The sequence below is a fragment of the Hyperoodon ampullatus genome (genome assembly GCF_949752795.1).
Source record: "Hyperoodon ampullatus genome assembly, chromosome: 19".
In the NCBI taxonomy this organism is placed as follows: domain Eukaryota; kingdom Metazoa; phylum Chordata; class Mammalia; order Artiodactyla; family Ziphiidae; genus Hyperoodon; species Hyperoodon ampullatus.
In genome coordinates this window covers 7,817,675-7,944,666 of record NC_136932.1, presented here as the reverse complement: position 1 = coordinate 7,944,666, position 126,992 = coordinate 7,817,675, and the positions used below count along the sequence as shown (strand labels likewise).

Genomic DNA, 126,992 nt, shown 5'->3' with positions numbered 1-126,992 from the left:
GGTCTGCCACTGGAGTTGTTATTTAAAGTGCTAATTTTAAAAAGAACATTTATTACAGTATTACACAATTATATTTTGATAACCACTTCATTTATTATTGGTTTTCTTTTAAGCATGTGTATATTATTTTATATGTTTAAAAAGACCATTATTCTGAGGCGTGGTGCATAAGCTTCACCAGACTGCCAAGTGGTCGATGGTACAGAAGTTAGGGGGTCCACAGGCAGCGCCCACTGCTTCTCCTCCCCATCGCCTCCCGGAGGGCGCAGTACTGCCCTGGGCCACGGGGCGGCGGTGCAGGCGGAGGGTGAGGGAAGCTGTCCGGCTGGGCTGAGCCGGGTACCTGGAGCCACCAGCAGGCCGAGCACAAAGGCTGGGGAGCCGCTCTGAGGTGTCTTGCCTTTTAAAAAGTTAATTAGCGGCTTCCCACCGCTGAACTGAATCCTTCTTGAAAGGAACAGAACAAACACGCACACTAGAGGGAGCCCTGACATACCATTTTTCCAAAATAGTTCTGTTGTGTTTTTTTTCTGATTGCAAAGATCACACAGGTTGCAAGCAAAATTTTACACTGTGCAGATATGTTAAAAAAAAATGGTAACGTTTCCTGTTATTCTGCTCCTCTCTTAGAAAACCACTGTTAATATTTTGGCATATATACTTCCATATGTACAGGTGGAATTTTTACCCACTTGCTGGGCTAATATTTGAAGCATTAACTCAGTGGTTCTGGGAGCGGAGATTGTGTGTGTGTGTGTGTGTGTGTGTGTGTGTGTGTGTGTGAGTGATGTGGGAGATATGTTTGAATTTCACAATGTTGGCGGCTTGGGGGGCGCTGCTGGCATTCAGTTGGCAGGGACAGGGGTTCACATGGGTGAAAACTCTTATTCTCTCAGACTACAAAAGGTAATCACAGTTTTTTTAAAAAAAATTAATTTAGGCTGCGTTGGGTCTTCGTTGCTGCGTGCGGGCTTTCTCTAGTTGTGGCGAGTGGGGGCTACTCTTCGTTGTGGCCCACGGGCTTCTCCTTGCAGTGGCTTCTCTTGTTGTGGAGCACAGGCTCCAGGCACGTGGGCTTCAGTAGTTGTGGCACATGGGCTCAGTAGTTGTGGCTCTTGGGCTCTAGACTCGCAGGCTCAGTAGTTGTGGCGCATGGGCTTAGTTGCTCCACAGCATGTGGGATCTTCCCGGATGAGGGCTCAAACCTGTGTTCCCTGCATTGTCAGGCGGATTCTTAACCACTGCACCACCAGGGAAGTCCCGGTAATCACAGTTTTAAAAACACAGATTAAAATAATGTTTATTCTAGTGTTTAATAATATATCTCTGTCCTTTTATTTTTTGGTTCTTACACAGAATAATTTCTGATCTTCTTGCTTTCTTAAATCCTAACTTAATTGTTATAAGCAGGGGCAAGCATCTGACACTTTATTGTGTTTTCTAGTGTCATGAGGCCTCAGCATCGACACTTTGAATATGTGTTATTTGGTTACAAATCGTTTCCCTTCGATTTTTTCCCCCTCTATTACGGCTCAGGCACTATATTGTGATTTTTAAAAATTAAGTATGTGAGAAGGCATATTATTGATGATTGCCATTTCAGAAGAGTAAAGGAAGCGTTATCCCAATTTTTATTTTTATGAAGAGAGTGTGGGGTGTACTGTGCATCACCCCTGATGCCTTCATGTGTATTGTGAGGTCCTTTCCCTCCACCCCCGCCAGCCCCACACCTAGCCAGGAGTGAGGTTTGAAGACTCCGTAAGAAATAGATCCTCCAGGGACTTCCCTGGTGACACAGTGGTTAAGAATCCGCCTGCCAATGCAGGGCTTGATGCCTGGGCCGGGAAGATCCCGCACGTCGTGGAGCAACTAAGCCCGTGCATCACAACTATGGAGCCTGCGCTCTAGAGCCCGCGAGCCACAACTACTGAGCCTACGTGCCACAACTACTGAAGCCCGTGCACCTAGAGCCCATGCTCTGCAACAAGAGAAGCCACCACAATGAGAAGCCCATGCACCGCAACAAAAAGTAGCCCCCGCTCGCCGTAACTAGAGAAAGCCCACGCGCAGCAACGAAGACCCAATGCAGCCAAAAAAAAAAAAAAAAAAGAAATAGATCCTCCGGCCCAGAAGTGGTGCGAGAGCTGGGAAGAAGGCCCTGGAGTGAGGCACTGGTCTGGGCCCTGCACCTGGTCCTGCCCCATGGTGTGTGTGGGGCAATGGATAGAAACCCCCCAATACACAGTAGGTTTGGAGATCTGAGAGAAGAGGACACTTGTGTCCTGCTTCCTACCTGGAGCACTGGGAGGTGCCCTGCCATCATAGGATGGGAGAGCAGGGAAGCAACAGGGTTGCTGGACCAATGGGCTTGCGGCAGCCTCACCACATACTTGTGACATCCATGTGCCCAAGAGTGTCTTGGCCATGCCTGGTGGTGTCATGGCTGGGATGAGGGGATGGGGCAGCCAACATGGGAAGGAGGAAACAGCCACACTGGAGCCCACGGGAGATCGGAGAGCCCAGTGATGCTAGCACAGGCAGACAATGAGGAAGGCTGCCCCCTGGTGCTCTAGGCCCTGATGGTAAGTAAAGACCTCCAGGATTTAGAGTCCTTTAGGGAGAAAGAAGGAGCAGAGAGAACCCTAAAGAGACTGAGTTTTCTCTGAGTCACCTGAGAAAACCCGGGCTGAAGCTAAGTCCCAGCTGCAGGGAAGGGTTTAGAAAGGGCTGTTGGCAGGGCAGACAAAATCTGGCCCCAAAAGGGCCTAGCTTGACAGGTGCCACTTTGTCACCCCCATCCATTCCCCTCCAGCTTGGACTTGTTTGGACAAAGTCACTTCTGCTGATCTAAGATGGTCATTTGTTCCGCTTAGATTAGGGTTTCCCAATATCAGCACTGTTGACATTTGGGGACGGATAATTCTTTGTTGTGGGGAGTTGTCCTGTGTGTAGCAGCATCTCTAGCCATTACCCGCTAGATGCTGTCAGTCTCCTCACTGTCCTCCAAGTACAGGCAATCAAAAATCTCTCTAGATGTTGTCAAATATTTCCCTGGGAGGCAAAATTACTCTGGGTTGAGAACCACGGCCTTAGATGATGCATGAACCTTTGGGGAAAAAACAGTGTAAGTTGTGTTTACATAGGTACAGTAACCAGGTTTTGGATGTAGGAGAGTGAGCTTTCTACTCCTGAACCTCAGAGTTAGGCACACTATACATTCACCGGCAGTGCACAGCACACAGTCTCTGCAGGCGAGCCAGCTTCCAGGAAAAGGGAAGTAAAAAGGGCTGGGTGGGGCTTCCCTGGTGGCGCAGCGGTTGAGAGGCCTCCTGCCGATGCAGGGGACACGGGTTCGTGCCCCGGTCCGGGAGGATCCCACATGCCACGGAGCGGCTGGGCCTGTGAGCCATGGCCGCTGAGCCTGCGCGTCCGGAGCCTGTGCTCCGCAATGGGAGAGACCACAGCAGTGAGAGGCCCGCGTACCACAAAAAAAAAAAAAAAAAAAGAGGACTGGGTGACACATGCCTTGTTCCTCCTTCCAATTCATCAATCAAATAAGTAAAGGTGTGGGGAGAGACCAAGAGTGTTACATCCAGCAAAGATGGGTGAGCCAAAAGCTGGAAAGAACCTGGATCTTTGAGTCACCACTTGGAAGAGAGCTGACTCTCTTCCATGTCAGCAGCAGACTTGCTTTTATGAGCAAGAGAGGCTTTTATGTGTTTAGCCACTGAGTTTTTTTTTAAAGATTTATTTATTTATTTATTCATTTATTTATAATTTTGGCTGCATCGGGTCTTAGTTGTGGCCCACGGGCTCTTCATTGCGGAGTGCGAGCTTCTCTCTAGTTGTGGTGTGCGGGTTTTCTCTTCTCTAGTTGTGGCACGCAGGCTCCAGGGCATGAGAGCTCGGTAGTTGTGACGTGTGGGCTTAGTTGCCCCGCAGCATGTGGGATCTTAATTCCCTGACCAGGGATCAAACCTGCGTCCCCTGCATGGTAAAGCGGATTCTTTACCACTGGACCACCAGGGAAGTCCCTAGCCACTGAGATTTTGCAGTTTGCTTTTTGTTTTCTCACATACATTTCATCCTCTATCCCACTTACAGCTCCCCCATCCCCAGCCAGTGGCAAACTCAATTGTTTAACTTCCTCCACTATACAAGTCTAAAAACTGCTTTTGAGATTTTTATGTTGACTGTTTAAAGGATTTTTTTTTTTAATTTCTAGGAACACCAGTGAAACAATGGGGGAGGGCAGCACTGTAAGACGAAGTAAATAGGACCACCCTCCCTCAGAAGCTGGATGAAATAGACATATATTTTTAAATATTCTCAAAAACATTGAAGGCTAACTGCAATGTGGTGTCTTGGATTGGATCCCAGAACAGAAAAAGGATATTAGAAAAACTAGCCAAATACTAAGAAAGTCTGGAGTTTAGTTAATAGTAATATACCAGTGTTAATTTCTTAGACGTGACCAATGTACATGGTTATGTAAAATGTTAACATTAGGGGAAACAGACAGAGTGAAGGGTATTCAGGGACTTTCTGTACTAACTTTGCAACTTTTTTGTAAATCTAAAATTATTCCCTAACATAAAGTTTATTTTTAAAAAAAGCAGTGAAGAGCTAACAAGAGTGGGAAGGATTACCCGGCTGAGGTCTGCAAGTAAAACCCCAGAAAGATGAACGGAGTAGGCAAGTTACCTTTGTCCTTGGGAGCATTTACTGATCCAGAGGAAGCAACTAAGGGGATGAGCTAGGAGTGTGGGGCCCTCCAAGGGTGAGAAATCTGGTATATATGTAATTTTTTGTCACCTTAGGCTAGGACCCCAAAGAGCTGCACTTTGGGAGAAGGGTGAATTGCAAATAAACCAAGCCACATGGACTTCACTCAACTGCCTGTCTTTTGGGTGTCCCAGGAAACCTTAAACTTTGAACTTGAATTTTAAACGGTCTTGGTCCGACAAGAGCTTAATCTCCAAAATATATAAACAGCTCATACAACTCAACAACAAAAAAAATAAAGAACCTGATCAAAAAATGGGCAGAAGCCCTTAATAGACATTTCTCCAAAGAAGACGTACAGATGGCCAGTAGGCACGTGAAAAGATGCTCAGCATCACTAATTATTAGAGAAATGCAAATCAAAACTACAACGAGGTACCACCTCACACCAGTCAGAATGGCCATCATTGAAAAGTCTACAAATAACAAATGCTGGAGAGGGTGTGGAGAAAAGGGAACTCTCCTACACTGTTGGTGGGAATGTAAGTTGGTGCAGCCACTATGGAAAACAGTATGGAGGTTCCTCAGGAAACTAAAAATAGAATTACCATATGATCCAGAAATCCCACTCCTGGACATATACCTGGACAAAACTGTAATTCAAAAAGATGCATGCACCCCTATGTTCATAGCAGCACTATTCACAATAGCCTAAACATGGAAACAACCTAAATGTCCATCTACAGATGAATGGATAAAGAAGATGTGGTACATATATACAATGAAATACTACTCAACCATTTAAAAAGAAAGAAATAATGCCATTTGCAGTGACATGGAAGTGACTAGAGACTATCATAGTAAGTGAAGTAAGTCAGAAAGAGAAAGACAAATACCATATTATATCACTTATATGTGGAATCTAAAATATGGCACAAATGAACCTGTCTACGAAAGAGAAACAGACTCATGGACATAGAGAAGAGACTTGTGGTTGCCAAAGTTGGGAGGAGGGAGAGGGATGGACTGGGAGTTGGGGGTTGGTAGATGCAAACTATTACATTTAGAATGGATAAACACCAAGGTCCTACTGTAGAGCACGGGGAACTATATCCAATCTCCTGGGATAAACCATAATGGAAAAGAACATTAAAAAAACATGTCTCTATGTGTATGACTGAGTCACTTTGCTGTACAGCAGAGATTGCCACAACATTGTAAATCAACTCTAAATAAATAAATAAGTACAAATAAGGAAATTGTCCTGGTCTGGTAACACCCTCCCGGCCCTTACCTCCAGGTATCATAAAGATACCAATGAAACATCGTTTCTGGAGGAAAATAGCAACAGCCTAAGACTCCAATTATTTTAAAAATCGTTTTTTTTCCAAATAAAATCCAATATGCAATCAAAGATAACCAGATATATGAGGAGACAAGAATCCACTAGTGAGAGTGTTCAGAGACAGCCAGCAACAGAAACAGACCCCCGGAGAGTCCAGATATTGAAAATAGCAGGAACGGCCTTAACACAACTATTCTTCAAGAAGAGGAGGTAAAAGTCAGGCTGGAAATTTTTGGCAGGAGACCAGAAAGTATGAAAAATGACATAGCAGATTTGAAAAAGAACGGCATAAAATTCTAGAACTGAAAAAAAACAATCATTAAAGTGAAGAATCCAACAGGTGAGTTTCATATTAGACACATTTGAAACGATAATAGTGAACTGAAAGATGTATCAGAAGAAACCATCTGGGATGAAGCACAGAGAAGCAAAAGGATGGGAAATAGAGAAACAAGGGTAATAGAAATGGGGAATCAATACGTTTTACTGGAGACATAGAAGGAAAGAAAACAGAAGATGTGACACAAGCAGTAATGTTCCAAATGTGAAGAAACACGCTCTGTGTTTTTTAATACGTGAGTGTGTGTGTGTGTGTGTTTATAATATGTGGGATGCTAAAGCCTGTGGCCTGGGGCATGACCCACCTTCCCTGGGTCCAAGAGAGGTACAGTATGGACGCTGGACGGATGACAAATGTGGCACAGTAGAGTCGTGGGGGAAGGGTGTTCTTTTCAATAAGTAGTGTTGGGACAATTAGGTACCTGTGTAGAAAAATATGAGACTTGACCCCAGCCTCCTATCACACACAAATGTCAATTTTAGGTGGGTTACAAAACTAAATGTAAAAGGCAAAATGATAAAGCTTTTTAAAGATAATAGAGCATATCTTCGTGGCCTCGGTGTAGGGGAAGAGTCCTAAAACCAGACACAGAAAGCACAGACCACAGAGGAAAAGACTGATAAATTAGACCATGTTAAAATGAAAAAGTGTTCATCAAAAGATGCCTTGGGGCTTCCCTGGTGGCGCAGTGGTTGAGAGTCCTCCTGCCGATGCAGGGGACACGGGTTCGTGCCCCGTTCTGGGAAGATCCCACATGCCGTGGAGCGGCTGGGCCCGTGAGCCATGGCCGTTGAGCCTGCACGTCCAGAGCCTGTGCTCAGCAACGGGAGAGGCCACAACAGTGAGAGGCCCGCGTACCGCAAAAAAAAAAAAAAAAGATGCCTTGAAGAGCGAAGAGACACACCCACAGAGAGGGAGAAAAGATCAGCAACGCACATGACATCCAACATGGATAAATCATAAAAAAAGATAATGTTCAGTGAAAGAAGCCAGGCATATAAAAGACTGATTCCATTTAGATGAAATTTAAAAACAGACCCAACGAAATGGCATTGTATTGTGATATATATACTTAGAGGGTAAAACTAGAAAGCAGAAGTGATTCCTATAAAAGTCAGGGTAGCGGATGTCTTTGTGGGAAGATGTTGTGCTCTCAGGGGTCACATGGGGGCTTCCGGGGCTGGAAGGGTTTATTTCTTCATTGGGGTGGTGGCTACCCAGGTGTTCGTTTTTTGTTAATTTGTGAAGTTGTCTTGTTTATGCCCTTTCCTGCGAGCATATTTTGTAACACAAATCTAAACTTTCTTTTTGAGATGGAGTAACAAACAACAAATAGGAAAAGTTATCAGAAATCTCAACAAAACAAAACAAAACAAAAACAAAAACCCAAGGTTACAGTACTTTCCCTAGCTCTCACTGAGATGTAAACAGGCTGAGCCCGCCCTTTCTTCAGACCCTCTGACTCACTGTCTTTGTCTGGGAGTGAGCCCATTTCTCCTCTTGGAATTATTCTTCTTTCTCTTCGGTGTCTGAGCTGAGTGCCAAACCGAACAATGCAGACCTGTAGCCTGAAGCAGGGATCCTGTCACCTCTAGGAGGGTAAAGGACCATTGACATTCTATCTTTGCCAGAGCATGCCTCCTATACTTTCTCTCCCTGCAAAGTCATTCATTCCTCTGGCCTCAAGCTCATCTTCCTATTCCATCTGTGGCTGCCCTGGCTGGAGCACCTTGACCAAGCCCTGGGTGGGTGAGGTGACCCTGCCTGGGCTTCCAGCCATCTTGGCCAACGCCGCCCTGAGTTATCTTCTCTGTCCTGGGGTTCAGCCCTCTCCTCAGCTCTCCAGCTCTAAAGTCTCATTCATCCAAACATCTAACACTATGTTAGTTTCAGGTGCACAACATAGGGATTCGATATTTCCATACATTGCAAAATGATCACCGCAATAAGTCTAGTTACCATCTGTCACCATAGAAAGTTACTACAATATTATTGACTATATTCCCCACGCTGTACATTTCATCTCCCTGACTCATTTATTTTTGTACCTGGAAGTTTATACCTCTTAATCTCCTTCACCTATTTCATTCATTTCCCCACCCTCTCCCCTCTGGCAACCACCTGTTTGTTCTCTGTATCTATGAGTCTTTTTCTGTTTTAGGTTTGTTCTTATGTTTTGTTTGTTAGATTCCACATTCAAGTGAAATAATATAGTATTTGTTTTTGTCTGACTTATTTAACTTAGCATAATACCCTCTAGGTCCATCCATATTGTTGTAAATAGCAAGATTTCATTCTCTTTTATGGCTGAGTAGTATTCCATTGTATATATATACCACATCTTCTTATATCCTTTCATCTATTGATGGACACTTAGATTGCTTCTATATCTTGACTGTTGTAAATAATGTTGCATTGAACATAGGGGCGCATATATCTTTTTGAATTAGTGGTTTTTTTCTTCTTCAGAAAAATACCCAGGAGTAGACCTGCTGGATTGTACGGTAGTTCTACTTTTACTTTTTTGAGGAACCTCCATACTGTTTTCCATAGCAGCTGCACCAATTCTCATTCTCGCTAACAGTGCATGAAGTTTCCCTTTTCTCTACATCCTTGCCAACACTTGTTATTTGTTGTCTTTTTGATAGAAGCCATTCTCACAGATGTGAGGTGATAGCTCATTGTAGTTTTGATTTTCATTTCCCTGATGATTGGTGATGCTGAGCCTGTTTTCCTGTGCCTGTTGGTCATCTATGTGTCTTCTTTGGAAAAATGTCTATTTCAGTCCTCTGCCCATTTTTCAATTGGGTTGTTTGTTTTTTTGGTGTTGAGTTGTATGAGTCTTTTGGTATATTTTGGATATTAACCCCTTATCAGATGTATCATTTGCAAATATCATCTCTCATTCAGTAGGCGGCCTTTTTGTTTTATTGATAGTTTTTTCTGCTGTGCAAAATCTTTTTAGTTTTTTTTTTAAGATTAAAAAAAATTTATTTATTTGGTTGTGCCAGGTCTTAGTTGCGGCAGGCAGGCTCCTTAGTTGTGGCAGGCGGGCTCCTTAGTTGTGGCAGGTGGGCTCCTCAGTTGTGGCAGGTGAACTCTTAGTTGTGGCATGCATGTGGGATCTGCTTCCCTGACCAGGGATCGAACCCGGGGCCCCTGCATTGGGAGTGCGGAGTCTTATCCACTGTGCCACCAGGGAAGTCCCAAAAGCTTTTTAGTTTGATGTAGTCCCATTCGTTTATTTTTGCTTTTGTTTCCCTTGTCTGAGGAGACATATCTAAAGAATATTGCTAAGACCAATGTCAAAGAGTATGCTGCCTTTGTTTACTCCTGGGAGTTTTATGGATTCAGGTCTAACATTTAAGTCTTTAATCCATTTTGAGTTAATTTTTGTATATGGTGTGAAAAAGTAGTCCAGTTTGATTCTTTTGCATGTAGCTACACTATTTTTTTTAGTAATTTCTCCCCCCCAACTTATTTATAAAGTCATCTTTCTTAAAAGTTAAATTAGCATATACATGAGGAATATTTCTGTACTTTCTATTCTGTTCTATTTGTCTAGTTGTTGGTGGTTTCTTCTGTACAAAACTTTTAAAAAATTGTTTTCATATCAGAAATATTTCATATCTGATAGGTCTAATGCCTCCCCACCCCCCAATCTAGTCCCATAACTTTTCTTTTTCGGAATTTTTCATTATTCACCAATGCTTATTTTTCATGAAGAACTTCTATACCATTTAATAAGTTCCCTCTGCAAATCCTCTTTATATTTTAATTGAGATTGCATTGGGTTTGGAGATTATTTAGAATGAATTGACATATTTACAGTATTCAATTGTCCTTTTCCCTGAGTTATAGTTTGTTGTATATGCCCTTTACCAGTGTTTTAAAGGTCCCCCCTCCCATATCAATAGGTCCTTTACTTTTCCTATTCAGTTTATAACTTGGTATTTAATCTTTTGATTGGTATTTTAGTTTGGAATTTTTTTCTTACATTATGCTTTTTTTTTTTTAGGAGTTTATTAATTAATTTATTTATTTTTGCTGTGTTGCGTCTTCGTTTCTGTGCGAGGGCTTTCTCCAGTTGTGGCAAGCGGGGGCCACTCTTCATCGCGGTGCGTGGGCCTCTCACTATGGTGGCCTCTCTTGTTGCGGAGCACAGGCTCCAGACGCGCAGGCTCAGTAGTTGTGGCTCACGGGCCTAGTTGCTCCGTGGCATGTGGGATCCTCCCAGACCAGGGCTCGAACCCGTGTCCCCTGCATTAGCAGGCAGATTCTCAACCACTGCGCCACCAGGGAAGCCCACATTATGCTTTATAAATATTTTTGTTCATAGGAAAGTCATTGAATTTTAATATCAATTGTGTACTCTGCCATCTTATTTAATTTTCTCATCATTTCTATTTCTATTTTTAGTCAGTTGCCTTGGGTTTCTAGGTATACCATGTGTTATCTGTACTGCCTCCATCTTTCTAGTATTTATGCCTGTTATTTCTTTTTCTCATCTACCCATATTGGCCAGCACACCCAGAGCGATGTTGTTAAATGACTCTGGTGATGGTAGGCACCTTGAGATTTGATTATTACAGTCATACACATTTAGGTTTGATATGTTTTCTTGATTAACTGATTCCCTCATCATTATGAAATATTCATCTTTATGACTGGCAATAGTTCTCGTTTTGAGGTCTACTTTGCCTTGTATTAATGTAGTCGCTTCAGCTTTCTCAATTAGTATTTCCATGGTAAGTCTTTTTTCACTCATTTTCTTTTAACATGTGTGTCTTTGTGTTTAAAGTGAGTTTCTTCTAGCTAGCACATAGTTAAGTCTTTCTTTTTAAATCTGTCCTGACTATCTCTGTCTTTTATTTGGAGGATTTAGACCATTTACTTTTTACAAAAACAACTTTGAGATATAATTTACGTACCATAAATTTCATGCATTTAAAGTGTACAAGACAATAGTTTTTAGGATATTCACAGAGTTGTAAAACCATTACTATAATCTAATTTTAGAACATTTTCATCATCTTAGTAAGAAACCTCACGCCCACTTGCAATCGCTCCCAACCTCCATCTCTCCCCGCCCCGGCAACCACTAATGTACTTTCTGCCGCTATAGATTTGCCCATTCTGGATTTTTCACATTAATGAAATCATACAATATGTGGTCTTTTGTGACTGGCTTCTTTCACTTTGCATTATGTTTTGAGGTTTATCCATGTTGTGGCACAGATCAGTACCTCATTTCTTTTTATTGCTAAATAATATTCCATTGTATGGTTACACCCCATTTTATTTAGCCCTTTATCAATTGATGGACCTTTGGATTTCTTACGCATTTGGCTGTTATGAGTAATATTGCTTCAATATTCTTGTGTAAGTTTTTGTGTTTTCATTTTCATTTCTCTTGGGTATATATCTAGGAGAGGATATATATGGAAACTCTATGTTTTACCTTTTGTTCACCTTCACTTTTGAAAGACATTTTTGAAAAATCAGCATCTGTGGACATAATAATATGAAAATTTCACTTTTTATTCTATTAATAGATTACTTTATATGGAGTTATAGTAACAGATTTCCAGAGAGTAAACCATTTAATTTCCAAATATTAAACTATTTTTAGAATACACTCTACTTGATCATTTGTATTATTTTTCTGGTATTCTGGTGACACTGTCCCCTAATATAGCTTTTAGGAATCTTTAATAAGTGAGACTGGTTTGTAGGGTGTGTGTGTGTGTTTGTGTGTGTGTGTGTGTGTGTGTGTGTGTGTGTGTGCTGCTTTCTTTGACAGGTTTTGGTATCAATGTTATGTTCACTTCATAAAAAGAATTTTGAAGATTTCCTTTTATTTCTATGTTCTAGAAGAGTTCAAGGTAACTGTTCCTTAAATGTTTGGTAGAATTCTTCTGCAGAACTATCTGGTGCTTCTTGAGGGAGAAATTCTTTGACATCTCTACTCTATTAAAATCAGCCTGTTAGTATTTCTCTTCTGGGGTAATTTGGTAATTTGTATAATAATAATAAACTGGGTTTCTGGACCAGCCAGGTCAAGGCCTCTGAGTGCAGTGACAGCATCAAGATCACAACCCTCCAAGAATCATACAGTGTGTATTTTTCGTGTCTTCCTTCTTTCATTCAGTATAACGTTTTGACATCTACCCATGTTGTTGCACGGTGGGGATAATCTTTGAATATTAGTTTTTTTTCACTGATGAGTCAATATACCACTGTACGGACGTACCACAATTTATTTATCCATTCACTTGTAGATGGAGTCTGGATTGTTTCCCTTTTTTGGCAATTATGAATAAAGATGCACTAAATATTCTAGTACAGATGTTGTGGATAGATGTTTTATTTCTCTCAGATAAATACCTTGAAGTGGAATTGCTAGATCATGAGATAGATGTATGTTTAACTTTTTAAAGAAGTTGCCAAACAGTTTTCTTAGGTGATTGTACCGTGTAATACTCACGTGGCAGTTTGACAGTTTCAGATGCTCCCCATCCTTATGTGTTATTCAGTCTAACACTCTAGTGTATGCAGCGTGGTACCTGCTTGTGGATTTACTTTGCAATTCCCTAACAAATAATGTTGGATGAACACTTTCTCATATGCTGCTTATTGGCTATTTATGTATCATCTTTTGTGAAGCGTGTGTTTACATGTTTTGCCTGATTTTTCGTTGGGTTGTTTTTCTTTTTAGTATTATTATTTCTTTTATTATTGGGTGGCAGGAGTTCTTTATTGTGGATACAAATCCTTTGTCATATATATATATATATGTATATATATATATATATATATATATATATATATATATATATATGTATATGTTGTGAGTATTTCCTCTCAGTCTGCTGCTTGCCTATTTTTTTTTTGCGGTACGCGGGCCTCTTACTGTTGTGGCCTCTCCCGTTGCGGAGCACAGGCTCCGGACGCGCAGGCTCAGCGGCCATGGCTCACGGGCCTAGCCGCTCCGCGGCATGTGGGATCTTCCCGGACCGGGGCACGAACCCGTGTCCCCTACATCGGCAGGCGGACTCTCAACCACTGCGCCACCAGGGAAGCCCTTGACAGTGTTTTGTGATGAACAGAAATTTTAAATTTTGATGAAGTCAGTTTTTTTTTTTTTTTTTTTTGAGAGTCCATGCTTTTTATGTCCTTTCTAGGAAATCGTTGGCTTCCAAAAGATTGAGAAGATAGTCTTCTATGTTTTTCTTCTAGAAGCTTCCTCAATTTAATTTATGTTTATGCCTATGGTCCTTTTTATTTTTTAATTTTTAAAAAGTTTGGTAAAATATTTTATTCAGCCCACTATGTCCAAAATATTATCATTTCAACATGTAATCATCATACAAATTGTTAATGAAGTATTATACATTCTTTGTTCTGTATCAAGTCTTTAAATCTGGTGTGGATTTTATAGTTACTCACACCTCAGTACAGAGTAGCTGCATTTAAATGCTCACCATGCTAGTGGCTGTAGTATTGCACAGTGTGTATCATACTTACATGTCTCCTCACCTCATGGATACTCTTGTGTATGACCTACTTGATCATCAAACCAAATACAGTCTTTTCCCCATACACCTGCTCCTCAAACCTCTCCATCTGGACCTATGGTCCCATTTATTTATTTTTGAGAGATGGAAAAAAATTCTCATATATTTCTTTGTCCTTTTTATTTAATTTTTGAATTTTATTTTATTTATTTTTTTATACAGCAGGTTCTTATTAGTTACCCATTTTATACATATTAGTGTATACATGTCAATCCCAATCTCCCAATTCATCACCCCCCCCCCCATTTCTTTGTTCTTAATGACATGAGTGTACTTCATTCATCCTCCACACAGTCAGTATAGTGTTACAATATCAAATTAAGATGAGGACACAGAAGCTGTTGACCAGAAGTTAAAGGCAAACGGGCAAGTCTGCATATTATCCAGGGTCCCTACAGGAGACACATAGGTCCGTTGGCAGGATTAAGGGAATGAGGTGAGTCACCCAGGGGTCTGTGACAGTGGGAAACTCTTGCCTTTTACCAAAAAAGAGCCGATGGGAGGGAACTGTGTGGGCGAGCCTGGACAGCTGGAGGTGTGGCAAAGGAGGGGAATAGTCCCTGACCTCTCTCTCCTCCCTCCTGCCAGTTTCCTGCTGTGGCTCCCACTGGCCAAATCCAACTGGAAGTCCAAAGTAAAGGGAGCCCAGGTAACACAATCCATCAGGGTCAGTCTCCAAGGACACAGAGCAAAGCAGAGTAGGATAGAGAAAGAATCGGGGGTGGGGTGTGGAGGGAGGTACATGGAAAATACCCAGCACGGTCTGATAACCATAATCCTAAGATGTGGCTGACGTCCTCAGCACAGTCTCTGCCTTTCTGTGTGATTTTCTAAAACCAGAGAACAGCAGCCCAAGAGCTGCGCTTGGGTGGCCAATTGAACACCTGAAAAGAATCTGTTTTTTCAATTTTCCAAAGAAATTAAGAAATTTCCATCATCTTCCCCAAGGCTGTGATGTCAGACTGTTTTAGTCTCAGCTCAGCTACTTCAAACACTGCCACATATTTCTATAAACTTGAACCATGGGAGTTCGGCTTTCACGGTTTCAATATACAATCTAGAGGCAAAGACTGTGTCGATACGTCACGGATGTCCTGGTTACAGGATGCACCGCCACCCAGCCCGGATGAGGAGCCAGCGGGCCCTGCCAGACCCAGCTGACCTCATTTGGCAAAGCTGGCTTTGGGGGATTTTATTTTAAAACCTGAATATCTATACAGTTTGCATTCTTAGGGAGGTGAGAAATTCTGTGAAACTTCAAGAGCTCTCCTTTGCTTTATCGTTTTGCTAAGAGAAGCCAGGCGGTCTGGCTGAGGGGACCTAGCTGACTTGGCTTAGCTGAACCATACCTGTTGTTATTAAACACAGAGCAGAATTGTTTGAAGTTCACTTTCTAGGTTGAACATAATAATTTTGCTCTGTTTGGATTCCTGAGGGCTCTTTGGATTCTGTAATTTATTTCATTGTTCTGATGTTGCGCCTCCCCCCATCCCCTTAAACTGAACTTTGTATGTGGTGTAGGGTAGGGATTTACACTCCCCCCCGCCCCCTCCAGAATATCTACTTTTTCCAGCACATTGGTTGGTGCCCTCGTCAAAAATCATCTGACCCTATATCAGATGACTCTTGATATCTCTCTGACTCTAAGCACCCCTGGTAAAAATGTGTCTCATTTAGGCTTTCCCTACTCAAAGTGAGGTCCTAAGGCAAGAGGCATCACATCACCTGGGAGCTGAAATGCAGAATCTGGCACCACTCCAGCCCTACACAACCCCCAGATGATTCATAATCACATTACATTTTGAGAAGCACTGGTGTAGATAATTTTTGAGGAAGGAGGGGAAATGTGATCACGACATATTCTGCCACTGACAGCCTCCCCATGCACCGTAGGCTGTGGGGGCCTATGGATCCGTTTGTTCTCCTTGACTCACTGGACTTACTCCCATACTTAATCCCTGGGTCCACGCTCCCGCTGCGTGCTGCGTGCTGGGGGCGAGAGGAGGGGACTCACCGGCCCAGCCCTCACCCTCAAATACCCACAACCACCTGCTCACTCATCCAGCAGCTCCTGCCCTCTCCTCCGTACACATCCTTCCCTCTGAGCCTCAGTTGCCTCAGTCACAGAGCAGAGATAATAATGGTCTCTATCTGAGGAGTTAATGCGAGGCGAAGTGATCTGAGGAGTGCCTCGGGCATAGAGACCGCACAATAAAAGTCAGTGATCGTCACGGCTGTTTCCGAGCCGGTCCCCCAGGAGAAGCCCCTGCCCACAAGCCGCCGTTTCCCTGGCAGATCCACCCCCGCCTACTACAGCGGGGCAGAATTGAGCCTTGCAGTCTTGCCGACTCGACTTCTCCTCTCTCCCTTCCCCGCTCCCCCAGGACCCGGTGCACCGATAAATCTTTCCCAGCACCGTTGCATTGTTACAACGAGTCGCCCTCGCATCTGACCGGTCCCCCGCCCCGGCCTGGGGACTCCTCAAATCCAGGAACTCTGCCTTGGTGGTCTCGGAACCCCCAGCCCCTGGCACAGTGCCTGGCACTTGGAGGGCGCGCAATAAATGTTTGCAACACCGAATTCTGCATTAAGCAAGCGTCCACCTTTCAGCACGCGGGGGTGGGGTGGGGGTGGTAAGTGCGGGCTATGGGGGGGGAGGGAAGGCTGGCTGTGTGCCCGGGTGGGGGACACAAGGCAGGGGAGCTCCTCGTGGCTCGGGTGGGAGGACACTGAGGAGGGGCTACGACGCAGGAGAGCGGAGCCCGGGCCGGCAGAGGGCTGGCGGCGCCAGACGCCGCGGGGCCCCTCCGCTCCTCCCCCTCCTCCCGGCGCGCCCCCTTCCCCCTCCTCCTCCCGGTGTCTCGCCTCCTCCGGCTCCTCCACCCCCGCCAGCGCGGCCGTGGCAGGGAGGGGCCGGGGAGGCGGAGCCAGCGGCGGCCGAGACTCCCGGCACCCGCGCGGCTCCCGGTCTGGAGCTGAGATCCCGGCGCGCCGAGGTAGGAACCCGCGCGGAGGACGGACCAGGGGCTCGGAGCCGCAGGGGCCGGGCGGGAGGGGAGGATGGGCTGAGACCCAGCCTCTCATGCCCAGGCAGCCACGCGGCCCACGGGGCCCCCAGCTTGGTGATGGTGAGGCGGGGGGGGGGGGCGGCTCAGTCCCCGCCCCTCGGCCCCTGGCCTCCTCTCCGCACCCACCCCCTGCTCCGTGCGCCCCTCTCTTTTCCTGCCGCTCCGCATCCTCCGAGACCGCCCCGAGCGTCCCCCAGGTCTCGCCTCGCCTTCGCCTTCGCCCAGCCGCGCTCCTTGTTGGTCCCACAGGTTCCTTCCCAAAGCGAGCTGGAGTCTCTGCTTGGCTGCCTGGGGGAGTGGGGGGCACAGCTAGAAGGAGCCAGAGGATGAGTCTGGCGTAGGGGGGCGGGGCGTTGGCTGGAGGGCCGGGGACCATTCTTATGCATCTCGGTGTCAGCGGGGCTCGGGCGGGCGCTGTGGGGCTGGCTCCATGTTTGCGGAATGAATCAATCATTACCCTCCTTATCTCCTTCTGAAGGAGGACTTTTTGAGGTCCACGTGCTGCAGAGCACGTCGGGGGGCCCGCCGAGATAGGGCTCCCCCCGCCGGCAGAGTAGACACCGACTCTCATCTCTCCACCTCCTCGCTCTACGCTCTGTTTTGGCGGCAGGCTCCCTTTAGGTTGGGGCTTGGGGATGGCGGGGGAGGAGGGGCTTGTAGGCCCATCCAGGTACTTGTTGACAGTCAAGGGACTTGAGTGAGGCCCCTTAGAAGGTAACAGGGGAGGGGTGCGCTGTGGAGGAGAGGACCCACTGTCAGGCAGGGGCCACTTCTCATCTCTGAGACCTGCCTGGAAGGGCCTGACCTACAATTTACTGAATCCTCCAAGCCTCTGTTTCTTCATCAGAAAAATAGGAATATTAGTGTCAATTCCTCAGGGCTTTGAACAGATTAAGATAAATGTCATATGAAATCACCCAGGACAATGCTTGACACACTGGGAGCACTCAGCAAAGCTTTGTTTTCTTTCCTTCCTCTCTGAAAAAACTGAGCAGAGAATTATTTATTCCCATCCCCTCTGTCCCGAAATTGATCCCAGACAGACACAGTACATGTGTAATCACTGTTTGTTGAATGAATATGCTTGATGGAGTTTCACCCCCTTTTTTTCCCCCCAGAATCCACAGGCAGAGATCTGACCAGCACAGACATGCCGGTGCTGTCCGAGGACTCTGGTGAGTGTCTCCTGGGGCTGGACCTGCCACAGTCTTGAAGACAAGACCCTGCCTAGCAACCTGGGGCAGCAAAGAAAGCAGCTGCTATCCAGTGTCAGCTCCAAGCCTTGCGAATGAGAGCTGGGGGAGAAAATGTGCACACAGCAGGGCTGAAGTGTTGTTGGAAGGTCTGCTCGGGGGTCCCACAGGGCAGGAAGTGCCCACTGCATTGGTTATACAGTGTTTTTCTTACTCTCTCTTCAGGTTTGCATGAAACCCTGGCACTACTGACCTCTCAGCTCAGACCTGACTCCAACCAGAAGGAAGAGATGGGCTTCCTGAGGGATGTTTTCAGTGAAAAAAGCCTCAATTATTTAATGAAGGTAAAGGCCCCCCTGCCCCGGGAAGGTCTTCCCTGGCCCACTGTGCAGGGCTTTCTCTTATGCTGCCCCATGGATGACCCGGTCTGCAGCCCCAGGCATCCCCACATCCGTGGGTGGGCTGTGTGACGTCCAGGGTAAACCTGGGCAGCTGGCTTGGGAGGCTGCAGCCTGAGATCGGCTGTCTTTGCAGATTCACGAGAAGCTTCGCTATTACGAGAGGCAAAGTCCAACCCCCGTTCTGCACAGCGCTGTGGCCCTTGCTGAGGATGTAAGCCCCAGGTTTCTCCTTACGGCCTCAGCCCCCCTCCCACCTGTAGCTCCTTCATCTGGCCTGCATGCCACTGCTTAGTGAGGGGACATCGGGACTCGGGAGCCCCAAGGTGAAGAGCATCTTCTCCCCCTTCCCTCCTCCCTGGGCTTCCTAATAGGCAGGGAGGAACTCTGAGTCTTGGACAGGGCCAGGGAACATGGTGACATGGTGACGCCCACTTACTTTGTGTTCCCGAGAAAGTCTGTTTCCCCAGCTGTGAGATGAGGGCAGTTCCCAAACGGTTGAGAACTGGGGACAAGAACAGGTCAGACACGCACAATGTGTATCTGTGCTTTGGGGAGGCCCCATGTGAAGTCCTGAGTCCGGGGACTTGCAACTTCTTGGAGTTTTGTTGTTGTTGTTGTTTGTTTGTTTGCTGTACCCGTGTGGCTTGCGGGATCGACCAGGGATTGAACCCTGGCCCAGATAGAACCCGGGCCTCCGGCAGTGAAAGTGCTGCATCCTAACCACTGGACCGCCAGGGAATTTCCAGGCTTTGTTTTTTAAAGGAATCCTTCCTCATTTCTTGTGGACCTGTCTGCTGTGTTGCATGGTTGGAAAAACTGTCCCGGTTGATTACTAAGGCTGGCTTCTGAATAAACTCACATAACCCCAGGAGATGGCCTAGTGAGGGGTCGGGGCAGGTCCCCTGCCTTTCTTGGCTGTGGAATGCCATTAGGAGCAGGGCAGGTTGCCAGGCTCCCAGGCTCAGCTCTGCCTCTGCTACTAGCTCTGTGACCATAAGCAAGTGACTCAACCTTTCTGAGCCCCAATTTCCTCATCTGGAAAATGTGGTGAAGGGCACAGACAATAGAGCCAAATAAGCCCAGGTTCAAGTCCTGCCTGTGCCACTTACCAGCTTTGCGACCTTGGGCAAGATATGTAACCTGTCTCATTTACTTCTTACTGCTGAAATGGCAAAATAATAGTTTTGCTCCATCTAGTTCCTTGTGAGAGTTAATCCACATAAGGCAGACAACACCCAGGAAGAGCTTAATAAGTTAGCTCCCATTAGGATTAGAGGCTGCTCAGGGTCTCTGATCTCTGGTGTGATTTCCCTGGGAGTGTCAATCCTGGGGTGGCTGAGGGTCCAACGCGCCCTGGTGCTGTAGTAGTGGCTGGGAGGGCCCTTGGGTCTGAGGCCTAGGGAGCAGGGTTTCCCCTGGGCGACTCCCAGCAGGCTCGCAGCGCCCACAGCCGTCTGTGGCCTTCTCTCTCCTTTTCCCCCAGGTGATGGAGGAGCTGCAGGCCGCCTCCATGCATAGTGACGAGAGGGAACTGCTCCAGCTGCTGTCCACCCCTCACCTCAGGGTAGTCACGCCACAGTCCCTGGCCACCCACACATCTGTGTCTCCTGGGATGAGGGCAGGAGGGAGCGCTTGGCCGTGAGACTGAGGACATTTCTGAGCAAGCGTTCCTCAGCGCCAGCGTCCAGGGTGGTCGTCTCTCTGGCATAAGATTCGAGACCCCCAAACCACTGCCCGGCCAGGTCCCCCAGACCCAGGTAAGCTCTAGGGCCAGCCCTTCTTTCCTCTTGCTTTCCTGACAGGCCATGCTCATGGTACATGACACGGTTGCCCAGAAGAATTTTGATCCCGTTCTCCCCCCGCTGCCCGATAATATTGACGAGGATTTTGATGAAGAATCAGTGAAGATTGTCCGCCTGGTGAAAAACAAGGAACCCCTGGTATGTGACCCCCACCTCTCTGCCCCACCCTCTCTCTGTTTCCCACCTCCACCCACCCAGAAACCCCGGAAAGGACCCTCCTGAAGTCTTCGGAGTCAGTGATGGCAGCTTTGTCAGGGCTGCCACTAGTCCCTGTGACATCTTTGTGTGCAGAGTATCCCTTTCTGTGGGTGGTTACAGCTTCCCTCCACTGTGGTCAAGCTCCTTTGTGCAGTCAAGAACCTGCACAGCTGTGCAGGGCAGCCCTGATCGTGAGCTCTGAACCAGAGGTTGGCAGACTACGGTCCAAGGACCAAACCCCGCCCACTGTCAGTGTTTGTAAATAAAGTTTTATTGGTGCCCGGCCATCCCGTTCATGTACATATTGTCTGGGGCCCCGCCTTTACATGGCAACGGCAGACTCAATGGAAACTGTGTTGCCCGCAAAGCATAAAATATTTACATTTGGCCCTTTCCAGAAAACATTGGCCAAGCTTGTTCTGAATTCCAAGGAAGCTCAGGGCAGCAGCCATTCTTCTCCCCAGCTGACAGATTGTTATCATTTTGGTCCTGGTTCAGCACTGATTTCCTGAGCAAAGGGACAGAGTTGTTTACGAGATGGAGGGAAGTAATGGCAGTCCAGAGAATTGAGGGCTTGCCCTAGAGAACACCACATCTGGCCCTCTTTATTGTCAACTTTCACCAAGTGACCTCAGATGAGCCGCTTCCGCAAACGGACCAGGGTTCTCCTCTGCCTCTGTTTCCTTACCTTCAAAATGGGCCAGTCATCCATCCACTCAGCAAACGTATCGTGACCCCCACCCCCCGTGTGCGAGGCGCTGTGTTGGGTGCGGGCAGGATTAAGACTTAGTCCTTGCCCTCTGGGAGTTCGCAGGAGGTAGTGACTGGGGGTTTCCTGGAAGAGGTGATGCCCACGCTGAATTCTAAAAAAAAAAAAAGGAACAGGAGTTTTCCAGAAGGAAGAGGAAGATGAAAGGCATTCCACCATAGAACTGCATGAGCAAAGCCATGGGAAGGTAAACGGGCTGCTATATTCAGGGAACTTGCTGAGTTGAAGGTAAAGTGTGACCGAGGCGAGGCCAGATCAGCGGGAGAGCGGAAAGATCCAGATCACAACACACAGTTGCTTGGCTGGATCCTGAAGGCAGGGGGGAGCCACTGAAGGGTTGTAAGTGAGGAACAAAATGGCCAGATTTGCAGTTAGAAGTATCACCCTGGCTACGAAGTAGAAAGTGGCCTGGAGGGTGAGACCAGAAGCGGCGGACCAGTCTGAGGGTAGAAGCCAAATACGTGAGGTTCAGAAACAGGGCTTGACCTCGGTTTGTGGGAAGAGGGAAGAGAAATCCAAGAAATATTTCGGAAATAAAATTAATGTCACTTTGTGCCTGCTCCAATTTGGGCAGGAGTCTGGGGAGGCATCTTGGGTAAGGCCCAGGGGTCCAGCTAGGATGATGGGTGGGCACTGGGACCATTATAAGGAGGAACTTAGGGTCCGTTGAATTCAAGAGACCCGTGTGCCCTCAAGTGGAAATATCCAGGAGCTGAAGGCTTACGTGTGCAGAGATACAGACTTGGTAGCTGCCATTTTCCAGGAGGGGTTACCACCCCGCCCGACAGGTTGAGACCACCGGGGTAAAGCATATACCCTGGCCCTTTAATCAACATTTAAAAGGCGTACAGAGGAGGATTCAGCAAAGGAGACGAATTGTCACTGAGAAGCACTGGGAGAGAAGTGTCACAGGGCCCAGGCTAAGAGAGCATTGCAGCGGGAGGGTGAATCAGACAGGAGATGAGAGAGAGAAGACTGAGGGTGGCGAGCTGGCAGCTGGCGGGTCATCAGTGCCTTTGCTGGTGCATTCGAGGCAGGCGGGGAGTGATTCAGAGGGCAGGAAGCAGAGAGAGCAGATGCGCGCTGCCTCTTTGAGAAGCTTGCTCCAAAGGAATGGAGACCGGTGGCTGCTGGATGGGGTTGCCAGCTTTTTAATGATGGGAGAGACTTGATAATATTTTTAGGGCCAGGGGAAGGAGCCAGTGGGGAGGGGGCATTGAGAATGCAGAAGAGGGAGGAAGGGGGTAGAGGGCAGCCTAGCCAGGAGGAGCCCCTCCCCTGAGATGGGGGAAAAGAGGAAAGGATGGATAGAGATGCTGGCAAATTTGAAAGTCTAGGTGGCAAGAAGCCGTAGGGTTTTTAGCTGCTGGTCTCCCTTTCCAGCAATATTTATCTTATGGACTTTGAATGAAGTTAATAATGAGTGTGCCAGTGGGTTTGCATTTATAGCCAGTAACAAGTGGTTAGCATTTATCGAGCGCTTACCGTGTGCTAAGTGCCTTGCGTGCGTTACCTGATGTCAACCTTGCAACAACCCTGTGAGTTCAATGCTTTCCCACACCCCAGACGAAACAGTCGCAGAGAAGATAAGGAGCTTCCTCGCTAAGGGCACGTGCTCTTAGTAAATGGTGGGGCCATCCAGCTCCTGACGGCTGCCCTGCCCCGCCACAGTCCAGTCTGTGTGGTGCGCGAAATTGAGGGCTTGCTAGTGCCTTTCTCATCCTAGATATCATCTCTGCCATGCTTCGTGGGCCCCATCCTGGGCCCGAAGCTCTAGCTGGGGCATAATTGGTTCCCCTTCGCAACAACAGAAGGCCTGGTAACCCCGTGCTTGGTTAGAGGCAGGTTGGGAATTTGCTGGCACATACTCTCCTCATTATTAAATGTCTTTGCAAGAGGCCAGGGCTGCGGTACGATAGAGAAAGCGGTGGGTGTGGCATCACAGAAAGCTGGGTGACCTTGAAGTTGCTTTCCTTCTCTGTGCCCCGGTCCCTCATCTCTCAAATGAGATTGTGACAGCATTCTCCTGCTTTCTTTAAACTGTAAAGTGCTGTGCTGCACTAATTTGAGATGTGGGTTTTATTTCATCCTCAGCCTTGGAAAGGTGTCCACCGATCTGCCCCCTGGGGTGGCAGAGGGAGGGATGGGGCGGTGGCGGGGGGAGGCTTTGCTGGGTCCAGAGAGTCGGGGTCTGAGGTTCGGGGCTGCTTCTCAGGAGCCTGCCTGCTCTGTCTCTGATGCAGGGGGCCACCATCCGGCGGGATGAGCACTCGGGGGCTGTCGTGGTGGCCAGGATCATGAGAGGGGGCGCAGCAGACCGGAGCGGTGAGTGGCATCAGTGCCGGCCTAGCTGAGATGATGGCCGTGGTCCCCCAGCCTGCCCCCTTGGGCCACAGGTCTCCTTTTCCTCTCCTGTCCACTCACCTGTTTGGGATGTGCTTTGCTTTCTGGGAGTGGGGCTGGAATTCTCTTCTCCTTCCTAAGCTCGGTAGAAAATTTAGTTGTTTGGAGATATCTCAGGCATGGAGTACTTTGAGGGGATCAGAAAGGTTTGAGCATTGGCTTAACCTGAGGACTGGGGTAGTTAAGCTTGGGGTAAATCCTAACTGGGGGTGGGCAGGGACACCCTTCTCCGACACCCCAGTTGCCTTAACAAGCCACAGTTACTGAGGGGAGGGTGTTCATGTCCCAGATGTGTTTAGGTGGAGCACAGGTTAAGAATCACTGGTGTGAAAGAGACTCACAGACTTAGAGAACGAACTTATGGTACCAGAGGGGAAGGGTGGGGGGAGGGATAGTTAGGGAGTTTGGGATTGAAATGTACACACTGCTGTATTTAAAGTGGATAACCAACAAGGACCTACTGTAGAGCCCAGGGAACTCTACTTAATACTCTGTAATAACCTAAATGGGAAAAGAATTTGAAAAAGAGTAGATACATGTATATGTATAACTGAATCACTTTGCTGTACACCTGAAACTAACACAACATTGTTCATCAACTGTACTACAATATAAAATTAAAAGTTAGGCTTCCCTGGTGGCGCAGTGGTTGAGAGTCCGCCTGCCGATGCAGGGGAAAAAAAAAAAGAATCACTGGTATATGGAGGAACTAAATTGGGGGCAAATCTCCTGGTATAGGGGAGTGTTGCCTCAGAAGTCTGGGGATCATTGTGGTGGGACCCCGAGACCAGTGCTTCCCAAACATTAACAAGCATGGAAATGGCCTGAGTGTCTTGTTAAAATGCAGATTCGGATTCAGCAAGCCTCAGGTGGGCCCAAGACTCTGTACCTTTTACTGCCTTCTGGATGCTGCTGCTGCTTCTGGGCCAGTGTCCACATTGAATGGTAAATAGGGCCCGATATGCAGAGATGCTAGTCATTAAAGCAGAGGCCCACAGACAGGTGTGTCTAACACTCTTGACACAATCTTCCCTGGTGCCCTTAAGTTTTCGTGTAAAATTTGAGAAAGACATTCTTGGAGTTAGGTCTGTACATCCAGGAAGGTGAAGAGTTAATGCTATTTTTAAAGAAGCAGAGGCTATAGCAGAAGGACACAGGGTTTCTACAGCAAAGTAACTGCGTCTGCGCACTGGCTCCATTTTTTCTTAGCAGTGTGGCCTTGGGCAAGCTGTATCTCTTTTCTGGATCTCAGCTGCCAGTTTGTAAACCGGGGGTTTCACTGCGTGGTTGTGAGACTGGGATGCCAGGTGAGGCATCTGGCACCCTGTGAGAACTCAGTTCATTCCAGTCCCATCCACTGTCTTTAAACATCGCGTCTCCCCTGCAGTGGGTTCTGCAGGCAGGTGCCAGCGGTACCCAGAACTCCCTGCTTTGGGGACCTCAGCCCCCTTCCCGTGCTGACGGTCAGCCCCTGTGTCTCCTAGGCCTGGTCCACGTTGGAGACGAGCTCCGGGAAGTGAACGGGATCACGGTCCTGCACAAGCGGCCTGACGAGATTAGCCAGATTCTGGTCTGTGCTGCGCGCATGCTGGGGACGCGGTGGTTCTTCAGAAACCCAGAGCAGGGCGCTTCCTGGAGCCAGGGCTGATCTGGCCCAGTGTCCCTGTTTGCACGGGGAGGCCGCAGGCCAAGTGGCCTCACAGAGTGCCCTGTATGGAGGGTGGGGGACAGGAGGAAAGGAGCGCCCAGACCACCCGCTTCTCTCAGGCCCCCTCTTCAGCACAGCCGTCCTCCCTACCCCCAGCCTTCTTTCCCGAGGACCCGTCTGGAAGACCCTCTCAAAAGGGTCCCCTCTTCCAAAGGGCTGAGGAATATGGAGTCAAAGGCTGTAGCCCAGCAGAGCAAGGGCTTTGGGGTCAATTGGTCCTGGGTTCGAATCTTGCCTGCATCACTTTCCAGCTGTGTAACCTTGAACAAGTCATCAAATCAGTCTGAGTTTCCACTTCCCTTCCTGTCCAGCAGGGATAGGGATGGTTTCTCAACCAATGCATAGTTATCGTTAGGATGTAAATATCCGGAAGAGGATACAGCACTTTACAACTGCAAGGGGATTCTAGGGGATCACGTGCTGGGATGGAAACCACCTTCTCGGTCCATTCTGGGGGTTCAAGTCAAAACTGAAATTATAGAAAAAGCCCCCATCGTAGTCCTGTCCTCTTTATCCTCAGGCATCCTGTCCCAACACAACAGTCTTTGCTAACTTCTGATGGTTTGGGGGGCAGATACGGGATGAGATCTGAAGCTCCGAGGCCCGCTCTTTAAGGCCCCTGCTGTAGGGGGTCCTGGTTACAGGCAGACACTTCAGTCTTCCTGCCCCCACTCCCCTTCCCCTGGTTCTGGGCACCGACTTCCTCATGTTCCAGAGTGATGCGGAGCCAGGGATGGCACTGGGTGAGATGTGCTCTCCTGGGCTGACAGTGTGCTTCCCGTGGGCCCCCCACATGGGGTGCAGGGCCTCTCTCCAGTAGAGGGGAGGGGAACCCCTGGGAAGGTAGCAGTGGCCTGAGATTGGGGAAGATGCAAGCACAGAAGGGAGTACTATTTGGGAACTAGCCCCAAATCAGGCAGGAGGGAGGAAAATGAAACTGAACTAGGTTATTAAAATAACCCGAGAGAAAAGAAAGAAAGGCAGCCCTTTGGGGCACTAGCGGTCAAGAGGGATGGAGAGCTGTACTTGGCGCATGCATTGCCCTCGGGTTCTCATTTTAAGTCTTCTGTCCCTTTGTCGCATGAAAACGCTTTAGTTAAGTCAGCCGGCTCCCACCATAGAAGGGTGGGTCATAGGGGAGGCAGCACGTCCCCTTTGTTTCGGAACGTGAGTTTCCAGATCTGGGAAGTAAGACGTGACGTCCTGGAGGGTTAGATCTGGTAGATGATACGGCTGTGTGCTCTTTCCTTTCAGGCGCAGTCCCAGGGGTCCATCACCCTGAAAATCATCCCAGCCACCCAGGAGGAGGACCGCTTGAAGGACAGCAAGGTATGGGGGAGCTGGAGGCGGCGGCGCGCGGGGGGCAGCGGGGGAGGCGGACTCCAGCCCAGCCTTTGAAACAGTCATCCGGGAAGAGATCATCTGTCTGGTCCTCGGAACAAGCGCTCAGTAGAGACCTGTAATTCAGTCACAGAGTGATTTATTTATCTGTACCCGGCCTCTTCTAAACAGGACTTGACGTAGCTTACTAATAAAAGACAAGGTTCTTCTAATTGAAGTCGAAAAGCAGGACCGTGAAGAGGAGAAGATACCAAATGTTATGGCTTCGGGACCAATTAAGTAACTGCCATTTGTTTAATTCCTTGCGGAGCCCACATTTGGTGGGCACCTCCTCTGTGCCCAGGCGCTCAGCCAGATGCTGGAGACCGGGATGATTAGTAGCTTCAAGGATTCCTGGGTCAGAAGGGGAGGCTGGGGTGTCATTCTCTCCTTGCTATGTGATTAAGTGCTTCGGAAAGATTCTGTACAGAGTGAGAGGCCCTTTGGAAGGTGTCATGCAGTAGGGGTGTTGGAAGTGAGGCTTGAGGAAGATGGAGATGAGAGGGACTTCTCTGGTGAAGAGGAGGTGGGGGAAAGGGCGGGCAGAGGAGTCTGCATATGCGGGGGCTCAAAGATATGGCAGAGAGGGGTGGGGGGGTCAGTGAGAAAGTGCACGGTGGTGGGGCTCCAGGGGGAGGATGGGGGTGTGTGCTGGGGAGGTGGGTCAGGGCTACCTTCTGAATGGCCTTGAATGCTTTGTTAAGGGTTTTGGCATCATCCCTGCTTAGTTTAGGATCTCAGAAGCCGACTCTGATACACGGATTCAACTACAAATAGTTAATTTGGAGGTGACCCCAGGAAACACCAGTACAGGAGTGGGGAAAGGAAGGCAGCCAGTGCAACAAAGGGTGTGTTCTCAGCAAGTGACCGCAGGGGGCAACCAGAGCTTAATCCTGCTCCAGAGCTTGGCATCCCTTGTAGATTGTGCCTCCGTCGTCCCTCCCAAGAGCTGGGAGATCTGGGGGATCTGTACACCAGCTCCCGCCAGGCTGCATCCCGGGGGTTAATTCCCAGCAGTTCCTGCCGGCCAGTTTAGGGGAGAGCAGATCCCAGTGGCTGGAGAAAGCCGTTAGGCAGTCAGCCTGGGGTGCCCTGAAAAAGTAAGGCCCCGGGAGATATGGGGGGCCCCCACAGCCCAAGTTACAACCTCATAGGCGGTGAGAAGCTCTTAAAGGTTTTTTTTTTTTAAGAGGGAAGTGATACAACCACATCTGTGTTTTAGAAAGCTCCCTGGGGCAGTGAGTAGAGGAGGGTGGAGACCGGGGCCAGGGCACCTGGTAGGAGTCTGTTGTGAAAGCCCAGGTGAGAGATTGTCAAGCCCTGAGCTGAAGTGGTGGGAGGGGGGATGGAAGCGGGCATTACTTTTATTTCCCAATGAATGTGGATCTGCACTTTCTAGCAGCCAAGGCAAAAAGGAGAACATAATGAATTGCAGTAATGAACGTAATTCATCAGAGTATGGAAGGCAGCATGCCAGTTTTTCAAGAAAGCTAATTCCCAGCCCACATGAAAGATGGGACATTACAGCACTTGGCACAGAGTAGATGTCAATAAATATTTTGATGAATGGCGATTAATAGTGGACAATGTATTTGACAGTTTTTTATGGCAAATGAAGAAATCATCTTTATATGACTGTTTCTTATTTGCACCTTCAGTTGCATCACAGGGCACACATAATACCTAATGGAAGTGGTTCTTCCTGGGACAAGCTAATATGGTCTCCATATGCAGCTTTTGCAGGATCTAACTCGATACAGGGAGAGGACTTGGTTTTCCTATAGGACAAAGTGGGTAGCCTGTCTCTTAGTCCATCCTTTCTAAATATTTTTCTTTGAGCTAGATGCTTGATCAGGGCTGGCCATTTAAGATTATGCTTTCTTCTGAGTGCCTGGGACCCTGGTAACATCTGTGGCTAAATGAGGGTATCTGTCCTCATAATATATCGCCAGAAATTTCTTACTATTGTCAAACTGCATCTTTTCTGCTTGGCACATAAAGGAATATGATTTGGATTTGTCTTAGGAAACCTTCTGGCCTTTTTTTTTTTTTTTTCCTATTTGCTGTTAAAGTTTTTGGGCTGTAATGATCTGGAAACAGAAATAAATAAATCCATGCCACTGAATTATAGAAGAGAACGAAGAAGTGTGACAAAATGCTATGTCTTCCCATCCTCTTCTCTAGAGGGATGACTTCAGGGTAAAGGGAAGAGTTGGGGGTTGGCCAGGTGTGTGACAGATGAGGCAGGATTGAGCTGTCAAAGATGTAGCTGTCAATTACCCACTGAAAAGTGATGATGAGGAATCGGTAACAGTAGTTTCATTGATGTTTGTGTTCTTATCAAAACATCTAGATTACTTATTTACAGATGGCTGCTGACATCATTAGGGGCAGTTAGCATATCAGAAATAACATTTGAGTTAGAAATTGTGCTTGACTTTACTTTTTGCTCCCGGAACTAATAGTTGCTTTGTGTAGGCTGAGAGGCTGTTGTAAGGATAGCAGAACAGCTCAGTAAGGAGATGTTTAGGTTGGAAAGGGAAATTCATGGGGCCCAGTTATTCATTTTCTGATTCTTGATGGATTTCCCAACTGAGACATTGAAAATGGTTGAAGAACACTAAGAAAATCGGTGCGGTGGGTTTCTTTTAACATAAATAAATAAATAGTTATTTGCACCGCATCTTAGTTGCCACGTGCGGGATCTCTGTTGCAGCATGCAGGATCTAGTTCCCCAACCAGGGATTGAACCTGGGCCCCCTGCATTGGGAGCACGGAGTCTTAACCACTGGACCACCAGGGAAGTCCCAGCTTTCTATTCTTGAGGCTGCTTGTTCTTCCTAATTGTGAATGGTGGTTGTCCTTTGGTTTTCCGTGTGGCATAAACACATCTGTGCTTACACAGCAAAGGGCTGTCTCACTGAGCCCCTCCCCTGCAGGTGTTCATGCGGGCCCTCTTCCACTACAACCCTCGGGAGGACCGGGCCATCCCCTGCCAGGAGGCAGGCCTGCCCTTCCAGCGCAGGCAGGTCCTGGAAGTGGTGAGCCAGGACGACCCCACGTGGTGGCAGGCCAAGAGAATGGGGGACACCAACCTTCGAGCTGGCCTCATCCCCTCCAAGCAGTTCCAGGAAAGGTGGGTCTGGGGTGTGTTGTAAGGGGGTGTGGTTCTGGAGTGGCCAGAGGCATAAGTACATGACAAAGCCCCAAATCTCTGCCAGCACAGCCAGAGGGGCCCACTGGGTGTCCTTCTCTGGGCTAAGTACCAATTGTGCTTGTGTTGGCTCTTTTTCTCCCATTATCAGTGGTGATGGCTGTTTGAGATTTCAATAAATATTGATATATGGAAATCTATGTTATTAAATTAATGTATATTTTATAATGCATACTTAGGGCAAGTTGAGAAATGAAATATAAAAATACAGAAGAGGAGGACGAGGAAAAGAAAATTACCCAAAGTCTCACTACTATCTAAACAACATAATTTATTTCCTTCCTGTGCCTGTTATGTGAGTGGTGCACATAGAATTTGAGGTCTTGCTTTTTTTTTTTTTTTTTTTTGGTAGCTAGACATTTTGACATGGGCATTTCCTATATTACTCTAGAATAATATTATTCTATACTATTAATTAATGGTAATATAATATTTCATCAGGAGATGTACTGTTCATTCACAGGCAGCAACTATGGCTTCTGCCCTGGAGGAGCTTACAGCTTAGCTGAAAAGTCACACATGGTTCAAACGAACACTTTATATAAATGTGATGGGTGTGAGGGAGGAGGACACCGGGCCCCGCCAGGTCCTAGCAGGAGGGTTGGCCCTCATCCGGGCAAGCATGGAAGGCTTCATTGAGGAAGGGTCCTACCTAAGTGACTTTGCTTCCTCCCTGTGGCTGTACTTTGACGCTGTCTCTAATGTTTCACTGCTACAGTCTATGTGCAAATAATTATGTTGCACATAGACTGTTCCTTCTATTTCAAATTGTTTCCTTAGGATAGCTTGCCCAAAGTGTAAATCCTGGGTCAGAGGGTGTGGCACTTACACCTGCAAGCCTTTCCTGGGGTTTGTAGCCCTCTTCCATTTTTGGGGTGTGGAATGATGCTGTAGCAACAGACCTCAGGGTTCATCTGTTTCAGTGGCCCTCCTGGTGTGGTCCTCAGGCCAGGTGCATCAGCATCCCCTGGGAACTTGTTAGAATGCCAATCCCTGCCTGGGCCCTGCCCCAGACCTGCTGAATCAGAGACTTCAGGGGCAGACTCTGAGTTCTGTGTTCTAACAGATATTCCAGTTGATTCTGAGGGGCTGAAGTTTGAGAACTGCTGCTTTATTTCCTCAGGGGAGCCTCAGACCCATCTGCATCTTTGGCTTCACAGGTCTTGGGGGAAGGCTCTTTAGCTGCATTTAAATGTAGAAATCTAGAGACCTCTAGGAGCCCTGGGTGTTTTCTCAGCTCAAAGAGGCCTTGGAGGTTGCTTCTCCACCCAGGGACGCATTGAATAATGTGCCAGGCTGAGCTCTCCGTTGGGTGGGGAAGGGCATTAAATTAGGGTCACTTTCACCCTCGGCTTCTCCCGGGAGTCGTTCTGCTGTTTTCCAACTTCCTCAGAGACGGGGAGGCCGGGTGAGTTTGGAGAAGGGGCCTCCTTTCCTTGAGAATCAGCCATGGGAAAGTAATGACCAACTGCTGACCATGGGCACTGGGCTGTAGCCCTGTGTGTGACCATCTTGGGCTGGAAAAGCTTCTCCCAGAGCAAGAAACTCAGTTTCTTCCACATGAACAAGTGAGAACCTGTGAAAATGTCCCTCTTCACTGGAACTCAGTGTGAAGCAGGAGGCCCTTGGAGTGCCAGGCTATCCCCACCTGTGGGTTCCAGGCCTCGGTTTCCCTGAGTTTTCCAGAAGGTTCCCTATGACTGGTTCTCTAGTCCAGCTCATGGGTCTGCCCATCCCCTTGTGTCCCCACAGGCGACTAAGCTACCGGAGAGCCACGGGCACCCTGCCGAGCCCCCAGAGCCTCAAGAAGCCCCCGTGTGAGTAGACTGGCAGGATGGCACTTCAGGGAAGCAGTTCAGGGAGGGGCTGGGGTTAGGGCTCTGGGGCTTCGTGTGGGGAAGAAGCAAGCACTGGGCTGGAGGGGGCACTGAGGGTCCTGTCTGAGCACTCAGACCTCCTGAGGAAGGAGGGGATGGGGAGAGGGATGAGGAAGGGAAATGGGGGTAGGTTGCGGAGAGCTATTCCCTGGAGAGGAGTTACTATATTTGGGGCCCATAGATGACACTGTGGGGACATGGTAACACCACCCCCAAAATGTGCAAACTGTGTGTGTGTGTGTGTGTGTGTGTTGTGTATCTGTGTGTCTGTGTCTGGGAGAGGCTCCACAGCTTTCATTAGATCCCCAAGGGGCTCTCTGACCCTGACAGTTTAAGAGCCACTGATGTTGGAAGGGAATGGAGATGGCTGTGAGCGATCCCGTGCCTCTGAGTCAGCAGTCAAATCTGGCAAATAAAAATAAAGGCTGCCCAGTTAAATTCAAATTTCAGATAAACAGTGAATGGGTTTTTAGTATAAGTATATCCCGTGCAATATTTGAGACATACTTATACTAAGGAATTATTTGTTGTTTATCTGATACTCACATTGAACAGAGTGTCTTGTATTTTGTCTAGCAACCCTACTCTGTGCATCACTTACCTTTTAGAAAACACATTCACCTACCTTCTTGCCTTTTAATCCTCACAGCAGCCCTGGGTAGTAGTGGAGTCAGGGCATCCCTTTTGCCAAGATGGTTAAACAGAGGCTCATGAAGTCAAGGGAGTGGGGCTGGGGTCAGGTTTCCAGAGGGCCTGTGATCAGAGCCCCCAGGTTAGAGCCCCGTATGGAGAGGAAGCTTCCCCAGGGTGTGGCCTCCCTAGCTGGGGGTCAGGGGGTGGGGGGAAGGTGGGGGCTTGGAGCCAAGTGGGGCGCCAGAACAATGCCAGATGGATGGGGCACAGCTGGCCTGCAGCGCTGTGCTGTGCCACTCTGTCGTCTGGCACCTGCATTTGCCCAGGAGAGTCTCAAACCCAAGAGAAGAGAGAGCAGGTCCGGGTTCCGCTGCAGGCGTCCTAGGGCGAGCTGCTCCCTTGGCTGGGTGGCCACTGCCAGCAGCCGCCTTTCCAGACTTGCTCTCAAGTCGGAGGGGCTTCTGAGTAAATTGGCCCCGAGGCTGCTTATGCCAGTGAAGATCTGGCTTTCTTTGGGCCGCTAATGAGACACACACAGGAGGACTAATTAGAGCAAGTCTTGGTTTAATAATGCACCGCAGCTCAGATCACAGGTTTGTTGGAGGAAAGAAAGGGGACAGATGGAAGGCTCCTGAGGCACCCGAGGCTGCGGCTGCCTCTGGGCCACAGGGCCTCGCGGTTCCCCTCCGCTAACGCTGTTCCATCTGTCTTTTGTGCAAACCGCAGATGATCAGCCTTGTGACAAAGGTAGGCCCAGTATTTGTCGCCTGTGCGCATGGACAGGCCTTTTCTGTAGACTGTCTGGGGCTGGAGGGGCTTGTCCTGCCTTCTGCCACCCCGCTCTGGGGTCGCTGTGCCCCTCTGGCTCCTGGCACCCCTCTCCCTGCTCTGCCAGCTAGACCGACCTGCTCCTTGAGGCATGCAGAGCTGATGGGGACGTGGGGCCCGGCCCTCCCCAGACTTTGGCTGGGCTGACCACGTGACCCGGCTGGGTAGCGGTAGGGCAGGGCGAGTGAATCTCCCCTCCTTATTCTCACTGATCCGAGCTCAGAGGGGCTGGAACGAGGTCTGCTGGCCCAGAACCCCAGCCAGGCCTGGAAAGGCTGTTTGTGGCCTAAGCATGGAGAACTGGGTGAAACAGAGGAACTTGTTTACCTGGGGTGGCCGGGACATGGCATTTGTCCTGGGCCCCCCGAGACTCCATCCCAGAGGGCTCTGCCTGGCCATCCGGGGCCTGGGTACCTCGGGGCTGGGGCGTGTGTCCAGCATAGCTCACTGGCCTCCCTCTCTCTGTTTGATCCCCAGAGACCTGTGACTGTGAGGGATATTTCAAAGGACACTATGTGGGTAAGTAATGGGGGCTGTCCCCCCGAGACCCCCTCCCCCGCCCACGCACAGACCACCGTGGGCTCCTGGGTCAGGGAGAGGTGATCCGAGCCCAGGAACCCCTCAAGCGCAGCTGAGTCTGTGGGACCCACATTTTCCTTCAGTCTGTGTCTGCCAGAGGCTGGGCTGAGCCTGCCCAGGCCTGGGGTCCCGCACCCCAACTTTCACCCAGCCACTGGGAGCAGTGCCCTGGCAGGACCCCTACATTAATACTGATTTTATTATTACCATAATCTCAATTGTAGTTTATTCAGTGTTTCTGCCACCCCTATACAGCAATGGAGCCTTTTATCAATCTCCAAAGTACCTTCACTTCTTTTATTTTGGTAAATCTTTTCAAAGGCCTTAGAGACAGGCAAAGAGTTTTTAAACTTTTCATTCAGAAGCAATTTCCAACTTACTGAAAAGTTGTGAGAATTGTACAAAGAACTCCCATATACTCTACACGCAGATTCACCGGATGTTAACACTTTGCCATATTAGCTTTATCATTCCCTTTTTCTGCATGTACACATTTAACCCCCTCCCCCCTGAGTCATGTAAGAGTTGTGGACGTCATGTCCCTTCACCCCTAAATAGCTCAGCATGTGTCCCCTAAGGACAAGGACATTTTTCTTATATAACCCAGGACTATTATCAAATTCTGGGAATTTATTTTTTATTTTACTTACTTTTTAAAAAAATTCCGGTAATTTAACATGCATACAATTCTATTATTTAATATGCTGTTCATATCAAAATTTTGCCAGTAGTCTCAATAATGCCCTTTAGAGCATTTCCCCCAATCCAGGATCCAATCTAGGAGCACCCATTGCCTTTGTAGATTTGGATTCCCTTTCATGGATAAGGGAACTGAGGCGCAGAGGGGTGATGACTTGCCTGAGGTCAGTCACATACCGAGTAAAACAGTAGCCTTGAACCCTAAATTTTGGATGCCAGGTAACCACACTTTCGTCATATTACTGTACGTCCTGATCAACCCCTTCCTGTAGCAGGAGGTGGTTGGGAGAGGCCCGTGGGTCTCAGTCCCACCTCCAGGTCTGACCAGGTAGAGAAAGTCTATAGGGAGATACTGGGACAAATGCCGCAGTGTCCCCCTGCCCTTCTACCCAAGCTGGTCTTCGGAGGAGCTTCCGGCTGGGCCGCAGGGAGAGACCGGGAAGCCCGCAGGAAGGAAAGACATCCACAGTGGCCGAGTCTCCGAAGCTGCCGACCTATGAGGAGGTGACCAGGTACCAGCACCAGCCTGGCGAGCAGCCCCGCCTGGTGGTTCTGATCGGTAGGTGACGTCTCCAGAGAATGGGCTGGTTCCTCCCTGGAGGGGTGGGGAGGGAGCTCAGCAGGGACCTTGCAGCCTTCCCTTTGTTTCCCAGGGTCTCTGGGAGCCCGACTGCATGAGCTGAAGCAGAAGGTGGTGGCAGAGAACCCACAGCACTTTGGTGTGGCCGTTCCACGTAAGAGGGCCCGTGTGTGTGTGTGTGTGTGTGTGTGTGTGTGTGTGTGCAAGCATGTCTGCACATGAATATTTCTTGGGGACTTGACTCCGTGTATCCATCTTCATCCTTACTTTGGGTCTGAAGGACCGCCAGGCACTGCCTGCTATAGGCACATCAGGGGACCTAGGCATGATGGGAAGAGACCCACTCTTAGTGGTCCACTAGGACCCTCTGAGGCAGTAACTGGAGGACCACTTGCCTGGTTCTTGCCTGGGATGAGAGGTGAGTCTAGAGCTCATTGCAGGTAAGGTGGCAACTTCAGCCCAACACCAAGGGGCCCCCAGCAGTGGGTGTATTTCAGCCTCCTCTTCCCAATGACTCTGACTCCTATGGCCCCTGCTCTCTGCTTGGGCAAGATAGTAGGTTGGGGAAGCCAGAGAGCCCGTGAGCAGTGTTGCTCAGGCACTCCGCCTGCAGCTGGATCCAGTCCGGCAGGGTGGCTATGTACACTCCTGAGTCCAGAGGCAGCTGGAGATGCTGAAATCCAGTAGGCAGAGGTCCTGGTTCTGAATGTGATGAGGAGACTGAAGAGTGCTAGGAGCTCTACCAAGAGCTTTTATGTGCAGTAGCTTGGTCAGCCTTCCCAGTATCCCTGAGAAGGGGATCATCATCATCCCATACTGCAGAGGAAGACACTGAGGCTCAGAGAGGTTAGGTAACTTGCCCAGTGTCACACAGTTGGTAAGTGGTGGAGCCAAGATTCAAACCCAGGCAACCTGCCCCAGTCTCATTCTTTTTTTTTTTTTTTTTTTAATTTATTTTTTGGCGGTGTTGGTTCTTCGTTTCTACGCGCCAGCTTTCTCTAGCTGCGGTGAGTGGGGGCTACTCTTCGTTGCGGTGTGCAGGCTTCTCATTGCGGTGGCTTCTCTTGTTGCGGAGCACGGGCTCTAGGCGCGTGGGCTTCAGTAGTTGTGGCGCACGGGCTTAGTTGCTCCGCGGCATGTGGGATCTTCCCAAACCAGTGCTCGAACTCGTGTCCTCTGCGTTGGCAGGCGGATTCTTAACCACTGAGCCACCAGAGAAGTCCCCACAGTCATATTCTTACTGAGGCCACACAACAGCCTCTCACCTGCTGCTTGCCACTTCCTGTCCTTGGCTGTTCCTTTCTGAAACTCTCAGTCCTCTTCCTCAGAGGGATACAATGTGGGCACCTGATGGCCACTGAGAAGGGATGCTGTGGTGGCAGTAATGGGACCTTTCTGGAGTATTCTGAGGAAGCGCACCTATGTATTCTTTCTTTTGCCGTACCACTCCCCTGGGCCTCAGGGCTCACAGCTCAATCTATGGGTTATGAGAATTGTCTTCCAGAATCCTACCTGAAGTGGCAGGGATGTGGTGGTGGGGTCATGGGGGGTTGGGGAGGCCATTCTGGAAGCACCTGTGATGGACCTGGGAGAACTTTGGGGGGCCCACAGCCTTCCAGGCTGAAAAGATGGACTGAAACAGGACGTGTGGAAGTTGTTCACACATGGATCCTTCAGAAACTTCCAGATCCATCCTCTGGGGGTGGGGTACCTGGATGGCTAGACCTACCTGCTTCCAGACATCCCACAGATAGGTGACTTTCTCCCTGCTAGTAGGAACCGGGCGAGTCAGGGAAGGCTTCCCAGCAGCAGTGACTTTTATCTGGGTTTTGAAGAGTAAGTAGGAGTTTTCCAGGCAGAGAAGGAAGAGTTCTCTATACCAAGGGAACAACATGTGCAAAGGGACAAAATATGACCCAGTACAGCAATGGGAGGGACTGGGGAAGTTAGTGTGGATGATGTCGTGGGAGGTGAGCTGAGTGGGAGGCTGGGTTGGTTAAGAGGGTCTCATATACTCATCTAAGGTGTTTAGAATGTAATCAGTGGGTGAATAAAAGTTTTAAAGCAAGGACATGGTCAGAAAAGGTGACCCTAGCAGCTCTGCCAGAGGTTGGACAAAGATGTCACACGGCTCACAGAGCATCCCCTGGGTGGCCCCCAAGGGAGAAAACACTGTCCTATGAGACCCCTTCTTTTCTTTTGGGATGCTCTGGAAAAAGCTGTGTGTTGCTTCGCGTGTGTTTTTGTTCTGTGGAGGATCTGATTTTCCCCAGAGGTGCGTGCCTTGATTCTATTATGGAAATCAGAGGGAAAACACTATGTGTTTAAAAATTGTGTGAGGGGGGCTTCTCTGGTGGTGCAGTGGTTAAGAATCTGCCTGCCAATGCAGGGTGCACGGGTTTGAGCCCTGGTCCAGGAAGATCCCACATGCCGCGGAGCGACTAAGCCCGTGAACCACAACTACCGAAGCCCGTGCGCCTAGAGCCCGTGCTCTGCAACAAGAGAAGCCACCGCAGTGAGAAGCCCGTGCACCACAACGAAGAGTAGCCCCCGCTCGCCGTAACTAGAGAAAGCCCGCGCAGCAACGAAGACCCAACACAGCCATAAATAAATTAATTAATTTAAAAAAATTATGTGAGAGCCAGCCTTGCGGAAACATCTAGTCCACAAGGGGACTCTCTGTCTTCATGCCTTTTCTCCCCAGATGAGAAATAATTGAATAAAAAATTAAAAACATACAGCAGGGTCAACTGAGTTTTTGCCCCCTTGGCTCTCAAAAAGAAAAACAATTAGGAAATAAAACCTAGAGGACTAGGAATTCCTTAGGCGATTCTTTAAAAGCCACAGCATCAGTGAGGCAGTTTGGCAGAGTGGTTAAGGGCATACACTTGGCCTGAGACAGAGAGTGTTCCGACCCAGCTCTCCTCCCAGCCATGGGGTGCTTGACCTCTGCACCTCTGTTTCCTCACCTGCAAAACCGGAGGCCTCCTTTTGCCCTCCTTTTGCCTACATCACAGAGCTGTGCAAGTCAGTGACGTGCCTGCACACAGGGACCCTCGATGGAGGGAAGTGGGTGGTCTGTACACAGATCAGCGACCAGCTCCGGACAGGAATGAGGGCACAGGCTCGCTGTGCTGTGACATCTCTGCCCAGCTACCCTCCTTCTCTCTTTCACAGATACCACCAGGCCCAGGAAGAGCCATGAGGAGGATGGGGTGGAATATCACTTCGTCTCTAAGCAAGCATTTGAGGCCGACTTGCATCACAACAAGTATGTTTCCTTGATGGACCAGTGGGGCCTCCGTGCAGCTGTGTGTCTTTGCATCTGTCCAGTCTTCCACTTGACCTCCTGGGAGGGCTTCTGGAAAAGTCAGGGGAAGCAGAGGGTGGGAGGAGGAGTGGGGAGTCATGGTGGGCCATTCACCTTCTGTGTTAATTCAGGCAAGCTCAGCAGCTGAAGGCCTTTTCCCCTGTGGTGCTGTTCTAGGTTCCTGGAGCATGGTGAATATAAGGAAAACCTCTATGGAACCAGCCTGGAAGCCATTCAGGTTGTGATGGCCAAAAACAAAGTGTGTTTGGTGGACGTGGAGCCAGATGTGAGTTCCTGGGCCAGTTTGGCATTGCCTGTTCATGGAATTTATAAACTAGGGGGTTGTACATTTTACAGAACATTCGACCTTAGTCCAGGGACTTTTTATTCCAGAGCACTGGAGGTTAATATTTCCTTGGGTCTACCTTTGAGAATCTAATGAAAGCTTTTGTACCCCAAAATGTGCACCTCTTTACACAAAAATGACATGAATTAGAGGGACCCTCTTGGTGGCCCACAGGCCCAAGATAGTAACCTCTGCATGGAGTAAATCATGCAGGAGATGGTGACACCAACTGGTCCATTATGACCTGACAGTCAGGGACTTAGATGTAAATGCACCAGTTGGAAGCTGGGCCATCCCTTCCCCGATGAGGACAAGTGAAATCAGAGAACCACTCAGAGAACCACTGAGGGAGGTGGTCAGGTGAGCAGTTTGAAAGGGAAAAAGGGCAGACTTGACCCTGTGAAGTGCTTCAGAGACATTTCCAGTCCTGAACACCCCACAGGGGCTTAACCGTCGTTTTAACCTTGTCTTTGAGAAAAATTTGTAAGCCTTGAACTCAATAGGGGCTGAGCTCTGATTTTATGACATAAACTGTAGGCTTTATTTTACAGAAGTTGGCTTGAAACGGATTCCAAAAAGCACCTTAGGTCCAGAAAGGAAAACCCTCACTAATTTGGACTTACTGGGAGTGGGTAGTGGAAATTAAAAGTCTGAATTTCAAAAAATTTTTTTGAAAAGTGATTTTATTGGTTTAGAGGGGATACAAGCTGTACATATAGCAGTTTAATACCAGTGTTTCCAAATACAGGCCCTTACATCATAAATAAAATGCACTAATTAACAGGACGATTTGCATATTGAAAACCTTCTAAAGTCTTTACAGTTTACTTCAAGGCATCTCTTAGTCTCTTCATTTGCTTGGCAAACCTTTTCGTCTTTGAATATCATAAGGAGGCCTGTGTGATAGCACAGATTTTGCATTAGTCCAAATGGATGACGTTTGACGAAATAGATACACACATTAAATCCTGCTGGTTCTTCCAACAGGACTACGCAGGCAGAGAAGGGTGTACGAAGGCTAATTAGAGCTTGGTGGAGGGTAGTCAGAGCTGAGAAAGATGGCAACTCTCGGAGCTGAGGCTTTGGAACCTCCGTTCTCGGCAAGTGAGCCTTCAGGGTCCAGCTGAGGCCAGCATCATAGTGAAGGGCACGAAAATGAGCAGGTGGTCTGCACGGAGGAAGGCCATTGTCGTATGACCATATAGTCAGGACCTTTGCCATTGGGGTTATGTGACGAAGCACACCATTACTGAGTATTCAAGAAGTGTGTTTCACAATAAAATATTTTCAAAGTATATAATATTCCTGAACTTTCTTTCTCAGGCACTGCAACAACTGAGGACCTCAGAGTTTAAACCCTACGTTATATTTGTAAAGCCTGCAATTCAGGAAAAGAGGAAGACGCCACCCATGTCCCCAGCTTGTGAGGATGCAGCAGCCCCACTTGTAAGTTTAAAGTGGATCATTTCTCTTCCGAAGGCCTAAAAGGGCCGTTAGCTGCATGTGGGTGCCCATACCTTCTACACAAGACCATCTTTCCATTTTGCCTGTTGGCCAGACTCAGATGGTCGTGTGATCTGAAGACTCAGGGTGGGGCAGCCAGAAGTGCCTCCCAATTCACACAGGAGTGGCTTTGCCTGGGTTCCCCACCCTGCACTCCCTCACATAAGCACCCCATTGGAAAGTTAAGGGACTGACATCTATCAGGCACCTGATCTGAGTGTGACATGCCACAAAAATTTGTTGAACTTCTAAGCCATACCCAAATAATTTTTAATTGAAACACCAACTTCAGATCCAGCAAGCTGATCCAAGATGGAGGCAAGGGGCATCATGGGGGAATCTTTCCTATGTGCTGCTCAGGACTGTGACTCTCTTGCTGAAGCTGCAGGTGGTTGAGTTCCACCTTTACAGGGCAGGAAAAGGGTTTGGGGGACTGACAGCTGCAAAACAAATGTCACACATTTTACTCCATTAGAGATTTACTTGAGTTCTTTCAAGAGGCAGATATTTATTAGGAAGATTGAGGGATTTAGGGGCAAAAGAATGTTCCTTCTATAATTTCTTAAATAGATAAATGCTTCCAGGATGAACAATGAGGGTACCTGGAGGAGGGGAAACTCCAGTAGCGGCAGACAGTCTATAGGATATATGTGTGTAAGGGGGTGGGGGACGTGGGATGGAAGATCCAGGGGCAGCAGTGGGACACTGCAGGGTGCTTTTGAGTAGGAGAGGAGCCCTGCAAGATACCATATAGAATTGGGAAGCTCTGCCCAATTTAATATAGGTTTTTCCATCCTGGGGGAAAGAAGTAAGGAGAAGTTATCTAAGCCTTCCCGTAGGTCTCTTCTGTCTGCGGTAGCGTGCAAAAACTGTTTCCTAGACCTTTAGAACATATTTTCTGAAAGTATGGATGCTCTCACTAAAGTAGGAGTCTGGTTTTGATTGGTGACAGAGAGGGGGAGGGAATATTTTGGAATGTGGGTCACTTTAGGGGAAGACAGCTCACCCCCTCCACGGCAGCATAAAAACACTGAGCCCCTAGAAGCAGAGGCGAGAAGGCAGCAGGGGATTGGAAGGAGATAGAAAGGGAGGTGGGTGAATGCCAGCCACGAACTTCACTTTGCAGTTTTACTCAGAGTGGATCCTGCCACTTTCCTTTCTTCCAAAACCCAAGCTAATAGTCAGTGAACTACCTGCTTGAAATTCTACTTACTAGAGGTATTTTTGAATGAAGAAGCAAACAAAACACTGGGTAGGTTGGGTAAAGGAGGGATCATTGGCTGTCTAGACCTTAGGGTTAGGTGTCAGGAAAGCAATCTGATTAAAGCAGCCAGGTATCCTAAGGAAATGGGGGATTGGGTCAGGGTTGTCCCAGCACTTTCTTAAATATCTCTACTTTGTCAACCGTGCTAATGTTTGGCTCTGGTTTGAGGAAATGAAAAGAAGAACTGAGTTCTACCTGATGAATTTAGGAGTCTTCAGAGGGCATTTGAGTTACTTATTCTCCTTCTTTTTCCCCTAGTTGATTCCAGAAATGCTTGCTTTGCTTTTATAGAGTGAATACTATTTTTAGTTCTTTCCTGTAATTATTTAACCAAATTGCCATGCAACACAATAGTACTGCTCGTTTGGAAATACCTTCGGACAGGAAGTGTGATATTGACGTATATAGACACGCAGACATAGAGTCAGCATCCACCCAAAGCATGGCTGGCAGTTAACAGGTCCTCAGTAGATATCTTGTGAATGACTAAACAATGATTATGGCTGCCGCCCATGAACTTTCTTGGAAGTTTGACAGGCTAGCATCACTATGCTCTGTTCTTGTGTACCCAGTTGGTTATTCAAGGGCCATAGTCATCCACTCATCACCTAAAAATTAGAAGTTGGAACACTGCCCAAGACAAAGGCTGTAGGTTTCTTATTTGGGGGGAGAACAACGCAGTTGTTCCCTAACTGCCCCTTTTCCTTGCAGGATGAGCAGCAGCAAGAGATGGCCGCCTCTGCTGCCTTCATAGACCAGCATTACGGGCACCTGGTAGATGCTGTGCTGGTGAAGGAGGACCTCCAGAGTGCGTACAGCCAGCTCAGAGTGCTCTTAGAGAGGCTGAGCAAGGAAACTCACTGGGTACCTGTTAGTTGGGTCAGGTAACTGTATCCTAGAACATCCAGGTTGGAAGGGACTTGGAAGACCACCTGGTCCAGGCTCCCCCATGTTACCATCAAGGAATCTTGAGTGAGAAGGGCAGAATTGTCCATAAACTCCATCATCAAGAAGAGCCTATGTGGGGAGTCGTTTTTGTCTGTGGCTTTTCACTGCACCCCTTTGGAGCCGAAAATACAAGTCGAAAGGGAGCATATCACAAAATAACACATGTCATTCATTAAAGTATCACAGGCAAGTTGACCCTGATTCTCTGTACCAAAGTTGAGTAGCCACTGTCTTTTGGGGGGTGGTGGTGGTGAATGTATACAGTACCAATTTGCAGAGGTGTTTAAGCTTTATAAACAGAGTGACACTTCATGTATCCAGCTTTGTTGGAAGTTGAGTTGTTTTACCCAAGAGGATTTTCCATGCAATTGAAGTTCCCCTGTCTTCAGGCACTAAAATGTTGATTTTAACATTTTCGATAGTGTGTGTTTGTCTGGTAATGGAAAACGTGGTTCTCTGCCTTCTTAAATAGTGAGCATTCATCAACTTGTTTGGCAGACTAAGGCACGCTTCCCTGTCACCATGATTTACTGTACTCTTCTATGATACAGTGGTGTTTTCAGGGACTCTTGTGGAATGTAAGGCTGCTTGTGCCTTTTCTAAATATTCTCAGACTCTGAAACTTGATGCTTGCTTGCTTTGATTTATTTTATTCCATCATTTGTCTTTCTTGTTACTGACAGCTCTCCTGGTTCTTATCTGTCCCTACCTTCAGATTATAGGGGCTCCTATCCTGCTACATCATGGGAAACCAGATGATTCCCCCCTGTCATAACTATGCCTAATTCACAATAAATCAGTCCTGACCATCAAAATCAAAGTATATAGACTCTGAGTGTGGGCCTGATGGGTTGTCTCTGAGCAAAAGTGCTTAATGTGGGCTTCCCTGGTGGCGCAGTGGTTGAGAGTCCGCCTGCCGATGCAGGGGACACGGGTTCGTGCCCCAGTCCGGGAAGATCCCACATGCCGCGGAGCGGCTGGGCCCGTGAGCCATGGCCGCTGAGCCTGCACGCCTGGAGCCTGTGCTCCACAACGGGAGTGGCCACAACAGTGAGAGGCCCGGGTACCGCAAAAAAAAAAGTGCTTAATGTCACACAGGATTTGTGATATATCTTAGCTTCAGAGAATTGTATTTCTTATTAATAGCCAATGTATATAAATCTTTATTCTGTGCCAGGAGCTATGCTAAGGCCTTTACATACGTGATTTTGACAGATGCACCAAGCCTATGATGTAGGATTCTTTTTTGGCCGCACCACGTGGCTTGTGAGATCTTAGTTTCCTCACCAGGATTGAACCCTCACCACCACAGTGAAAGCGCCGAGTCCTAACTGCTGGACCACCAGGGAATTCCCTGATGTAGGATTCTTATCACCCCTATTATACAAACGAGAAGAACAAGGCTAAAAATTTTAAATAATGTGTTCAAGTTCACACAGTTTTAAAAAAATGGCAGAGCCATTGTATTTGAGCCCAGGTCTTCGTAATACCAGAGATGGTCATTAATCACTTTTGTGGTCCCATAATTGAGGCTACCTGTTAAATTATGGACTTAGAAGTGAGGAATGTGTTCCCAGCTAGAATTTACAATAATATGCAGTGTGGTTGCAGCTTCTAAGACTGAAAATAGGCTGCTTACATGTGTAAATTTTCAAGCTCTTTTCCTCATGAGAAAAAGAAGGAGGCCAGGTGAAGGGTGAAGCACCAGGGAGATCTGCTGCCCGTTTAGAAATTTCCATTTTTGCCTTCTTACACAAGGATACCTATGCCACATTCTAGCTCATGAACCTGGTAGGTCCACCTAACAGGATCACATTCTTCAGACCTTTCTAGCAAAAGGATGAGGGCCTCTTTGCACTTACAAAGTACTGGATTCTTATCAAGTGAAAATAGTCTTGAGCTGTTCCACATAGAACCAGCACAGGGAGGGCAGCTGCCCTTTGAAGTGGAATGGCATATGCCAAGTTGTGTGTATTATTCAGGAGAGCCAGGATCTAAACTCAGCTCTCCGGCAAAAAACACATAAGTTAAAATTACTCCAGAAAAATCACTTAGGGAGGCCCCTTGGTGGAGATCCTCACCAACTCTGAAGTCCCATCTGGGTGGTTTTCCCCCATTGTAGGAGCACAATGGTTGAATAACAGATGATTTTTTTTTTTTGTATTTCATACTACAACAGACATTTTCCGCCTCTTAATATTTTTGCACAATTGTCAGATGAAATAGTAATCATTCCCTTCATGTGTATTGTGAAGCAAGGCATTAAAATGTGATGCCCGCTTTATTTCCTGTCAAAATAGCCTTCTCACCCTCTAAGGCAAGCTGTGTTGACAGCAGTCATTTGGCTGCTACGAAATCTGTGAGTAGAATGGACAGGGCCCCAGAGACAGGTCATTTGTAAAGTGTTTTTGCTGTTCATAAAAAGAAAAGTCTTATTTAAAAAAAAAAAAAGCACCTGTTCGCAGATATATATTGGTGGAATGTGTGTAAATTCGATTCCCAGTCCCATTCCAGCCAGTAGCACATATGTTCTGACCCCCTGGGCAAAATTTTTGCAAGAGTCCATCACTCTGGGTCTCACACCAAGAAATCTTCTTATTTCATACCTCTCAAAATGTACCTTTTTTTCCCCCTTGGGCCCTCAAATGCCAGTAAGCTCTCTGCCTGTGTCTATAACCAGAGAGAATGTGAGCTCTGGAGGGCTTTTCTAGGTCAAGGATGTTAGATGGGTGGGGCATATGTGCTGCCACCAACCATTCTTATACCTGTGGCAGATAGCACTAACTGATCACAGTACTCTCTTGCTGAATGTAGGCACTGCTTTGGATCTTTCAGGGTATAGTATCCAGTCTCAACTGAGCAGAACTGGCAAGTGGGTTATCCTGTTTGCCATCCTTGATCCATAAATTTGTAATCTATACCATCTACTCCACTCCCTGAAGGAAATGGGTTTAAGAAAATTATAACCATCTGTCCTTCACAGGCAATGCTTAGCTATGTTAAACATTAGCCAATTGTGCTTTTACCATTGTATGTTTGAAAACATACGTGCTTTAAGACATGTGACCCATCAAAGTTTTACATCCACTTACTCAGGGTTACATCATTTATGCCACCAATCACAGGATCATGCGTCCAAAAAAGTGAAAACATTTGGTGACTTATTTAATAACTACAGACCAACATATGCACAAAACCCATTCTTGAATCATATAGTTTAGAACTAATAAGCAGTATTTCTCTAACTGGTGGAGTCGATATGGATTTTTTTTTTCCTGCCCTTTGAATACAGTCTTAAACTGCTTCCTTTAAAAGCCAGGCTTGTGGTTTCAGAACAAGATGATGTAGAATCATTTTTCCCTCCTCCTCAACTCTAAATACAACTTAAAACCTTGGAAATTTATTAAAAAGACAATGATAAAAGGACTCTGAAAGCTGGAAAGAAGATGGTGGATTGATTAGGGAACCTCAGGACTTGAGGAACAACAACGTGGTGACTTTCCTGGGTTTTCTTTTCATCTCCCACACCCGACTGGGCTCTGGAGAGGCCTGCAAACCAGAACCACCAATAGACAGAGACAGGGAAGAAAAAAGGAAGGAAGGAAAAAAGGGAGGGAGGGAGGAAGGGAGAGAGGAAGGGAGAAAAGCTTGCTTTCTCTGCCAAAGGACAGGGAAGGGGAAGCCTAGTAGAGACCTACTGGGGAGCTCCAGCCCTAGCTCCACACCTGGGTACCAGCAAGTGGCCCAGTTCATTCAGAGCAGGATTGAAGCCCTATGTCTCCCTGCCGTCCACCCAGTGATATTAGGAGACCCAGGCCCAGCAGTGTCTGCCTGCCCCTCTGCAGAAGGTGGTCCAGCAAAACTGTGCAGCCCAGGGAAGCACCTTCCTACACTGCAGAAGACACCAGCAGGGATTGAGTGGGAGTCCTGGAAGCACCCAAAGAACAAGCAGACCAGAATATTATTGCAAAGGCTCAGAAAACTATAATGTCATTGGAAATAAAACCCATAAAAGAAGCAGAAACTTACACACTACACCTAAACAGGACTCCTACCTGCTATAATAGAAGATGTAAATAGCATTAAGAGATTCCTAACATAATTACCCAAATATCCAGGATACAATAGAAAATCACTCATCATATCCCAAACCACGAAAACCCCGATCTAAATAAGAAAAAAAAAAAATCAACTGATACCAATATGATATGATTCAGATGTTGGAATTTATCTAACAAGGATTTTAAAGCAATTGTAGTAAAAATGTTTCAACAATCAATAACAAATTCTCTTGAAAAAAAATTTTTTTAAACAGAAAATCTTAGCAAAGAAATAGAAGCTATGAAAAATAACCAAGTGGAAATTATAGAAATGAAAAGTTATTGTAAAATTAAAAACTCAGATGAACTCAGTAGTAGAGTAGAAATGACAGAAGATCAAATCAGGGTACTTGAGGACAGATCAATAAAATTTACTCAATCTGAACAACAGACTGGGAAAAAAAAACAAAACGAGAGCCTCAAGGACCCATGAGACAATAACAAAAGGGCTAACACTTGTATCATCAGAGTCCCAGAAGGAGAGGAGAAAGTGTGGGACCAAAAAGTACTCAAATAATAGCTGAAAATTCCCCAAATTTGATGAAAGATATAAATCTACATATTCAAGAAGCTGATAAACTCAAAATAAGATAAGCCCAAAGAAATCCATACCAAGATACATCATAATTAATCCTCTAAAAACTAAAGACTAAGGAAAAAAAATCTTAAGAACAGGGAGAAACAATGGGGAAGGAACACTAACGCAAGTTCTGTTTTAGTATTACTATCAAGGAGACTGTGGAGGCCAGAAAAAGTGACACAACATTTATCAAGTGCTGACAGCAAAGATTGTCAACTTTGAATCCTATATGTGAGGAAACTATCCTTCAGGAACAAAGGAGAAATAAAGACATTCTTAGATGAAGGGAAACTAACAGAATTTGTTGAGACTGACCCTTAAAGAATGGCTAAAGGAAGCTCTCCAAACAAAATGGAAGAAGGCTGGGACTTTCAGAAGGGAAAAAAACAACTGAAAAGGTAAAAATAGAAGTAAACATAATAGATTGTTCTTCACCTCTTGAGTTTCTTTATCCATATTTTCTGGTTGAAACAAAAGTTATAACCCCATCTGATGTGATGCTCCGTGTATGCAGAGGAAATACATAAGATAATTATATTCTAAAAGTGAGGAGGATAAAGGGACCAATTAAAAGACAGAGATTGGTAGAGTGGATTAAAAAAACTTGACCCAACTATACGTCATCTACAAGTGTACATAGGTAGTCAGAAAGTAACGATGGAAGCTTAAATATTATGCAAACAATTTTTTTAAAAACATCTTTTTTTTTTTTTTTTTTTTTTTTTTGCGATACGCGGGCCTCCCACTGTTGTGGCCTCTCCCGTTGCAGGGCACAGGCTCTGGACGCACAGGCTCAGCAGCCATGGCTCACGGACCCAGCCGCTCCGCAACATGTGGGATCTTCCCGGACCGGGGCACGAACCCGTGTCCCCTGCATCGGCAGGTGGACTCTCAACCACTGCGCCACCAGGGAAGCCCCTAAAAACATCATTTTAAAAGGCTATATTATTATCAGATAAAGTAGACTTCAGAGAAAGAAAATTACTAGGGACAAAGAGGGACATTATAAAATGGTAAAAAGGATCACTCCACCAAGTAGGTATAGCAATCCTAAATGTATATGCACCAGAGCTTTAAAATACATGAAGAGCTTTAAAACACCAGAGCTTTAAAATACATGAAGCAGGGACTTCCCTAGTGATGCAGTGATTAAGGATCCGCCTGCCATTTCAGGGGACACAGGTTCAATCCCTGATCTGGGAAGATCCCATATGCCGCGGAGCAACTAAGCCCATGTGCCACAACTACTAAGCCTGCGCTCTAGAGCATGCGAGCCACAACTACTGAAGGCCGCGCACCTAGAGCCCGTGCTCTGCAACAAGAGAAGCCACCACAATGAGAAGCCCGTGCACCACAATGAAGAGTAGCACCCGCCTGCCACAACTAGAGAAAGCCCACGCTCAGCAATGAAGACCCAACACAGTCAAAAATAAATAAATAAAAAATAAATTCATTAAAAAAAACAGCTTGAGCACCACTTGCTTTAAAAATAAATAAATAAGATACATGAAGCAAAAACTGATAGAGCTAAAAGTTGAAATAGACAAATCTACAGTTATAATTGGGGAATTCAACACCCTACTCTCAACAATTGATAGAACTAGAACAGAAAGTTATCCAGTGTATAAAAGAACTGAACACCATCAACCAACAGTATCTAATTGACATTATAAAACACTTCCCCCAACAGCATCACAATATACATTCTTTTCAAATGTCCATGAAATATTCACCTAGATAGATCATATTAATAAATTTTAAAAGAATTGGAAATATAGAGTATGTTCTCTGACCATAATGGACTCAACAGGAAAATCTCCAAACATTTAAAAGAATACCTAATATAACCTGAGCAGTTCATGGAAACTTCCTAGAGAATGGACTTGCTTGTATAAATAATGTACAGGTGTTTTCCAGGTAAAGACATAGAACTATGGATTTTCCAGCTAGAGGGGACAACAGATGAATGGGATGAGAAGAAAACATGTCTTCTGTTAGTTGAAAAAGGCAAGGAATGATGAGATATAAGTTTGCAGACATTTGTCATTTTTGTGAAATTCTAGTATCTGAGCCTCATTCTAACTGGGGAGAAATTTCTTATTCTGGTGAGAATGAGAAGCAGAACTCATGTTCAGCATTGGAAAAAGGCAGATACTCATTCCCCCAACCTCCCTTGCAGATAAGGAATGAGCATATATGATCTAAGTTACACAAATCAGATACACCTTCACTGAGTTGGAATTGGGAGAAAGTGACACAAAATGGCGGAGACAGTGAAGACTTTTCAGAGGCAGCACTAGCAGGTCAGCAAGATCCAGTTCTAGATAGAGCAAGGGCAGCTGTGCTAGCCACAGCGCCACAGACCAGTTCTACAGCAAGACTTGGGGCATTGTCCCTTGATGTGCCGCTTGAAGCTGGGTTCTGCAGTTTTCTAGCAAATACTGTTAACTATTTCATATTCTTTCAATAAATTATTTCACTACTTAAAGTCAATTTCTGTTGCTTGAACTAAGAATTCCTGTTGATAGAGGCTTCCAAGACAGGAGGAACAGGATTGAAGGGTGCCATATTAAGAAGTGTGGCTCATTCTGGAAGGAATGGCAAATCATTGAAGGTATTAAGCTAGAAAGTGATATGGGCATATTTTTGCATTAATAATACCGGTTGTAAATCACAAGCGCCTGAAATGGGGAGTAGCATATACAAAGACTGAGAAGCAGGACTGGTAGATTAAAAATATGCAGGAAGGAGGAAGGGATGAAAGAGAGGAACTAAAGGATGACTGCCAGACTTCTCACCTGGATGTCTAGAAGAATAGTTCCTCAAACTGAGATGAACTGGAACCAGTTTAAAAATGAATTTATATTTGGACATATTGATTTTTTCTTTAAACTTTTTATTTTGAGATAATTGTAGATTGACATGTGTGAAAGAAATAATACAGAGAGATCCTGTGTACCCTTTACCCAGTTTCCCCAGGTGGTAGCACCTTACAAAACTATACACAATATCACAGCCAGGATATTGATATGAGAGAGTCAGGATACAGAACAGTTTCACCATTGATAAATTGAATGTCATCAAAATTAAAATGCTTTGCTCTGTGGAAGATGAAAAGATAAATTACAGAAAAAATATTTTGCAGATCACATATCCAACAAAGGGCCTGGATCTAGAATATGTAAAAAACTCTCAAAATTCAATAAAAAGAAAACAATCCAATTAGAAAATGGGCAAATGCACCAATATTTTACCAAAGAGGATATACAGATAGCAAGTAAGCATATGAAAGATGTTCAACTTCATTAATTAGAGAAATGCAAGTTTCTCTACTGCACATATGTTATAATGCCTAAAATTAAAAATGGTGGTAACATCAAATGCTGCTGAGGATGTGGAAAAACTGGCTCACTCATCCATTGCTGGTGGGAATGTAAATGGTACAGCCACTCTGGAAATAGCTTTACAGTTTCTTTTAAAATGGACATATCATACAACCCCACAAATACACTCTTGGGCATTTATCCCAGAGAAATCAAACTTATTTTCATGCAGAAACTTGTGCACAAAAGTTCACAGCAGCTTTATTCAAAATGGTCAAAAAACTAGAAACTACCCAAATGTCCTGCAGTAGGTGAATGGTACATTCATAAACTGTGGTACATTCCTACCATGGAATACTACTCAGCAATAAAAAGGAATGAATTATTGGTATACACAACCTGGATGAACCTCAAGGAAATTATATGGAGTGAAAAAAGCCAATCTGAAAAGAATGGATACATACTGCATGACCCCATTTATGTAACACTCATGAAACAGCATAATTACAGAGATGGAAAACAGATTAGTGATTGCCAGGGGTTAGGGCTGGAGGAAGAGAGAGGCTGTGGCCAAAAGGGGTAGTACAGTAGAGTATTTCCATAATGGTACAGTTAACTGCCTCGAATGTGGTTGTACTTATACAAAACTAGACATGCTAGTTACATAAAACTAGCTATACACCTACATACAAATGAGTGCATGTATAATTGTGAATTTATATATGCTCTATAGATTGTAGTAATGCCAACTTCCTAGATTGATACTGTACTGTATTTACACAAGATGTTAACATTGGGGGAAGCTGCGTGAAGGGTGCAGGAGGCCCCACCATACATTTATTTGCAACTGCCTGTAAATCTAATTATTTTAAAATAGAACATTTATTTGTGATAAGAACATATAAGATCTACTGTCTTTCAAAATAATTAGACCAATTACAGAAGACATGCAGCACTGTCTTGTCATGTGTTCATATGCTTTTGTTTTCCATTTTGACAGAGCTGAACTTGTGGCTGGATCATCACACCCCACCTATTCTTTCCCCCGGGGTGGTGGTGATGGTGTATGTTTTAAAAAGTTGTCTCTTTCTCTCTCTCATTAAAACTTTTCATAGCCCCCCATAAAAATGCTTGTTGCATCTTTCCTTCTGCCTGCCCCATTCTGTCTCCATTTGGGGATGGAACTTAAAGCCTTTGGGTACTTTAAATGTAACTTACTCATTTTATATTCCAAACTTTATTGTAGCATCCTAAGACCGAGCATTCAGCCACTTAGGAGTGTCTTGAAATCCTAAGCAGCTAAGAAATCCTAGGGCCTTCTCTTGTCTTTTCCATGGTGCGTAACCTTGTATTCAGGGAGAGGACAGGGAGAGAAATGGAGAGCCATCAGTTATACAGAACTGTTCTTTGGAAAGCTTGAGTGTCCATCTATCCTTCTCCCCAGGGGCAGCAGCAGAGCAGGGAAACTTAGTCATTACCAATAATATGAAATAATACAAAATGCCAACACAATATTACTTTTGAACAGTGACAGAGATCTGTAATATAAGTTTAGCATAATATTAAAGCCACAAGACCTCCTGTTTATGTCTTATTGAAACAAATCACTTCCCCTTAGACTCATGTAAAGACTCAAAGCTGATGCCAAAAGGCAGTCATTTCCTACTTGTATGCAGAGAGGAAACAAAGACAGAGCTCTAGTCCCTGACTGGATATCCAATCAATATTACAGAAGAGCAAAATCCACCCCTTATTTGGGCCCCTCGTTCTCCATCTACACGGTTTTTAAGACTTTGGCATCAACTGTGATCACCGTGTTCTCTAATAAAGAGCAGCCATGTGAAGACATACCTATTCATCTCAGGAGAGAAGACACTTGGTTGTATTTCTGATATAGCGCCTTGAATTCTTGAAGGAAAAGAATCAGAAAGATTTATGTCAATGCCAGGGTGCTGATGCGAAAGTTGAAGTACTAAATCCTATGGATGGCTTAGAAAAGGCTTCCAGACCAAAGCCAGGGAGTGGAAGTTTATAAAAGCACTGCAGATGGCTTTTTTTTTTCCTTCTTGAAGAGCCATTCTTAAATGAAGCAAACCAACCACATACTGAATTGTATACCCTCATCCCCTTTGCTTGTCCATTCAGCCTAAATGAATTAAGGGATGAGGGAAGATGCTACCAGATATTCTCTGAAGCTGACACATAATGACTTTGCTACCAAGCTGGTGGATGGTTTGCTCCTGTTGTTAGCTTTGTAGGCTCTGGGTAGTTTTTCTCTCAACGATTGTTGCATTTCTCATGATTTCACCCTCAGCCGCTTAGGGGTCTCTCCTGAGATCGGCTCTACTCTGAACGCAAACTCTGTGCGTGCACAGGAATATCACAGAGTACCCACGTGCCTGCCAGTCTAACTCCAACGACCTGCGGTCATAGTGGGGTTTGCAATCACCAAGCCTCTTCAGAATGCCCTGGTTTTCCACGGTGATTCTCATTAGCTCCCGGTTCCTTTTTTCTCTGTTTAAGCTGAAAAATACAAAATCCCAAGACGTGTGAAGAATAAAGTTCTCCTCCTGGGTGGGAGTGGGGGAGATGAAGTCGTGATGTCATAAATCCAGGCTGCCAAAGTGCAGGGAACCAGCTGTCCCGCCGAGCCCTGAGGCCCTGTACGCCTGTTGAACCAGACCACACTCTGAGAAACGTGCAAAGCCTTTTCAGATTAAGTGGTTCTCAGCCCTGCTGCCTACTAGAAAATTCTACTTTATGGGTCTGGCATGGAGCTTGGGCATTGGCATTTTGCAAAAGTTTTCCAGGCATTATTATGTGAAACCAGGATTGAGAATCTCTGGTTTAGAGAATGAAGGTCTTGCCTACAGATAAATCACAAATGGCTGATGACAAGTTTTGGTTCACCTCACTCCCCTCAGCTTTCAACTCAATTTCAGGATACAAGGATTAGGAGAGACTTCTTGACACTCCCCCCCCCCCTCCCCAGCACACACACACAGACACACACAACACTCTTCTTTCCCTGCATACACTCCTTTGGAGCCCTGATCACACTGCGTAACTATTTACATAAATGTCCCCCTTACCTGACACTGGGTTCTTTGGAGTTAGGAAATATACTTCTCATTCCACCTCTGTAGTCCTGGTGCTTAGCACATGGTAGTTCAGGAAATATTTGCAGAAGCAATTTTAAGAGTGCTGTAGTCCCAGCTATGGTCACCATTTTACAAAAGTGCTTTCTTGTGACAAACTCTGAATAGGACTCTGAAGAGTCCCTTTAACGCTAGAGAAAGGTCCCTGTTTGGGGTGGTTTACTTTCTCCTTAACTTGGCCTCTTTGGTTATCCCTCAAGATAACTTCCCTTAAGTATTCCTCTGGCACTAAAACCCAACAAGGGTGAAGTCAGTTTTGACTTTTGGAAAATGAAATGAAGAGAAAGAACACTACCTCTTAGAGAAATATTCGTTCCAGCAATCCACCTTGGCGGGGCCGCGGTGGGCGTTGGCAATTTTCTGACACAGTTGCTTGTTTTCATATTCGATTTTGTCGAATTTCTTTTGTTCACCCTGGTGAGAAACCCCACCCCATCATGGTGACGTCATTGCTACATGATGCTCCATCACACAACGGCTGAGCATCCCCCTCCTCTGGGATTGTGCCAAAGGGGCATATTGGGGGCCACAGTGGAGACTGGGAGAGAAGCTGAGGAATCCAGGGGTGGTGTGTTTGGGGAGGAGAAGGATGAAGGAATCTTTGGTGAGGTGGGTATTTAGAAGGCTCTGGGAAACTGGCCCTCTTTAGGACACAGATAAAATCAATAATGGCAGGAACAAGTACCTGTAGTTTGCTCAGTTTTAAAATGTGTGGTGTGTGCACCACTGGAGGCTTGGTATCAACAGTAGGCTTCACTAGAGAGGGGGGAAAGAGAGCAATGTTACATCACAGGTGTCCTCTTAGTAGCCTTAGACATTCTAGACAATGGCCCTGATTAAAACATTACAAGTTTGAATTCTGAACTAATCCAGTTCAGGAATTTTGGTTTAGTTGACTTTCCCAAACTGACATCTTTTGGAGAGTTTTGAGCAGACATGAGAGAATGGTGAGGGCTGTGAAAAATAAAATTTACAGACATAAATATCCTTTGAATTTAATCAAAGAAACCTCTCTCCCACCCTCTCCCAGTACGACTAGCCTGGCTACTGGATGCTGAAGTCCTATCCTCTGTCTACCTTACTTTGGCTTTAAAGAGTTTAAATGAGCATATTCATCAAATGAACTCCCTGGTGGAAGATAAATTTGCAAAGCCATGTACTGGTCTGGTTTACTGTCAATATCTCTAAGGTGGGCCCTTTCAGAACCCTAATCGCAGTGTCCGGTTCAAATTGCCCCACGTACCTGTTTGTATTCTATTCTTATGAAATACATAGTGGTCAAAGTCCAGTTTCCTCCTGAATGATGTGCTCTGACTATGATTAGAGACGATTACAGGGTAGGCTAGATAATCCAGGGATTTGTTCATCTTCTCTTCCTAGTCTCACTCCAGAAATGAGGCACCCAGCCTCCTCTGTGAGGTACTTAGCTGTCCCCATGACGGGTTACCATAGTTACCCAGTTATGACATCAGGGACCGGTCCCCCGGAAGAAGGAGGAGCCCCAGAGCATGCCTGGCCGTCCCTGGGCTTCTCTTTTGAGAGCTAACCCAGTCAAGATGAGGGCGGAGGCTCAGAAGCTTTCCCAGCTGTCTGGAATGCAGGTGCCACCAACAGCATCAGGAAAAGGGGTGGTGTCTGGGAGGGGTGGGAAGGCACGGGGTGGGAGTGGGGAGAAATCCAGCCTTGGTTACACACCTTGGGCTATAAGTTTAGTCTCCATTGCAATGGTTTCCCTGAAGGTGTGAGACTACAGCTGTTTGCAGAAGTAAAAGACCTTAATGGTAATTTGATCCAATTTCTTCATTTTGCAGATGAGGAAACTGAAGTCCAGAGCAACAGCCAAACTGCTGTAGAACAAGTTAGTGGCAGAACTGGGCTCAGGATGTGGGTTTCCTGAATTCCCAGGACCACAGGTGCTTTTTGGAGAGGTGGGGGGATCTGCCATTTTCATGGCAATGGAGGAGAACAGGGACGGTCTTTTGCTGGCAGTTGGACCTCAGTAAATGATGAGTTGCTGACATCGTGTGGCTCATAGTGGGCTGGCAGCTGCTCCAGGAAGGGCTGCAAAGGAGCGGGATTCATGTCCACACTAGCACAGGGTGTAGCACCTAGTGGGTGCGCTACACGTTTGCTGATCAAGAGAGGGAGAACGCCTATCCAGTGCTCACTATGTAGAGCTGGGCGCTTTCCTGGCATGTTAATCTTTCAAACAACCCTAGGAGTTAGGTGCTGTTATTACCCTCATTTTTTTCAGTAAACGGGCTCAGAGAGGTTGTCATTGCCCAGGGCCAGAATGCCATGCTTGCTTGCATAGAGCCCAAGCTTTAAGCACGATGCCAACTCTCACTGAAGGCTGGAAGAAATGTGTCCCCGAGTTGGGCTTCTCAAACTTTAACCTCCGTAGGGATCCCCAGCGGGGCGTATAAAATGCACATTCTCACTCAGCAGGTCTGCGCTGGGGCGGAGATTCTGCATTTCTGACCAGCTCCCGGGTGATGCCAACGCTGCTGGTCCGCAGCAGGCAGAGCTCACAAACGGAACCCGGGTGTCCCTGTAATCCCGAGAAAATTCAGCGACACTAGGGTGTACCCCGGTCAAGAGAAACTTTTATTGCGCCCTGCATTTAGTCCAGTGAAGTTACTGCACTTCCACGCCTTAACGGGGGGTGGAAAGAGGATCCCCCAAAACTCCGGAGTAGCGGCATCTCAGCCCCCAAACTCAGGCCCAGAGGTCTGCCCCCGCGTCCGCCTGGCGCCTGGCGGCGCGCAGACTTCCCGGGAGCGGAGCGCGCCTCGCCGCCCGCGCTCCGCCGCTTCCCGTGCCCGGCGGGCCCGCCTCCGGGGCGGGTCCCGGCTCCGGAGCCCCCGCCCAGCTGACCCGGCCGCTCTCCCTTAGCTTGCTGCTACCCCGGCGTGCAAGGCCCGGCCGCCGCCATGTCGGGCCCGTTTGAGCTCTCGGTGCAGGATCTCAACGACCTGCTGTCGGACGGCAGCGGCTGCTACAGCCTCCCGAGCCAGCCCTGCAACGAGGTCACCCCCAGGATCTACGTGGGCAACGCGTGAGTCGCCGCTCCCGAGCCCCGAGACACCCCAACGGCCCCTCCCCGGGGTGCCCCGCCCACCCGAGGGCGGTGGGCGTCGGCGGGCGCGGGTGGGGGGAGCCAGGGCGGGGTCGTTCCTCCGGAAGCCAAGGCGGGGGCTGGCGGGGGCTGGGCGGGGGCTGGGCGGGGGCTGGGCGGGGGCTGGGCGGGGGCTGGGCGGGGGCTGGAGTCACCGCCCACCCTCGCGCTTAGGGCGGAGGGGCTGAACCCCGCCCCGCCCCAGCTCTGTTCTTCCCTTCGCTGGGTGGCGGAGACCCGGGCGCAGCTCGGGCAGCCCGGAGTCAGGCCCGAAGCCACAGCCCTCTAGGGGCTCGGCCTTGGGCGGTGTCGGGGCTACCAGGTTCACTTAACAGGTGGCCCTCTGTCCCCCGGCCGGTCTCCGGCCCGCTCGTCATGTGACAGCTGCCTGGTTCTGCAGTGAGGTCACCGCGGAATGTCTGCCTTCGCTGCCATGGCAACGGGATGACGTCACAACTCGGGCGTGGAACTTTCCCGGCCGGTCAGGCCCAGATGTGGGAATTGAAATATCGCAAACTAGGGGTCCAGAGACATGGGCCCGGACTTCCTCGCTCCTCCCCCTGCCTTCCAGTTAGGGTTTGATTTATCTAGAATTCTAGAACGATCCAATGATAACACCCCCCCCCAAGGACCTGAGCCATCACTTAGAAAAGGCTGCCGACCTTCTCACCACCAGGAAATGCATTTATTATTTATCACTGATTGATTTTCTCATGGTCAAACTACCAGTAAGAATTTCTCAGCAGCAGGAGAAAACCAGTGTTAACCATTCAGAGAGGTGCTGAAATACCAGCCAAAAGCAAAAAAATAGATTCCCACGCCTGTACAGCCGTGGGAGGGTGCAGGTTGGATTTTTTGAGACCCAGTTACCAAGGCCCTAAGCTCCATGGGCCCAGGGACTGCATGTCTAATCCGGTTCTCTCCTTTTACACAGGAAGAAATGATGGCCGAGCACTTTAGGGATTGTGAGGTTAGGGTCAATGTCTTGCTCATGTCTGTATCCCAGGTCCTCGCCTAGGACCTGATGCTTAGTCTGCCAAGGACTGCCACAGAAATGGGGGTCATCACGGAGCTAGGGGGTCTGGAAGGCAGGCTGGGCCTCATGGGGGCTGGTCTCATCCATCCATCACTCATTCACCACTTGGAGCATCACTGTGTGACAGATGTTGAACAAGTATTCACAGTATTGATGACAATGATAATGGTCAAGTTGTTGAATGTTGACTTAGAGAAGGAAGATGAATGGTAGTGACTCTTCAAAGTTAGTCTTTATTTTAGTGCCTTTTTAATGAGCCACTGCTTTACAATTGTGTGCAGTGTCGTGATAGCTAAAACAGGGTCCCAGGATCTCAGCCAAAGGCCTCGATAATTGCCAAGTTCTGAGGATAAGCCCCTCTCCAGCCACCCAAGCAGCAAGTGGCCTTGGCCTTCTCGGAAACCTGCTCTCTTGGGTGGCTTGGCACATTGGGCTGTCACTACTTCCCAAGTGAAAACTAAGGTTGTGAACAAGTAAATCTGCCCTCAAGTAAATCTGCCCTTGACATAGCCAGGGGTGTGGGGGGCTCTCAGCAGGGAGGATGGACTGAGTACCGATCCCCCCCCAACCCCCGCAGTTGGGAGCGCCTTAAGAAAATCAGGGCTCCTGATCAGGGCTCACAGGGCAGAGAGGAGCCTGGATGAGCCACGTTTTCTGCCTCTTGAGATTTGCAGTTGATATTGGCCTGAGAGGCAGGGTGAGGAGGAGGACAGCAGGGCTGGCGTCAGGAGAAAGGAGGCCTTCTCCCAGCCCTTCTGCGCAGCAGCCCATGTGAGCATATGCACATCCTTCCGCTGTCATGTCGGGCCAGAGCTTAAGCTCTGTCCTTCCTCCCCGGGCTGCTGTGACAGGAAAACAAGATCATGCAGGAGAAGGCGTTCTGTGAAGTATAAACTGCTGTTTGAATTGGGACGTTGTTGTGAGATGAAATAAAGGAGCCCTTTGACTATTCAGATCGAATGTTTTGTAACCCCCAGAGTTCTGTTGAGGCCACTTGCTCCCCAAGTGCTTACTCACCCAAGAGAGCTTCAGAGACGTGGCTAGTGGACTATGGTAGGAAAGATCCCTCTGGGGGATGGGAGGGGGCTGCTGCACTTTAGAATCCGAGGAAGAAGGCTGCCTGGGATGTGCTGATTTCATTCTTCACTGATTCACCACATATTCAGCACCTACTGTGTGCCAGGTTCCATAGCACGTGCTGGGCATACAGACATGAAGTAGGCATGGTTCCTCCCTCAAGGAGCTCACAGCCTGGACATCTAAACAAATAAGCACAATCAAGCATTAGGATAGTGGCAATGACCATGGTGTCAGGTTCTGTCTATAGAACAGCTCATTTGACACTCAAAACAACTCCTAACAGTAGGTACTGTTATCACCCTCATTTTACAGATAGGGAAACTGAGGCACAGAAAGGTTTAGTGGCTTGTTCAAGGTTGTCTGGCTGGTAAGTGGCCGGGCTGGAATCAGACTCGGGCAGTCTGGCTCCAGAGCCCATTTTTAGCCCCGTGGTGATACCACCACCACAGTATAGGGAGCACAATGCTGAATGGAGGGGAGATTGGAAATACTGCCAAGGGTGGTGAGAAATGAGAGGGTACGTTTCCATGAAGATGGTGGAGAAGGGCATTCCAGGCAGAGGGAACAGCACGGGCATGAAAATGCCCAGACTATTTGGGGCAGGTAATTAGATGTGGCTGGAGTGAGGGCAGAGGGTCATAAGCTGGGGCTGGAGAAGTAGTCAGGGGCCGGAGCATGGAGGGTCCTTGCTGGGCCAAGAGGCTTAGGATCTTCTCCATCTTTCTCCCCCGAGGGCTGCCAGGTGGTCAGCTGATCACCCCCCTGCTGCTGTCTCCTGTCCAGGTCTGTGGCTCAAGACATCCCCAAGCTGCAGAAACTGGGCATCACCCATGTCCTGAATGCGGCTGAGGGCAGGTCCTTCATGCACGTCAATACCAGTGCCAACTTCTACAAGGACTCTGGCATCACCTACCTGGGCATCAGGGCCAATGACACACAGGAGTTCAACCTCAGCGCCTACTTTGAAAAGGCGGCAGACTTCATCGACCAGGCCCTGGCTCAGAAGAACGGTAAGGGACCTGCCACCCAGGAAACTATGGGAGGCACCTTGGACTGGACTTTCTCTAGAAAACAGGCCCACGACAGGCCTCTTCTTGGAAAATCTGTGGTTTCCTGTCTCTTGTGTTGAATGACTGAGAGCTTCGGGTCTCTCTCTGCTCACCTGGCTGCCCATCAGGTGGCTTCACATTACACAAGATGTACAAACCCATCACACAGCGGCAGCCCCGGGGTCCTTGTGTTTCATCTGACCTTGGCTGAGAGTCAGTTGCCAGCCCCTCCCCCCATTCAGATAGCTGCAATAATGAAGATCTATTATTTTCCGTGATAAGAAATCCTGAGGTGAAGGGGCTCCAGGGCTTGTTGATTCAGCAGCTCTGTGGTGGCTTCAGGACTCTTCTGCCACCCTTAGTGTTGGGGACTCCCCTGATGGTCCCAAGATGGCTGAGGCAGATCTGGTTACCACCTCCCAACAGGACAAAGTGCAGCAAAAGATGAGGCAGCCCTCTCTTCCTCATGTTTCTCTCTTTTCTTAAGAGAAAGTGAAACATTCCCTAGAAGCCCCCCCGTGGAGCCCCCCTCACATCTCACTGGCTACAGCTGGGTCACGTGAATACCTGGCGGCGGCGGGGGGGCAGTCATGATCGGCTTAGGCCCAAAGTCAGCAAACTCTGGCCCAGTTTTTAAATGCTTCCTGCAACTCCCAAATATAAGGTAAGACTGAAGCAGAACTGCTGAGGTGCTGGCAGTCGGGCGAGGCGTGCCAGAGAGAAATCCTAGAAGGCCAGAGGGTAGACAGCAGCTGAGCAGGCTGGGCCGCTTGCCCTTTCTGCTTTTAGCTTGTTTCTCTCAGCAACTGCCTTTACCTTCCCGCCACTTCCTCCAGCCTCTTCCTCCCCACCCCAAACCTTCCCAGGGGGAGTGACCCCCCACTGAGGCGTCATCAGCCCTGTTCTCCTGATTCTAGCCTGTCTCTGCTACCCTGATGCTTCTTGTCCCAGCAGCCTCCCCACTGGAATGATTTCCAGGGAACAGAGTTTACTAGCCGCTGGTTAGCACACGTTTGGGGCCCAGAAGAGAAGTTTTATTGTCTGGGGAATCTGCAGACTTTATCATCAGGCCCTTCGTGGTCCTCCACTGCCTTGTACACCTTACCCACCTCCTCTGCGGCTGCTCTGAGCTCCTGTATAGACGAGAACGAGGGGCCCGGTTAAGGGGATGGATTTCGCTCTTCCTGTGTATTGACTGGTCATCCATTCAGGGAACTTAGAGCCCTCTGATGGTTTCCTCTTTCCATACAACTAGGAACACACCCTGACTTTGTGTGACCTCCTGCCTTAGCCCGCGTGGGTTGGGTCATTAGTCTGGAAGGCTCTCTCTGCCTCTCCCTGCCCTGTCCTCTGGCAGACTCCACCTCGTGCTTGAGTACTGGGCATAGTGTCCTCTCTTCCATGAAGCCTGCCCTCAGGCTGGGTCTGCTGTGTCTCTTGTCTGGTCTCCCTAGCACCCTAGCACTCCCAGGCACATAGCAGGCACACTGGATTACTGAACCAGTGACAAAAAGGAATTCCAAGGGTTCTAATGCCCAGTGTAAATGCTTCCAGGATTGACTGGCCAAGTGAGTCAACAGGAATGCGCTGGCCCCCAACACTGTGCCGGGCTCGGGGGAGCTGGGGTCCCATCACTTTGGAGAGGGGAGAGGAGGGGAGAGGCCAGGGGCACTCAGAGAAGGAAGCAGTCACTTCCATCTGGGAAGATCAAGGGAGGCTTCGTGGAGGAGGTGGCATCTGGGCGGGGCCTGGAAGGATGGGCTTTGAACCCTCCCCTTCCGCACTGGCTCTATGAGCCCTGGGCATGCTGAGTCCGTTCCTGGTTCCAGGTGGTGAGGCAGCTGCTCTGCAGAGGGTCCCGTTGCCAGGGCAGGGGCAGGGAAAGCCCCACTCTGAATACTTTGGGTCCACTGGCCAGAGAGTGAATGGGCAGGAAAGTGGAGGACTCCCCGTTCCAGCTCATCAGCATTGGGAAAATAGGGTTATGTTTGGGGGATGGGGTAATGGGAACGGAAGACACTCTGTTTGATTCTGGGCCAGCAGATTTCCTTCAGAATAATGCCCGTGTAGAGGTGTTGGTGGGTATTCATTCACTCAACTGGTCAGCAAATATTTATTGAGCACCTACTGTATGCTGGAGATTGTAGGGCATCTAAAATCAGCACCCCACAGTCCTTACCCTTAAGGAACTCACACTCTGGCAGAGGAGGGTCGGTCTTTGTGTGGCCGACACTAACACAGAGCCAGGCTGCTGTAGAAGAGGATGTACCAGGTGCCAGCAGAGGACTTGTAGTGTTGGCTAGTATTTATTATTGAATGTTCCCATCTGCCAGGCACAAGCCTAAGTCTTTTTTTTTTTAATTAATTTATTTCACTGCATTGGGCCTTCATTGCTGTGCACGGGCTTTCTCTAGTTGTGGCGAGCGGGGGCTACTCTTCGTTGCGGTGCGCGAGCTTCTCATTGCGGTGGCTTCTCGTTGTGGAGCATGGGCTCTAGGTGCGCAGGCTTCAGTAGCTGTGGCACGCAGACTCAGTAGTTGTGGCTCGTGGGCTCTAGAGCACAGGCTCAGTAGTTGTGGTGCACGGGCTTATTTGCTCCGCGGCATGTGGGATCTTCCCGGACCAGGGATCGAACCCGTATCCCCTGCATTGGCAGGCAGATTCTTAACCACTGAGCTCCCAGGTAAGTCCCTAGCCTACGGGTTTTACGTGTTGCTTCCTTTAATCTTCCAACCACCTTGTGCCATGAGTACTATTAGCACAGACAAGGAAGCTGAGGCACAGTGGGCTTAGGTGGGTCATAGAGTAATAACCAGTGTATTGGCCAGGGTTCTCCAGAAAAACAGAACCAATAGAATATAGCTATTATTTATTTCAGAGAATTGGTTCACGTAATCATAGGGGCTGGCAAATCTGAAATCTGTCAGGCAGACCGGCAGCTGGAAACTCGGGCAGGACTTCTGGAGGTAGAATTCCTTCTCCAGGAAGCCTCAGTTTTTTGTTCTTAAGATCTTTAACTGATTGGATGAGGCCCACCCACCTTATCAAGGGTGATCTCCTTTATTTAAAGTCAACTGATGGGAGATATTCATTACATCTACAAAATCTCTTCGAGACTAGTGTTTCACCAAGCAAGTGGGCATCAGAGACAAGCCAAGTTGATGAGGTTAACCATCACCACCAGCAGGTTAAAATTTAAACCCAGATTCACATGACTTCAAAGATTTGGGTTCTAAGTCCCGATGCTGACAAAGGAAAGACTTGAGCTGGGGTCTTAAGGTATGAGCAGGAGTTTGCCAAGTAGCCAAGAGGGAGAGGATGTTCCAGGTAGACGGAACAACATGTGCAAAGGCACAGAGGTGAGAAAAAGCCTGGAAAGGTGTCGGGGCCGTGGGCGATTGGCCTGGTAAGTCACACCTTGGGGACTAGACTCCCCGGCTAATGGTGGCAGGTCACGTTTATATTTTAGAAAGCTCCCTCCAGCTGGAGTGTGGGTTGGTGGTGGTGAAGATAGAGCGAGAGCTCAGTGTGGAGGTGAGGGGGCAGAGGTGGGAGGTGACAAGGACCTGAACTGAGCACCGTGTGAGGAGGGGGTGGGGATAAGAGAAGCCGAGGCTTCTCTGTAGCTCAGGCTACAAGAACCTTGTTGACAACGCCTCTGACCTCTCCTGACCATCCCTTCCTTCCTTCACCCAATGCTGGGGGTGCAGCAGGGAGCAAAACAGATGGACATCCCTGCCCTCGTGGAGCTTATGTTTTGGGGGAAGATGACAGCAAACAAGTGAAAAAGATATGTGGCCCGTCAGGGGGTGGGGGGACCAAAGCAGGGAGGGGGGATGAAGGAGTATGGGGAGTGGGCTTGTGTTGCCGGCGGCTGGAGGGAGGGAGGGGAGGGAGGAGGGGATTACGTCAGTGGTGGGGGGAGGGGCAGATTTGGTAGAGCCTCGTGGGACATTTGGGGGACCACGAGAGGGTGTTTTTGTGTGTGTGTTTTTGTTTGTTTGTTTTGCGGTACGCGGGCCTCTCACTGCTGTGGCCTCCTCCCGTTGCGGAGCACAGGCTCCGGACGCGCAGGCTCAGCGGCCATGGCTCACGGGCCCAGCTGCTCCGCGGCATGTGGGATCCTCCCAGACCGGGGCACGAACCCGTGTCCCCTGCATCGGCAGGCGGACTCTCAACCACTGCGCCGCCAGGGAAGCCCTGTTTGTGTGTTTGTTTTGATTTCTTGTGTTTTTATTTGACTCGCACGTACCTTTTATTTTTTAAATGGCTTTGTTGCGGCATAATTGACATTCAGTAAACTACACATAGTTGAGTTTGGTAAGTTTTGACATATGTATACCTCTGTGAAGCCATGACCACAACCAAGCTCATGAGCTTATCCATCACCCCGCAGATTTCCCTCATGTCCCTTTGTGACCTCTCCCTTCCGCCCCTCTCTTCCCTCTGTTCCTAAGCAACCACTGATCTGCTTTCTATCATTAGACACTAGTGTACATTTTGTAGACTTTCATATAAATGAAGTTGCACGGTATGTCCGCATTCTTGGTCTGGCCTCTTTCACTCAGCAGAGTTATTTTGAGTTTCTTCCGCACTGTTGCACGTATCAGGAATGCCCTTTTAACTCTGAGTAGTCTTCTGTTGGATGGACATACCACAGTTTGTTTATCCATTTACCTGTTGATGGACACTTGGGTGGTCGTCATATTTTGCTTTTGCTTGAAATAGAAGATTCACATAGAGAAGTACCCATATCACAGTGTATCAGTGCTCTGGACACACCCATGTACCAGCCCCCAGATCAAGAAACAAAGCATGACCAGCACCCCAGAAACCCCCCTAGGTATTCCCTCCCAGCGTCACATCTCCCACCTCGCATACCAGTATCCAGACTTCTAACAGCATAGTTCAGTTTTGCTGGCTCTTTTTTGTTGTTGTTAAAGTTTTGTTTTTGTTCTTGGCCACACTTTGTGGCACGCGGGATCTTAGTTCTCCTGTAGTGGCAGCGCGGAGTCCTAACCACTGGACCACCAGGGGAGTCCCCTGGCTCTTCTACCCTATGGGATCATACACATCCTGTTTGTGTGTTTCCTGCATGTTGTATCTGGGAAGTTGGAGATTGCTCATACTTAGTATTTCTCTACTCTGCCGTTGACGGGCCTTTGGGAGTTTCCAGCTTGGGGCTACTGTGAACAGTGCTGCCTGCAGTCTTTTAGCAGATGTGTGCGTGCATTTCTGCCAGCCATGGGTCTGAGATGGAACTGCCAGGCCCTGGGGAACGCACGTGTTCAGCTTGAGTAGATCCTGCCACATGGCTTTCCGAAGCTGTGCGCCCATTTACACCCCGTCCCCGAGCCACAGATCAAAGTCCTAGCTGCTCCACATCCTCACTAATGCTGTGTGTTTTGTATTTATCTTTTTCATCTTAGTCATTCTGGTGGGCACACAACGGCCTCGCGTTATAATTTTCATTTGTATTTCCTGGAAGGGTTTTGACCGGAGTCGAGGTGTGACGGGACGGCCCCAGCTCACTGTGTCCCCATCTTTCACAGGCCAAGTGCTCGTCCACTGCCGTGAGGGCTACAGCCGCTCCCCGACTCTCGTCATCGCGTATCTCATGATGCGTCAGAAGATGGATGTCAAGTCTGCCCTGAGCATCGTCCGGCAGAACCGTGAGATCGGCCCCAACGATGGTTTCCTGGCCCAGCTCTGCCAGCTCAATGACAGACTAGTCAAGGAGGGGAAATTGAAACTCTAGGGCGCCCTCACTGCCTCTTCTCTAGAGGTCGGATGGAGGGAGGCGCCCTGGTTGTGGCGTCCCAAGCTGCCATGTTTAGGAAACACAGTGTACCCTGCTCCCAGCATCACCAGGCACTTGCCCACACGTCTGTCCCAACACAGCCCTGGGCCACTTTCCCCCTGGGGAGTATATAAAGAAGCTTGTTGAGGAGGGCATTCCTGCTCCCTGGTGCCTACAATTTATGATGTCCTCACCCTGAGGAGGGGGCGCAGAGGGGGCGCAGGCCTGTGACGGGCGTGCTTCTCCTGGCTGACCCAGGGCAAGAGGTGTGTGGAAGTGTAAGGCCTGAGACGCTCACAGGGGCCCCTCCCCGCCTCCCCACCCTTCACCCCTGGACCCTCTCCTGAGTGGGGACCCCAGCCCTGTAAAGGAACTATGCAAACACGGCCCCTCTCCCCGCACCGTGTCTGTCTCCCCTGTCCCCACACCCTGCTCGTAGGCAGAGGCACGTCGTGAGGTCTGAAGTTGACTCAGTGTCAGTTGTCCGTGGGTGGAAATTCCCATGAAGAGACTGCATTTTAATGATTTCCTTAGGATTAAAGATACCGAAACAAAGAAGCCTTTGAGTGGGCAAATACATGCCCCTGGAGGACTCTCCTAAATTAATTGTTTAAAAAATGTGACTCCTTGGAAGGCTTGAGTTCAGAATCCACCTGTTTGGGGTACCCGGCTCTCAGAGGTCACTTGGTCGGTTAGAAGAGCGCTGTCTTGGGCAGGGTTTTATTTTTCTTTTTTAGAAAACAGGGTGTTGAAGTCCAGCCTATTTAAAAACCCCACCATTGGGAGAATTACAAGGATTTTGTCCTGAATTATAGTGTTGGCGAGCCCAAGCCACTCGTGCTCACTGCTTTTTGTCTCGGTTACTATTCCAAGAACAGGAGGAGGAAGTTGGCCAATTATAGCACGTGCGTGCACGTGCACGCGTGTGCGTATCTGTGTGTGTGTGTGTGTGTGTGTGAGAGAGAGAGAGAGAGAGAGAGAGAGGGCAACACAGCCAGTGGCTGGACAAGCAAGGGGATGAACGGGCCCAGGCTCACATCCTGCCCACTCACAGGTAGTTCTTACAGCTCTCTGTTGCCAGAAAAGGTCCAGGAGCCTCGGCAGCAAAAATGACTCAACCAGGCAGAAAGGAAACATGGCGGAACGTCCAAACGGAGCCTTTACTGGTGGTAGAGCAAACAAAAAGAAACAGCCTTTGTAAGGACTTTTTTAGGATGACGTCGGAACGCACAAGCACTCACACACATGTGCGTGTGCGCACATTTGTCAGAATATGGGAGTTTTGTTTTGAACCCAGTCTTGTTAGCACTTGACCTGATTGTCATCAGGGCGAGCGATGCAGTGCTGTCATCTTCAGGTTCCCTAATGGCAGAGAGGTGGTCCTCAGCTCTGCCCCTGGCGCTTAGCACATAGATGTCTGATAAAAGTTTGTGGAATTAAACTTTTTTTTTTTGAGCACCAAATATATGCAGGGTGTTGTTCTGGTGGGTGTATCAAGCTCCCAGAAGCCTGACTTGGTGGTAGGATCACTTGCAAGGATCTGCAAAGGAGTCTTACCTGAAAGGAAATATCAGGGACTTTTGTTGAATATTTAAAATTCAGTTTTAAGTTTCAATTCAGGCAGCGTTATTACTGTATGGAGGTGGGGAATGTGCCTTTTCCAGAGTTGACCAGAAGCTTCCAGCTAGGTTGAGGAGAAGCAGGTGTGGCTCGGGCTTCACACCCAGGTGTAACGGTCTCTGTCTTGGCAGGAGCAGCACCTCCGCAGCCTGGATGTCCCCTTTGCTTTGTGACCTCAGCAGCCCCGAACAAACTAGAATCTGTCTTCTTTTTCAGCTACGAGGCTGCCCCAATAGACCCACCTAAGTGAAACGGCCACCCTCTCCCCTATGTCCCTCACAGTGCTCAGATAACTCTCGCACTTAATCTATCTTGATCCTCACAATAACCTATTAACTTGGTAGGGCTTATTCATGTATTGTTACCTTTCAGGAAAGGAACTGGGATTCAGAGTGAGTTAGGGGTGTAGTGCTCAGGGCTGCCCAGCTCTAAGGCAGAGCTGAGGCGAGATTCCAGGTTGGCTGCTCTCTGAAGCTGAATTCTTTCTCTCATACTACACCCCTCAAGAAATGAGCCCCTGGGCATGTCCATGACCCAGCTTGTGTGCACAGGAGCCAGTTAGCTTTGTGGCCAGAGGACAGCTGTTCGAGCTGTGGTGTTGGAGGCGGCGGGACTCTGCTCTAGGACAAGGAAGTAAAAAGCGTGGGTCCCCAACCGGGTTAGAATGTGTGGCTCTTCTTCTAGGAAACATGTAGCATCCCTAAGTCAGAGCTTTCTGCTCCACTTCCGGAAGAGGCCCAGGAGCTGGGGCGGGGGTCCCCCTCCCACGCCCAGGCAGTGGTCCCTGCACAGGACAGCCACAGCTACTTAGGCCAGCTGACCAGGATCTCTTGAAGGACCCTTCGTTAGGGGTATGTTGGAGAAAAGGCCATGGGGAGAATTAATGCCTTCACTTTGGGGCTACTTTTTGGCTGATAACTTGGGTTTTCTTGATAGTCTTTGGTCCCAGCAACGCTGTATTTACTTCGCGAGATGTAGCTCCTCAAAATCAAATTCTATTGTTTGAGCCAACACATGCCCAGCTGTGAGTGGAAAGCCGCTTCTGGGTAGCTTTCTACCCCGGGAAGTGATGGGATAGGAACTCAGGGTGCCTCTTACACCCTCCTCTGACCTGATCTCTTTCTTTGACTAGCAAACCCCCATCCAGGCCAGATGAGAGCACCAAACAGTTTTCTTCTAGATTCTAAAGCAGTACACCTTTCGCAGGCTGGTCTGTTTCCCTGCCATTCTGAGTGAGCTGGAGAGCAGAGATCACCATCTGTCAAGCAAGGGGACTCAACTTGAAGACCTCTAAGGTCCCTTTTGGCTCTGACACCCTAGGGTTCTTTAAGAATCCGCATTGATATTGACCGCCATCTGGAAATCATAGGGTGTGTAACCATATGATGACCAGCAGGTGGCGTTGTGTTCCACCTGTGGTGCTGGACGCTTGGAAAAGGAATGTTGGTGCCTTTTGTGTCACAAGTTAATGATAAGATGCTAATGTTTTAATCGAAATAAGCACTGATCTTAAAATGTGAATATATTAGCTTTTCTCGCAGGAAGTTTTCTGTCATAAGACCTGCACAAAAATCACTGAAGAGCCAACAATGATGGTCCTTCCAAGTCAAGATTTTATCCTGATTGGAAAGAGAGGCCATCTCCGGTTGGGAGAGCAGATTGTTTGGAAACTTTACTTACCTCCTGTCAGCTTTTAGGGCAATTTGATTGTGAAAGTGTGAATTTTCTGGACAGAAAAGGGGAAGGTATTACATTGGTTTAAAAACAAGTAACTTTAATGTCTGTTCTATCACAAATCAGTATTAAAACACTAAAACTGTAACCAAAATAAATGTCTTACATTACAAAGAAATGGTCTTTTTTGTCCTTCTTATCATAGTTGATTGTCTTTTATACTTTTATGCTTAGCTTTTCTTTGCTTTTTCTGACGTTTTAAAATAATCATCTAAAAATTAGCCCTCCTGATTACAGGTTCCATGATGATTACATTCATTCAGTAAATATTTATTGAACACCTCTCCAGTACCAGAAATTTCCTGTGTTAGGAATAATCTTTAAAAATAATTTAATTTAAAAAACTTTCAGCTTTATTGTGGTGTAATTGACTGGAATATTCTTTTTTTTAATTAATTTATTTATTTATTTATTTATTTTTGGCTGCGTTGGGTCTTCGTTGCTGCACACCGGCTTTCTCTAGTTGCGGTGAGCGGGGGCTACTCTTCGTTGCAGTGTGAGGGCTTCTCACTGCAGTGGCTTCTCTTGTTGTGGAGCACGGGCTCTAAGCAAGCGGGCTTCAGTAGTTGAGGCACATGGACTCGGTAGTTGTGGCGCACGGGCTTAGTTGCACCACGGCATGTGGGATCTTCCCGGACCAGGGCTCGAACCCATGTCCCCTGCATTGGCAGGCAGATTCTTAACCACTGCACTACCAGGGAAGTCCTGACTGGAATATTCTTGATTCGAGTAGTCCACTGCAAATGAGGGAGGTAAGATTTATGTTCCTAAGAAAGCAGGGGACAGGGGTGACAGTCTCAAGGTGGCCTCACATGAAGATGACTGGGTGGCATTTTAGGATTTGAGTCATCCTGCAAGCAGGCAGTCCCCAACATCCCCTCCCTCCAGATGTCTTATAAATTCCTCCCGTAGCAGTAAGCTCCTTTATGATAAGCATTGCCTTTTTTTCCTCTGAATAAAAAACTTAGAGAAAATTGAGTGCCTTTTCTCCAGACAGAAAGAGCCTGGGCAGAAAAAGAGCCTCTCTGGTCTCCAGCTCCCCATCTGCAGCAGGAGGCAATTAGACTAGCTCAGCATTTGTCAAGCTTCTTTGGCAACATAATCTTTATATTTTCACACAAAATCTTAAGGCAGGGCACTGATATATAAAACTGGTAACATGTTTTTTTAAGTGTAAGTTACACTTAAAAACATTTTAATTAAAAAGGCAATACTGTATATATACACAGTAATAAATTCAAACAATACAAAGGCTTAGAACAAAAAGTGTGTCTCCCACCCCAGACCTTCAATGCCTCTACCCCAGAGGAAGCCACTACTAAGTATGTCCCTCTAGAAAAGTGCTGTTCGTGTGTAAGTGCACACATATGGATACTTGTGTGTATGTAGAGATAGCCTTTTCCCCATAAGTGGAGAATGTTTGGCACTTCGCTTTTTTTGCTTAACAATATTTTGTACCCTCTTGTTTCTTATAGTCCCATTCATTTTGCCAGCTACCTAGCATCCATTGTGTATGGACATACTGTGATTTCTGTATACTCTTATTTTAAGGGTGCAGTCTGCTTTAGTGAGCATCGAATATACAATGAGACTCATGAATGGTAACCACAGTATTTGATCTGCTTTGCATGCAGTTAATTTCTGTCATCTGCTGGGGTGGTACAGTGTCAAGCACATTCTGATACTCAGAGCTAACTAAGGAGGGATGTCCTGTGCACCCTTGTGTAATTTCATGGGCGTGGACATGCCCAAGCCTAATTTTTAAAATGACAGTCTCTGAGCTATGGCCTTCTGAATTGATGACCCATTTATAAGAAGTTCAAGTGCACGGAAATTCCATTTCTGAAGTCTACGCCAAAATGAGTTAATTTGGCGGCAACAACATGAGTGGGTCATCTCCAGTTCATTCAAAGCAGGTGCCTAGGGCTTCCCTGGTGGTGCAGTGGTTGAGAGTCCGCCTGCCGATGCAGGGGACACGGGTTCGTGCCCCGGTCCGGGAAGGTCCCACATGCCACGGAGCAGCTGGGCCCGTGAGCCATGGCCGCTGAGCCTGCGCGTCCGGAGCCTGTGCTCCGCAACGGGAGAGGCCGCAGCAGTGAGAGGCCCGCGTACCGCAAAAACAAACAAACAAATAAAAGCTGCAGCTAATAAGAGTCCTCAGTTTCCATGAATTAGAGACCAGGAGCTTGGGAACCAAGTAGAGCGTGAAACTAACGTACCTTTGAGGTCCCTTTCAGGTCAAACGTTCTACAATCCCGAGGAGTCAGACGAGCATTAGGAACTTAATTTCCAAATCTGGCCTGTCCTTCAGAGTCTGGTCCAAATGCCACATCTTCCCAGAACCACCCCAGGGGGAAGAGACTGTTCTCTTCTCTAAAGGCCCATAACACTTTATCCTGTTTAAAGAATATATCTGAAGATTTCCTAGTGGCACCAATCACTTTCTACCTGGCATTAGAGTTATTTGGGTGAAGAATGTATTCCTTCCCTGGTACCGGAGCTCCTTGGTGCGGAGCGTGTATGAATTCATCGTGCCTGATAGGAGGCCTTGCTTCATTAAATGTTTGACAAGTGGACTTATAAACAGGCAGCTTGGTAGAAACAAAACCCAGTAAGTCATCACATAGAAAAACAGCCTTGCTAGAAATTTAGGTGCAACTACTAAAGTATTAAATTCAATATGGGTGGGGGGGGGAACTTCCCTGGTGGCGCAGTGGTTAAGAATCCGCCGGCCAATGCAGGGGACACGGGTTCGGGCCCTGGTCCAGGAAGATCCCACACGCCTCTGAGCAACTAAGCCTGTGCGCCACAACTACTGAGCCTGCGCTCTAGAGCCTGTGAGCCACAACTACTGAGCCCACGTGCCACAACTACTGAAGCCCGCGTGCCTAGAGCCTGTGCTCCGCAATAAGAGAAGCCACCGCAATGAGAAGCCCGCACACCACAATGAAGAGTAGCCCCTGCTCACCGCAACTAGAGAAAGACCGCGCGCAGCAACAAACACCCAATACAGCCATAAGTAAATAAATACATAAATTTATTTTAAAAAATTCAATAGGGGGACTTCCCTGGTGCCACAGTGGATAGGACTCCACGTTCCCAGTGCAGGGGGCGCGGGTTCGATCCCTGGTCAGGGAACTGGATCCCATATGCAGGCTGCAACTAAGAGTTCGCATGCCATAACTAAGGAGCTGGCGAGCTGCAACTAAGGAGCCCTGGAACCACAACTAAGGAGCCTGCCTGCAGCAACTAAGACCCGGTGCAACCAAATAAATAAATGTTTTTTTAAAATAAATAAATTCAGTTTAAGGGACTTCCCTGGCGGTCCAGTGGTTAAGACTCCACACTTCCACTGCAGAGGGCCTGGGTTTGATCCCTGGTTGGGGAACTAAGATCCTGCATGCCACGTGGTATGGCCAAACATATAAATAAATTCAATAAAAAAAAATTTAACAGCCCAAACCCAGGGTTGGCAGCCTTGTGGAGAAACATGCTGTTATGGATTGAACTGTGTTCCTCCAAAATTCATATGTTGAATCCAAGGACTTCAGAATGTGACCTTATTTGGAAGTAGGGGCGTTGCAGATGTAATTAGTTGAGATGACGTCATGAGTGTGGGCGCTAATCCAATACGACTGATGTCCTCATAAGAAGGCGGAATTAGGGCTTCCCTGGCGGCACAGTGGTTGAGAGTCCGCCTGCTGATGCAGGGGACACGGGTTCGTGCCCCGGTCCGGGAAGATCCCACATGCCGCGGAGCGGCTGGGCCCGTGAACCATGGCCGCTGAGCCTGCGCGTCCGGAGCCTGTGCTCCACAACGGGAGAGGCCGCAACAGTGAGAGGCCCGCGTACCGCAAAAAAAAAAAAAAAAAAAAAAAAAAAGGAAGGCGGAATTAGGACACAGATGTGCACACCTTGTGAAGATGAAGGTAGAGATCGGGGCAAAGCTTCTGCAAACCAAGGAATGCCAAAGATTGCCAGCAAGCCCCTAGAAGCTAGGGGAGCGGCATGGAACAGACTCTTCCTCGCAGCCCTCAGAAGGAACCAACCCTGCCAACACTTTGATCTCAGACTTCAACCTCCAAAAACTACGAGACAATACATTTCTGTTGTTTAAGCTACCCAATCTGTAGCCCTAGCAAACTAAGGCACATGCCCACTTGTATGTGGCTCATGGGCCTGGGGACTGTTTATCCTCTCAGACCCTCTGAGATAACCCTACAGTTAAAATAAAGTACTCTGTGGAATACTACTCAGCAATAAAAAGGAAAAAAATTGCTGACACATGCAACAACTCAGATGAATCTCCAGGGAATGATGCTGAGTGAAAAAAGCCAGTCCTAGAAGGTTACGTCATGACTGATTCCATTTATATAACATATTTATTTGAAGTGACAGAATTATAGAAATGGAGACCAGGTTAGTGGTACCATAGGTTAGGAGTGAAGGGGAAGGGTATGCTTATGAAAAGGCAATGGGAGGATCTTTGTAGTCAGAGTTGTTTGTGTCTTGACGGTGATGGTGGTTACTTGAACCAACATGTGATAAAGTTGCATAGAAGCACACACTCACACATGTACAAATAACACCGGGGAAATCTGAATAAGACTGGTGGATTGTATCAATGTTAGTATCCTGGTTCTTGCAAGACGTTACCATTGAGAGACACTGGGCAAAGGGAACAGGGAATTTTCTCTGTATTAATTCTTACAAGTGCATGTGAATTTACAATGACCCCAAACTATAAAGCTTAATTCAAAAAAATGACTTTGTCCAAGGATGTTCCCAGCATCGCATCCCTACCGAGGATAGAGGAGCATCGGAAATAACCTAAACTACCCACAACAGAAGTCAGCTAAAGCCCTGAGGGTTTAACTCTGGGGAGTGTTGTCTAGCTCTGAACAATGACAAGTTTGTGGACTGAATCAATATAAAACTGAATTAGTGTTAAGTGAAAAAGCAGATGGCATCACAGCAGGTTCTCCCTGAGCCATTTTGTGAAAAGCATGGCTATACCTTGGCAGAGAGTTAATTCAAAAGGATGGAGATAATTTAGAAGTTCAAGTCCACTGGATCCTTCTTTTCCTTCTCCTCCTCCTCCTCCTTCTTCTTCTCTCTACCTCTCGCTCTCTCTCTTTGAACATTACTTCAGTTTCAAATAAAATGACAACAATAAAATGAAATGAAATCCTGAGCTTTGCCATCCTCTGATCCTTGGCTTCTCCTTCCGGCTCCAGCAGGTGGCAGAAGTATTCCAAGGACGGTCCCCACGGTCTCCGTTTCCTGCGGCTGAGCGGCAGATCCCAACAGCAGGTGGGGCTCCAGCCTCAGTCCCGCCAGCTCAAGGAATCCAGACATCAGAAGTGCCCTCTCCGAAATCCAGGGCAAGAAGGCAGTTGTCCGGCCACAATAGGGTTAACGGTCCACATTCCAGGGCAAGGGAAAAGGAGGCTGGAGGGTCACAGACAAAGGGAGAGGGTTCCGAGGGCCCCCTTCTCACAACATCACCAGCTCTGTAGGGAGAGATAGGTCACCCGCAACAATGGCCACAGCTGTTTTCGTCTGCCCTGAAGGAAACTGACTTAGGAAGCAGGTATCAGAGAGGGCCCTTCCTGCAGGGGCTTCTGTCTGGCTTGTAAAACTGTCAGAGCAGCTGCATTCATGTGTCGAGTGATGGATGGTGGAAAGGAGAGACAGAAAGCTGCAGATGGACACGGCGACTTACAAGTCGAGGCAGGTGGCAGAGGCTTTGCAGAGGCTCTGCAGGTGGGGTGCACTGATTCATTGCCCACTGAAAATACCAAGGGACCTGGGCCACAGCCCGCTTCCCAGCCTCCTTCAGGGCCAGGAGTGCGTGCGCCTCCTCAAACAATCTGTCTGCAGTGAAAGCTTCCGCTGGCCCTCTTTCCTTGTCCTGCATCTCAGGTGTGAACATTCCTCCCCCGAGCCCCTCCTTCTTCTCTGGGGCCAAGGTAGCAATTCCTTTTGGGTTCTCTGTGGCTAGCTGGACCTGGGATGGCTTCACAGAATGCACCCGTGCTATGCACCAATAAGGTTTTCCATCTAGGACTCAGAGCTGGTTTTGAAAATGTAATGGGCTGGGAGACAAGAAAAAAAAAAAAAAATCAGCACTACAAATGCTGGCTTTCACTTTTGCCAAGAAAAGGGGTTTGGTGCTCCCCACTCCTACCCACAGCCTGGCCCAGGAAATAACTGCCTTTGGCCCATCAGCCTGCCAAGAAGTGCCTGTCACCAAGCACAGGATCCCCGAGGAGCATGAGCTGAGGTTTCCTCCTTGTCTCCATCACCAGAGCCTGCTGACTTCTCATCCTGGCCTTGAAACCGGAATCCCTGCCCCCTCAGCCAAGTGGAAGCCCTAGCTGTGATCCTCCAGTTTTCCCTCTTGCCTTCCAGAGGGATGACAAGTGGGGCTTTCTTGGTTAGGATAACTGATGCTGAGCTGCATGGGGTGGGGACCAATGAGATTTCTTAAAAAGTAGCCTTTTGGGCTTCGCTGGTGGCGCAGTGGTTGAGAGTCCGCCTGCCGAGGCAGGGGACACGGGTTCGTGCCCCGGTCCGGGAGGATCCCACATGCCGTGCAGCGGCTGGGCCCGTGAGCCATGGCCGCTGAGCCTGCGCGTCCGGAGCCTGTGCTCCGCAACGGGAGAGGCCACAGCAGTGAGAGGTCCAAGTACCGCAAAAAAAAAAAAAAAAAAAAAAAAAAAAAGTAGCCTTCTGCCTCTGGCTGGGTCTGTGAGGGCCAAAGAGACACCCCTAGGGCCATTTTATTTTGGTGGGGTGACAAATGAACTTGGCCTGAGAAATGGGATCGGCTGGGCTAAGACCTGTGGAGGACTCAGAGCTGCTGTCTTCTTTGTTAAGTTGGTCCAAAGTTTGTTTGGAGGAAGCCCGAGGGACCCAGGGAGGTAGAGATGAGGAGCTGGAGCTCATCTTGATGTCTGAAAACGCAGCCGCCTGCACATGGCAGGCTCTGAGAGCAGGCTTGCCTCACACGCCCCCTCACTGTGGGTCACCTGGGAGCACCAGCAGCAATTTGGGAGATTTCTGAGCTCAAGGAGGAGTCTTTGGGGAGGGCTTGCTCGGAGCACACCCCCTTCCCTCCCCCTGGGCTGAGGGAAGCATGGGACCAGCCCTGCCCCAGCCTGTCCTCATTGGCTGGCATGAGGCAGAGGGGGCTTTAAAAAGGCAAACGTGTCTGAGCTGGGGACCGGAGCCTGTGCTGCTGGAAGGTCGGGTGCACCCCCTCCAGCTGGCACCATGCAGCTCTCTCTTGCCCTGTGTCTCGTCTGCCTGCTGGTACACGCAGCCTTCCGCGTGGTGGAGGGCCAGGGGTGGCAGGCCTTCAAGAATGATGCCACGGAAATCATCCCCGAGCTGGACGAGTACCCCGAGCCTCCGCCAGAGCTGAACAACAAGACCATGAACCGGGCAGAAAACGGAGGGAGGCCTCCCCACCACCCCTTTGAGACCAAAGGTACGGGATGGAGGAGAGCCTTTTTAGCATAAGGGTCCTGGGAGGGTTCTCTTTGGGGGAGGTTTTGAAGACTGGGGTAGACTGTCAGCCACTGCCAGCACCAGTGGAGGAACCATCTTGCCTGTAGGCAGGGTAAGGATGGCATGCCAGCGTAGCCCTGGAATTCAAGTGCAAGGGCATGGGGCTGGTAGGGGGCTGGCAGCGAGAGCCCAGAGCAGGAAGGAGGCTGAGGTGGAGAGGGACAGCCTCAGGGGCTCAGAAAGGAGATTTCAAAGAATCCCCTCCTGAGAAGAGACGAGCAGGGTCCAGCTGCTGACACCACTGGGGAGGAAATAAGGCAAGGGGGCCTCGCATCTATGAGCACCTGCTGGATGCAGATACGACATGGGCTGTGCCTGAACCATACCCTGGGGAGCTCCCAAGTGGCAGGTGAAGAAATGGAGGCTTCAGAGAACAAGTAGCTTGTTAGTGAGTAGAGACCTGAGATTTGAAGCCAGTTTGATCCAACTACAAGACAGCCCTGGTGGGGGACTGTGGGGGGGGCTTCGGAGGCCGAAAGCCAGAGCACATCCCTGCAAAGCAGTGGGAAAGGGACACCAAAGAAGCACCCCTTCAGCTCCCACCACCCATGGTCTACCCAGTGAGCTGGCACTTGAGGGAATGGGAGCTGCAGGCACAGTTTTAGCTTCTGACCTGGGTGGTAACTGGGTCCAGGCCCTGGAGGGGAAGCAGCATCCTCTGTGCAAGGTGTGGACACAGGTGGCACCATCTGTCCTGAATCCCCGCCCCAGACCCTGACTTGCCTCCTTCCTGGGAGGGACCCTGACCCTAGCGGAAAGGCAGTGGCCCCAGTGGAGGGCACACCTGGCTTCCTGGTCAGGTCTGCACATAGAAGCCTGGGGGGCAGTGTGCACAGCTGGCTCTGCAGCTGGCAGGAAAGGCTGGGGGCGGGGCCTGGAGTGACGCTTCAGAGTGAGGCCCTCTGGCTATGGTCCAGGTGGGAGAGGAGTCCACTGCCCAGGCCCCTGCATCCCATCCTGCCCTGCCTCACAACCAGCTGGGAATGGGGGTCTGCAAAGGGCACCCCCCGAGGAGGCCTCTCCCCTGCTCCTGCCCAGGGACGGCCAACTAAGCTCAAGCAATGGACTGTAGGGGACCCAAGCACAAGACGTCCTCCCTGGGCTCCCATGAGAGCTACAGGCCCGGAGGAAGCCACGTGCTCAAAACAAAGTCGCCCTTTGCAGAGGAAGCGCCTAACCTAGGGGTACTATTCTTGGAAATCCCCAAAGCCTCCTTCCCTGGGCAAACAGGCCACGCCACACGCCACCCCTGGGGCCTGGGATCAGAGGCGAGGATGCCAAACCAACCCAGAAGCCAGGAGGCCAGCCATGGGAGAGAGGGAACCCTGACATCTCCCCTGCTGTGCTTGTTCTCACGGGGGGGGGGGGGGAGGAGGGGGCGGGGGGTTGGCCTTCTTTGCCTCCTGTCTGGTTTTGGACTTAGGACTATTTTTTATCCCTTTGGGTCACATTGGAACTGTCCCTATGAGACCCTTGGGGATGGGCAAGTGCTCACACGAGGACAAGCTGTTTAAAAAAGCTCCCACCCATCTAAGCCCACACTAGGAGACATGATCAAGGTGTCTTCGGGGACAAAGCCAGGCCTTAGAGCCCAAATTTTCTCTGCCCAGGGAGCAAGCCTGTGCCACCACGGGGTGTCCATCAAATGTCACAGAAGAGACTCGCCCAGCACGGTGCCTGGTACACAGCACGTGCTTAATAAATGTTTGTGGCAGCCAAAGCTGTAGATTTTCCGTCAGAGCTTGGTCTCCCTCTGGTAGGGAAGTAACCATAGTAAAAATAGTAAAAAGCAGCCCTTTGTCCCCCACGCAGCATCCCTCGGTGCTCGGGCACACAGCTTCCACCCTTGTGGGAGCTGAGAAGCTCTGGGACCCCAGAGGAGCAGAATCAGGAGACCGGCTCTGCTTATCTGGAAAGAGCTTTTCCCTCTCTGGACCTCAGTGTCCACAGTGATAATGAGGGGGCTGGACAGGCTGCCACTGGCTCCTTTCAAGTCTAACGACCTCAGTCTCCTCTCCACCTCCCCTTCCATCCTTCTTCTCAGTAGCCGCCCTGATTTATTCTCTTCAATTAACCCCTACTCCTTTTTCCATCCCCTGGCCCCCAGTCTCCCCTCCCAACCGGCTGGAAAAGGAATTTGGGAGAAGCCAGAGCCATTCAGAGAATGTGGCTAATACCTACCCTACTGAGGCCAGGGGCCCTGTGGCACAGACGTAACTTAAGTCTGGCAAAGAGGGCCCCCTTGGAGAGGAATAATAACAACATAATAACAGTCAACACTTCCAGCTCTTAGTATGTTCCAGGCAGTGTCCTCTGCATTATAGATGTAATGGATTAGCTCACTGAATCTTCAAGACAACCCATTTTACAGATAGGAAGCACAGAGAGGTTAAGTAACTAGTCCAAGGTCACACAGTCATGGAGCTGATATTTGACCTGAAGCAATCACTTGGCTCCAAAGTTTTAGGGGGAGAGGGTGGATCGGGGATCTTTCCGCCAACTCCAGAGTACCTGGGCCCTTCCCGTAATAGATCCCCAGAGGCAAAAGCGTCGGGGGAGAGGCAGGTTTGGAAGAGGCGGAGTGGTTTGGAGGGAGGCGGGACGGATGGTCGCCCTCACGCGCGCTTCTCTCCGCAGACGCTTCCGAGTACAGCTGCCGCGAGCTGCACTTCACCCGCTACGTGACGGACGGGCAGTGCCGCAGCGCCAAGCCGGTCACCGAGCTAGTGTGCTCGGGCCAGTGCGGCCCGGCGCGCCTGCTGCCCAACGCCATCGGCCGCGGCAAGTGGTGGCGCCCGAGCGGGCCCGACTTCCGCTGCATCCCCGACCGCTACCGCGCGCAGCGGGTGCAGCTGCTGTGTCCCGGCGGCGCGGCACCGCGCGCGCGCAAGGTGCGCCTGGTGGCCTCGTGCAAATGCAAGCGCCTCACCCGCTTCCACAACCAGTCTGAGCTCAAGGACTTCGGGCCCGAGGCCGCCCGGCCACAGAAGGGCCGGAAGCCGCGGCCCCGCGCCCGGGGCGCCAAAGCCAACCGGGCGGAGCTGGAGAACGCCTATTAGAGCCCGCCCTCCGCGCCGCGCCCCCAGCGGGCGCCCCCGACCCAGGCGCCCCAGGTTTCCGCCCCTTGCGCGCGCGGTTTGATTGTTTGTATTTCACTTTAAATACCTGCAACCCAGGGCCGGGGGCTGAAACCTTCCCGGCTGCAGGCCCTGGGGATCCGGGTGTCAGCAAAGCCCCCCCCCCCCCGCTCCCTCCCCCCAGCCTGCCGAGGGGGTCCCCAGGGGCAGGGGAGGGAGCTGAGAGTCACAGACACTGAGCCACGCAACCCCGCCCTCCGGGCCGCCTACCTTTGCTGGTCCCACTTCAGAGGAGGCAGAAAAGGAAGCATTTCACTGCCCTGGAGTTTTAAGGGAGCAGTGGAGAAAAGTCCAGGGACTGGTTAAGAAAGTTCGATAAGATTCCCCTTCCCCCCACCTCTCTGCCTGGCAAGTTGTGCCCAGAACACATGACTGGGGTCCGTAGATAGGGTTTCTAGTCCTGGCTCTGCCACTAACGTGCCGGGTGACCTCGGATTACTACACTCTTCTCTTTCTGGACCTTGATTTTCCCTTTGTAAAATGGAAGTGGGGGTGGGATTAACATCTGGAGGAATTAACATCTGGAGAAATCTACTGTCATATAATTCCAAGGACTCGGGGGCCCTTTGAATGGGCTGAGGAGAGAGCGTTTGGATTGAATCACTGACGTGGTCGCTTCCAGAATTCGGAGTTGTAATCCTCTGATCTGACAGCCAAAGATGGAAAGCAAGCAGGAAAAAGAAAAGAGTCTATTTATGGCTGACAAACTCGTGGAAGAAGCTGTGGTGTGTCCCAGCCTGGCCTTCCAGATGTTTGGCTACCTCCACCCCTCCATCTCAAAAGACGCAGAAACAACACCATCAACTGGGGCAGAGAGGAAGGTCCCAAGGGCGGTGGGAGGCACAGAAATCACCCCCTATTCCCAAAGAGCAACAACCCCCTGCCACCATGGCCATATTTTAACATCACCCTCTGCAGAGGAGCTCAAGGTCCCAGCACCCTGGGCTTCCGGGCCCAAGAGAGCAGCCACCACCCATTCAAAGGCCAGCGGGTCCCTTCCAAGGCACTTCCTCCTGCCTACCACTCATGGACACATTTCTGTCTGGAAAAGAGCTTCTTACTGCTGTTATGTGTGATGGCATAGCTTACATTAAAATAATATTATTGGGGAAAAAATTACAAGTGCTGTATATATGCTGAGAAGCCGCAAAGCTTAATGCTGCCATCCAAAAATCTTTTGGAAAATCATTTCCAGACACCACTCACTTTCTGTGCAGTTTTTAATTGCTAAAAAAAAAAAAAAAAAAATTTTTTTTTAAACAGAAGCACAAGCCATGTGAAAGCCTGCCCAGCTGGTCGTTTCTGCAATCTTTTCATGTGGAATTTGTCCACAAGAATGAAAGTAGCAGTTTTAAAAAAAAATTAAGTTACATATTTATTTTCTCACTTAAGTTATTTATGCAAAAGTTTTTCTTGTAGAGAATGACAACGTTAATATTGCTTTATGAAATATCAGTCTGTTCTTTCAGAATCCAGAAGCATTGTTAATAAAGACAATGAATTGTTACGGAAAGGATGTGGTCTTGTTTTGTCAACCACACGTGGTCATTTCTGTCAACGTTAACATCCTTCTCTTGGTCACTAGAGCTTAAACCTGGGAGGCACCTTTGATTGCGTTACGGTGGCCCTTGTGGCAATTATGTCCGTCCTTTGAAAGGTCATGTTCATCCCTTCCTTTCCAAACCGAGACCTCATCCCTTCACCTCGGCCATTGTATTGACCTCAGCCTGGTCTCCCTTTAGCAGCTTGCCCTTCACACTGTCTTCCAAAAACACTACCCCTGCTCAAAAATTCCTCAATAGCTCCTCCTTGCCCAGGATCAAGTTCAGGCTTCTCACTCTGACATGGAAGTCGGCTTGATTCCCATCCCCCATTCTCCCAAGCTCCCTTAATTACTCCCAAGTGGCCACAGACTGTCCTGCTCCTTGCCCGCCCGGCTTACCGCCCTTGCTTACCACGCCCAACAACTCCTGCTCTTTCTCTGGGGTGCATGTTCTTTGTCACCTCTACCGTGAACCTTCCAGAGATAATCCAATCCCCGATGATCCCTCTCTCCTCAGGTGTCCAGCCCCTTTGTCCGTGCCACTCCTTTGGTTTCTGATTCTGTGTCTTCCATTGGACATTCACTCATGGGCCACCTCTTTCACCTGGCGGAGCTGTGCTTAGTACTGGGATAGACACAAAGCCAAGTACATGTTAGGACCTGCTCACAGGAGCTCAGTCAAGCTTCTTCCCACATGTGAATTTTATGCCTCCCCAAGGAGCATGTAAACCCTTCACAAGCAGGGACAATGTCTTGTACTTCTCTCAAACCTCTTGCCTCACCTAACAGTTCTGGAGGCTAGCTGCGAATCAGGAAATATTCTTCCATTGCCATAAGGTGGGATGCTCAACTGCAAAACTTTGAATTAAGTCCAGCCCATCTTGGGGTAACCCCACCCCCAAAGTAAGCTGAGGTCCTCCCCCTAACTTTTCCCTTTAACTCCCAATGAGCCCTCCTAAATTCATGATCATCATCAAGTCTTTGATAGGTGTCAGTGAGTGTTGCCGCTTCCAGGCCCCAAGGAGACCTCAGTGAGACCCTACAGGGAATCCAAGCATCGTCAGGAGTGTCCCAGGGCCCAGAACACGAGAGCAGGTAGGAAATGGATACATCGTCCAGCCCCCAGAGGCAGAGTGGCACAGGTGGGTGGGACACGGGCTCTGGAGCCAGGTTTGTGTTTGAATCTGAGCCGTGGGCTCAGTTCCCCTCCCTGACACTCACTCGAGCTGCTCAGAGCCTGGTTGGTGGGCACGTGGGCAAATAATCAGGTCACATTGTTCTGTACAAAGTGTTACGAGGACCAAGGATGGCAGTAATTTTACTCTGTGGTGGGTGGGGATGAGGGATAAAGCTTAGGGAGGGTTTCATGGAGGCGGGTGCTGCTTAGCAGTTCGCCAGGTGGAGAAGGGAGCGGGGACATTCTAGGTAGAGGGCACGGCCCAAGCCAAGGCACCGAGGCTGAAGGTTCGTGGGCAGGGGAGACTCAATTCCTTGACGTGTACCGAGTCCTCGTCGTGTGTAAGGCAGCATGGGGGAACCGGGGATTCAAACCAACGCCCCAACCCCGAGATACACCTAGGGTCTACTTCTGGGACCCGGAGATCCAGGAGGGATGAGCCCAGGCTACACTCCCATTACCACGAGGGGAAAAAAACCCAAATCTAAATTGTAGGTCGGGCTGGGAGTTATTTATGGAAGGTTATATTCTACCTACATGGGGTCTCTGAGCCTGGCGCCAATCAGAAACGGAACAGACAACAGGCTCAGCTGGGAGGGGCAGGGTTGTGCTGCAGGAGCATATGTTCTGGGGGTGCAGCCAGACGTGAGGCTTGTATTAATAGTCTGAGAGTCAGACAGACAGAGGGACAGAAGGACATAGGTCTCTCTGTCTCTCTGTCTCTGTCTCTGTCTCTGTCTCTCTCTCTCTCACACACACACACACACTCCAAGGGGCTCCACCTAGATTGCAAGTACAAACCAGACCACCTTTGCCCAAGGAGGTAGAGTGAAAGAAACTCAAAGAAGCCAAACGGCAACCAAACGTCCCCATTTTCCTTGAAGCAGGCAGGACTTGGGCAATTGGGGAGGGTGGAGAGCCTGCAAAAGCTACCTGCCTGTGAGCCGAGCTCGGAAACACAGCAGCTGGAGGCTGGTGCCGTAGCCCACACCCCTCGTACCTGATCCCAGATGCAGGCCTGCCCTAATTCCTGATCACTGATTCTAGCTCTGGGTCCTGCAGTCATTCCTGCCCTCCCCTCCCCAACCTGTTCCTGGAGTGCATCCTCTGTCTTCTCCCTTGTGCAAGGGCAGGCAGAGGCTCGGATCTGGCAGCTTTGACCAATAGCTGAAGTTCCTTTTGTGGCCAGAGGGGCAGGAGGCAGGGGGACTGTCGCCCTTAATTAATGCACTCACGCACCTGGTTTGTCCAGGACATCTATTGGCGCAGCGTAATTATTAACAACTCCCACTTTTACTCTCAAAAATGTCCTGGTAAGGGCTTCCCTGGTGGCGCAGTGGTTGAGAGTCCGCCTGCCGATGCAGGGGACACAGGTTCGTGCCCCGGTCCGGGAAGATCCCACATGCCGCGGAGCGGCTGGGCCCGTGAGCCGTGGCCGCTGAGCCTGCGCGTCCGGAGCCTGTGCTCCGCAACGGGAGGGGCCACAAGAGTGAGAGGCCCGCGTACCGCAAAAAAAAAAAAAAAAAAAAAAAAAAAAAGTCCTGGTTTGGGCAATAAACTATATGGTTCCCTTGCTGTTAAAAGATGCAACTTTCTCTGGACTGGCTGGAGCCCAGTTACCCATTTCCAAATGCTGGTCCTCTGCCTGGGATGCTCCTTGTGTGCAGGGACTCTTGTCTGTTGCTGCTCCCCAGGGCACCCCAAGTTCCCAGCATGCAGTAGGCGACTTATACGCATTGTGGTCGCATAGTTGTTGTTCAGTTTATTTAGGATTTCTTCCCTCATGAGATCAGGTGGGTGGAATAGACTGGGATGTACGGATGATGGTGAGAGCGGGGAGGGGAAGATCTGACTTCTGTGCAAAGACGCTGTTTCCCCGGATCGTTTTTCTCGTTAGGTTTCTGAGGATAAGACACAGCTTCTACCCTCAAGCCATTTATAATCTTGCTGAGGGTCAAATGGAAAATGAGGGCACTAGGTATAACGGTGGAGTATGTGACCATTTGTCACCAGAGTGATAGAGTCAGGGGAGGGTGGGAGCTTGAGGGAACAAGGCAGGAGTGGGGTCCGCCTGAGCTTTGAAGGCTGCCAGGACTCAGAGGGGCAGAGAGGAGAGGCCACAGAAAGAAAGGGAGCAAGGGGGACCCATATCGGGTGGGGTGGGGTGATGCCAGCATGGGACCTGGCATGCAGCGGCTCTCTCTATGATTATTACAGAAGGAAGCAGAAGCCAGGAAGGAGAGAAGGGTGGGGTGGGGGTAGATACTGTCAACCCCGGCAGGAGAGAGGGGCATCAACTGGCAAGGAGGGAAGGGCTGAGTCCCCGTAAGGGTGGCATTGACTCCCGTGAGGAAGACAAGGAGCTGGGTCGCCGGTGCCGAAGGGCGCCCCAAACGATGTTCCGTTCTCCACCAGCCCGGCAGGGCTGCTTGGGAGACTAAGTCCTGTCTTTCTTACAACCTCCTTCGGCCCTAGTTCCCAGTTTCCCTCCAATCACCCGGGCTGTCTGAGCTTGGGTCCTGCCCACCAAGAAGACCAGAGCTGGCAGTGGGCAGCTGCAGGTAGGAGATGGGTACCCATGAAGGAGAGTGGGAAAGGGAGATGGACAAAGAAGAACCCAGACCACAAACCTCACTTGCTTGACAACTTCCTGAGGTCTCATCCTGCCAGCAGTTTGAAGGCGGAGGCAGGAGAAGAAGTAGGAGAAAGGAGAAGACGGACATGGAAAGGAGAAGAGGAAAATCATTCATGCATTCCACTGACACTGACCGAGAGCCGGCTGCAGGCCAGGCACCGCCCTAGGCTCCAGGCATGTGGTCGCCCTCACGGAGCCTCTCGAAGCTCACGGTCTAGTGCTGGCAGGGGGATGGCTGTTGGATAACAAGGAAATGCATAGTATAATGCACAGGAGTGAAAAGTTCTGCAAGGAAAAATAAAGCGGGTGAGCAGACAGAGAGCCATGGAGGCGGCTACGCCAGGCCTCTCTGAGGAGGTGGCATTTGAGATGAAACCTAAATGCAGGGAGGGCCTGAGCCACACAAGGACAGGGGATGTGTGTGCCTGGAGGGGGAACGACAAGTGCAAAGGCCCTGAAGGTAAGGAGGGGGTGGAGAAGCGACACCACTAATTGCCTTGGGTGGCTTTCAGGCGTCTCTGTGCCAAGGCTGCTAACCCCTGATCTGGAAGCCAGCGGGGTAATTATAATTATAGTGGGGAGAGGTGTGTGTGTAAAAGAGAGAGTCTCTCTTTGTATGTTCTTCTGTCTCTGTATGTTAAAGATCAAGTGGTCCCCGGAAAACAATAATTTGCATATTATTAATTATGTAGCTACACTTGCCTTTATTCTTTTTTTTAAGTTTTATTTTATTATACAGCAGGTTCTTATTAATTCTCTATTTTATACATATTAGTGTATATATGTCAATCCCAATCTCCCAATTCACCCCACCATCACCGCCCCCCTCCGCCCTTTCCCCCCTTGGACTCCATACGTTTGATCTCTGCACTTGTGTCTCTATTTCTGCCTTGCAAACCGGTTCATCTGTACCATTTTTCTAGATGCCGCATATAACGCATGCCTTTATTCTTAAAGCACAGGATAGGTTTGCTTAAATAAGGTCATGGGCATTGGGCAGGTGTCTTCTTTCTAGGACACACATATGTTATGAAATTCATATATAATAGCAGAAAAGTCTGCAGTTTTCCTTTAGTGGATGCCCACAAAATCCAGCCTGGGATGGAAGCAAGGATTAGCTCGGCTTGGGAAAATGCAAACATGGATGTGTTGATTGTTTTTTCCTGCCGTGGCTCTAGCCTGGGCATATACATATATGTAGAAGTATACATGTTTATTATGAGACCCTGGATCAAGGGATGGAGATCTGAAGGGTAAGCAGGAGTCTAGAAATGAATTTCTCCTGGAAAGATTCATTCTTACTTCTCGGAACTGGATAAGAACGTTCCCATCAAGGAGAACACTCATGTGACAGCATCCACTGCAAACCCCCTCCTAGAAGACTGGCTTTCAGTCTGCTCTTTGGTTTTTGCACATGTGGTCACACGTGGGTGCATGCGTGCACGTGTGCACACACACCATCTTTACTCTGAACATATAATGTCAAACGTTCCCAGGTATTCTACAAACCTCCTGTTTCTGCCCCTTTGTTAGCAGGTGTCCAAGGACAGTACTGGCATCTGGGGACTGAGAACGATGCTGAGATCCAGAAGTCACATCAGATCACAATCGTGGCCAGTTATGGACAAGACAGAGCCCCTTGTCTTCCAGGGACACCAGACAAGAGGCCAGGATTGCACCACAGCTCTGCCCAGAGGACAAGAGCCACCCAAGAAGGTGGGGTCTTTTCTGTATGTGTTGCTCTCGGGGGCCCCCCAAGATCTGCCTCCTCCATCCAGGAGAAGCTGTGTGGAGACAAAGAGGCCAGCTTGGGGTCCCTTCTCTCAATCTCCCTCCTTCCATCTTCTACACCACTACCAGATGGACCTTTCTCTGTTTTTTAAAAAACAAAGTTCAAATTAAAAAAAAAAACAACTTTGCTCCATTATTTCTTTTATATATAAAAACAAATAGAACATAATAGACAAAGTTCTCTGTATTTCTCCCCTTCCCCATGCCTTTCTCTCACTCTCCAGAAGCAACAATCCATGTTTCTGTGCTTTTCTACATATATTATATGTAACCATATACAAATGTGTGGTTTTAAATTTTACATGCATTTTATCATACTATACATGTTCTGAAACTCACATTTTTTTTTTTACTCAAAATTATGTTTTTAAGATCTAGCCGTGTTGGATCATTTTTAACTACTGAACTCTATAACATTTTGTCACTATGTCACTATTTGCTTACCTACATTTTCCTATGGATAAGCAAATAGTGGACCTTTATTTTGTTTCCAGAGTTTTCACAAGCAATGTTATAAGGAAGTTGCCTGCATTGTTTTCCTACATAACAGAGTTTGTTCAGGACAGAAAGAAGTGAGTGTTCTAATATAAAATTTTAATCATGTTGCTTCCTTGCTCAAAATTCCTCCATGGCTCCCTATTACCTAAAGGATAAACTCTAAACTCCTTAGCCTCTGGTTTCTGCCTACCTCTCCAGCCACACATTAGACCACTGGCCTCCTTAACACTTTATTCCCTGCAATATTATATTTCTTTTAATTTCCAAAAAGTCCAGATAGTTTTAAACCTCTGTGCTTTCACACATGCTGTTAAGTCTGCCTAGGACACCCTCCTTCCACTTCTCTGATCTGGAAAGTTTTCTTCATCTTCAAGTCTCAAATGCTGCCTCCTCTGTGGGGGCAGACCACTGTGCCGTCTTGTACATACTGCATCACAGGGCATCACATGGGCTGAACTTGGCTACCTCCCCTACCAATTGTGAGCCTAGGGAGGGCAGAGTCCCAGCCTTTGCACATTTGTGACCCCAGTGCCTTTGCACAGGCTTGGTCAGAGTCAGTGCTTAATAATTGTTTATTGAATTAATGGATGTTTGGACAGTAGGGCGTGATTTGAGCAGCAATGAAAACTCCAGCTTCCTTCTAGCTCAGCAGCAGGCAAGAGCTCTGGGACTACCTTTCCAAATGCATTTCTTTCATTCAAGTCCTTCTATAGCTTTGCAGTGTTGTTGGGGAGAGTGGGGCCCCTCCCAAGAAAACCAAGTCCGTGGTTGTTTACCCAGGACATTATCACGCATGCAAATTACAGATACCTCTATCACTTGGCCAACAATTTGGTGTTGTGGTGTGAGGTTATTTCTATGTCTGAAGAAAACAGCTCAGCCCTGACTAAAGAAATAAATGATATCATTTTTTGTTCAGGCAACCAGATTCCTTGGTACAAAAGGCTCCCTGGGGAGAAACGCCGGGACAGCGTGGCTCCTCTGAGGCTATTTACATCTGTCAGCTTCTCTAATCTCTGGCCTTCCTTCCTTTGCCTGTTTCCTTCCCTTCACACAGAGGTCGGCGTTGAGCCCCGTCCTTGCAAGGAGGGTACTGGAGCCACCATTCTCACGTATTCTCTGGGGGTGGGTGCGGGTGAGGTTTTAGCCTGGTGGCATTTGGGTTCCCCACCCCCCCTTCTCTTTTTTCTTAGAAACCAGCCTCAATTTAAGATAATGACTCTCTTTGCTGGCTGGTGATCGCTATTTGTAGGTACTTATTTTTCCCTGGTCAATTTGGCTAAGAGAAGTTGGATCTAAAAGGGAGCATTTTCTAAAAATGTTGCTGGACAGTTTGTAGGGCACCAAGGGCGTCTTCTGGATCACCTTTACCATGAGAGCCTGGGTGCCCTTGTCTTAAAAGGAGCGTTGAAGATGGAAACAGACTCCCAAGCCTTTTATCACCAACGGGGTCAGGATGGCTCTTTAAAATGTCACTGAAACCTGGGGTAACAAAGGCCCTGAGAAGTCATTTGGTCTGGACTTAGCGGAAGAATTCCAATTACTGCACAGCCGGTCCCCACCTCCTCTCCAGCCCTGTCTGCTGTCGGTGTCCCTCACCCCTAACCGGTCCTGGCTCCCCCTCCACCCACGCTGCTCTCTGAGTTCCTCGAAAGCACCGGTTTATAGCTTATGGCAATGCTGTTCCCTCCACCTGGAACGCTCTTCCTGAATTCTCTGCCCTCCAATCTCAGCTCAAATGTCACCTCCTCCAAGGCCTTCCCTGACCTCCCCATCTGAAACAGGACTCTACGGTTCTCTTTCCCAACCCTTGTCACAATTTGTCATTTTGCATCAGTGTCACGTCGTGTCTGCTTCTGCTGCCCAGTCGTAGGTTCTATTAGGCAGGGGCTGAGCTGGCCTCCTCTCCACCCCGTGCCCTGTGCTGAGACCCAGGAGCCTGGCACACAGCAGGGCTCAGGAAATGCTTGTAAATGAATGAACTGGGAAGGAGCAGGGGGGCCACCAGCCCAAGCCCTTTACTATTGATGTTAATAGGACCATTGCAGGCGTCATTCAAATACTGGATCACAAACACAGCCGAGCTGCGGTCAGCTCACACAGCCCTCCTCCCGGAGAGGGGATAAGAGACTCCAGACCTGGAAAAATGTTTTGAGCTTTTCTATTTCTCATCCTTTGTTTCTTTAGCACAAGAAGCTTTCCTTCCCTTAATCACTGTTTTGCCCTGTCACCCCCCACCCTGCCCCTCCCCAGTACTCACACCTTCATCAGAGACTTCATTTTGCTAACAATACCGTGTGTAGAATCCATTTCATGTTCTCCTGGTCCTGTCGTGCTGTCTGGGGAGACCCAGGCGCACCTCTGAAGTCAGAGTGGGGCTCATCCACTCCGCAGCTTCTGTTTGGCTGAGCAGCTGGGTGCCTCCAGCCCCTCGGGGGCTGCAGCCAGACACCTGGGATTCCCGATGACTCCCCGGTCCCCTCATTCCCTACATCCAACCCGCTGACCACCATGTATGTGATTTCTACCTTCTTCTATCTGCCCAATGTCCCTTGAATCCATTCATTTCTCTCCAGTGCCACCTGCTGGTTCAGCCACCCTCTCCCCTGTCCCTGCCTCCAAGGTTCTCCGGGCCTCTGGACTTAACCTCCTCCAAGCCAGCCTTCCCAAAGGAGTGGAATCGGATCCTGCCTCTCCTCTGCTTAGCACTGTGGCCTCAGGATGGTGAGCCGTCACCTCGACCGGGCCCTGGGCCAGACCTGATCAGACCTCCCAGTTCCAGCTCCTTCTCTTCCCAGTGCCTGGCAAACTCCCAGGTGCCTCGCCAGGCATCTCTCACTTCCCCCAAGACCCACGCTCTCTCACACCTCCAGCCTTTATGCAGCTGGTCCCTCACTTAAAAGCCTTTCCTGCATCACCTGCTACTCTTGTCTCAGCTCACATCACTTCTCCCACTGAGCTTCCCAGCCTGACCCTCCCCTGTATTCTCATGGCAGATCATACCTTCCCTTCTTTTGCTCTTGGCATGGTGCCGTTTCATCATCAATTTACAGTCTATTTTCTCTGTTAGACTGGAAGCTTCATCAGGACAGGGGCTGGCTGTCCTGCTCAGGGCTGCAGAGAAGACCCTGGTTTGAAAATTCTGTAACATGGTTGTGCAGGAGCAGCCAAACTTGAAGGATATAAATTGACCTAACTTTGCCTCAGCAAAGGAGCCCAGCCAGGAGGATCTGATCTCCCAGGATTGGAGTTTGGAGACCCGTGGGAAAGGAGGAGCCCCAGGCATCCTGTGGCCTGATCTTGTCTTCAAGCAGGCATAACTGCGTTCCAGAAGGACAAACCATGGGGCAGCCCTCTGAGACTTCTAGACGGAAGTCTGGACACACCTCCTTCTCCTGGCAGGTGGCCTGAAAGAGGGCACAGCTCTCCTAACATCTGAGTGTGAGAGTGCCTGCTCCTCTCCAGCCCTGGAGATTAAGGGGTCTACCAGATGTACCGTGTGTGTGGCGGGGGGAGGTGGGGTGGGGGGAGGCTTATGGAGTTTTTTTTTTTTTTGCTCTTAAAAAGGGACTCATGATTTAAAAAAAACGGTATTGATCAGGATCCAGCCAGGGAAGCAGCGTATATGGGAATAAGGGATTTATTATAGGCCTTAGACTTTACCCCACAGTGGGAGGAGCTGGGGAAGTGACATCCTGAAAGGGGATTTGGACCATCAGAGAAAGTATCACTCACCAGTCTTGCCCCGGGTGACAAGTTCGAGCTTGCAAGGAAATTTGAGAAACCAAGCATGTCCAGCTGCCCAAGGGGGGGCCGTGAAGGGAGCTTGTGGAAACATCTGTAGGAGCCGTTGTTCCGCAAGGCCAGCAGGCAGGACAGGGAGCAGAGGGTGCGAGGACAAGCTGGGGCAGGCAGGACACCTCGTGGTATCTGACAGTCACGGTGCTGAGAGTCAGCGTGCCTTCACTTTACTGTTCCAAATCTCGCGGGAGTTCCTCTTTTGACCAACTCTACCCCAGACCCATGTGGAGAAAGGGATTCTGGGAAGTGTCGTTCCCAGACTAACCAAGTTGGCATAATACAAAACCAGCACGAGGACCTGTCCCTCATCTCCCCAACCTCCCTCTCCTCCACCTCCTCCCGGGCTCTGGCCCCTATTTACACTTCCCCATTGTGCCCCGCCCATGCTCTGCCCTTTATCTGCAATGCCCTTGCTCCCTTCTTTAGCCGGTCAACTCTACTTCGACTTCAGGATCTGAAGTTCCCTGAGAAGGCTTTCCTCTCTGAGAGCACTGCTCCCCTTGGGGCTCCCAGAGGACTTGGTACAAACCTACTTTGCAGCTGCCGTCGCCTGCCATGTCTTCCTCATCCTCAGGTTACGGAGTATCTAAGGAACAAGCAGCCTGCAGTGCCAGCCAGTGCCCAGCACGGGGTGGGGGGTTCCTGGCGGGAGCCAGGCTCCCCAGCATGGAAGCCACTCAACCACTGGTTTGGTTTGCTGTGCTTCAGAGTGACCTGGGGAGCTTGTTCAAAATTCAGGTTCCCCGTATTCACCGCCTAGAGTTCTCGCTGGGTAGCTCTGGAGCTGGGCCCAGGACCCTGCATTTTGTAGCAAACACGTTGAGTGATTCTGATGCAGGCAGACCCACCATGTGAGGTTGACTCTGGCTGGGCTGAGCTTTTTTTTTTTTTTTTTTTAAGTTTAAGTCTGATTCTTTTATAGAGGAAAGTTCTGCCTCTTTTAACAAAAAAACAAATGACTTTTACATAGTTTATTAACAATACTTACTGTCAAAATATTTCTAAGTCCCTATAGGTCATATTCTACTTTCATTGAAATCCCTGAAGCCCAGACTATGGGATTTAAAAGTTCCCACAGGGCTTCCCTGGTGGCGCAGTGGTTAAGAATCTGCCTGTCGATGCAGGGGACACGGGTTCGGGCCCTGGTCTGGGAAAATCCCACATGCCGCAGAGCAACTAAGCCCACGCGCCACAACTACTGAGCCTGCACTATAGAGCCCGACAGCCACAACTAGTGAAGCCCACATGCCACAACTACTGAAGCCCACGTGCCTAGAGCCTGTGCTCCACAACAAGAGAAGCCACTGCAATGCAAGCCCACGCACTGCAACGAAGAGTAGCCCCCTCTCGTCACTAGAGAAAGCCTGCGCACAGCAATGAAGACCAACGCAGCCAAAAATAAATTAATTAAATTAATTTATTAAATAAATAAAAGTAAAACTTCCCACATTTCTTAAAGGGTTTGGGGGGCGGGGCGCCAAGGAGAAGGCAATGGGGACAAGTGTAGAGTATAGGTGTGGAGCCCTGCCAGGGGCCCACCCTGGGCACAGAGGCCCAGCAATGCCTTGGTCCCAAGAAAATCTCCTTGCCTTCTTGGGAACCCATGCTGAGACTGGTCTTGTCACAGTTGCTCTCTGGGACTAAGCATGCAACTTCATTTTAAAGTAACAGTCGAAGTCTAAGTTTGAGACCCACTGAGAATATTAGACCCGCAACAGTGGCTCTCCAGATGGCCTCCATGCTCACACCCAGTTAAAAAAAAAAAACCCAAGGTAATTCAAAATGCTTCTCTAGAACTGGCCTTTGCCCTACCTCCTCAGGCTGAGTATGGCACCCATCCTCAGATCTGATGCCTTTTTGCTTGGAGTACCTCCTCCACCAGGCCCAGCCCCTGAGGGGTCATGCCTTTGGCTGTGCAAGCAGGCATTTGAAACAACTAATGATTTATAATCTTTTTATTGTTGTAGATATGATGAATGGGGTTCTCTGGCCTTGTCAGCCTCTTTCCCCTCTCTGTCCTCATCCCTACTGGAGAGGGAGTCTTTTAAAATGATAAATCATTAGAGTGATACCTTGAGAATCCACCATAACCAGAGAGGCTGATTATGTTGAGGGTCCTCCACTCAGAGGACAGAGGGGATGCAAGGCAGGTGGTTGTGTCCACCTTGGACATCGAACATCTTTGCCCAGACGGATTTTTCTCTATTTAGGATTATTTATTTTTCCAGAAAAGGGACATTTCTGTGGCTCCTGACATATATTGCCTGATTGCTTTCTGGTCGATAGGTACCAGTTTACAATCTCATGACCCAAACAGGCGGAGAAAAGGTCCCCTTTCTGGCACATATTACTATGCAATAAATAAATGTTTAATAGCAACCGGAATGGAAAATCCTGCAGGTGGTGGGGCAGTGGTGCTGTTGCTGGAGAGAGAACATCCAGATCTGTAACCCCTGGGGCCACTTCAAATACATTTGCACAGGATTTAAGGGTCATTAGTAGATGTTGCTAAACTAAATCGATAAATGGATATGGCACACTCTCTGCAGGTCTTGGAGCAGGAGCAGATGGGGTGTAATTCTCAGAAATCCCACAAGGCCTTGACATTGCAGTGTGATCCTCGTGGCAGGGATTAATTCAGGGCCCCGGCATCAGAAGTCTTCTGTGGGAGTCCACTGATGTCTCCCTCCAGGTTCAAATTCCTGGGGGACAAGTCTGATTGCTCTAGCTGGGGCAGCAGTGCCCCTGAAGTCACATCAGGATTGCATGGAACGGGAGAGAGGTAACTGATCAAATTAAAAGAAGACGAAAGCAAAAGCAATAGCTTGCCACTAGCCAAGCTACTAAAACATTGGAGGTTGCCATGTGCTAGGATGGATTGGCAAAGTATGGTCACAGGCCAGATCTGAGCCTTTGCCTGATTTTTGTTTTGCTTTTTTTTTTTTTTTTTTTAAACAGCCTGCGAGCTAAGAATGGTTTTTCCAGATGAACATTTGGAATCAATTTGATGAATTCCAATTCAGTGAGACGTTATCCAAAAAAAATCCATTCTTCTCATCAGTAAACCTGTATTACAAAAAAATTTCCCTGAATATTAGGATCATATTTAAAATTTTGTCAGTAAAAATTGGTGGAAATCTGTTTACTCTCTTGTTACAAAAGTGCATACATAGCATTCTTGATTTTGCTTCTTGGCCCACAAAGCCCAAAATATTTACTCTGACTCAATCAATGACCATTCTGACTCTTTACAGGAAAAGTTTACTGCTCCGTGCTCTAGGGCAGTTCTTCTCAAATTCTGGCGATCATAGAATCACCTGGAGAGTTGGTGAAATAGGTTCCTGGACCCCAGCCCCAGAGATTCTGATTCAGTGGGTCAGGATTGGGGCCAAGGTTTTCTAACAAACTCCCAGGTAAGGCTGATGCTGCCAGTCCAGAAATGACACTTTAAGCAATGAGGCTCCAACAGGCACACCTTGGGAAGGAGGAAGAATGCAATCCTGAAAGTGAAGTTCTAGAAAGTACCACCACAGTTCCAGACCTTCACTTCAGATGTGTTCTTGTGACTCATTTTGAACTAAGGATAGCATTTTCTTTTGTGCATCTGAAAGATGTACTTAAAAGTATTTTTTGAAAGCATCTATAAACCCATACAAGTATGGCCACTTGATTTTTTTAATGTTTTAATTGTAGTAAAATACCTATAACATAAACTTTACCATCTTAACCATTTTTAAATGTACAGTTCCATGGCATTAAGTACATCCACATCGTTGTGCAACCATAATCACCATCCATCTCCAGAACACTTTTCATCTTGCAAAACTGAAACTCTATACCCATTAAACAATAACTTCCCATTTCCCACCTCCCCTGAGCCCCTAGTATCCATCTTTCTACTTTCTGTCTCTATGAATTTGACTACTCTAGTAGACTACTCTAGGTACCTCATATAAGTGGAATCATACAGTATTTGTTCTTCTGTGACTAGTTTATCTCACTTAACGTAATATCCTTAAGGTTCATTCATGTTGTAGCATGTGTGAGAATTTCCTTCCTTCTTAAGGCTGAATAATGTTCCATTGTATTCTGCATTTTGTTTATCCATTCATCTGTTATTCATTTTGATCATCCTTTTTTTTTTTTGCCCATTCTGTGTTGTCTTTTTACTCTGATTGTGTCCTTTGATTCACTTAAGTTTTTAATTTTGATGTAGTCCAATTTATCTATTTTTCTTTGTTGTCTGTACTTTTGGTGTCATATCCAAAAAAAAAAAAAAAATCATTGCCAAATCCAATGTAATGAAGCTTTTCCCCTGTATTTTCTTCTAAGAGTTTTATAGTTGTAATTCTTACGTTTAAGTCTTTGATCTGAGTTAATTTTTGTGTATTGTGCAATGTAAGGGTCCAACTTCATTCTTTTGCATATGGATATCCAACTTTCCCAATACCATTTGTTGAAAAGATTGTTCTTCACCACTGAATGGTCCTGGCTCCCTTGTTAAAAATCATTTGACCATATATACATAAGAATTTATTTCTGGGCTCTCTATTCTATTCCATCGGTCTAGATGTCTAGGCTATATGTCTTTATGGCACTGTTGGATTTCTGTAGCTTTGTAGTAACTTTTGAAATCTGGAAGTGTGAGACCTCCAACTTTGTTCTTCTTTTTCAAAATTATTTTGGCTATTCAGGGTCCACTGAGATTCCATATGAATTTTAGGATGGATATTTCCATTTCTGAAAAAAGAGCCATAGGAATTTTGATAGAGATTGCATTCAATCTGTAGATTGTTTTCAGTAGTGTTGACATCTTAATAATACTAAGCTTTGCCATCTATGAACATGAGATCTTTTTTTTATTTATTGGTGTCTTCCTTAATTTCTTTCAGCAACGTTTTGTAGTTTTCAGTGTACAAGTCTTTCACCTCCTTGGTTAAGTTTATTCCTAAGTATTTTATTCTTTTCAATGTTATTGCATTAACTGATTGAGAAGGGTGTCAAGACCATTTAATGGGGGAAAAATAGTCTTTTCAACAAACCGTGCTGGGACAACTAGATAGCCACATGCAAAAGAATAAATTTGGACCTGCACCCCATACCATATACAAAATTAACCTAAAAAATGGATCAAAGACCTAAACGTAAGAGCTAAAAGTATAAAATTCTTAGAAGAAAACATGGGCATATATCTCCGTGACCTTGGATTAAATAATAGTTTCTTAGATATGACACCAAAAGCACAAGCAACAAAATTTAAAAATAGATACATTGTACTTCACCAAAATTAAAAGCTTCTGTGCATCAAAGAATACAATCAAGAAAGTGAAGAGACAAACCACAAAAAATATTTGCAGGTCATATATTTGATAAGGGTTCGTGTCAAGAATAGATAAGAGACTCTTAAAATTCAACAATAAAAAGACAAATAGGGCTTCCCTGGTGGTGCAGTGGTTGAGAGTCCGCCTGCCGATGCAGGGAACACGGGTTCGTGCCCCAGTCCGGGAGGATCCCGCGTGCCACGGAGCAGCTGGGCCCGTGAGCCATGGCCACTGAGCCTGCGTGTCCGGAGCCTGTGCTCCGCAACGGGAGAGGCCACAACAGTGAGAGGCCCGTGTACCGCAAAAAACAAAACAAAACAAAACACTGAATTGTACATTTAAAATTTTTATGGTATATGAATTACATCTCAGTAAAATAAATAAATGAAATACATAACACATGACATCTGACATAATCTAGAACTAGTTCTCAGAAAATGATATTGACTTGATGTAGAATCTACATTATGCATTGGATATGATAATGGATTGTCCAATACGATAATCCAACCAATTGGATATGACAGCGGTGTAGTTAGTGACTAGACAAGCAGTAAGGTGAGCCTTGTGTTTCTGTGGAAGTGTTTGTAAAGCTTCCTAAGCTTCTATACTTTACCTTTTAGTTAATTTCTGCCCTTGTATCAATATTCTATTAAATTTCAATTATGTAAAAGAAAAAAAAAAGAATATCTACAAATTTTGACAAGCTCCAGGTGTTGCCTCTGCTACTTGCTGTTACCAAGGATGAAACCATATAATAGATAATTCCAGTTAAGTTCAAGCATGTGTGGGTGTGGAGTAAAAAGACTGGGAGAAAACACACCAAAATGTTATGAAATTAAGGTACTTTGTGTTCTTTTCTCTAATGCCCATTATTTAATAAAAATATTAAATAAAAAAAGAAAGACTGCTGCTTCTCTGAGTGGAGTGCAATTAAACTTTTTCATTAGTATCTCTCTCAACTTTTTTTCTCATCAAAGTCAATGAGAAAACAGAGTTTATGAAAAAAAAGCAAACTGCTGCTAACAATTAAGACCTAAACCCATCAGGACACCGTCAAGGACACCACATTGGAGCTCTCGGGATCAGTGACAGACCTGGACTGGCTGTTTTGACTGGCTGACTTATCAAGAAGTGAATAATGCCAGAAACAATCAAATACCGCATGGAAAAGAATTTATAGCACTTTTTGTGTTTGTGGTTGGAATGACCGCGGATGTGGTGAAGTAAGAATGTGTATCGGCAGCCACAAAATAGATTTAGGTCTTTGTCTTGCAAAATCCATCTGAACTTCGTGGCTCCAGTCACTCGGCCCAGGGATTAAGTCATCATCCCGGGTAGGGGTTTGGTGAAGGCTAAATCAGATCCAGAGAGAGAGAGCAAGCAGCACAGTGCCGAGCCTGCAGGGGATGTTCAAGAAATGTCAAAATACACTTTCTCAGTGTTTAACTATTGCTGGAAAGAAACAAGCTGGAGAGCACAGGAAGCTTTTTTTTTTTTTTAACTTTATTTATTTATTTAGGCTGCGTTGGGTCTTCGTTGTTGTGCGCGGGCTTTCTCTAGTTGCGTTGAGCGGGGCTACTCTTCCTTGCGGTGCGCGGGCTTCTCACTGCAGTAGCTTCTCCTGTTGCAGAGCACGGGGTCTAGGCATGTGGGCTTCAGTAATTGTGGTATATGGGCTCAGTAGTTGTGGCTCGTGGGTTCTAGAGCTCAGTAGTTCTGGTGTACAGGCTTAGTTGCTCCGCAGCATGTGGGATCTTCCCGGACCAGGGCTGGAACTCGTGTCCCCTGCATTGGCAGGCGGATTTTTAACCACTGCGCCACCAGGGAAGTCCGAGCACAGGAGTTTAAGAAATCGGGCTCCAGGTCCCCCAGTGTCTGCAGAGGGTGAGCCAGGAAGAACAAACTGACTTTTTTCCTGGGGGTGAATATTTTCTGCAGCTCCTTGGCTGCTTACTTCTGGATGGCTCCAATCCTACCAATATGTAAGGGATGCTTCACGGCCGCTCTGTCTCATCTTTGGTGCCTAGCACTACAGGTCAAGGTTGAAACCGCATGACCCCAGGGCCCTTGGACTCAGGGAGAACTCTGGCCAGCCTCCATCTCTGCTGGATTATTCTTCCAGAATCCCAATTAGTAATCCTGTCATTCTTCTTCTCATAAACCTTCTATGACTTCCAGCCACCAACCAAATAAAGTCTAAATCTTGAATCAGGCATTCATGAATCTAGCGCTCTACCCGGAGTCAGTGCAGACTCCACAAGTGAAGGGCACCATCCCCCGCAAGGCTGCCCTCACTTCAAAACTGAAATGAGGGCATTCCCTGGTGGTCCAGTGGTTTGGACTCTGAACTTACACTGCCAAGGGCCCGGGTTTGATCCCTGCATGAGGAACTAGGGTCCCACGAGTCTTGAGGTGTGGCCAAAAAAAAAAACTGAAATGAAACAAAACATGTGATGTGCCTAGTACAGCGTCTGGCAAAGGGCAAGTACTCACTGCATGTTAGCAATTGATTGCGATTAACTGTCATGATGAAGTCTTCTTAGAAATTTTGTGTGCATTTTAGAGAATGTGCCAGGTAAATCATGTCAGTTTTTATTTATTTATTTATTTATTTTTTTGCAGTACACGGGCCACTCACTGCTGTGGCCTCTCCTGTTGCGGAGCACAGGCTCTGGACGCACAGGCTCAGCAGCCATGGCTCACGGGCCCAGCCGCTCCGCGGCATGTGGGATCCTCCCAGACCGGGGCACGAACCCATGTCCCCTACATCAGCAGGCGGACTCCCAACCACTGCACCACCAGGGAAGCCCTATGTCAATTTTTAAATGAGATTTGAACTCCAGGCTTCTAACAAATATTTGGAAGACTAGGAGAAGCAAGTATTAATAAAAAATACAAATGACTTGTCATAAATCTTCCCAACAAATATTCTATATGAAGACACAGCACAGAGATTGATTTATTTCTACTCTCCCTTGAAAGGCATTATAACATGAACTCCTGAGAACTGTTTGGAAGCCCCGCTCTTTTTCAGTCCTGGAGGAGACTGTCTCGTCCTCTTTCTACTCTGGGGCATCTTCTCCCTGTTTTCTCATCTATTTTCACCCACTGTTCAAAGCAAAGTGCAATATCTCTCTTAACAGCTCCTTTTCTTTCTGTTATTAGTTTCCCACAGCTGCTATAACAAAGTTAGTGGTGTAAACCAACACAAACCTTAGAGTTCTGGAGGTCAGAAGTCCAAAATGGGTCTCCCTGGGCTAATATCAAGATGCCAGCAGGGTTGTGTTCCTATCTGCAGGAGAATACATTTTCTTGCCTCTTGCAGCTCCTAGAGGCAGCCTGCATTCCTTGACTTGTAGCTCCTTCCCTCTTCAAAGCCGGGAGCGACTGTCTGAGATTTCTCACATCACACTCCTTTGACTCTTACCCTTTCTGCTTCCCTCTTCCACATTTAAGGGCCCTTGTGATCACGCTGGGCCCACCTGGATAACCCAGGATACCCTCCCTGTTTCAAGATCCTTCCTCACATCTGCAAAGTCCCTTTGGCTATGTAAGGTAACATATTCACAGGTTCCAGGGATAAGGATGTGGACATTTGCGGGGGGGGGGCATTATTCTGCCGATCACACCTCTTGATCTTGAGATGCTCCTAATTTCTCTCCAGCCTCACAGTCCTCTTCTTCACCTACCTGGACTCCGTTAGCCCTCACCCTCTCACCCTCCTACAGGGTCCGAATGGCCTTTCCTGAAATAGAGGCACTGACTCCTGAGTCTGTTTTGGAACATAGGAAAGAACAGGGATTCTGGGGCCAGATTGCTGGTGTCCAGCCCCCAGGGTAACTGTGGGCCTTTGTATATACCACTCAACCTCTCTGTGCCTGTTTCCTCATATGTAAAATGAGGGCATGAAGAGCACCTCCCTCATGGGGCTGTGGTTCATAAGCACGTAGAACAGTGCCCAGCACTCAGTGCTGTTCTGAGTTAGCTGCTACTGCTCTTAATATGCTCAGAGGCCTGTCCTCCTTGGGAGCGGGTCCTCTACCTCACAGTCTGCCTTCTTAAAGGATGCTTACTTGTTTTTTTCTTTAAATAGTTCAAAGACACCCAGCAACCTGGAACAGCTTTCTAGCAACTTTATCAACCAGTGTTTCTCCAAATGTCTTCTTGCATCAGAATCCCCTGGGGTGCTTTGAAAAACACACTTCCGCTGGCGGTCCAGTGGTTAGGACTCAGCGCTTTCACTGCCATGGTTTGGGTTCAATCCCCTTAGTCGGGGAACTAAGATCCCACAAGCCACATGGCACAGCCAAGAAAGAAAGAAAGAGAGAGAGAGAGAGAGAAAGAAAGAAAGAAAAAAGAAAGGAAGGAAGGAAGGAAGAAGGAAAGAAAAACACACTTGATTCTTCTGCATTCTTGATTCTTCTGAAGTTGGAGAACCCTAGTGTGGAACTCCAGAACAGGAGTTTACAACTTGTAATCAGAACAAGCAGGGAGAACCCCAGCATGCTGCCCCATTCCACCCTCCACTGCTAAGGACAGCACCAGCTACAGGGCCAGGAGCAAAAGTCCTCTGGGGAGGATGGTCCCCAAGTCCGGGACCTTCTCGGGGACCCGCCATTGCGTGTGAAGGATGGCCTTGTCCCAAGAACAGCACTTGAGGGCAGGAAGTATGTAGAGGGAGGTAGACACTGACCATTTGGCTGATGACATTTATCCTTCTGGAGGCTGGGCCCCTCTGAGAACCTGATAAGGGTCACAGGTCTTTTCTCACACGTGGGGGCCCAGCTGGGTCCTATGACCATCTCCAGAAAGGGAGGAAGCTAGAGCTTCCAGCCAAAGCAGAGGATGGTAAAACCAGGAAGAAGCCGAGGTCATGTCAAAGGTTCAGGCCATGAGAAGTAGGGCTTGGTGTGAGCTCAGCCCCATGGCTGGAATCCCTCATCTGATGTCAGGGAAGCTTCCAGAACCTTCTAGAACCTGCAGACACACACACACACACACACACACACACACCCAGACCATGCTATTTAATGAACGGGAAGATTCTCCTTCCCACCTTTGAGACATTCCAGGCCTTTCCAGAGCCCACCCAGAACTTAAATAAGCGTCCTACCAGGATGGCGAGACTCCAGAACCAAAATAAACTTAAATAATATCCCAGAAAATTGTGTATTTAGGAATTGGAATGTATGAGGCAGGGTTTTCTCTGCCTCTATTACAGCTTTCATGGAAGGGAAACAAATAATAACGCGCCCCCAGGCTAAAGTTAGAGTCGACATATAGTTTACACCAGAAAATATACAGTTAGTTGTCGATTTGGAATGCATGTACTTCCAGTGTGAAATCCTCTCTGTGACCACAGGCTCCTTAAAGCCAAAGCCAAAAGCAGGGGAGGCTTCTGTGTGGTCCGAATGGTCAGGAAGGGAGGGAAGTTGAATTTATTGAATGTTTACCATCTACCCGGCTCGGCTCCTGGCTCCCTCTGTCTTACAATGTCCTTACAACAACACTGTGAAATCAGTTTTATTCACCTCATTTTACAGGTGGGGAACTGAGGTTTGGAATAGACAAGTAACTTGTCCAATATCATGGATGGAGGGGGACCATTAGCCTGAAAACCAATTTGTCTAATGATTTATCCGCCTAATCGCCTGTTTGCACCTTTTAGTGTCCTAGTTTTCCCTGTTCTTTTGAGTATTCTAAAAAGTTCATAAAAAGTTCGTCTAGGGGTATCTTTTTAAAAATAGTCTGCTGAGGGACTTCCCTGGCGATCTAGTGGTTATGACTCCATCCTTCCACTGCAGGGGGCATGAGTTCAATCCCTGGTCAGGGAACTAAGATCCCTGCATGCCTCGCAGCACAGCGTGGCCAAAAAAAAAAAACAAAAAAACGCTGCCGATTATTTTTCAAAGCTGCTGTGTCCCGCTGCTAGTGAGTAGCAAAGCTGGGATTCACACCCAGCCAATCTGAGTCCCCTGCCCATGACTCTGAGTTCCCCCTTCAGTGAGAGGAGGAAGACAGGATTGCCCCTGAAATCTGACAAAGCTGGAGTTTGGGGGCAGAAGCAGAGGCTGGATGTCCACACCGGACCTCCCATCTGCTTCCTCCAGGGGAGGCAAGCCTTGAGCTTGTGCTGAGGACCCCTTCTCGGGCTTCCATTTTCTCTTCTGTCTGCTGAGGGCACGGGAGAGGATGCTCTAAGACAGTGGTCCCCAAACACTGGGGTATGGGTGCTGTGCATCAGAACACCAGGGGAAACTTAAATCTAGATTCCTGGGCTTCACTTTAGACCAACCGACCCCAAATCTCTCAGGGTGGGAGCCAAGCCTTTGACCTGTTCTCCAGATGCTTCTTCTACACTCCAAGGAATGGAATCCACTCCTCTGTGGTATCTCCAGGGGACTCTGGGTGTCCCATCTCACCTCTTCTCCCTTGGCTTTTGGGTCTTGGAATCCAAGCATGGGTTAGGGGTCCCAAGTGTTGCCTCTAGGTTGGTTATACCTCAGCTGGCTATTCCTGCCCCCATTTAACAACTGATGAGTGTGGCTGCCCAGGGACTTGGAGGTGACTTAGGAGCCCTGTCAGCGCTTCCCTGTAGAAAACCAGATGGGGGTGGCCCTGTTGGATTAACAGGCACCCCTGCCTTCCCAGGGTTAATGCTGGTCCTTCAGAGGTCGCCAGTCTGAGGGCACTGGCCCAGCTCTCTCCCTCTTAGCCAGCTGCATTGGTCATTTGTGCCTTGCTTTTCCGGTTGCCCTTGAGGACCCTGCCCAGGCTTCTCTTCAGTCTGATGTCTCCTTTGCTGAGTAGCCTTGGGAAGGTCAGTTAATCTCTCTGAGCCTTAGCCTCACCTTGCAAAAAAGAAATGATAATAGCCACCTCAGAAAGATGTTATGAGGATGAAACAAGCCCCCACCCACTCTCAGGACACCCTACACTTTTCATTCAAAGTGTGTGCATTAAATAGTTGTTTAATGTCTGTCTCTTGCTGGACTATGAGAACTGTGAGGCTCCAGGCCTGTGTCCCTGTCCAGGAGCTGAACGGGGCCTGGCACTTAGTAGTTGTCCCAAGACCCCTTGCTGAATAAATGAAATGAGGATGGGCAGGGCCAGGAATGGAATTTGTTGTCAGTGAGTCATTATTCCCTCACTTTACTTCCCTAAGATACTGCCAGGGCCACTTCTCCAGAATATATATTCCCTCTAGAATACACATTCCTTTGTTACCAGCCATACCCAGTAACAACTTCATTCACCCAAGTTCCCTAGAACAAGGGTCACCACCACATACTCACCGGGCTTCTTGGTGGCCTCCTGGTGGGAGCAGGCATGGCTTAATGGGTGGCAGAAGCATGGATAACAGAGACTGGAGGATCCTAGCAGACCAAGATGGCACACTGTTCAAGTTATCTACAGCTACATAAAAAAACACCCACACTTGGTAGCCTAAAACAATAAGCATTTTATTAGGCTCACAGATTCAGAGGGTTAGGAACTGAACAGGGGCCAAAGGGGTGGCTTGTCTTGGCTCTACAATGTCCATGGCCTTAGTTGGGAAGACTCAATGGCTGGAGGTGGCTTGAAAGGCTGAGGTCTGAAATCATCTGAGGGCTTCTTCTCTCACATGTCTGGTGCCTGGGTTGGGATGACTCAGTGGTGACTGTCAACCAGGGTGTCTTCTACACATGGCCTCTGTATGTGGTTTGTGCTTCCACACAGCATGGCAGCCTCAGGATAAATGAAATTACACAAAGGCTCAGGGCTCCAAAGACAAGTGTTCCAGCTAACAAGGCAGAAGCTGATGGTCTGTGATGACCTAGACTTGGGAGTCACGTAGCATCACTTCTCTATACTCTACTGATTGAGGCAATCACAAACTTGCCAATATTCAAGGAAAAGAGACGTAGACCCTACATCTCAAGAGGAAGAGTGTCAAATAATTTGTGGCCATATTTTAAGACTGTTGTTGGGACTTCCCTGGCTGTCCAGTGGTTTAGACTTCACTTTCCAATGCAGGGGGTGTGGGTTCGATCCCTGGTCGGGGAGATAAGATCCTACATGCCTTGTGGTCAAAAAACCAAAACATAAAATAGAAGCAATATTGTAACAAATTCAATAAAGACTTAAAAAAAAAAAAAAGACTATTGTGAATACCCTGTTGGCTGCGGTTACTTGTGATAGAACCTGGGACAGCCTGGTTCAGGAGGAGGGCTCAGGAATGGTTTAACAAGTCCCAAATTCTTGGCCTGATGCTGCTACTCACTCATGTTATATGGAATTGAGTGACTCTTTCCCTCTTTCTTAACCTCCTTTTCCTCATGTGACATTCAAGGGATAAAATGCTGCAAGATCAACCTTGTCCCCTCGCTGCATTTCCTTGTTGCTGGTGACCCTCCCCTTCATGTGCATCCATAGCTCACAACAGAGACAATGGTCCAAATGGAGTTGGGGCACCAACAAAACCCCCCCCCCCAACCAGTTTGGGAAATACCAGAGCAGAGGGGACTGTGCCCCAACTGTCTATTAGGAACCCTGCTTTATCAGGGTATCCAGAGACCATGAGGGCCTCCCTGGGCCCCCGGGGTAAGAAAGGCTTTGCCAAGCTCTCAAGCTCTCAAGGAGGCCATGGAAGGTGCTGGGCAAGGGTGGTGGTCCTGGAGGGCCTTGTTTGCAGGATGAGGAAGAAGCAGAGTGTGTGGACTGATGGTCACTGGAAAAAGGACATGGATTTAGCAGACACCAGTGAAGTGGAGTGACCGTGCCCCAGAGGCTCACAAAGACAGACACCAATGACCATGGCTCAGTGCCCACTGTCCTCCAGCTCCCCCTCCTATGCCACAGAAGCCCTTGGAACTGAGGAGCTGCCCCAAGGCGGGAGATGAGAAAATCCTGGATAGGTTGAATTTAAATCTGAAATTTCTGAGTTCAGCTGAAATTGATTAGATTAAGTTTGCTGCTACTGGGAGGAATGGGATTCTCAAAGAGAGATATGGGAAAATTAAGTTGCATTTTTTAAGAAACCCCCAGTTGTAGCTAGTTCATTTCCTCTTTCTGTTCAATCAGGAGATGGCTGAGATCTCAGGCCTTTCCAGCTGTGACATCTGCTGTGGGTCTGATCCCTGGGCTTTTTGACTTTGTCGCTGCCACTGCTGCTGCTGCAGGTCAAGGAATTGCCGAAGGAGACACAGGGCATGTCCACTGGGGCTCTGCCGGACCAGCCCTGGAATGCGGTTTGCCCCCGAGTCCTTCAGTCAACAGATACTGTTGAGAAACCACTGCGTGCAGCCCCGGGCAGGGCATCATGCCTGGTTCTGGGGATAGCCAGTTGAATAAGACACTGGCCTCATCTTCAACATGTTTACAGTCTTGTGGCATCAAACAATTAGAAGCCACTGGCTCTAGGACCTTCATTAGGATCTGCTCCTGATCATTGATTTGTGAAGAATTGGCATCAGCACATCTCTGGCTGATCAGTCAACAAGTATTTATTGAACACCTACTACATGCCAGGCTCTGTTTAGGTGCTGGGGATACATCACTGAACAAACAATAGAAATATAAATAAACGGGCCTTGGAGGTCTCTTTTTATCTCTCTGCCCATCTTGGTCCTGGGGAAGCAGGTGTCGGTGCTTCGAGCTGAACGATCAAATGATACATTTAATTATAAGGCATTCCCCCCCCCCAATATTTATGCCCTGAACTCCCATCCCCTTTTGATCCCCAGTCAAGGCCAACTTCAAAAATCTCTTGGCGACCAGCTGGGAGCTCGCAGGCCCCAAACAGTCCTTCAGTGGCCTGTGGGAATATCCCAAGAGAAACATTTTTTTTGTCAAAAGAATGTCAGGAGTTTAATTACTGTGTGGCCTGTGTCGCTGATTTCCATTTGACAGAGGGGAGCCCAGAGAGTTCCTAGAAAGGCCCGTTGTGAGAGGCTGCGTCTGCTGGGCCGGCTCTAGCCAGGACAGGAACAAGCCTGCACCCTGAGCCAGGCCAGCAGAAATACTTTGAATGCCTCCTCTGCATGCAGCCTTGGGTTTGACCACTGGCTACTGGGGGCAGTTTAATTAATAACGTCCACTGCTTGTCATTTATCATTAGCCAAACAGTAGGGGTTGAGGGTGGGGGCAGCCACGAGGGCAGGGGAGGCTCTCTCAAAAGAAGGTGCATCAATAAATTAAAGTTATAACCATCAATCTCAGGGGGTGGCTGCTGCTGGGCAGCCCCACGTGGTTCTCCCCTTGTTCTGGGGCCAATCTCATCTTTGCAGCAGCTCGTAGGGGGGTTGCATCAATGATTGTGCTTTTCTCTGTCAAATCTCAGTGAAGGACTGTGTTGTGTGATACCCATGGGAAGGAGAGAGAGTAGATGTATCCTGGGGATTGGTTCCCATTGGGGCTGCAAACTGGAACCCTAGAGTGGATCTAGTCTGATGTTGGATATTGTTTGGCCTCAATAGGGTTTGACAAATTGGAAAATTTCGCATGAAAATCTGGGTTTCTGACTTGTCTTGAAAAAGCAAGATGTGACAAAACCAAACTCTCTTTCCCAGCAGGGCAAGATGCAGCTGATGGCCAGTTTAGGGCAGCCACGTGAGGTTGTGAGGGTTGTGAACTGCACAAAGGCACCTAGCCGATGGGGCAAATGGAGGCTGAATGCAGCCTAGGCTGTCCGCCCAGCAGAGGCCGTGTAGGCAGGATGTGGGCCTTCCAGCTCACCACCTCCAACAGCCCCTGCTGCCTTACTCCCACCTGCCCTGCTCCTGAGCTTGGTACGCACTAGATGTTTTGTTTTTGTTTTTGTTTTGTTTTGCGGTACGCGGGCCCCCCACCGCCGCGGCCCCTCCCGTCACGGAGCACAGGCTCCGGACGCGCAGGCTCAGCGGCCATGGCTCACGGGCCCAGCCGCTCCACGGCATGTGGGATCTTCCCGGACCGGGGCACGAACCCACGTCCCCTGCATCGGCAGGCGGACTCCCAACCACTGCGCCACCAGGGAAGCCCAGCACTAGAAGTTTTGATTCTCAGCATATTCAGGATGCTGTTCTGTCTTCTCTCTGGGAGGAACTCCTCTTCATCCTTCAAGGCCCAATTCAGCTCTAACTTCTTCCAGGTACCTTCCTGGACTTCCCATGAGAACTGGTGGTTTCCTCCTCTGTATTTTCTCAACAGCCCATGGACGTGGCTGTTACAGCACTCAGCACAGCACTGTGCTCTAATTTGTTAACAGGTCTTTGTTCACCATAGACTTTGAGCCCCTTGGAGACAGACCCTACTCATTTCTGCTTTCTCTCTACCTGGGACATAGCACTTAATTGGTGAGGGCTTTGTGGATGACTTGTGGCCAAATTTGTATCAGGCAAGGGAGGCCCCCAAGAAGCTGCCCAAATTCCCAAGCCATGAAGGTCAGGAAGAGGTAAAAGATTTTAGCTTTGGGGTTTTGAAATGACCTTGGACCCCTAATTCCCTCTCTTGGATTCTCTATAGGGCATTTGAAATCTTAAAAAAATACATATACATATATGTATTCAATCTTTTTTTCTCAACATTTTTGAGATATAATTAACATATAACAACATGATGATTTGATACACAGACGTATTGCAAAAAGGTCACCACACAAAATTAGTTAACACCTATATCACCCCACATAATTACCATTTTGTGTGTGTGTGTCTGCGTGTGTGTGTGTGTGTGTGTGTGTGTGGTGAGAACATTTAACATTACTCTCTTAGGGCTTCCCTGGTGGCGCAGTGGTTGAGAGTCCGCCTGCCGATACAGGGGACATGGGTTCATGCCCCGGTCCGGGAGGATCCCACATGCCGCGGAGCGGCTGGGCCCGTGAGCCATGGCCGCTGAGCCTGCGCGTCCGGAGCCTGTGCTCCGCAACAGGAGAGGCCACAACAGTGAGAGGGCCGCATACCGCAAAAAAAAAAAAAAAAAAAAAAAAAAATTACTCTCTTAGCAACTTTCAAGTATATCTATCTATCTATCATATATATATATATATATATAAAATACGGCATTGTTAACTGTAGTCACCATGCTTTACTTTAGACCTCCAGAACTTATTCATCTTATAATTGGAAGTGTGTACCCTTTGACCATCATCTCCCCATTTCCCCCAACCCCCAGCCCTTAACAACCACCATTCTATTCTCTGTTTCTATGAGTTCGACTTTTTTAAATTCCGCCTACAGGAGATCATACAGTATTTTTTTTTCTGACTTATTTCACTTAGCATAGTGCTTTCAAGGTCCATCCATGTTGTTGCAAATGGCAGGATTTCTTTCTTTTTATTGCTAAATAGTATTCCATTGTGTATATATATACCACATTTTCTTTATCCATTCACCCGGCAATGGACACTTAGGTTGTTTCCATGTCTTGTGAATAACTCTGCAATGAACGTGGTGGTACAGATATCTCTTCAAGATAGTGACTTCATTTCCTTCAGATATATACCCAGAAGTAGGATTCCTGGATTATATGGTAGTTCTATGTTTAATTTTTTGAGGAACTTCCATACTGTTTTCTAGCACAGCTGTGCCAATTTACATTCCCACCAACAGTTCACGTGGAAACCCTTCTCTCCACATCCTCACCAACACTTGTTATCTCTTGTCTTTTGAAAGAGCACTTTAAATCTTGAGCCATGTTGATTTGGAGCAGGGGGTGTTCCTCTGACTAAAAAGCTGAGTGTCTGGGATTTTTCACATTTTGCTTATTCTGTTGAAAGGAGCTGGTAAGAGCCCAGCCAGCCTCTGCTAAGACCACCTGTCAAGGAGCAGCAGAGATGGTGTGGCCAACAGAGCCCGCAGGGGAGAGCGACGGCTGCCTCTGTCTGCAGAGCAATTTCAGGGCCCTGAAATCACTGAAAATACATTCCCTTCTCCAGACTAGCTGCAGCCTGAAATGTCTTTAAGAACAAACGGTGAAACTTCCTCCTAATAATCAGAGAGAGGAATCAGAGAGAGGGCTGAAGGTGTTAACTGCTCTGAGAGAGGAGACACAGTGATGTAAATTTTTTCCCACTAGGGTGTAAATGACTGATAGAAGAGTGTTTCCTAAATGCTGGTTTGGTGAGAAGGTAAGAAGAGCTAGAAGAGAGAACCAAATGCTGGAAGGGAGCTCCATGAGGAGGAAAGAGGCACAGAAAGGAAAGTCTTGAGTTATAAAAAAAAAAAAAAAAAAAGTTGGCTCAGGATTTCACCTGTAGTCTGGGGGCTTGGGGGTGGGGGTGGTGGTGTCTGAGGTGTATTGAGGTAAAGGAGCATCAGGCCCCGTCCACCTGGAGCTGACACTGGGATCTCTGAGTTGCAATTTCAAATAGGAAGAGCAGGCAATACCCACTAGGGGCATCAGAAACAGCTAAATTGGGTGTGTAGATGTGTGGTCCGTGGCCTGGGTGAGAAAGCGGGTGATAAAGAGGAGTGTTTGATCCCACACACATTTGCTGTGGACTCACTGTGTGCAGGGAGCTGCGCCAGGCCCAGTACAGAGACTTGTTTCAAAGCTTCATCAGAGCCCCACACCAGATTTCTGGAAGTCTGTCAACAATGCTTTAATGTGCAGCATCTTGGGCTCAAAGCTGCTTGCTTTGGGGTAATTAAGGAAGGACACCATCTTTTACTAGAAACTTCTAGGATCTGGGAAAGAATCTCTCCATGTCTTTTCCCTAAATGTGGTCTCAGAAAGTCTTTAAGCTGGGGGTACAGTCCCCTGTGTTTGGGAGAACACCGTGGCAGGGTGTAGCTTACACGTCCTTATCAGGGTGGCATCCCTGGACCCCTTATTTTATTTTATTTTATTTATTTATTTATTTTATTTTTGGCCACGTTGGGTCTTTGTTGCTGCGCACGGGTTTTCTCTAGTTGCGGCAAGTAGGAGCTACTCTTCATTGCGGTACATGTGCCTCTCCTCATTGCGGTGGCTTCTCTTGTTGCGAAGCATGGGCTCTAGGTGCACGGACTTCAGTAGTTGCGGCACGTGGGCTCAGTAGTTGTGCTCGTGGGCTCTATAGTGCAGGCTCAGTAGTTGTGGCGCACGGGCTTAGCTGCTCCGCGGCATGTGGGATCTTCCCGGACCAGGGATCGAACCCATGTCCCCTGCATTGGCAGGCGGATTCTTAACCACTGTGCCACCGGGGAAGTCCCAGACCCCTTATTTTAAATTGCAACCCCCAGCATTCCTGATCCCCCCTGCCCTGTCTTATTTTTCTCAGCACCACTTACCTCCTTCTGACATATGTTTTATCTGTGTGTTTATTGTCTACTTCCCCTAGTAGGGTGTTTCTCCATAAGAGCAAGGATTTTTTAAAAATCAACTTAATTGAGGTGTCATTTACATGTAATAAATGGCGTCCATTTCAAGTGTACAATTCTGAGTCTTGTTGGATGTCTATACTTGTGAAACCACCATCACGACCGAGACACTAAATATTTTTTATCACCTTCAAAAGTTGCAATCATCCCCCCACTTCCCACCCCACTGTTGCCCCAGGAAACCACTGATCTGCCTTTTGTCATTAGAGGTTAGTTTAATAGCAGAGATTTTTAATCTGTTTTGTTTATTTCTGTGTCCCTAGTACATAAGATGGTGGCTGGCACATAGTAGGCACTCAATAAACCCCTGTCGAATGACTGAATGAATGAGTTCTCAGAGATGATTATGATCTCCCCTGTCGTCAAGCAGACATAGCCCAGTGGAAGAGACAGGAGGAAACAATAGTTACAACCTGCGCATTGTTTTCCAAACTCCACAGTCCTCCTCAGGAAGATTTGGAGGAATGGCAGAAAGTTCAAGGTCTCTGGCGTCAGAGGGATTTGAGCTCAAGAACCAGCTCTATCTCTCTCGACGTTAAGTTTTCCAGCAAGCTCCTAGACTCCTCTGTGACCCTTTTCTCTTCTGCAAATTCTATATATTGATAAGAGTAGTTTCCACCATACAGTGCTGTTGAAAGGATGAAATGGGGTGACACCTGTCAAGGGGACAGCACAGTGGCGAGCACACGATCAGTGCTCAGCAAACCTCACCTATTAATATTATTAGCCATTCAAAGAACATGAGCTGAGGGTCTGCCCTGTAATATGAGTAAGATGAGATTCTTGATTTTGTGCTGGTAAAAGAAGAGAGGCAGAGGTTGGAGAAGTCAAGATCAGCTGGTTTACGCTGCACTCACACATGATTCCAAGGTCCCAGAGGCCTCAAGCATCACGGTCAAGTTCATTTCTCTCTCACACTTCATGCGTGTCATGAGTCAGTTCCCGGCTCCCTGGACACTGTACTCCAGTGCCAGGCTGGCAGCATGGTTTCTGGCTGGGGCATTGCCAATCCTTTGCAGCAGAGGGAAAAGAGAGCACGGTGAACCATACTTGGCTTTGGAAGCTTCTGGTCCTCACCGACTCATGAGTCCCACTTAACAGGCCAGTGCAAGTCACGTGGCCAAGCCTGCGTGAGGCCAGTGAGTCAGGGAAGTAGTTTCCTTCTCCAGGGAGGAGGACGGAATACCTGTGAACAACGGACAGTGGAGCCCAGGCCAGCAAGCAAATAATTACAGGCTGGGAGAAGTAGCATATACTTCTGTAGAGTGCTAGCAAGGGAAAGGGGCTGACTCTGCCTGGAGGGCAAGGAAAGCTTCCTGGAGGAGGTGACATATGAGTTGGATCTTGAAGAATGTGCAAGAATTCACCAGACAGAGAAAACAGGAAACAAGCAGAGTGAAAAGGCAAAATGACAAGGCATGGAGTTGTGAAAAAGACTGGTGTGGTTGGGGGGCGGGGAGTTTATTACACAGGTGAACTGGGCCAGGACAGGGGTGCCCATTGACCATCAGGCAAGGGATTCGGGACTTTTCTCTAAGGTTGATAGAGAGGTACTGAGCAAGGAGATACGATTTTGAACCGTGGGGTGGCTGGATGGAGGGATGCTTTCATCCTAAGTGCAGAGAAGCAGCCAAATAAAAGGCGGCCCTAAATTATGGAGAACCCCCCCACCCCCCTCCCCGAAGAGGCAAGGTTTTCTGCACTGGGGCCCAGACAAGAACCATCTCCCGGGGTGTCCTTTCCTGCTGCCAGAGATTGGGAACAGCCTCGCTGGCAAATGCTACAGGAGCGCAGCAGGGACAGAGGTCCCGGCCGGGCTGAGCCCCGCTGACCCGCCTGACCCCGCGCCGCCCCCAATCCCAGCCCCCGCGCTGGGAGAGAAGCCCCTCCCTCTGGAGGCCTGGCGTGGCGGATATTTGTCTGTGATACGATTGTAATTTGGGCCCCTTTTGGCCGCAGTAAATTGTCCTGTTTGCACAGCGCCAGGCTGAAATAGCCCGGCGCGCGCGCCCCAGGAAATGAGCTCAGGGCCGGGCCGCCGCGGAGAGCGCGCTGCAGCCGCCCCGGCGCTCCCGCGCCCCCGCCGGCCCCCGTGCAGGCGGAGCGGCTATTTTTTCATTTGACCGACTTAAACAGGTAATTTGAATTATGATCATGAACAAGTGGCCCGAGACTCTGTCTGCTACGGAAAACTCACAGTAAAGTGGGAGACTCTGCGATGGGGACTTTCCTTTGGGGGAAGGGGTAGGGGTGGAGGTGAAGAAAGCAGGGCGGGGGACCAAGGCTTGGTCTGAGATGGGCTTCTTCGGCCACGTCCCACGAGGCAATAAAGAAAGCCCGGTGACAAATTACGATTTTACAAAAATGATTTCTCAGTAGGACTCTGCATCCACGGAAGAGGACAACTGAGGTACCGTTACACCTACCTTCCCCATCCACTGTATGCAACACAACAGCTATTTTAATTTCTCTAGCTTGGGGTAAATCTGTCAGCGTTGTAATAATCATGGCATGTATATAACTTTGTGTTCCTTTTTCCGCATGCTTTTAGTTTCTAAACACTGTTTCTTGTTGTTACACAATTTTCCAATTTACCATCCTTACTAGTAGCCGAGTATTTCATTGGATGGATGCGCCATCACGTACAGGACCATCCCCCTACGTTGGCTCCAATTTTCCCTATCATAAATAACATTGCAGTAAATATCTCTATAGATACAGAATTGTTCTCTCTTCCGGATGAATTATTTCCTTAGGCTTAATTCCCAGGAGGAAGATGATTGGGCCAAAGGCTATGAACATTTTTATGTCACTTGGTATTATTGCCAAATTGATTTCCAAAAGAGCTGTGTCTGATGACTTACAGTCTCAAAAGGAGGAGCTCACCACATGTGTACCCTGCGCTTTCCTATCCACACACAAAGGGCATGACGTTGGGGGGTCAGTGAGCAGGTCCCTGGGGGCAGCTCCAGGTGGGGGTGGGGTAGAGGTACAGGTGAAAAGGGACCCGGATGGGTGGGTGCTGGGAGAGTCCTCACCCCAGTGTTGGTAATTTCTGGAAGGCCAGGCTTCCTGGATTTTAGACGTCCTCTCCTGCCTTTCTGTTCCCTCTGTCAGATGTTCAGACCTGTCACTCCCAAGCCCCCACCTCAGTCCATGCTCAGGGTTCCTCCTGCCAGGGCCACCTGGGAACTGGCCCAGCCTAGGCCCTGAAGTAGCACGATTGGCTGAGCCAGCTTTATCATGATACAGGAGCTCTTCACACCTTTGGCTTCTTGTCATCTTTTGTTTTCTGTGCTGCAGAGCTAACCCCTCAATGACAGGCAAGGGAGGGGTGCTGGAGTTTGGCAGTAGGAGAAGTCATCTACCTCACAGTCCATCCAGGTCCTTGCCAGGTTCGGTGATGGTGGAATCTTCTGTATTTACAAAGACCAAGACTGGGAGATGAAGACAAAGCATCTGCTGTCCGCACCCCAACTTTCCGATTTGCTGAAGTCATTTCTCCCACAGTCGTTTTTGGTATCACCCCAGCTGACATCCTGGTCTGTTTTGTTACTTTCCCGGCAACACCGTAAGAAGAAAGCACTTGTAGGGGACAATCGGGCAAAGGGAAATCAGACTTGATTTCTTCTCCTCTGTAGTAACCCATGTGTTCTTGCGATAAGCCACTCAGAGAACGTGAGTCCCAACTTTGCTGACAAGACCAAGTTCTGGATGGGTCAGCCACATCATTGCTGTCCCTAAGACCCAAAAGCCCTTGGCAAAGTATCGTTCATGCTCCCACGTCTTCCTCCCATGGCTGTTCACCATGGAGAAGTGGACAGAAGATGGCCCTGGCAGGAGGGACTCAGGGGTACACAGTGAGGCGGAGGCTTGGGGGTGACACAGATCTGAACATCTGACAGGGGAGGGAGAGGGCAGGACAGAGAGTCAGAAAACTCCTGAGATACACTATTACCTGCCAAGGAGAGCCCAGACCCAGGTAACACTGTGCTTTGCTCTGACCCCTCAGGTCCACAGCTCCTGTCTTCAGAGCCTGCTTCCGGAGGGACCTCTGGAAAGCCACCATGCTATCCTGGAGGGTGTCACACTCAGAATCACTCCTCCACCCCAGCTCTCAACTAGGGTCCCAGGATCCAGCTGTGCCTCTGACTCTGCATCTCCTCAGGTGAAGTTCATGGTCATTGGCCGCCCTGCCTGAGAGGACAGAGGGAAGCCATGGTCACTCCAGCTGTCTGGAGATCACGGTGTTGGCACCTCATGAGATCCTACCGCAGCTCCTTCTCTGACGATCGTCAGCAAAGCAGAAGTCCACAGACAGGGGAACTCCATAGACTGGTAATGGGCGTACCCTTAACCCCTGCTGGGCAAAAATGGGTGTAAATTGCAGAATCTGACTGCTCACTCTTAGGTTGGTCCTTTCCTGCTCTGGGCTGTGTTTTCCCACAAGCACTGCCTGCTAGCAAGCATCCCTTCCCCTCCACCCGACTCAGCCGTTTTCAGCCCCTTCAGCTCAAGTCCCTCATGTGGAATATTGTCCCAGTGCCTCCAGTTCTCACGGTCTAATTCATTTTGTACTTTGGTATGGCACCACCCAACGAGGACTCAACGTCATCTCCTCCAAGTGTCCGCAAGGCCCAATGAAACCCAACTTCACTTCATTGTCTTGTTCGTGGTCTCACACATTGTCTTGTTCAATGTCTCCCCAGGACGTCAGGACCCTTGGGGGCACTGCCCATGTCTTATGCATCACTTGAACATGGTGGTCCTCAGCCCAGGGCCTGCCACTCAGAGCATGCACAGAAACGCATGTCAATCAATTTCAGTTGCGCATCCAACTCCTTCTGCATCTGACCAGCCTCTTGGTTGCAAGGGATAGAAACTGACGCTAGGCTAAGAAGCAGCAAAGGAGTGGATTGCGACGATATTAGTGAGCACAGGAGTCCACAGGAAGGCTGAGCACCACGACGGACGGGGCAAGGGAGGCCGGGTGTCAGGAAACAAGCCAGCATCACACCTCAGGAACTTGGGTTAGGAAGATACCGCCAAGGTACCACCCCTACTGGCCACTCCTGTCACCACTATGGAAATCACTGCCAAGTATGAATTCTGGGCAAGATGGCGGGGGGTGGGGGGGGCATTGGATCGGCCAAGCCTGGGTCACATGTCCAACCCCAGGCAGAAGTAGGAGGATGTGGCCTCCCCAGCTTCTCTGGTGGGATCCCTGACTTCCCCCACCAGGCCTACTCCATGGGAGATTCCACACCCCTAACAGTATAACTGTTAGACATTGGGGTGTGGAGATTCCACACCCCAAATGACAAATGTCTAACAGTTATACTGAGAATTTTCCAGGTGTTACCCTGGTGCTAGAATATGGATGTGAGGAAGGCAGGCACCAGCCAGGCAGGGAGGCTGGTGGGACAGCGATCCCAGTTCTGTTTGTCATTTATGGGCACCCAGTCCATGCCTGGCACTGTCCACAGGCTTTCTCAGACATCATCCCACTTAATCCTCACCGTGCTCAGAGCTGAACTAAAGGCGCCAAGGGTCAAGGGAGCAGGAAGCCGGCCAAGTTGCTAGGACAGCATCACAGAGAAGCTACCATCTAGCTGGATCTGCAAGACAGCAGATGGACTCAAGGGGGTAGAAAAAAGGGAAAGGCATTCCAGGCGGAAGGAACAGCATGTGTAAAAGCATGGAGGCACGACGAAGTCAGAGGGTGCTCAGGCTGTCGTGGCTGCCTGGTATGGTAGGAATATAGGGCACACAGGTGGGCTGGAAGCTATTGCAGAGGTCTGTGTCAGAGGTGAGGAAGCCTTGAATCATACAACAGTAAAAACAGCTAATATTTCTCAAACACTTAGTAAATGCCAACCCTTACAGGGCACCCTGCAAATTTATTATCTCCTTGAATCTTCACAATTGCCGTATAAGGCAAGCACTCTTTATTTTGAGGATGAAGAAACTGAGGATCAGAGAAGTTAAGTGACTTGCTCAAGGTCACACAGCTAGTAAATTGGTAGAGCCAGGACTTGAACCAAAGCTCATGTGTCAACCACAGGTGGTGCCAGAAGGAGCATGCCATGCCCTGCCTGTGATCCTCCTTATCTTCCCTAAGGATTGCTTCTTCTTGCAGGATTTCCTATCTCCTCCGTCTTCCCGCCATGGAGAATGACCTCCATAGTTCATGGGGTGTGGCTTGTCTTACGCTTTGCTCTATCAGGTCACATCAAGGAGGCCCCAGCAGAACTCGCTCCTTTGCACCATGGTATTAAAAAGCCAGTTTCCTATTACCATTTCTCGGTTCTATATTCAGGGGAGAGGAACTGCCCACAGAATCTTTTGTGGGGAGGGGGGATTCTTGAAATGAGAAAATACAGCCTTCTGCTGTGGTTGGGTCCTTTCAAGGCATTTCCAGACCCAGGGACAGATGCAGAGGGCATCTATCATGGTGGTTTCGTGCTTGGGTTTGAATCCCAGCCACCTCATTTAATAGTAGTGTGACCGTGGGCAAGTGGACCTAACCTCTGTGCCCCAGTTTCCTCATTTATAAGACAGAGAATAACCCCTTACAGGAGCTGGGAGGATTAGAGAAGATGGTTTATAAACTATCTGGCATTTTTAGTAGTAAATACTAAAAAAAAATGCAGTTCATTCAGGGGAAAAAAGCAGTTTTGTACCATTTAACACACATCCAGTGATTGTCACCTGGATCCAACTCTGTGCAGAGCATGGCCAGAGCCATGAGAGCAAACCCTATAAGGGCCAGAGGAAGGACAGCTCTGCCCTGGTTGAGGAATCAGGAAAGCTTCTTTGATAAAGTGGAATTTGGGTCCAGATTTCAAAAACGTGTAAGATTGTAAAACCTTGATGCGGAGACACCATTCCTGGTGGAGGAAACAGCAGAGCCCTTTTACTCATCAAAACAACCCCTGAACACCTGACAACCTTGAAATCTCTTCCTTCTCGATGCTTCCTGACAGCCATGTGTTTCGAGCACGGAAAGATCAGAGAGAAGTCCCCCACATTGACAGGCTGGTCCTGTGAGTTGGACGAGCATAGCTGCACCTCCATTCTGAGGCTTTTTCACCCTGGCTGGGCACCCCAGAGCCAGACATCTGCATGAGACCTCACAGTACAGTACAAGGATGCTGATGTCTGGTCCTGACCTGGAAAAGTCCATACTGAGGGCTGAAGGAAGGAAGCTATTTTCTAGGAGAGCCGTGGATCTAAGTCCCAACTCTGTTACTCACCGTTTGTGTGAACTTAGGCAAGTGGCTTAACAGCTCTGACCCTTGGTTGCCTGTCTATAAAGCGGGGATGGTGAGAATTTCCCAGCACCCTAATGTGCCCTCACTACTCTTTGTATTTTCTTGAGGAATAGGAAACCCGGGTGCCTGCCCTTTGGGAACTTCTTGCTGCCTTCCCTTGTAGGGCCAAGGGGCCTCTACAGCTCAGCCCGGGTCTTGAGTGGGAGCCTGGGATGCAAGAGGCAACTGGAGCTTTCTGGTTCCACTGGGGCACCCGAGAGAACGTGATGAGCAGTTCCAGCTCCTGAGGCCTGTGGCACTCACTGGGTCCTGTCTGCTCGGAGCCTCTTTTCCAGCTTTCCTCTCCATTCTCTGAGCTCCCCTTTGCCTTCCAATAAGTTCCCAGTTTGCTTAAGTCCGCTGGAATTGAGGTGTATTGCTTGCAATCAAAGACCCTTCCAGTACAGCACTTCTGTCCAACTCATAGGTTTGTCATAGAGATAAAAGATGAATGCACATGGCTGGCGCATCACAAGAGGATCAGGGAGGGTTGTTGTCACCATGAGATTCTCAGTTAATCCCCACAATAACCCATGCATGAAGCAGGTGGTATATCCATTTGACAGATGAAGAAACAGAGCCTCAAAGAGATGAAGTGGCCCTCCCGAGTTTCCTCCCTAAATGGCAGAGCAGGGACTCAATCCCAGAGTGTCTGATTGCAATGTCCATAGGGCATTGAATCCTCAAGATAAAAAGAGTGCTTGCCTTATACGGCAATTGTGAAGATTCAAGGAGATAATAAATGTGCAGGGTGCTCTATAAGGGTTGGCATTTACTAAGTGTTTGAGAAATATTAGCTGTTTTTACGGCTGTATGATTCAAGGGCTTAGGCCATACGCTGTCCCCCACTGCCCCGGGGTTCCTTCTGTCCTGGTACACCTCACCAAAGTGTCACCCATCAGCTGAAACCACATTGCCTTTCAGAATGCCTACTGCAGCTCAGGTATTGGCCTCTCAAAGCAGGGCAGGATCCTAGAACATCGCTCTGCATTGGGGGCGCGTGAGGGGTGGCCAAGCCCTCCACGTGAGCGTCCTGCAGCCCCGGGCTTGTCCCTGCTGTCTCAGGTAAAACTTTGGAAACCTCAACGCCTAATTACCGCCTGGCACAGGGCACCCAGTGGTTTCCGGGTGGCTTGTATTGACTTGCGCAGTCTTCATAGGACATGGGTCTGGGCTAAATTTAAGCACTGTCACAGACAATTTAACAGTTTTCTGTGGAGGGGTAATTTAATGGTAAACCATAATTACCGATACAGCTGATACCTTAATTCCCAAAACAATCTGTGGAGGTGTGTGGAATTCAAATCAGTCCAATTAGAATTCCATCTTCTCATAATAAAATACAGCATAATTGCTAATTGCGCCCCTGGCTCACAATATTTTAAGGCAGAAATTTGGGGGTTGTTTTTAATATGGCTTTTATTTTAAAGTATTTGTTTTCAATTACGGACCATTGCCCACGAGAGGGAAAGGATCCAGGTCTCTGTACTCAGGGCTCCTGTGGGGCCTCAGTGCTTCTCCCTTTGGCAAGAGCAAGAGGCCTAGGAGAGGGCCAGCTGCACACAGGGCTCCACTGATATCGAAGGTCCAGGTCTTAGCAAGGCTGAGAGAAGCTCTGTTGACATAAGCCACTGAGTTTTAGGGCACTTTTGAGTTGACAAAGCATTCTGATGAGCAATAGAGTCACATATGCAGAGGTTTAAAGCCAGACCACAGGATGTGGGGCAAGTTCTTCACTCTCTGTATGACTCAGTCTCTGTATGACTCAGTCTCTTGAACTGTAAAATGGGTATAATACTTAACCTTCCTCGTGGGGTTGTTGTGAAGATTGACATGGTGCCTGGCACATAGTAAACATTCCAGACATGGTAGCTATATTGTTATTATCAATTCATTCATTTGTCCACTCGACAAATACATACTGAGCCCTGTAGGTGTCACGCATGGTTTAGGTGCTGGGGATATACCAGTGAAAGTAGCAGGTCAAGCACCCACCTTTGTGTAACTTCTATTCTAGTGGGGAGACAGCTGGTGGTAAGCAAATGAAGATGTAAAATAATCTGATCCCTGCAAGAATGATGGGCTTTGGTTCACACAGTGTGGTCAGGGAAGACCTCGCTAAGGAGGTGGCATCTGAGTTTATCAACCCTCCCTAGGAAGCTGAGTTTACAGATCAGGAAACTGAGGCTCAAAGGTGAAACCTTGGGCGGCTTGCACATCCCCCCCAAATTTGGGAAACATGTGATGGGAGGAGCACCCTCAGTGGAAAGGAACTAGGTAGTCAGGCAGCGAAGGCCACAGAGAAGGTGGAGAAGCCACGAGAACCCGAGGTGCTGAAATCTCAGCTGGAAGGCGTCCTCAGGATCACCTGGAGGTCACCACAGAGGAGAAAGTGCTCAGGCAGTGGAGTTCGAGAGGCCTGGCTTCATATCCTGGCCCTGAACCAACTGCTTCACCTCTCCCAGGCAATATCCCCTCCCCTGTAAACTGAGAACAAGACTGTGTCACAGGGTCATTGACAAGGGTTTATATGGGATCAGGTATGTCAAGAACATGGTACATACTGGGCACTCAAGAAGTTCCAAGTCTGTCCCCTACTTTTAAAAACTCAGGCCCAGAGAGGGGAAGTGACTTGCCAAGGGTCACACAGCAAGTTGTGGCAGAGAGTAGGCAGGTGCTGGCCTGGTGTTCTTCTCACCCTTCCAGACAGCCAGGAGGCAGCTAATCAGTGGCCAGGAAGAGGGTCTTTGCAGGGCAGCTGCTGATGGGCAGCAGGCCAGAGAGACAGTTTCAAAAAAGGGAGGATGAGGATCCAGCCAAGAGACACCCCAATCTGACACATATCTGAGTTAGTAGAAAATAAGCCATCCCGATTTCGAATTCAGGCATTTGTTGGCTTTCAACTGCTGGGCGTGTTGGAGACACCGTGGAGGAACAGAGCCATCTTCTGGGGTTGGGGGAGGTTGGAGGGATGTGGGGGGACTGGTCCGGATTGGAGGCATATCGCTCCAGGATGACCCCCTTCTGCTGAGAAGCTCTCTGGCATTCCCAGACAGGGCCTCCCCTCTGCATTTGACAAATCCACTTCCCAGCTGAGATCCAAGGGGCCTCCAAGATTAAAAATCTGGTCACCCACTGGTTATGGGGCAAATGGCTCCTATTGCGAGCGGGCTCCAGGGGCCTGGGAACCCAGCAAGGGGTGGACAGGCGCCTGCTGACACCATCTTGTCCATGGCCAGGGCCATTCACTGCCCACATGGAGGTGGGGGCCTGGGGGACCCACCTTAGCTCCCCGTGCCTCAGCAGTAATTACCACCCTTGGACTGGCCACTGCCCAGACCACCCCATGGATGGGAAGCTGGGTCCAGGCTGAACAGGGCTTGGCTTGCTGCTTAGGGGCTCCCCTTCCCACGATTGGGGCCTGGGGGAGGGGGGTTGGGGGACCGATCTGGATTTCTAGCAGCCCATGGGAGAAGCAGCGAGATTCAAGGACAGGGTCCCTAGAAACAGGGGCCGACAGGCTGAGAAGGCTCTGGGGGTTTAATTCATACTTTTAGCCAAGGGACACCCCCCTCCTCCCGCTCCCATGTGCTCAGAGGCTTCTGGATATTAGTTTATTTTATTTTTACTTTTTAAATTTTTTTCAGATTTTTTTGATGTGGACCATTTTTAAAGTCTTTATTGAATTTGTTACAATATTGCTTCTGTTTTATGTTTTGGGTTTTTTGGCCGCAAGTCACATGGGATCTTAGCTCCCCGACCAGGGATCGAACCCGCACCCCCTGCATTGGAAGGTGAAGTCTTAACCACTGGACCGCCAGGGAAGTCCCCTGGATATAATTTTAGACTCCCGGGTTTTCTCATAACTTCTCTGATGGCAGGTGTAAATGGTACACTGAACAAGCACAACTTTGTTTTTGTCCCCCACCTTCTTTTAAATTTTCTTCTGTGAGAGAATCTCCCCTGTTTCTGAATGAAAACCCCCACAGGCCCATGACTTTTCTGTCCCTTCTTACGTAAAAGAGAGTTCTGAGGTCACTTTAAGTCACTAACATGGTCTCAGTTCAGACACTGGAGTTTCCGGGTTCTATGCAATATTACTGTAGCAAGAATGGTCCCCGGGAGTAACAATAACTAAAATAAGACAATGTCTACATTTGTCTTCTGACACAATTCTCATTTACTCACTCATTCTGCAAACTCTGATCCAAGGTCCATAGGTGGTTGCCGCTGGCTGGGAATGCTCCAGAAACACAGAAGACTGCCTAGTCTGGGTGTTCAAAGACCTGCTCTCGGTCATGCATCTCACAATGACCAGAAGTTCAATGACACCCCGACTGAGGGAGAACCCATTTCTATCCTGCTGAGGCAACAATCAGGAATCATGGTGCCCTACAGTCTAGAGAATACTTTGAAAGACCACATCTCCTTTAACCTTCAGCAGTACCCATTTTACTGATGGGGAAACTGAGCCTCAGAGAGATTAACTAATGTGCATGATAACGCTCAGTTAGTAAATGGCAAAGTTTAGACTCTAACCAAAGTCTTCTAGTCCCAACTTTGGACCTTTCTGTGCTTCACCACCACCTCTGGAGCATTTAGGGCCATGATCTGACTCTCTCATTTGTTACCTGTGTGGGAGAAGAGCAAGGGAGGGCATCCGCTGTCTGAGAACTAACCAGGGAGGAAGGGCAGGCAGGCTAAATCCTTCCCCACCATCAGCAGAAAGCAAGCAGGGTTCAGATCGTCACTGTGGCCAGGGAAGCCAGAAGGTCAAAGTCAGCTTTTAACTCCATAAATTTGAGAAACCACGTAAGCCCTTGAGTGCTGTAATATTATTGGTGAAAGGAAGAAAGTAGGGAAAAATTAAGATTTGGAATTGTTCAAAGGAGTGAAAACTATCCAGAAGTTGAGGGGAACAGTGGCTGTGGGAAGCTCCTGGCTCACATTCATTCTCCCACGCACCCCATCGTTAGGAGAGGTTTTCTTTTCCGAAGAGTTCAGAGAGAGGTCCCAGAATAGATCCTCATTGGCTCTGGTGAGTCATGTGCCCCTCCCTACACCGACCACTATGACTGGAGGATTTGGTGACCTGATTGGCCAGGCCTGGTCACATGATTTATCTGAGCCATGGCCAGGCGGTGTCAGCTCCCGCTGAACTACCGATAAGGCAAGTAGGGAAAGGGCTATTACCAGAAGAGGGAAAGAGGAAATGGGAAATTAGACCGGAAAGAGGGCTTTGTGTGACAGATTAAGGATTTCTACTTTATAAATTGGCAGTAAGAGCTAATGGATGGTATTACACAGGGAAAAGACATTATCAACTTGGGGTTCAGGGCGGTGAGTCAGACAGCAGTGAAACTGTTGCTACTCGTGACTTTTAACCATTAGGTGTCAATTTTAAAAACATAGTATCTATTAATGTAAATTACTTAGCAACATGGCGTACTGGCGAAGGGAATAAAACCTGGTTTTGTCAGTTACCAATGACCTGGAGGAAGTTAAGTTCTCTATGCCTCAGTTTCCTCATTGGCCAAAGGGATATAATAACAATAGCTCTCTAGCTTTGTTGTGCAGATTAAATGGATTTATACATGAAGCAGCGGAGTGTTTGCTGAAGTTCCCAGGAGCCGGGACACCTCAGGTTCTGGGGGGGGGGGGGGGACCTCCGGCTCTGGCGGCACAGACCCGCCCAGGCTGGCCCGCCAGCAGTAGCCAGCCTGAGCAGTGACCCGCTTGCTCACTGCCCTCCGCAGCCTCTCTTGGCTGACAAACAGGAAGGTGGCGGGGCTGCCTGGGTGCCCCACCGCCCCTCACAGCCCTGTGTCTGGCCCCAGCCCTCCGCCTCTACCCGACGCTGCGGTGAACTTGGATGGTGCTACTCTCACCACAAGCCACAGTCCATCACAAATTGCCCTGTGGTGAGTTGCAAGCACATTTATAATTGATGAAGTCGGGGTGGTGGGGGGGCTGATTGCTGAGGTGTTTAGTAAACAAAACTCTGGGCCTTTGGGTGGGGATGGGGATGCTCGAGAGAAAATGAGGGGATAGAAAAGGGGGGGGCAGCTCCCTCCAAGAGCACTGGAAAGGCTCCACCTTTTGTTTTTATTATTAAACGTATTCTGAAATTGGTCAGTCCTACAGAAAAGGTGCAAGGATAGTATAAACTTCCGAACGCCTGTCACCTAAATTCACCCATTCTTAGCCTTTTGCCGTATTTGCTTTAGTTCTTTCTCGCTGTACGTATGTGTATCTAATATAACAAAATACACACTACTCTTCTTAGCCTTTTATCTTGCTAAACCATTTAAGAGTAAGTCGCAGAGATCACGGCCTGCCCCGCTAAATATTCCAAGGACATTTGCCTACATACCTACAGGAAAATGATCAATCTCAGGAAATTGAATAGCAACACAACACTATGATCTAATTTCCAATGCATTTTCTAATTCCACTGACTGTCTAACACCCTTCCTTATAGCAACTTCCTGTTTCGGTCCAGCCCGACAAAGTCTTCAACAGTCAAGGTCGCAGGAAACGGACCCCCTTTGTCCCTCGTCCCATGGCTGGCCAGGACTCTGCAGTCAGATAGGAGGGATGAAGCTGTGATCAGGTCAGAACACAAGGCCAAGCCTGGGATGACAGGTGGAGCCAGACATAAGATCTGGCTAAGCTTGGAGAGCCCTGGAAGCTTCCTCCAGGGGGTCCCAGGGGATGGAGTCCAGGTGAGCAGGGGAAGGGGCACACTGGTTCTCAAAGGTACTGGGAGCCCAAGGGAGACAGGAGGCTCCCATGCCTCCTGTTACAGCAGCCAATTCCTAGGTCCAGGTAGGTGGGGGCAGGAGAACTGTGTCAGGGAGATGGGGAGACCACCAACCTTTCAGGCACAGGAGCTGGGAGGAGAGGGACAGCTTTGTCAACTGAATGCTAAGTGGCTAGTTTGTATATTCATTCAACAAACGTTTATTACACCCTTGCAATGTACGGAGAACTAGTCTTAGGTGCTGGGGATAAGGCTGGATAGGGCCCTGTAGTGTTTATGTACGACTGGGGGATGTGATAGTTTGGATTGTGGTATGGAAATAGTCATTCGCCCACCCACCCCTGCCCACCCCCACATCCACATTCACACACCTGTTGCAAGAGGTATATGTTTCCCCACTCCACTGATATTGGACTTGGCCGTGATGCTTCTTATTTTGTTTTTTTTTAAATGGGTCTTTATTTGAGTATAATTGCTTCACAATACTGTGTTAGTTTCTGTTGTACACCAAAGTGAATCAGCCATATGCATACATATGTCCCCATATCCCCTCCCTCTTGAGCCTCCCTCCCATCCTCCCTATCCCACCTCTGGAAAACAGTATGGAGGTTCCTCAAAAAACTAAAAGTAGAACTACCATATGACCCAGCAGTCCCACTACTGGGCATATACCCTGAGAAAACCATAATTCAAGAAGAGACACGTAATGCTTCTTTAGCCAGTGGAATGTTAGCGGTGTATCATGAGCATCCTTAAATGTGCTGCGAGGTTCGGCTTGGCTTTTAAGTTCCTGCCATTCTCCATGGAAAGAATAAGCCCCACTAGTCCAAGGAGAATGAAGAAATGCTTGGAACAGACCTACACTGAAACCACTGCCTGGAGCTGCACTGCCTCAGCTCACCTACAAACTCATACATAAGAAAAAGAAATGCTGGGCTTCCCTGGTGGCGCAGTGGTTGAGAGTCTGCCTGCCGATGCAGGGGATGCGGGTTCGTGCCCCGGTCCGGGAAGATCCCACATGCCGCGGAGCGGCTGGGCCCGTGAGCCATGGCCGCTGAGCCTGCGCGTCCGGAGCCTGTGCTCCGCAACGGGAGAGGCCACAACAGTGAGAGACCTGCGTACCACAAAAAAAAAAAAATGCTGTTGTTTTAAGCCCCTGAGTACTGGGGTGGTTTGTTACACAGCATTATTTCAGTAATAGCTGACTAAGAAGGGCAGAGATAGAATATAAACAAGCCAACTAGCAAATGCATGACGTCAGGTGGTGAGAGAAACAGAAAGACAAAGAAAGCTGGAGAAGAGGAGGAGACCGGTGGGTGCCGCTAAGATAGGGCAGCCAGGGAAGGCTGTCTGATAAGGGAGCTGAGAGCTGAAGGAAATGGGGAATGAGTCATGTGGTTATCTAGGGGAGGGAATTTCAGGCAGCGGAAACAGCAAGTGCAAAGGTCCCGAGGCAGGAATGAGGTGTTTGGAGGAGCAGGACCCAGCGGAGGGGCAGGGTGGGCGTGACGCAAGACAGCTCAGGGAGGGGGCTGGGGCCAGACCCTGTGAGAAGGACGTGGAATCTTATTCGCATCATCTAGTATAACTTGTTTCCAGCTGTCTAATGAAAGAGCCTGAGAATGTGTGAAAAGGCAGAGGGGGGGTGGGGAGGCCACTGGCTGAGCCCCCTGCTTTGGGATCTGTAAGGAGAGGACCAGTGTAAGCCACAGTTGGGCCAGCGTCCCGGTGCCTTTTTCCAGCTTCATCCTCCTGCTGACGAGGCTTTCCCCACCCCTTGCCTCGGTGACCCCTCCCTGTGCTCTCTCCCCTCTCACCTCTCCAAC

At 48.5% G+C, this 126,992-nt stretch overlaps 4 protein-coding genes across 4 annotated transcripts; 3 read left to right on the top strand and 1 right to left on the bottom strand.

Moving 5' to 3' along the window:
• Nucleotides 1-18,129: 18,129 nt before the first annotated feature.
• Nucleotides 18,130-42,630, top strand: MPP3 (MAGUK p55 scaffold protein 3; the record flags this gene model as incomplete). The annotated part of the gene is given in 19 exon segments (XM_079725034.1): nucleotides 18,130-18,185; nucleotides 18,187-18,230; nucleotides 18,474-18,592; nucleotides 18,783-18,860; nucleotides 20,133-20,213; nucleotides 20,452-20,589; nucleotides 23,662-23,743; nucleotides 25,306-25,391; nucleotides 26,784-26,858; nucleotides 29,849-30,045; nucleotides 31,876-31,940; nucleotides 33,360-33,380; nucleotides 33,939-33,980; nucleotides 35,134-35,298; nucleotides 35,393-35,473; nucleotides 38,497-38,590; nucleotides 38,807-38,915; nucleotides 40,299-40,421; nucleotides 42,454-42,630. Coding segments are annotated over 19 exon segments (1,833 nt in total).
• A 9,923-nt stretch (nucleotides 42,631-52,553) lies between these two features.
• CFAP97D1 (CFAP97 domain containing 1) lies at nucleotides 52,554-55,218 on the bottom strand (the record flags this gene model as incomplete). Its single annotated transcript, XM_079726375.1, has 5 exons — nucleotides 52,554-52,601; nucleotides 53,093-53,216; nucleotides 54,147-54,265; nucleotides 54,537-54,607; nucleotides 55,095-55,218. The coding sequence occupies 5 exons, from the start codon at nucleotides 55,216-55,218 to the stop codon at nucleotides 52,554-52,556; spliced, it is 486 nt and encodes a 161-aa protein (XP_079582501.1).
• A 1,566-nt stretch (nucleotides 55,219-56,784) lies between these two features.
• On the top strand, nucleotides 56,785-66,008 carry DUSP3 (dual specificity phosphatase 3; the record flags this gene model as incomplete). The annotated part of the gene is made up of 3 exons (XM_079724592.1): nucleotides 56,785-56,909; nucleotides 59,869-60,095; nucleotides 65,687-66,008. The coding sequence occupies 3 exons, from the start codon at nucleotides 56,785-56,787 to the stop codon at nucleotides 65,890-65,892; spliced, it is 558 nt and encodes a 185-aa protein (XP_079580718.1). The 3' UTR covers nucleotides 65,893-66,008.
• Nucleotides 66,009-76,429: 10,421 nt separating this feature from the next.
• On the top strand, nucleotides 76,430-79,922 carry SOST (sclerostin; the record flags this gene model as incomplete). The annotated part of the gene is made up of 2 exons (XM_079726135.1): nucleotides 76,430-76,783; nucleotides 79,501-79,922. Exons 1-2 carry the CDS (start codon nucleotides 76,567-76,569, stop codon nucleotides 79,920-79,922), a joined length of 639 nt encoding a protein of 212 aa, XP_079582261.1. The 5' UTR covers nucleotides 76,430-76,566.
• Nucleotides 79,923-126,992: the final 47,070 nt, after the last annotated feature.